General features: G+C 44.2%; 1 protein-coding gene and 3 long non-coding RNA genes across 6 annotated transcripts; 2 read left to right on the forward strand and 2 right to left on the reverse strand.

Annotated features, from left to right (window-relative positions):
- Positions 1 to 16215: 16215 nt before the first annotated feature.
- LOC135402323 (uncharacterized) lies at positions 16216 to 17939 on the reverse strand. The gene is made up of 2 exons (XR_010425086.1): positions 17862 to 17939; positions 16216 to 16885 (listed from the first exon to the last, which is right to left on the reverse strand). It is a non-coding gene; the product is annotated as an uncharacterized LOC135402323 (long non-coding RNA).
- A 4348-nt stretch (positions 17940 to 22287) lies between these two features.
- On the forward strand, positions 22288 to 85312 carry LOC135402106 (uncharacterized). Of its 2 annotated transcripts, XR_010425027.1 has the most exons (4): positions 22288 to 22476; positions 77008 to 77056; positions 78243 to 78427; positions 81938 to 85312. It is a non-coding gene; the product is annotated as an uncharacterized LOC135402106 (long non-coding RNA). The 2 variants fall into 2 exon arrangements; XR_010425026.1 differs by lacking the exon at positions 81938 to 85312 and having other exon boundaries at positions 22310 to 22476; positions 78243 to 80516.
- Positions 25716 to 33452, reverse strand: LOC135402107 (uncharacterized). The gene is made up of 3 exons (XR_010425028.1): positions 33084 to 33452; positions 30358 to 30482; positions 25716 to 29087 (listed from the first exon to the last, which is right to left on the reverse strand). It is a non-coding gene; the product is annotated as an uncharacterized LOC135402107 (long non-coding RNA).
- A 3745-nt stretch (positions 85313 to 89057) lies between the features above and the next one.
- POU3F1 (POU class 3 homeobox 1) lies at positions 89058 to 107316 on the forward strand. Of its 2 annotated transcripts, none has more exons than XM_064635157.1 (3): positions 89058 to 90340; positions 101380 to 101435; positions 107029 to 107316. In XM_064635157.1, the coding sequence occupies exon 1, from the start codon at positions 89071 to 89073 to the stop codon at positions 90184 to 90186; it is 1116 nt and encodes a 371-aa protein (XP_064491227.1). In that variant the 5' UTR covers positions 89058 to 89070; the 3' UTR covers positions 90187 to 90340; positions 101380 to 101435; positions 107029 to 107316. The 2 variants fall into 2 exon arrangements, 1 of the variants encoding a protein (XP_064491227.1); XR_010425056.1 differs by lacking the exon at positions 89058 to 90340 and adding an exon at positions 94191 to 94367.
- Positions 107317 to 112438: the final 5122 nt, after the last annotated feature.

Here is a 112438-nt window from a genome sequence, read left to right on the forward strand (position 1 = left end):
GTGTGATTTCAACAACAAAGCTGAATGATATTAGGAAAACCCCTTAATTGAAAGTAGCCTTATCCTGAAGTATTGTTCATATTTTCTAAGAAATTCTTTCTCTTAAGGTATTTTAGGTATTTAGTCAGGAACCAGACGGCTCCTTAGGAATGTTTTTGTGAGTATTCTGAAACATTGCATAAGTCTGTGACTCTCTTCTTCCATATATGTCATTAATTAACAAATCTGCTATATGGCATAGAGATATTAAATAATTAAAGCAGATGTAGTGCAACACTGGTAGCATGTATGCTGTAAATAAAATACTTTTGAATCATGAAAGCTGTTTCAGGAAGATGCATACGAACATGCACTGCAATGGAACAGCTTATGCAAATGTGTACAGATTCCATAATGTGAGGCCCTGCATGTTTTGTTGCAAAGAGTGTGTGAATTAGGGAAAGTTCCTGCATAACTGCATTTGTTGGTTAGTTGTCTAGTATTTTAATGATCTGAATTCTACTGCTGTAGGCAAAAATACTGTTCTCTATTTAATATCAATCATGCTTACTTTGAAAATGAAAAAATATATCACAGCGAGTAATCTACTCAAAGAATTTAGACTTCTGTCTGCATCATATTTATGAGCAGATAATGATTTACTCAAAGTCATACCTAAGTAATGCTGTTCCTTGAAAATATTTTTCTAATTTTTTTTATCAGCCTTGAGAACAAAACATCAAGTTTGACCTGTAAAGTTTCTCTCTGACTGAAATTCCTATCTAACATAAAATTATTGTTGTATTTTACTAAATAAGCCCCAAATAGTTCCCAGTAAGAATTTCTTGCTCATGGAACTCTTATGTTTATTTCCACAGATGCCTCTGCATGGATGGCAATTTGTTTTTCATTAATAAGTCATCCACACCAAGTTCCATTTCTCTAACATTCATGAAAATGTGTCATTAGTAAAAAGGAATGAGACAGCTTTATCAAATCGCAAAAGGAAAAAAAAGTTCTTGGGGAAACTCTTTGTATAATTCTAGTTATTGAGTCTTCACCATTAAGTGACTGGCTTGGAACTGAGGCTAAACTGGCTCATAAGTGCTATTGCTCCAGAAGTGTCCACAAATCCAGAAGTGATTCTGCATATGGATGAAGCCTCAGCCAACGGTATGGAATAAATGTGCATATTTTATTCATGTTTTGTTGTTATTGAACAGTAGGATTTGCAGAGTTTTCACACCGATTATCTCTAAGAGTTTGTTCAGTTAGAACTCCCAAAGACAAGACTGCCACGGTTTCAAGCAGTGCTGTGCCTCAAGAGCAGGTTAAAGTGTGGAACATAATAGTATCCAAGAACAAAGGCCAATGGGATACAACCTGCTCCAGTTCGTCTTGCTGGGACTGTGTTTGCTGCCTGTGCTCAAGGATCCCAACACCTGCCTGGGCATCCAAGTCAGGACAGATGATAGTTTTCCTAAACATTTCTATCACTGCAAGAAATTCTTCCTTTGCATACATGACTGAATGAGACATTCAGTCACCATCATTTTGCGAAAAAGCAGTCTTAGAGATTGCAGTTGCCAACGAAGTGTTATTCAAGATAGCAATACCAGAATAACTGGTGCAAATTGAGCTCATAAACCCTTCCCAGACCCCGGACTTCTTGCTGTAAGTGCTTGCAGATTCACCTGCACATCTGCTGCGATTGTAGTTCTATTCTAGTGAGAACTTGTTCTTTGCCTGTTACTCAAAGAAGAACCAAAGAAAGCATTTTAAAGGGTATTGACAGCTTTGCTGCTCGTTTTCTTTTTCATGTTCTCATTTTTTACACCTTTTAGGCACTGCATGAAAACCAAGCCAAACAGAACTAGAGAGAAATACACTGTTTCCAAATGAGGCATTTGAAACTCTGAGTTTCCATGCATTCTTTTAGATCATCTGGACCCTTAATAGAATATGGCTCTGAAGTATTAATATGAGTGTTTTTCCTAACGTTCAGGGATAAAAAATGACTATAAATACATTGACTCTGAATAATAATAATAATAATAATAATAATAATAATAATAATAATAATAATAATAATAATTTCCTCAGCATTGAAAGCAGTTTTGATATGTTGGTATGCAAGAAGTGTTTTATTTTATTTCGTTAAGCCTGCTTAAGATATTTCAATTTGGTTCATTTGACATAACAAATTAAGAGTTTAGTCAACCATCTGAACAGGAGCTGAAATGCAATCAGACCATTTTTTTCCCAGAGTGAGCTTTTTCGTTACTTCCTGGAAATTTTACATTTCTTCCTCAAGTCTCTGAAAGTTCATAGAAAATTATTCCCAGTTTGCTCAGCTTCAGTCACATGATGGTTAAATACATGTGCTTAATAACAGTAAATAAATTCTGACATTTTATTTTTATTCCTGAATAAAAATGTTCATCATGTTGGTGAAAATAAGCAATCACATTCTATTTAACAGTGAAAAAGAATTGTACATACCACCCTGCAGGAGCTAAGGAATCTATTTTCATTACAGCAAGTATTGATTTTGCATTAAAAAGTCTCATTATTTGAGATAATGACTGTTGGGTTTCTTAGTTATTCTTCTGGTTCCTAAATCATTAAAACCATAACAGTGAAAGAGCAAACAGTAATGCAAAAGATCCCAAACTGTATTGAAATCTACTACCATTCTGTCTTTAACTGAAATTGCAATCATCTTTAAGGCTGATACAGGCTATCAGAAAATTATCGTATTTATTCTGAGCTCATTTGATCAACACATGTATTTTTGCCTATAGAAGCATCACTAAACCCAAATGTATTGATTTTTGGATTAACATTAGTAGAATTAATATGTGGACTTCTGGGGGCCTCATTCGTCAGCACATTCCTCCAGATTCCCGGCAGTGTCGTTCTGTCCACGCTGGATTAGGGAAGCTCGCCCTGCATGTCTTACAGCTGGAAAATGGAACACAAATCTCTGTAGCACGTACATGTGTAAAAATTAGTATTTCACGTGCTCTCTCCCTCAACTAATTCTGATGACGGACTTGGTGAGGAGGAGGTCTGTTTGCTTTGCTTTTGTAGACAGTGTGCTACTTTGAATAATTCCAAGGTGGTTTTTTTTTAATGGGCCTGAAGGAAAGTCGGTTCCCTTGTGCTCTCCCCTTCCCCCTCCCTGCTTCTCAAGCTGGGGCTGTGTGGGCATTAATGTATTCTCTGTAGTGTCAGGGGCTCACTGAATGCACCTTCCCACCACCAGCACAATGAATTATTGACGGAAGGGATATTCCCTGGTGTATACTTTTCCAAGGTTATACTCTCTGATATTAGATATTTATTCAGCATAAGGTAGGGATAAGAACCTCATTGCCACATTATGTCTGACACAATCAAGTTTTGGGGAATTTCAACAACATTAGAAGATTTGTATAATATATTCTTTTAGAGGCAGAAGCACAGCTTTAAACAAAGCATAATCCCTGCTGCATATCATTTCCACCCTAATGCAAGGAGAGGAAGCAAGACCATAATGCTGTCTGCATCATTTCCCCTTTGTGTTCAGTTGCAAGGACTATTCACCTAATATTCATAATCCATGTATTCATTAAACAGAACAGAATGATGAAAAATTATTTAAAAAAAAAAGAAAATTGTGAAATAGGTGTCCAAATCGAGCCATTGATTTTAGATATAGGATAAAGTATATGGAAATAATTAAATAGTTGATATGCACTACCTTTTCCAGTGCTTGAACACTGCAGTATCAGTGGTTTTGATGCTAACATCATTCATAATTTCTTTGACTCAAATGTTGTTTATATTTCTGCTCTTTGTAACAAAAGAATCTGGTGAACACTTCACTCACTGTCACCCAGGCTCTCCTTGTCAGCCCCTTTGTGAGCTGAAGCCTCCAGGGTTTGTGTCCTGGGCACTGGACCTTTTGTGCTCCTCGTGCTGTACTCTTAGACAATAGGGGGGGAAATAAATCTTCTGTGACAAGTTTACTTAAAGGGATACTATCACATTAAATAAGCATATAAATATACCCACAAGTAATATTATTCCTTTGGAAATTTTGGAAAAAGTGTTCTTTCTTTGTACCAGTAGTTAACACCCTCATCTGTTTGCAGTGAGGTACTTGTGAAAATCACATAATTTTTCACATTTCAGGCTGTTCTTTAAACAGCACTTTCAAAAGCCAGGAAAACAAGTCAGCTATTTTGCCATTTCTTTTTAGTCAACATTCAGTATCTGAATATTGTATCCTGCCCCAGTGGGAGCCTGGGATGCAAATATTGTGAGGGAGTGTTTGGGCTTAAAACAAACAGTTCTATTTCTAGTGAATTGTTTCTGGAAATACGGACAAAAAAAGCATATTTGCTAATGAGGAGTGTTTTTAGAGAACATAAACAAAAGTAAACATTTTTATGGAATTAACCTAGTCTTTTCCAGGAGAAATTCTCTTTAAATATGAGAGCCTCAGATCTCTGTTTCTTCATCACCTTTTTATTTTATGCAACTTTATAAATTCACTTAATGTAATTATCTTTGGTGAATAGTTTGGCAAATTTTAGTGGGATAATAGAACTAGAGTGGTTTTATAGTCATCCTTACATCTTATTAAATCAGGCTGTTTATAAGTAATTCCTGTTATTTGTTTATGAAATTCTCTAGTAAGGGAGAGACCAAGATCTCATTATAAAGATTGACGAAAACAGCAAATAATGTATTGAGAAAATGCAATTATGGAAAAAAATACTGCCTAATTTGTTAAATGACTATTTAAACTCTATTAGTAAATGATATTTTGGTAACATTTCACAGCTACACCCAGACATGCAGTCCCCAGTTGGCACATGAATTTCTTGCATATTTTTCAATCAGCACATGAATGCCAGGGAAATCCTCTGGAGTAGAAAAAGAAGCTGTAACAGTGGATCTGCCAAATCTTTGTACTGCCAAGTAAATCTGTGCGATAGTCGCTGTCCCCATCCCCGTGTGCTGGGTGGGCAGCAGCTCTCAGGAATCTCAGTACTTACATGGGGATTTCTCTATTGCTGTGCCTGTGCTTTCAGCTTTTCTATGAAGCTGTCTCTATATTAATTAATTACATTGAGGGTTTTGTTTGGGGTCAGGGTTCTTTGTTGTTTTGTTTTGTAGCACTGTTTTGTTTGTTGAAAAGCAACCCTCAGCAGTAGGGAAAGGGCTCAGGAGCTAATTGGATGTTAATGAACAGAGGAGGATAATACCTTACTAGGGGAAAAAATGTTCTGTAATTGAAGCCCACTTTCTCTGGTGATTCAGGGGTGTTTATCTGTAGGCTTTGCAGGGTGTATATTCTAGGATATTATAAAGTTGTTTCCTAATATTTAAATTAACACACATTGCCCACTTGCAGTTTGGGTTCCATGGTACTGGGCATTTTACCAAGGTTTATGTGTCTGACTCCCTTCAGCTGAGGAACACACAGCTTAAAAGTATCTAGCAAAACTGTTTGTAACACCAAAAAAATGGTGAGGCTGAGTTCTTCATGTAGTTCTCCAGTAGCTCTTTGGGAAGTTTTATTAGCTTTTTTATCATTATTATCTCTATTGCTCTTTTGTTCAGGTGGCATCAACGCTTTAAACTTTGTTGGGGATTTCTAAAGACAATTCTTGGCTCTCAGGATTTTCTGTGACATATAAACCTTTTTGATATGACATTTTTTAGAAAGGCGTGGAGATGCTGCAAGCCTAAGCATTGAGACCCCCCACCTTACCTCTCCTGTCATACCTACAAGACATTCATCATCTACTTTCTATTTTCTATCCTCAGAGCTCATGCTATGAGACACTGAATAGAGTCGACATGCAACTAAGAGCTGCATTCAGCCACAGATCTTCTTTTTTTTCTTTCTAATTTACTGAATTTTCTACTCTTCTGATGTCTGGGGAAATCCCTGTTTGTCAACTGCGTGTTCATCACTGTGCAGTTTTTCAGCACAAGACCTAATAATTGCTTACAATGCAACCTGTAAATGCTATGAAAAATTCCCACTAAAGATTCTTTATTAAATATGTTTCCCCAACTCACTCTTCAGACAGTGAAAATTCCCTTGTGCTGGAAATGTTATTTATTCAGGATATGCCACTGACCAGACAACTATTTTACTCTTGTTCCCCTTGCACTAACAATAAATTTTATGATTTTAGCAAAGGTCTCCGAGCTCTGAAGGAAGGAAGCAAAAGTACTGTGCTGCTGCCGTAAGTCTCGTCCTCAGAGCAAAATTCCTTGCCAAACAAAAGTCATTCAAACTATAATTGAGTTGCAGTTGGGAGAAGTGCTTGCTTTTTAAACTTGAACATCCATAGTTAGCAGGAATAAATAGTTTAAAAAGGCTTGCAGAACAGCAGTAACACTATTCACATAGTGGTTGACTTTCTCATTTCAGCAAATAATGTTTATGAAGCCTTTCTAAAAGGCACCTGAGCTCTAAATAATAACTTCATGTCTGTGCGTCCCAGTGCAGTGTTCCAGGCCCTTTTGGATTGAATGCAATGAACATTAGTAATGAGGATATTCTGTATGGTTACCATAACACTTTCACCTGAAGACATCTAAACACTTTCCAGGCTCAGGAAACTCTTCACTTCCAAGAAAATACTAAAAAAAGTAAAAAATTGCCCCAAGAACTACTGAAACCATTCTGTACATTGCAGTCATACAAACCCATGTGAAAAAGAAACAGGCTTGAGGCCCCAGGAAACACCTGGCAAAACCAGCCCAAGGAGTTAGTGACTGATGCTGAGTGCAGTTATGTTCCACAGCTGAGAGCAAGTGAGAAATTAATAAATCACTTTTCAAGCTCTCAGTAATCAGCAGCTGATGATATTTTTCTGGGCCTAGGGAGGAGGAGCTCTTTAGTTGAAGAGGAAGCATGGGACAGGAGAAGGAGTGGCTTTCCTGAGTTTGCAGGAGGCCAGAACCATGTCAGGATGTGTCCTGCCAGGGACTGTCTGCTCTCCCTCCACATGCTCAGCTGTGGGATCACCTTCTCTCTGTTCTTGTCTCTTCTTTTTTGTCTGGAACTGTTTCCCTCTCTGCTGCAGTTCAGCTTACAGACTGACCAGAGGAACCCAGGGTTTGGATTGCCAAAAAGCCTTTTTTTTTTTTTGGGGGGGGGGGAGCAGGGGGGGGATGAAGGTGGAGGCAGATGGAGGGGAAACGACATGAAATAATTTGGATTTATTGTGTCTTTTTTTTTTTTTTTTTGCAGTTTGTAACTGATGTCTTGTTTCTGGAGAGCGTCATGTTTGTCCTACGTGTAGTTTGGAGGAATTAGGCTGAGCTCAAATTTACACTTGTTTAACTACAGATGCATCCCCACTGCTATTTGTTTATCTCACATTTATTACCCTCTTCCAAATTCAAGTTAAGCACTCAGGGGCTTTTTCTAGTAACACTAATGGAGGAGAATAGACGCATTATATGTGAATAATGTATTATGATGATACAATTTGGGTCTCTTAGCTCTAACCAAGACCAGTCCTGCTTTACATTATTTATAATTTACACACACCTTCCTGAACATTTTTATGTAAATATTTAATATAGAAAGTGAGTTAACTCTTTCGTTTGAGAGGTTTCCAGTAAAAAACATGAGAGAATGTAAGAGGGCTCACAAACACCTCTACCCAAAGTAGGCAAATGGCCAGTCTTGTTTATTTACAGAATTTAAGAGAGAAACATTACAAATTACAGAGGAAAAAAATATATGCTGGCTTAGCACCAAATCTTTTTTCCCTTTCTCCTTCTCAGCTGCTCTTATTAAATTGAATGAATGTTGACTGCAGACAGTATATGTGCAGATGCTTGGCTGGCAGCATTTGCAGCGGAGTGGCTTTGTTCTTTACTGTTTTCTGACACATTTTGTCTTTTGGTGTTTTGCTCATTTTGTACTAATATATCCATTTGAGAAAGGCAACAGGGGTGCCCTCCAGACAAATCAGCAAACTCCCTTTCTTGCAGCCTCCCAAATGTCTGAATTCGACATTAGACCAACAGAAACAATTAGTAATTTCTTGGTAATCTTGATTGTTTCTGCCTTCTTATCTCTGACCTCAGGAAGATACAGAATGATAATAGTATGCCAGCACCACATGGCATAAACTTTCAGTCTTTTAAGTGACAGATTGTGGACTCTTATTCTCCCCATCTTCAAGAGCTGAACTTATCACATACTGGAAGAAGACCTGAAAGGTTCTCATGTAGAATCACCCCAACAGACAAACTGTCAGACGTTGCCGACTGCCCACTTTACTTTGTCTTGCCCCTGCTTCTGTGAAACATTGTCATATATTTAACGCATAAATCGTTGCTACTTTTGAACTTGGAGCTCAAAGTAGATATCCAATTGGACACACAGTTTTGCAGCAGACCTTCTTTATCACTGGTGATCCAGGTTTTCCCTTGATGCAGTCCCATATGTGCTCCATTCCCCTTACCTCAGCAATAGAAAATTCTGAACTTTGAGCAGATAAGGATATAGCAAGAATATGAGCAATCCCTGGCACTCCTCAGTATCCTTCTCTGGGGAAAAAATTTTAAGGGGCAACGTCGTCTAGTAGATTTAAGGCAAGTCATTTATTTATGTAAATCTGATTACTTTTCTTTGAGCATAATAAGTGCATTTTCAAGTGTGTGCAAAAGGACAAGGGACAAAGGGTATTTTCAAGCTCTAGGTATGTACTGTGTCTTTCCTAGTGCGTCCTGGGTTTTAGTATGAAATGTTGACTCTCCTAAGCTGTTGCTTTTATTGTGTGGAAAAATATCATCCTATAATTTGAATCCATGTACCTACAAATTCCCAGCAGGCTCTGAGCCAAAGAAATAAACAGATAAAATAAACATACAAAACGATGGGTGCATTTTGAAATCTAAGAATTGAGTTATATACCTTTTTGACAGCTTCCTGAATCACAGCCCATATCCAAGATGAGTAAATAGGTATCTAGCCCTTTAACTGGGTTCCATTACATGTAATTAAAGACTCCCAGAATTAAATGGCCTACATGGAAAGTGGCTTTCAGTGGGCTAAATGCCTGAAGCAATCTCCTTGCCTGAGCATAGAAGTGACACTGGCTTGTGGATCAATATCATCTCTGTTATTAATATCAAAAGCACATTACTTTGTTTTTGCCTGGCTGGGCTCCAAGACTTGGGCTCAGCTCGGATCCAGCCATTTGCCTGGACCATAATTTACTTTCGTGAGTTTTTAAGGTATTGTTTTGTCAGGGCCAATCACCATGAGGTTATAAATGATTCTGAGGACTTGCACTCTCTGTTAGTGGCATATGCGGTGAAATTAATTTTTAAAAGTTTCATGTCAATTACTCCTGTCCTTGAGTTATGCAAGGGGACAAAAGAGCAGAGATTTAAAGACATGAGCGATATCAAACGGATGAGGTAACGACAAACAGAAACAGTAGCTTGGGACCAAATAGACATTACACTATCTTTAATTGATGCATTGAATTAAACAATGCTAAAGTTAAATAAATATTGACCACTTAGCAAAAGAACCATTGATTTTTATGATGTACAACATTTGCATCATATGCTGCTCTAGTCTAGAGATTTAGGCTGCAAGACTGTCAGCTCTGACACAGATAGTCTGCAGGACAGCTCGTGCTACTGCTCAGTCCCTTTCTAGAGTTATTGAGGTCAATGTTAGCAATTTCCCCTGGTTTTGGTTTCTAAGGCTTGTTTATTTTTGAAGGATTAAATTCTGCAAGGTCTTTCTTCTTTTTTTACTATCGGCTGCATTAGTGATCAGGTCCCATATTTCACACAGGTGCAGTGAATTCTTTGGGTATGGACTGATGACACAGCTTGGGGCACTGGCCATATGTATTCATCAAACATCTGCCTTGTCCTTTTGTGGAGAATGAAAGACAGGCAGATGCTTGGTTTCTGTTGAGTGACAGAAATGTTTCCTGCATTGCAGGGGACGCTCCACAATGGCACCTGTGTCCCTCATAGAATAAATCACCCTGTGCTGGAAACTGGAAAGCACTGACACTGTTGGGCATTCTCGGAAGGGGTGACCTTTGCAAGCACTCCCTGTAGCTGCTTTGCTGAAGCTGACATGTTCATGCTCACTCTGTTAATATTGATTTAATTACTTAAACGTGCCATATCTTAATGATACGATATCTACCTATCTGGAAACAAACTTGGACAACAAAATAATTTGTTTACAGAGCAAGAATTTACATCTCTATGTTTGTTACAGCTGTAGAGCAAAGCGGTTTTGTGGGGTTTTTTTGCATAGCTAATTTGTAGTTATTTCACATGAAATGTTCCCCTGATTGTGAAACTTATACAAAATGCTAATCACTGGCATTTAGTTTCTCACAGAAAGGGGAAGTATGAGGTCTCTTCCTGGCAATGGAAGGATCTCTCTAAGGCCAAGTCTATATGCGTAGTAATGCCGGCTTTGGTTACTTATAACTTCCTGTGTCTGCAAGGGCTGCCAGAACACCAGTTAATAGGTTATTGTTTCAATTAGTCCATGATTACTGCTGCTAATCTGTAATTCCTAAGTGTTGTGGCTCCTTTTGACTTCACTCCAACTATTAAGAAGCATTTGGATTTTATTACAATTGACAGGAACTTCAGCCTTCTCCATAGATAAAAGACTGCCTGTTGCAAAAGAAATTCAGAAGTAATGAAAAGAACTTTTTGAGGTTTTTTTTTTATTTAATTGTTTGATTGGGTTTTTTTTTTGGTTTGTGGTTTGCTTTTTTTTTCTTTTTTTGGTTTGTTTTTGTCAGGATTTTTTAAATTACATCATAAACACAATGTAAAATTCAATTAAGCTGGAAAATTATAAGGCTCAAAGGGGAGACACTGGATTTTTTTACAGAGATAAATTTAAATTTCTATCTTGGTAAAATGAAAAAATGAACTAACACAAAATAAAGGAATTATTGATGACAGCAGGATAGGCAAATAGTTGAGGCATCTCTGTACTCCATTGCACACCTCTTAGCATGGAGAGCTGTGCATTGCACTAGTGTGACCTTGGAAATCTCAGTGTTTGGTTCTGATGAGGATATGGCAGTGCTGATGCTTGTCAGAACCTCAATTGTTAACAAGCTGCAAACTGTATGAAGAGCAGCTGGAAGGATGTGGATGGTGATCTAGACCTTTTGTGTCCACTCTCATGGCTCAGTTTGCAAATGGAAATAAACCTTCTAAAGCAATAGATAATGAAAAAATATTTTCCAAACAGATATATGTCCATTTTCCATGTTCAGTGTTTACACTGACTCAATTTCAATTGTCGTCGTTTTTCTTAACACAGCATTGGCAGCTTTAATTGCTATTTCATTGAAACTCTCCAGGTCTCTCTCCATGTTTGTTGAAGAGTCAGGGTGAATTTGCCTCACAGTGGGGAAGGAACTGACCTGCATGCAGAGTCCAAAGCTGGGACTGGAAGAGCTTAGCTTTTGATGTGTACATGTCTAAATGTGTGAAGATGTGCTCGTTGCCTGATGTTTTACGGGGTAGCCAGTTCACACCAGGCAGTAGGCACAAGTGAACAGTGAGACTTTTACCTTTCCCCTGATGACATTGCAGAGACTTTGTTAAGATGCAGATGCTGGGGGGCATCTTATTAATGTAGGAGTATCTACAGGGAGGATGTGAAGAAGATGGGGCCAGGCTCCTCTTGTGATGCCTGGTGACAGGACAAGAGAGAGGCATGTTCTGTCTTTAGAGTAAGTGTTGAAGCTCACTGCAGGATTCAAAGCCTTGTTAGGAGGAACATGACCTGCTCCACATTTTAACAGTAGGGCAGAGAACAAAAAGGAGAGTCTGTTTTCCTCCACCCTTCCCAGCATGCAGATGCCCCCAGTTACAAACCTGGCAATTTAAAAACATGTAAAATTCATAAATGAGGCAGCAGCTGTGTACAGCTTCAGCAAAATGCTAAATTGCTGCATCACTGTGGACTCTAAATGACAATAAACCTTCCACCTCTCATAAATTAAGCAGACTTTCAAAAAAATTGTATCTGCAACTGCAACTTTTTATGGATGTTTGGTAACTTTAATCATTTTGCAAAATGTGATTCACAGTCATAAATTCTCTTCCAAGTACGTATTTAGGGAGAGCTAAAGCTCTGCAGTGAGTTGATAGGTAAATTTTAATATGACAATGCCAAAAAGTCTATTAGATTTATCCTGAGGCAGTGGCTGCCCAGTAATTACAAGAGGGCAGACTTAACAAAGGTTTTGAGTACCAGGAAAGTGACTTTAAGGGTGTTTCATAGGTTCAGAAGATGAACTTGGAAATATTCCCCACCTGAATTTAAAAAGTGATCTTTGAACCCACCTACTTTCTAAAACTTAGTTCAGGGAAAGGCAAGCCTGTTGGGGTAGCTGTGACCTTCCCACGTAAACTCTGGAAACAAACATCTTGTAAACATTCAAGAGAAGTAACAGAATTCTCTTTTCTTGTTTTTTCTGTTATAAAAATGACATTCCTGTGTCCATATGGCTGTCTTTTTTTACCATGCAGTGGTGCACTTTTTTCCCCCCTAGCATTGGTCATTCAGGGATCTCAAAACACTTCACAACTTCAACTTTTACAGTTGCTAGTTTAGAGTCCTGTTGTAGGGTGGACTCTTTGAGACATACAGTACTTTGCCCAATAGTGTAGCAAAATCTGGAATGAAATCTGGATCTTCTATCTCTCCTTTGTGCAAACTGTAGGCGAATTATGTTTACATCAAATAGGGAATGTATACACTCTTATTGCACATAATGGGAATCAGAATAAGGATTAGGAAGTGCAAAATCTGATACTTGGTGTGTTGTTCCTTTGTTAAGTTGTTCTTTAGCTGTGGACTAATTTGGAACAAATAATATTGATGAGAATGTATGCACAAGAATGAAAGGTGGGGGAAGATTTGCCTCCACTCCTGAACAGGAGCTGGTGTCCCTAGTCAATGTTCATATGAAGTGATGCCAAGTTGTCAGGATGAACCCAGGTACACCTGAGTGTGGACAACTGTTCTGCCATGAGCTCTTCCTCCCGCTTGCTCTATGTGGGCTTTTCTGTTGGTTTACTAGCGGGCAGGATAATGGGAAAAAAAAGACCTTGTTTCTGGAGGATGCTTTGGAAGCTGTTTGCAGATGTTGCAACAATAATGCTTTTTGTTCTGCACTTGGAGTCTTACTGTGGAAAGAATGTGAGGGAGAAGCAATCCGAAAGCTTCCCTTTCACAGCTGCTGTGAAAAGCTTAGCAGAAATCCTTTGCTTTCAAAATGCCCAGCAGATAAACTTCATTAAATCACATTTTACCTATTCTTGGACACTGGACAGCCATACCTGCATTATAGCAGGTGTTTAACTTCTTATTAAAGCAAATAGGCTGTAGTGTGAAGAGGTGAGTAAAGCCCCTCCTGAAATGCAGTAAGAATTTCTGACCTTTTAGGTTGGCCCCAAGTCCTTATGTGCAGGACTAGGGCATGAATACAGGGCCATTAAATGCCAAGAGCAGTGTTGCTGAACTGCACTGGTCCACTCATGCCAAATCAATTAGAGATGGCATTTGTGATTAATGTCGGTGTTGGAAACCTGATTGCTCTTACTCCTCCTCCTCCTCTGCGATTGTATTATGAAGAAATTATTTTTTTTCAGCACTTGAAATGTTTTTTTTTTGGTGTTCTGTTTTTTTGGGATTTTTTAGAAAATCCAGTATTCAATGGTTTCACAGGGCAGCCCAGGTAACCATGGCTTCTTGTTCTGACTACCAAGCCTGTCTTGTATACTTTCGTAAATAAATTTAACACGAACTGAAAGGCATCAGACTGCTCGTTTAATGAGATAAAGCTTGAGTAGTCAATATTACAGATGAGAAATGCAAATGAACTACCAATGCTATTGGAGCATTGGCTTTTCACATTTATAAAATTTTACTTCTTATATTTCATTTTTTAAAAATTATTAGCTCAGCGTGTTTTTTTCAAAACACTTAAGAATGTTTTCATATTGCATTTTCATAGTAGGGGGTTAATAGCACCACTGAATCCAGTTCATTGCCAGTATTGCTTCCACAGCCAGGGAGAGGGGTCTCTTACTAAAGCTACGTGCAGAGGGAGATGTGCAGATCTTGTTCCAGCATCGCTTCTATATTTAGACTCAGAGGTTTTTGTGTAGTGTTATCACTGTGGGTATGGATCATGTTAATATCAAGCTACATGTGCATATGGGTAGGACAGCATATGCTCAACACTGGCTTTGTGTTCAGCTCCAGGGGCAAAGCTCATCTCTGAACACTTAAAAAGAGAAAGCCACATTCCTGGAGTTACCTGAGGGAGATGATGTTTGCAGTTACATGCAGGATCATTTGGCTCAGGAGCAATTCTAACTTCATGTGACAATTTGAGGAGACATTTCCAATGCTGTGGAAGAAAAATCATTTTCCTGGGTAAAGAAAGAAAGAATAGAAAAAAAATATATAAATGCATATCAGCATGAATCAACTTAAATGAATGCTTCCAATATTTTTTAAAGCTTGCTCCTATGAACCAACCTTTTCTGAAGTTGTAGTTTATCAAGTAAGAATATTGTTGTTATATATTAGCAAACTGTCTGGTGGTCATTCTCATGCTTATTATTCCATGCACTAGGGTAGCATTTTTAGCTTCAAGTTAACCTTAGTGAAATATATCATGGTTCATTAATGTTTCTTCAACTGTCTGATAAAAGGCCTTGGCCCAACAACATTATTACTGTTAATTATTTATAGTATCTTTTTATTAACACTGATTTACAGCATGGTCAAGTAGCAGCTAAAGCTCATTATGCTCCAAGGTTGAATGTGCATCTCAAACAACATTGCAGCTGAAGGGAGGGAATATCCATGTTTTTATCCAGTGTTAATTTCTGTGAGTGAATCTGGAAGAAGGTCACTGAAATGAGGTGCTTGTTGACTGATATATTTTAGAAGGAGGTTCTAATATCTGGGTGTAAGTTAAATGAAAAGTTACTGTTTCTAATAGAAACACTCGAAGTGTAACACCTCAGCACATGGTTGGGGACAATTAAAAAAAAATAAAATCTCTTTCTTACCATTGAAGTCCCAAGTGATGGCTCTTACAAGCCTCTCACCTGACTCTTCCAAAGCCTCAAGTTTTTCATTAAGCTTAACCTAATTTATCCTGTTTTCACTTTATTTTTTTGTGCATGCTGTGAAAAAGCATTTCTTCCTCCTTGATAATCAGATATGTTCTATATCTGCCATTTTTTGTGAGCTCTGTAACACCTTCCTGACCAAGCTGAGTGCTATTCAACAATTTTCCATCTTTTTTTTGCAATCATCCTTTCAGCTTCTTCTTGTTTTTCTGTTGATCCTGTTTGGATTTCTGTGAGGTTGTTGTCAGTTCTGCAGTGAATATTGGCAATATCTGTCTCTCCAGGTATTTCTGTAGACTGCACATTGCTAAGGCAGCACATCACATGCACCCTAATGCAGTATTCCCTGTGAGCTAATAAGAAATCCCTACAAGGCTGGATTTAAATTTCTCTGGTCTGTAACACAAGGTGATGCCTCTGCATATGATGACAAGATTTCATTAGCCATTTTTGTAGCTGTATCATCTTGCAAAACCATATCTAATCTTCAGTTTGCTGTCTCTGCTAGATCTCTTGCAGCACTGCAGCTTCTTTGGATCTGCTCTCCCTCGCTGAGAGTCTGTATTGGGGATTATTTTCCCTGGAGGTATTAGTGTATATTTTTCCATACATGAAGTTAATAAATGGAAGAAGTAGAGATGAAAATAAAAAACATTTCTTGAGAGCAGATAGAAGGAGATGCAAAGAAAAGACTGACAGGGAGATAAACGAAGAAAAATCAAGGAAGAAGAATATGAAAAAATTAAAAAGGAGTTAAATAATCAGAATAAATTAATTAATCAAAGTGTAGATCATGTGGACTAGAATAGCAAAGCAGCAATGCAGAGAGCTAAAAGGAGACAGGCATAAGCATAATGAAGGATAAGTTGAAATTAAATATATATTTTCAAAATAATGCATTGACTTGTTAGCAAGGCTGTCATACTCTGAACAGTATGAATCTTGTGACAAGGGGTTATGAGAAGCATCAAATTTTTTCCCTAACAAAAGCAGTGATTCTTACTGTGATCATGGTTTTGTTTGTAATTCAGACCTCCCTCATTTTAACAGTGACTCATGATTTTTATCACGCATACGCAAATGTGATTTAGAAAGGCTAAGTGTACTGGCAAAAGTTATAGAAGTCATTGCAAAGAAACACACATTTCCAAGTCCCAGGGTCAATCCACTGCCCCTAAGTTTCTGCAATGCTGTGGTTAGAATGAATTTTTGTCAGTTCTCACACTTTTCTCCATATTGTGGATGCTCTTTTGTCAAACGGGTTAATTGTGATTTGTTGACCACTTCTTGCTTCATCTTACCCATCTTGCCTCAGATATTTGATCATACATAGCCCATATCATCCAGTCAAAGTTATTGCCTAAATTAAAGATAGTTGCTAGAAATGTTTGATTTGTTGCTCTTTTCCTGGTGTGACCTTGTGAGCTCTCAGCATTCTGTGGAGACGGGCGGGCGGTCAGAGACTACCATTTGGGAACTACTGGTGAGGGGTAGAGGAACCTGGAGCAAGCCTTCTCTGGATCCTAGAGAAGACTGCCAGGGAGGGGAATGACACCATCAGCAAACGAAGGTGGCTTGGGGCAGTGCAGAGAAGGACTCAGTTCAGGAGGTGAGTTGCTCTCGAAGTGCTGATGTACCAGCTATTGCTGCTCACGGCATTTGCACTGTTGCCAGGGGCTTCATAGGATTTGCATAGTGCATGTGGGGATTCCTAGGGGAGAATGACAGAGATCATTAAATGAAAACAAGTAATAAATAAGCTCCTTACAACCCCCCCAGGTATATAAATCTGACTGTTTGTGAGGCACACAGACAAAGATGGATGGCTCTGTGTGTGCAGGGGAGGAATCCATAAGGCAGACAAGCTTGGTGGGGTTCTCTGCCTGCGGACGGGGCGTTCGCTCGCTGCTGAGGAGGGTCAAGTGACTGTCACTGACTGTGCACGGAGGAGACGGAACCTGTGTCACAGTTGCCAGCCCTTCTGGCTTGAAAAGGTCAGCTCCCCTGACACAGGTGGCAATGTCACAAGTTATGTACACGAGGGCCTCCCAAACCCAGCAGGATCCCACCCTGCCAAGCCGTCCATCCTCATGGGCAGCAGGGAAGGCATCTGGAAACAGGCAGGCTTCTGTCTGCAGGGAAGCTGCACGGTTTTTCTTCATTAGAAGATTTTTAGGGACCCAGTCAGTGTCATTACATTGCATAGGAAGAGCACGGGTAGTGAGAGATTTCATGACTGTAGGTGTTGTGACTGTTACTTATTCCACATGATGGGCTACTGTGGTTCAAATCAGACTAAAGCTTAGGAAATTCTTTAACTGTGACCTTTCCCATGACTCAGATCACAAAGATTTTCTGTCAGTTTGCTCTGGGCTAGATTTGAAATTATGTCTTAGAAGTGAAAGACACAGTGAATGAATCAGGCAGATTAAGCTTAATTCTTGGCTCCAGACTTGTAGTACTCTGTTTTCTACTGGAGATCAAAAATAAATGTAAAAGGCTGATTTGACATATCCCATGAAATGCTTAAGTATTTCTTTAATTATAAACATTATAAAACAGCACCCAGTTCCAGCTCTTACATTACACAGCATGTCATCTTATACCTCACAGGAATTCAAGCCAATGCCAAATCAGCTCTGTATCCAAATGATGTAAGTTCTCTGTTGTCTTTATTGTTTACTTACATAAATATTCAAAACATGGTGGTCAAGAGAAGGAGGATGTTTCTGTTGCTTTCCAAAGAGAAAGGATAAAATTATTCTTCCTGTCTTTTAAAAAACGCTGATAAATTGGGTGGGAAAGAGAGAGAAATCTGCAATGTCAGAGAAAGTTTAAAAGATATTAAGCTTACTCATTGCAAAATCTAATTGTGACCCCAGCATGAATGGAGATTAGCATGGAACTTTTCAGTGTGCAGCATTATGACATGATACCTCTTGGGGATCTATTTCTATCATCTCAAGCTGTCTATTCCAAGTAAATGTGAATGGATCATTCATATAATAGTTTAAAAAGTAGCTTCATGCTGTCTTCTACAGCCTTTAGTAGGTATTAATCTCTTTTTTTTTTATATACTTGAACCTGCAACAAAGATTGCAATGCAATGAGGAAAATAAGTCACATAAACCCTTTAGTGCAGAGATGGAGATCAGTGCTGCTGTTGCATGCACTGGTGCTTAGCACCTGGGGTACCTCAGCTAGAATTGAGAGTGTTCATGGCTCTGACAGTTTGTCAGAACTGTTGTCTCTTGGGACTTCTCAGATGTCATGGCAGGATCAGACTTGATAGTCACTTCTGACGATACTCAAACAGTCACAGCTAAAACTGTCAGTAACTTCTCTAGCTGTGGGTTTAATTTTTTCCCTCATGTTTCTAATTTCAGCCTGCAAAGTGTAGGGGTTTGGGAGTGTAAATGATTTATTACTACGGTCATATTACAGTATCCTGAAAGTTGCTCTCCCTTTTTTTTTGACTCTGCTTTCTCATTTGAAAGTTTGTTTTGGAAATACACATTTGTAGCCATCCCGTGATCAGCTGGGTGGTACCTATGCATGGGGTATCTGAATTGCCAAGCTTAAAACATGTCTGAAACTCATTTAACAATAGGTAAGACTGTTTCCATCCCTGAACACATTCAAGGCCAAGTTGGATGGGTTGGCAGAGATCAGGCTGGGGCTCTGAGCAACATGATCCATTTCAAGAGGACCCTACTCATTGCAGAGGGGGTTGGACTTGACAAACTTTAAAGGTCCCTTCCAACCCCCTCTATTCTATGATTATGGATCAGGACACTCAAACAAAAGGAAATGTTTCAGCACATTAGGAATCTGGAGTGATCTTCTGGAAACCATGGTTGACAGTGGCTGAACGTGAGCCAGCGTGTGCCCAGGTGGCCAAGAAGGCCAATGGCACCTGGCTCGAATCAAAAATTGTGTGGCAGCAGGCCTAGGGCAGTGACTGTCCCTCTGTGCTGGGCTTGGGTGAGGCCACTTGAATACTGTGTCTGGTTCTGGGCCCTTCACAGCACAACAGACATTGAGGGGCTGGAATGTGTCCAGAGAAGGGAACGGAGCTGGGGAAGAGTCTGGAGCCCCAGGAGAGGTTGAGGGAGCTGGGAGGGCTCAGCCTGGAGAAAAGGAGGCTCAAGGCAGACCTTCTTGCTCTCTACAACTGCCTGATAGAAGGGTGGAGCCGGGGGGGTATTGGGCTCTGCTCCCAGGGAACGAGCAACAGGACAAGAGGAAATGGTCTCAAACTGCACCAGAGGAGGTTCAGGTTGGAATCAGGAAGAATTTTGTCACTGAAAGAGTGGTCAGGCATTGGAAGGGGCTGCCCAGGAGGTGGTAGAATCCCCATCCCTGGAGGTGTTCAAGGAACTCAGTGTTCTGGTCTGGGCGACAAGGTGGAGATTGGTCAAAGTTTGGACTTGATGATCTTGGAAGTATTTTCCAACCTTCATGATTCTGTGATTTCTTTCATATTTCTCATTCTTTAGGAAGGCTTGAAGAGTTGAGACCAGTCAAAGAGTTGAAGCAAGCTGTGAATGAAAGTTCATTTGAGCAGAGGATACCCTGCAAATATGAAGCAAGTGTTAAGTACATTTGTCTGCAGTGTTTAATTGCCCCTGCAATTTTTTTGGTCTGTCTTCTCATTTTTCCTAGGTTGGCATTTTTGTGGATGAATACCACTGAGAGTTAAGGACTTGCTGTGACTCTCACTCTTACTTATAGGAGTTTTGCCTGCAGCAGTCACATAGTTGAAAAATATAGATCCATGTGACTGCAAAGAGACCACTGAGAAGCCAAGTAAGTAGGACTCATGGCCATTTTGCAATTCCACCTCATTAGACATGTTTTGGGGCTTATGATTGTGCTGTGAGGATAAATAAGTATAAATATTATATTTGCCTCCAGGTTATCTTTAAAAATGTATTTCTCTGTCTCCCTCCCGCTCTTTCTTTCCTTCCTTCTTTTTTTTTTCCCCTCCAATTTTCAGTGTAGTCTGTCAGCTCCTGGTAGGTGAGTTATCAACTCTGTGGTCTTGCAGTATGGTGGCCCAGCACAAGGTATTACATTGTAAAGGGTTGCCTTGTGGTGCCAATTACCCCGAGTTCTAGAAAACAAAATGTGCAGCAATGTGATTAAGTCTGTGTGCAAATAGAAATTCACATGACCTAAAAACTACTATTAGAAAAAGTATTGCAAAAAACTATTTGGCTTGTCCTTACTGCTATATTTTAAAAATATTTAAAAATGTCAATAGCTGTCTTTTTTATCATTTGAGCAACTCTTGTGAATTATCTTTGAGATATAGAGGAGCAAGACAGCATGGAAAAACTTGGGTAAATACATACCTAAACTGACATTGTATGTTAAAGAAAGATCAACATCCAGGCAACAAAGTGCAAATTCTTTTCATGGAACACACTGATCCAGTTTGCTGCCTGCTGCAGAGCTGTGTATCTCCAGTGGAGTCCATGGAATTGTACCAACTCACACCAAATGGGACCTATCCCTTTGGTCTCTCTTACCTCAGTTCAGAGTCAATGTGTTTGTAAAATTGAATGGACGAGTTTCTGAAGGAGAGGTGTTGCCCTGGAGGTCAGAAGATGACTGGGGAAGCAGTGTTTAGGTGGTTATTGGGTCTATCATGCGTGTGTGCTGTGAATTTCTGTCACACACTTAGTTGTGAGGCATTCGCGTGTTTGGCTTGGTCACTCTTACGCATTTCCTGATTTTGCTGTTATGACTACGGGCACCAGTACTAGAACAGAGCCCCTTTTAACAATTCTTCAGTCTACTTCATTTGTTTTAATCCCTGTATTTCATTTCTCACAGATTTTAAGAGGTCCATTCTAAAATATCACTAGGATGTCATCATTGGCTGCTGTTGCTGCATACGAAGAGACAGATGCAACCAGAGCAGTTCCTTTAAAGTAGAAAGCAGCACTAGGCTTTGTGTAACTTTCATGCTTATTTTGGCTTGTTGGTGGTTCTAGGAGAGGATGCCAGGAAATATTTTTGCCTTTTTACATTCATGTTTAGTGTTCGGGGCTCGTGTATTTCTAGAATGTGGGTGAGAATTACCACGAGGTGGCAGCGTGCAAGCCCGAAGTGTCTGTTGATTCTGCCACTTCGCTTTTACTTTGTTATCAGACTGGAGAACAGTTGGACTGTATCGTTGTAGGTCCTGTCCAACTGGAACTATTCTATATATATTTTCCAGTAAATCTAGATGATAAAAGGTCATGCATGGATCCTGAATTATATCTGGTTTTACAAAGGAAACTTTATACTGCTGTGCACTGATAGTCAGTATATACTCAAGTCAATATATGAAGCAAGTTTGCACACTGGTCAGGACAAGGACCACAATCCTTTACTTAAGGATCAGGAAGAGGTTTTGGAAGCAGTGACTGTACAATTCTGTTTCTTCCTATACCAGCCCTCCACATTCATGAGTGCAAATAGCACAGTGCAAAGAGACTGTGCTGTCTTAAATGGAAATATTTGAGAGATATAGGGCATTCCCCTGTCCGTGTGTGTACACACATAGGGAGCAAACAGCAGGAAGAAACTCTGCTCATATTTGTTTCCAAAACATTTTCACTGGGACCATTAAAAGAGCCCTGGAGAAACATTGTTTGCAGCTCCAGTGGGGGGACAGTTAGTGGGTAACCAGGAACTAAATGATGGCCAGCTTTGCCAATAAAATGTACTTTTTGTTTTCCTTTTTTCCAAAGGTGTTTATTCTTTTCAATAGTTGTACAATGACAGTAGGAAAAAATGCACCAAAAGCATTAGGTCAGTCTACATATAACAGTCATAGTGTGAATTCATAAATACTCCCCAAGGTTGGTCAAAACACAGTATGCTGGGAAGAAATCGTTATTGCTGCAAAACTTGTACAAAGCAATTCTTTATGGCAGGAATTCTGAGTCTGCATGCTCAATAAGGAACTCAAGCTCTAACAGAGAACAGAGCTGGAAAGAATTCTGTAGCTCTTCATGAACAAATACTATCCAGAAGGCTTCACGTCTCTTTTTTCAGTAGCATGCAAAGTCTCTGTACATAATGTCCACAGAAAAGACACTGGATATAACCCCTGGCAAGGAATAAGTTACTTTCAGTAGCAATGCTCTTTAGCTGGAAGCTATGAACACAGGTGGTTCATGCTTGGTGCTGTGGGAGGAGTGTAATCAGATTCTCTTTCTGGTCAAATCAGGCATTGGTCTTCTAATCACAGAAAGCTTCCTCACAATTTCAGCAATGCTTTTGACTTGGTGAAGGACCCTCAAGGTAAGTAAAATTGAGATGCAGCTTGTAGCATTTCTGCAGTGTGCTTTCACTTGTGGTATAGACTGTAACTGTAATGTCCTTTGGTTGTTTGGGTTGAGGTTTTTGTCTGTTTGTTTCTGTTCCAAGGTCTCATTTCAGGTTTTAAAACCTCTAAAAAATAGTGCCTTTTTAGGTCCTCATAGTGAAACATCAAGCTGTTTGGATAATGAAAGTGACAATGTTTTGGGGAACTTTATGGCACTGCACTGCAATACATTTGCATTTATCATTTCATATTATTTCAAATTATTGTCTTTAGGAAGTCAGAGAACCTGCTCTAGGAAGTTATTTGAGTATCTGTGTGTTACCTATAAGTCTTGCAAAAGAGGCCATTTGGCTATTTGTGTGTGGTGGCTCATGAATTCATGCTGCTAAAGTGAGACAGTCTCATTTAAGCATCTGAGTGTTGCCTTATTTGTGAAAAGCTTTTTCATACCAATTACCATATTTAGCAGAAATGAGCAAAATTCTGCTCAGCTTCAAATGTTCTTCTTCAGACCTATACATAATTTTTAATAGCTTCTTTCCCTCAGCACTTTTCTACTGTACCTTTCTCCTCCTTGGCCCCAAACCTCTTACTTGAAGAGGTTGTTTCTGTTTGTATAAGGTAAGCTTTTTTTACCAGATTATTCCCAGCATAATATGCCAAGGGGAATACAGTGCATTTGTTATTTCCTTAAAAAAATAATCAATTACCTGAAACATTCCCTCTAGACCTATAATACTTATTTCAGTGTTCTGTCAATAAATATAACAAGGTTAGTTTTCTATCAGATTAGTTGGAAGAATCATTTGAGGGAACTTCTATTTGGTAAGCTCAGTTGCAAAAAGCAATCAATAAGAAAAAAATCCCTTGTTGTTATCGAAAGAAACATGGAGCTCTGAGGAGTTGTCCCAGAACAAATATTTATGTCTCTGCCTCAGAATTCTCTTGCTGGCACCTGAAGGCCACTTTGCCTTTCTGCTCTCTTGTTTACAAATGCCAAATGAAAGCCTGCAGGGAGTCTGAGCAATGTTGGAAGTACTAGAGGAGCATTCTGAGTATGGCAGTTCTGGTCCTTGTTTATAGGCAATCCCCATTTACTTTTGTTGTGTGTTAACCAAACCATCATCCTCTGCATCTCAGAATCTCATATTCTTGCCAATGGCACTTCTCAGCTTCAAAGTCCTCTCAAAGACAGTTTTATAAAAGTAATGCAAAACTCCTAATGTACTTTCACCAGTTGTTTATAATATTGGAGAAGAGAGCCAGGCTTGCCTATCCTGCTGGAATAATCCTTCCTTGACTTTACCAGCTCCTGCTGAAGATGTCAGAGGCAGCATTCTCAGTCCTGTTGCTGCATGCATAGCTCTGCTGCTACTAGGTTGAGACAATGTGGAGGTTTAACAGCACAGGAGACACTTGAGAGTCCTCTCAGGAGTCCTATGCAGCTGTATTATCCATTTGGCCCAGAAATGGTGAGATTTGATGCCAGGACTAGAGAAAGGAAAAAAAAACCCAAAATAAAACCAAACAAAATATCTTAACACTGAAACGAGAAACAAAACTGTGAGGATTCTACACCCAGTCACATTGTAACACTCTCTAATCCTACATCCCATCATATTATTAAGTGCGTTTTCAGCTCAAAGTGGTTGGGGGGACAAAAAAAGATCCATCTAGCATAGTTCCCCAAATAATGACACAAAATTATTATCAACGATTTCCATTTATTCTGCAATATTTATTGGAAGTTATTGTGACAGGTATAACTACACTGTCTCTGTTTCAACCTGTCTGCATTATGTTTTACAATCCATCTTTTGACAGGAGCCTGTCTTCAGTACAGTTTGTTTTCACAGCACTGAGGAATATGAGGCAGGTACCTGGATTCTTGCAGGTGGAAGTAGTGGCATTAAAGCCACATAAATGTGTGGGGAGGAAAAAACCACCAAAAAAATCCTTAGAAATTATGAAATATTTTGTCAACCAGACTGAGACTGACCTGCTGCATACAATGGTGGTGGCTAAAAGAAAACCATTTCTGCAACAGAAAAATGTTGCCCTGTGAAACAAAAAGAGAGGGGAAAAAAACACAAAACCAAATGTCTACCACTAAGTTTAACACTTTGTTAACTGGTGCCACAGTTCTGAAGTCACTTGACTGGGTACATCTCTGTGTATTTCAGCCCTCTTTTCTGTCATGCCAGCTGCTTACTTTAAGCTGATTTCTTGATTTCAACTGCAAAAATAACAATGCATGCATTTAAAAGTGGGATGCTGCAGTATTAAAGCAGTTGTGCTGGTACTGAAGTGGTCACCAGGCTGCTAATCAGTGTGTAGTAGAGAGCACACTAAATTCAGTTGGTATCTGCTATATGCACTTAAGGAGAATGGATGGGCCTAATTGCCTTGAAGTTTTGCACAAGCAAAACTTATGTTATTTGTAGGTAGGTGCTTACAATTGCTGGTGCAACTGTACAGACTGTGAGGGTGTGTAGTGTGCATGAGAACTGTGCTCTGCGTGTTCACTGGTGATGCCACAGCAAATTAGATTTGAGTTGGAAGAGCCCTTGCCAGATCATCTGAGAGCAATTCTATTCAATTTAATTCTTTCAGACTTTGTTTTTTAATCTTCCAAAGGAGATCTTTATAAGTTTGTAAGGCAAAAACCCCAACAAAAATAGTTTTGTTACAATAGTCAAAATCAAGCACTTGGAAGTGATTTCTTTGGGGTGGTGTTTAGCATCAGGCACAGGGGGAACACAGAGTGCCCTTCCCTTCCTTAGCCAGATCAACACGATGTCCTGACAAGGGCCCACTCTTGTGGGAGCAGTTGGCCAAAATTGCTTTTGTAATGTATTCTGGAGCAAGAGGTGCTCCAGAGGTACAAGAGGTGCAAGAAGCAGCCCAGAGGGGCCAGGGATCAATATAAAGGCTGAATGCAAAATAAATTTCTGTGATTATATATAGTCACTTAAGTGGAGCTGAAAAAAGAAAGGAGAGGAAAGAGCTAGTAAACAAAAAGCTATTAAAGATGGAAACTGTGCTTGATAATATCAGTTTTCCCTTCAGAATATAGTCAGAGCTTTAGGGGCGAATCCTCTTACCGTGGCTGCGTTAACAGTAATGGAGAGACTTGGGGATTTTTCGCTCGAGATTTGTTGCATTATTTTATTGCTTAAAATACCAGACAACTTGAGAACTGCAAAAATTATGAGTAGCTCTTGAGATTTATTTATTTTTTGAGATTGCCACTGGTATTTAGAAAGAAGAGAGAGGATGAGGATGAGGAGGAGGAGACGCACTAATCCAGAATACATCATTTTGGTCATTGCAGAACTCCAATATATACAGGCAAGCTAGTGATAGACAAATTACCTGTTCTGTCCTGATCTGATAATTGAATTGTTTTTTCCAAAACTGGTGATAACTCTTTTTAAAATGTCTTTTTAGCTAATCCAAGAATATGATTCACAGTGGAGGAAAAAAGAGAAACAATTTTCATAATGTCATGATCTTGTGGCCTGCAGAGAACTAAGAGGTCACAGCCCACACAGTCTGACTTGACTACACAGTTCAGGGAGAAAGTGTAGAGAAATAACAGCAGGGGGAAAATATCATGTAATTCTCCATTTTAGGTTAACCTTCATGTTTGACAGTGACCTGCAATGAAATAATGTCATGGTCAGTATTTGATATTGCTCTTCATTAGTCTTCCACAGGCAATTAAAAGTTTGAAAATAAATAATTAAGCCTTTTTTATCAGTGCAGAGTTGTATTTTCTGTGTATGCACAATCAGTTACACATTCAGGAAGGGAGTGAAAATAGAGCTTAAAAACACTACAAACAAACTTTCTTGAAAGCACAGATTGACCTTTCAGATGTTAGTGTTTTGCAGCACATTAGAGATTGCAGTCATGATATTTCTAGGTTGCTTGTGAACCAAGTCAGAGGATTTTCCTTTATGCTTTCAAGTGCAGTGTGAATGATAAGGTGACATCATTTTTTAATATTCTACTGGTCTGTTAATCAAATTGTAAGTTTGGGTTAACTGAATTGTTAAACTTGTAATTCTCTTAGAAGCTGGTATTCCAACAACTGCAGATATATTTAACAGAAATGTATGAACTCTGTATTTGCTGATGCCATTAAAGATAATGGGAAACAAATCTATGCAGATGTCCTGTGCTACAGGGGAAAAGTGATTTCCCACTGTAACAAAAGGTAAAAAGCCTATTCATTGAAGTACAGCTAGAAATTATTTCTAATTGGTATGAAAGAATCCTTAAATCTTTATACTGCTTTTAATATTTTGGGCTTGAATTACAGTTAATAGTTTACATAAAAGAGGCAATAGGAGGAGTACTAAAATTCAGAATCCTTGAACATGAAATGCTCTCTAGATTTCTAGTCATAGCGTCATTTCTAATGGTTTTACTGTCAAAAAATAAAACAACCAAAAAGTTGTTTGTACCAGCACAAGATGACAAAGTTTTTGCTAAATATCCTTTGCATTCCTCAGTAGATGCTCTCCGGTTTTGTATGTTAAGCGTGGGTGTGATTTCAGCATATGACTATGTGGGTAACAATAAAAGAGCTAATAGAAATAACATTTTTATAGATTCAGTACTAAGAGAATTAAAACCCTAAGAGTTCTGAACTTAGAGAATAGGGGAAAGACCAGGCTGTGCTAGTTGAAGAGGTCCTTCCTTCTTGTGAAAGGTGCCAGGTTCACCCTTTCTCTCAGTCCTTCCAAACCTGGCTGGAATTGCTGCAATGAATGTCTAAGTGACAAAAAGAAAAGCAGAGTGTAAAAGATGCTAATCAGCCTTTGTTCTTTTCAGACATCACATGCAGGACCCAAAGTAAAGATTTTGTGTGGAGAGAGATAGATTTTAATTAAGCATCTTAATAGAGAAATCCTTCTTGTTTTTTTCAGAATAAATTAAGGAAGTAACTTTGATGCAATATCATTTTCATCTAATCAGTAACATTCTGAAATTACCATGTTGTTTTCCATTAGAAATACCATCATCCAACAAATCAGATAAAATTATTTAACATAGCTATATTGCAACCTCAGCTAACATTAGCCTGGGCATGTGTATACACAGAGCACCAGACGGGGAGTGAATTGACAAATGTTTATAGGGAGAAAAGGGCAGACAGTATCAACAATTTTATATACTCCTTTGAATAAGATGCCCATATCCTATCTCGATGCACTAATAATCAGATAAAGGCTTATAAGGGTTTTGCCCTCTGCATATAGTGAATACTGATTACTGACACCAATAAAAGGCAAATGTCTTTAGCCTTTACTTACATGTACAAATTATTAATATCCCCCTTAAAAATTTTTACTTTATATTTGTCCTGAATTCAGAGGTTTTTGTTAGATATAAACCAGTATGTTGACAGAGACATTCCCATTAGCTTTTATACCAGTGTTTGCCATTTTTTAAACATACAGAACAAAGTGCATGAAGATAAATCAGCTTGCAAAGCTAGGACAACAGTTACAAGTCTGGAATAGTGATGGGGTTGCTGCTTCATAACTGTGTCTTCGATAAAATGTGTGTGGTGATTAGGACAGTTTTACACTACTATAGTTTCTGTGGGCAAATTTGCAACGCTTGTGTTCCTAACAGCCAGAGATAGGCCACAGTTAGCCTTGCGTGTTCAAGTACTATTAATTGCTATTAATATTTACTACAGTAGTGCCTTGAGGTGAAGTCAAGTAGGTGCCCTGTTTGTCCAAACTGAGAGCTTGATAAAGTGAACCACCTGGTGATAAGTGACTTACTCAAGAGCACAGAGAACGGTTTGTGAGCAGGAAACAAAACTGCTCACCCAGGTAGAATCTATCCAAGCCACAATACACACTTCTCTTTCTAAGGGAAGTTCTCCCAAGAATAAGACATTCCCAACTGAGACATAGGGAGTGTTATCTATTCTGTCACATGAGGATCTGACAATAAAAATTAAGGAAGGCAGCACTAATCACATATCCCATTTTTTCACCTACCATAGAAACTGAACTAAAGGTTTGAGGTGCATGAATAGGCATTACGAGGAACATGCAACTCTTCCTCTCAGAACAGACCTTCAGGATCACTTGTCACGTTGGTTTCTTTAGTTTGGCTAGATTTCTACCAGTTCCAGCAATAGGAAAATCTAAGACTGCCAGTATTTTTTGACATGACTTGAATCCCTGCATAATAGGTTCCATCAAAAAAAAACAGTTGCTTTTATTGCCATCATGGCTGTAATGCAATTTCACATGGTGTCCTTACAAACAGTATAATTTCTCATATACAGCTGTCAGCAATAACCTTTTGTGGCAGCAGAGAGAAAAAAAAAATCCCCAAAATACAAACTTATCTAACATATATTTGTAGACCTTAAATCCTGTCTAACCACATACAGCTGTGTCTTCCTGATCTCTGGTGTAGTGGAGGATTGTGTCTTTTACTTGTAGGTAGAGCAGAAGCAGCTGACAGGGCTTGTGCAAGTAGCATCTTGGAGGATATTCCCAGTGCAGCCTGCTCAGCTGGTGCAGGCAAGGGCTTGGCATCCGCCGCAGTCCTACATGTGCACAAGAACATAGAATATTTTGTATTCTTGTCATTCAGTTTTTCTCCTTTGATTCTGAACACAAATAACAGCTTAACCTAATGAGAAGTCATATCAAAAAAAACCTTAAAAAGATGGTACACGTCAAGACCAGATGAGGGCTGCAGGACCTGTGAGTCTCAAACACCCAGCAGTGTGTGTTTCACTCCCTGCTGCCTCTCCTACTGTCACAGACCAATTTATATTTTGTGCCTCAACAGGAGATGCTCCAGTGTTGGCACAAACTTTTAATGATCCCCAGTCTCACATGCTGCTCTGGAAACAGCTCTGAAGAATACAGAAGGTTTTGCAACATATTAGTCCTATAAATAAAAATGTATTTCTCACCAGGAGTTCATATTCAGATACTCTTCCACATTTTAGCATTGTGGGTTTTTTCCTCATCTGGAGATGCATTATCCCTTGTTCATGTCCTTTTGGCTTTTTCAGATATCTCTTTGTCTTGTGAACTCTGGTAAATTGTAGTATTGTCAGTGACATTCTAGATAATTGATTAGTGTGAAGATTCTTCCTGGTTTCCTTCTACTTGTGAAGTTATAGCAAGTCCTTTCCAATGTTTAATAAATACATTATCTGAGCAAGAAGATGAATATTGCAATGAAAAAGCTCCAGGTATCAAGTTACTGGCTGAGAGCAGGGTAGCCAGGGAGCCATCCCCACAAATCTTACCAAACCTGATAAATCATGAAGCTTAGTACCCAGGCCTCCCTGAACTACAGCAGATCCTTTTTGAGCTGAACTAGAGTGCCTCACACTCTGCTTTGGAGTTCCAAGGCACAATGCATGGAGAAGACAGTATACTATTGGACCAGTAGAGATTCTAAAGAGATCATATATTAGTTGCACATGTATTTGCATCAGTTAAATTATAAAATTATATTAATGAACACATCTCCTTTGGATATAAGTTGATAACTAGCTTGGTTCATGAGGAAGCTACCCCTTGATCAAGAAGCAACCTAGCATCACAAATTCATCCATCCCTTTTTCTGGAACATCTGTGTGCAGCAACCTTGGAATCATTAGAAGAACTTTCTTTTCCACTTGAAAATTGCCACCAGCTACCCCAGAATGGCTCTTGACTCAGACATGTTAATTAGTGTTCCAGTTTGTATGTGAAAAGCTGATATTCTTTACCTCTCTGAAGGAAGAGAGAGTATTGACCACTTTAGTACCAGTCCATTTCCAACCTGCTCTCTATTTCCAGCACTGATGCTCGTACCTTATATGTGAAATGAACCGGCTGTTACTGATTTCACAGAGGAAAGATGCAGACTCAGTGATTGTCAGAAGATTGTGTGTATTCCAATTTGCATAGGCTTCTCCTTTTCAGCCTCCTTCACTTGTCTAAAGAAATTAAAACGTATGAGTTTAGAAGCACCATGATACCAGCATGTAATATTTATTCCTCTTTTCATTGAATCAGAAATATGTGCTCAAACCCCTAGATTTTATTCAAAAATAATGTGCAGCTAAGGGGATTTTATTGCATAAGATATAGTATTAACAAATATGATCAGTGCTTAGATTGTACACAGTTGCTTTTTACCTGAAGTACATGATAAAAAAACTTAGTAAATGGCTAGTACTAGAGTGTGGTGTGTCAGGCAATACACTCCAGGATTTATTAATGCTAATATCTGTTAAGAAAATACATTGTTAGTCCTTCTCTACATATAGATTCAAATCTTTCCATTGATACCTTGCTGTAGAAATAAACCTGAATATACTTCTGTGGCACAGCATGCCTTAAAATTTAAACAAAAATCAACGTGATAAAAAAATTGATCAGTTCAGTGAACACATTTCTTTGCCTTGAACTGAAATGTGCATTCCAGAAGAGCATGGCTTGTGAATTGGAGATCCATGAAAGGAACAGACCTGCTAAAAGAATAACATTTTGATGAAACAAGCTTATTTGCTTAACAGCTTTCCACTGCAATTAACATATGCAGCAAATGTGTCTATTTAATGTGACAGTCTGCTCAAATAACGCTCTTTCAAGAGTGGGATTATATAATCTGGGAATAAGATTAAAATTATTGAATGTCTTGTTTATTGAAAATGCCAGCAGCACTGTCTCCTCCTTTCCCCTGTACTTCATGCTGACTTGTAAATGATGTGCTTGAGCTCTGGTGTCCTTAAATTAATGAACTGTCTGAGAGCACCATTCAGCACAGGACTGCTGTTTGGATCAAAAGAAAGAGAAATTGAAAGAAACCCTGGGGAAGACAATCTGTGCAGCAGCAGATCTGGAAGTATTTGACCTTATCAGGCTTCACGGGATGGCAGTTGCCTTGGTCCTACAAGATTAAAACTAAGAGAATGCTAATGGCAAGGCATGAAAAAATAAGTGACAAGATGTATAGCTGGGGATCAGCTGGTCCCTTGGGCTTGGATAATCAGTGGTCAGCCCATGGTCAGTGGCTCCATTGAGATCACTTTCTCCTGAGAGACATGCTGGGGACCTTCTGACCAGAGGATTGGCTTGGACTGAGAACAGGGACACAGACGGTGTGGCCTATTGTCCACTGCACAAAATGCCACACAGGACATCCTGAGCAGGGCATGGCTGCATGTCCCAGCAGCTGCCTTCAAGGTGGATGCTGTCAGCAAGATTTGAACTGCTATTCTCAGGAATAGTCATGCTGATGAGGGTGTGAACATGCACCAGCCAAGCCCCTGCCATTGCCACTGTCCCATTCTGCACGCCCTTGTCAGAGGCTTGCTCCCTCCAACCTCCTCAACAGTGTTTAAAAAATACACAAATTGGTTTTACCTCATGTTGAGAAGTAGACAAATCAAAGGGGAGGGTGGTGTAGATAATAGGTACACAGAAGTGAGTGGCCCAGCACTCATTGAGGATGGGGAATTGAGGACAGGCACTCATCAAATGATAGCCAGTAGAGCACTGCAAGGAGCAAGGAAGACGATACAAGCCTCTCAGAGTAACGGAGACTTCTAAACCCCAGGAAAAGGCAGCGAGGCTGCTGCTCCCTCACCTGGCAAGTGGGCAATTTTCATTACTAATGATTTAATTCACTTGGCCCCCAGAGTGACCCTGTTTTGAGCTGTTGCCCTGTTGTTTGACCCTAAGATCATTTCTGCATCAATTGAAGAGTATGGAAAGGAGGGGAGAAGGGTGCTGTGTGCTTCTCCATAGGCTGGTTAGAGACACTGGAACCCTGAACTAAAGTCAAAACACGATTTTCATATCAGAAATCATCTGTGAAAACAGACTTTTCCCTGCAGCTGCTTAGAGAGGGAAGCAGGTGAAACACAAAACTGGTGATGGCTCTAGCCCACATGCCCTTGAAAGGGTTCAGAGTCAGAGAGCTCAAGGACACTCTCACTGTTAAGCCAAGAGACAATCTCCAGGTTCAGTTAATTTTAGAACTGTGATAAATTCCCCTTCCCAATACCTCCAAAGGTGGGGAATTTCTGCAGCCCTCTGTGAAGCACCATGACGACAGCCTGCCCACTTGTGAGTTCACTGCATAAACATTTGTATAAATTGTGAGGAACAAGCTAAGGAACCAGATCCTTCCCCTTCTTATCTGGAAAAAAACCCTTCTTTGGTCAGTGCTCTGCTGGCAGAAGCTCGATTTTAAACACCCTCCAAGACTGATCGTGAAACATCCAGAGACCACATTATGTGATATTACATGGTTTTTTTCTGAGAGTCTGGGGGAACTCCTCATATTGTCCCCAACCCTGGAAAACTTCCAAGTGTTCCTGAGAGAGTATAATGAGGCTATAACTCTGAGGCACTGTGCTTTCAAAAGAGGAGGAGGCTGTTTCCTTTCTTGCCAGAGGATTTGGCAGTTGCTGTGTCTCGTTGGGACCATCACCCATTTCAGCTGGAGGATGCAAAGTCTTTCAGTGTGGTCATTGTACTATGGGACATGCAGATGGGTATCTGGGCAACGTGGAAAAAACTTTACTTACAGCTAGAGAATGAAGAGAGCAAACAAATAATTCCTTTTTCAGTCTCATTTTAAAAATGTCTGAATTACCAACTTGTGTTGCGTGTTGCATGTTGCCCATATGCCAGGTCACCTCTAAGGCAGTAATGTTGTCTCTTCTACATGCTAAACTTGCAGACTCTTCAGGCAGCAGCACCCGAATTTCCCTCAGGTGTACTGAACATTTCAGGTGATGATTGACCGCTCTCCCTGATATTTGTATGATTATTAGTTTCTTCTCTGTGTGCTATTCAGCAGACAGCACTGCTCATAAAAAGCAGATAGGAGCAAGTTGGGCTGCTGCCCCTGGTGAGTAGAAGAGAGGATGGGCTGATTGATGACCCTTGGCTGTTTTCTGATGTTGCACTTGTTTTTTATGATGTCATTAGGAGGCTATAGTCACATTAAGGAATCCCTCATGACATCATAAAGGACTTGATATTTCACTAATGTTATTTCAGCAGAGTGGAGCTCTGGCATTTTATAGTCTTTGCTTTCCCCATAGAATTAGGAGTTGTCTAACTACAACCTGGAAGAAATGCAAAAATAGTCAAATGCTGACTTCAAAAGTTATGGTTGAAGAATGCTAATATATTTGGCTCTTTTGGAGCACACAGCACCTTTAGATGGAGTACATGATGTGTTTATATAAAGATGCCATCAGTGAATCATATCCTCATGCAAAGGAAGAATCACACATGCCTTCCAATTCTTTTTGGTGCACAGAAACAAAGAATTATGTTTTCTGAACCCTTTTTGGGACAGTGTGAGAGACAAACGTGCCGTAGGACAGCACCATGGCACCATTTAGTGTAAGAGGACAGAGCTGTGGTGTAATGCTGCGATCAGGAAAACACTACCAATGGACCCTGAAGTTATCATTTCCTGATGTAAGAGCGGAACGTTAAGCACTGTACTGAAAAGAGAGATTTGATGAGCTTGGCATAGGTGGAGAAAGCAGTGTGAGTGCTGTGCCAGCTGTGCCATAAAGGGGATTGTGGGAATCGAGGTTGGTCAGTCCCTTACTGACACCTCCACATGCGAGAGCTCAGCATCCTCATTGCAGCAACACAAACATTCCCCCAGGTGAAACTGCTGTTAGTTAAGGGTAGGGACTGCCTGCCAAGGGAGAAATCCAATTACAGTTTGCTTTACTGCAGTATTAAGGGATCCCTCTACATGTCTTTATGCTGGTCCCTCCTGCCTTCCTTTCCTGATGCACTCAATAGTATAGAAATATTCTGCATGGTTTCTTAACCTTTCCTTTTTTCCCAGAGGAATTACACCTTTGATTTTACATTCATTTTCTTTGTTCTCTGAAAGTTCCCAAAGCAAAGGAACTTATTTTTAATCTACATTTCTATGAATTTTATGCTTTTCTTTCTGGTTGGTCCCAATTTATGTAGTAAACAGCAGTAATATTTATTGCATTGTTTTAAGATTTGCATTGCTTCTTATCTGTGACTTTGGAATGGTGCTGGAAAGCAATCTAAGAAGCCCTGCTGAATGGCAGTGAGAAATGGACCTTTACCTTGCACAGATGCTTTCAAAAATCCTTGCTGTTGACTGCAAAATCTCACTTGAAACTATTTTAAAAGCTGTTGAATTTTTTACCCACAATGACAGGCAGAAAACTCCAGAAACTGAAAGACTGCCATATGGCTATTAATCTGAAATGGACACTGTTTTATTTTGTGTAGAGAACTCTACAAGATAAAAAACTCTCTCTGAGACCCCAGCTGGATTTGCTGGGAGATCCTTTTTGGCCCGAATCCATCTGCATACTAAAAAGTAAGTAAATTAGAATGAAGGAGGTTTTTTTTCTTCCAGAGATGCTACTGCAAATACAAGTGTATGACACCTCAGAATTATTTTACAACCCCCAAAACAGCAAATTGGACTGTTTCATGTGAGACACAGTGCCAGATTTTCTTCAGGCAGCCCTGCCCGTGCCTCTCTCTTCTGCCCTTAGATCTGAAGAGGGGAGGAGAAGCAGGAGAAAAGTATGCATTTCAGCATACCAGTAGCTCAAGGTACCCAAAATCTTGCTGAGGAGACTGTCCTTCCTCAGTCCATGTGGTCCTAAGCCATCTCTCTCTGCCTCTGTGGAAGTGCCCTACTCATCACTCTGTTGCTGAGCCTATGGCCCCTTGATAAGCATAACTCCCAAAGCAGCAGATTTTTATTATTGTCAAGGGTACAGAAGTGTGAGTCCAAGAGCCTCCCATCTCCATTGTTCAGCCTGCCAGCTGATGGAGCAGTAGCTGACTAACAATCCCACATTCCAGAGTCTGTCCCTTGCTCTTCGCTGCACTGACAGAAAACTCAGACATTGCATCAGGAGGGAAAGGGCCCCAGGGATCTGTGGGCGCTTGGCAGTGGGATCTGGTGGTGTTCTCTTTGGTCAGTGACAAGCTCTGCCTTGAGTAGGCTCCGTGTGTCAGAGGCATTGCTGCTCTGTGCCCAGCTGAGCCAGTCCTGGCCGTGGGATTTCCCAGGCAGCTGGCAGTGATCCTGCAGGTAGCTTGGGACTTCAGACAGCAGGGGACACAACCCCCTGAGGAAAAAACAATCTTACTTTTGTGTACCAACAGTGTCATGCACAGTGAGGATGAATACAAAGGAGAGTCCTCAGAGGAAGTTCTGGCATTCGACATTCCCAGGGTCATTGGTGGCTTTGTGATCCTTTTTTAAAATGTATAAATCACTGATTAAATGTCTGTTTGCCAGGCTGCACCAACCTGGACATGCCTGGAGATGTCCCAAGGGAGGAGGTGGGAAAGAGGGAGAGTTGCCTGAAGCCTGGGATAGTTATCTGTTTTCTTTGAACAGAGCAACTGATCTACCTCTGGGGTTTTGCTTTCACACAAGTTCATCCAGTTCACCTACTTATACTGCTCGTTATTATTAGACTCGTTAGCAGGTTCACTCCACAGCTTGTAGGGAAGGTGTGCACATGGGTGGCACCTGAAGACAGAAAGTATCTGATTATATCTAATACGTATTTGGCTCATCTTCCCAGGTGTGCTGTTCTACAGATAATAAACCAGACAACTTCACAGAGGGAGGTACAGGCACACCCTAGCTGTGGGCTCCGGCTGTATTCCAGCATCAGCTCCCAAGTGGGGTACCTGTGCTGGTGAGGAATCAGGATTGTGCCTTTGTATACAAGGGAACACAGACATGAATGCCGTGGCCTGCATAGCTGTCACAGGTGACCAGATTTGTCACGGAGCGGTAGGTCTTCAGAGGCACCTGTGTTCTCAAGCACTGACACTGAGCTGCTCCAGTGTTTATGGGCACCTTCCCTCTGCATCCTCCTTGTCTCTGTCTTGTGTCCACTTATATATAAGCTCATCATGGCACAACTTGCTTTCCACAGGTGTAATGCAGCAAGCTGTGTTTGCAGCATGGGAGGTACCTGCTCAGGGGACAGTGACTGCATAGGTGTGACCTGTGTGTTGGAGCAGAATATCGTGTGACAGAACTCGGGTCTAATGCGTGCACGTGGGGAATGGATCACACACACTGTTCCTGATGAGAAGCTGCTCTGGGTCTTGGCATGTACAAGGAGGAGGAGACCTGTTACGGATCTGAGGCTGAGCTCTCTGCTCTATGTTCTGTGGCATCTGTGGTCTTCCTCTGGCTGTGGGGCTGAACACTGATACTGAGAGGTCAGGTGCAAGATTTCAGCTGGAAGCAGTTGAAGAACAAACAGGAAATAGAGGAAAGAAGGTCTCCCAAAACGATCACACTTCCCCACCTCTCTCAGTGTTATGTACAATACATGGACTTCTTCAGCTGGATGCTACTTACATCTACACTACATCTGAGCATGTAAGGGTGAGCAGTTCATTGGTAGTGAATGCTCCATCCTGCCCTCACATGCAGATAGTGATCTTGATTTTGCTGTTCAGCCATGGGTGCCTTTGAACTCAGACCTAGCAGAGAAGGCTGAATCTCTTCCATCTGATTCATATCCAGAGCTTCTGCTATTTACTCAAGCCTCTCGGGTGGAGACATTGGGCTGGAGAGCTTGTGGGAACAACTCCCTTTTAGTTCTAGCTGCAATTTGAAAGCTGTGGTGTAGGAAGAAAAACAGGGTAACCAGCCTGTCTTCAAAGTGAGCCTTTCTTCTCCCCAGAGCAGTGTAGCTCTGACCCCATTTAACATCAGCTCTCTCACAGGGAATGAGAGGTCGGTACATGCAGTGTTTCAGGCTCAGAGAAAAATTCCTCTGCCTTAGTGGAACAGGTACATGTGTTTAATAAGCACTTTCTTCAGTATAATTACAATAAGGATGGCAAGTAAATTTTTTTTTCTTTTGCATCAGTACTGCAGAATTTTCATAGCAGTTGACATTTTTTGCAATGCCAGCTTTAGCAGGAATACATGCTGCATGCATTGAGTGACCCTTCAGGAAGTTAATGCTTCCACATCTACCTCAGAGTGAGCTGGAGACCTCTGGCCAGAGCAGCACTGCTTTAGCTTGCCAAGATGGGTTCATTAGAATTTTCTTCACAAATTCAGTGCATGAAATAAATTTGGCTTCCAGCCTGATGACTTGTTTCAGTCACCTATGCTTTTAGCCTATGTTCAGGATGAGCAAGAATGTCTTACTTAGTGCTAATCATGTGATCTTGGATTTTTAAAGCTCACCTTTATTCATGGCAAACCAAGACCTAATTAGTTGATAATATTAAATGCAGTGGATATTTATGTGTTATCAGTTTTTAATGTATGTTGCTGATATGTGATTCTATTTGACTTGAACAAAGCACCTTTTACACTCTAGATGAAACAGGCATTACTTTGCTTAAGTATTGGGCAGATGGGAGCCTGATAGTCATTCACCTGTCTCTAGAAAGAGTTGCAGTAGTGAACCGGTTTCTTGGGCAATGTCTCTTTGTGCCTGGTCATCAAGGGCTGCCAGCTGTTGGGATATTGTTCTCACACATCCTTGGATGGGAGTTTAGCAACTATCGTGGGAGCTCTTCAGACTAACTGTATGGTGTAGTTTTGAGGACTATGATTGGAATATCTGTGATCAGGAAAAGAAGAAGGGAATACACATAGATTAATGCACCTCTTGCACAGTCCAAAAAAAATTCTCAGAGTAGATGTAGCACAATGGCTGTTTGGTAAATGTTCACAGGCAATTGACTCAGGGGACCTGTGCCTCAGGGCTGCAGAGGACTCCATACGCTGTGGGTCTGGAGTTCTTCTTGCACAAAACAAGTCCCTTTTCCATGGAATTTTTAATGCACCCGAATGCATAATAGGAATGGGAGCATTCTGTAAAGGGCAGGAGCTCGACCAGATAAACTTTACAATAAAACAGATATTAAAGGTTATTTATAGTGTTATGCTCTCCTTTCTATTTATGAAACCTTGACATATTTATCTTTTATTTGGAAATTATTAGTCCCAAATTGGGCTCAGATGCTGCATCTTCTGTTTGAATTATGAGCAAGAAAAAACAGTGGAGCAACAATACCCCTGGAGTGATAGCTTTACATCTTTAATCTAATTAATTTATGAGCATTTCCAGGGACTCCCTACTACAGCTCCTGAATGCCTGGAAATCCTGCCTTTTAAGAGTTTTTCATTTGATATTTTTTTTCTTCCTGCTAGTGTGGGTCTCACATTTTCAACCCTGTAGTGTTCAGTACATAGAAAAGCTGTATTAATGTCTTAGTGCTTAGTATGTCAACTACAATTGAATTAATTTCTCCTGAATTGTTTGTTGGTTGTACTTATCTTGTTCTAGTGAGATGCTCGATGATGGCAGGGTAAGAGGTCCCTGTTTGTGGCTTCCCCTGTTGTGTGTGAGGCCTCACCTTTGCTTTGTTCTCTGTAACAGCAGTAACCAACATGATGGAATGCTTTCCTTAAACCTTGTATCACAGGGGCTGAGGTCCTTTTGAGCTAGTTTTTGTAGGCTTCCAGGAAGTGGTGGTAGATGTGGCATCATGCAACATCTCAGGGGTATCCAAATCCAGTCTGTTTCAAATCTGAATCATGCTCCTCTTTCTCTCTTTGGCAGGTGCGAAAGAAACGGAAAACTCCTGAATTAGCATTTTCCGTTTGTCAGTGCCGTGCTCCCTGACAGAAGCAGACTTGTATTGGCTCTCCCTCCCGCCCTCTTAATTAATTCTGCTGTGCTGAGCAAGCGGGCTCCAGCAGACTCGCTGCTGCGGACTGATCTCCCTGTCTGCCTTTGATGTGTCTCCTGGGAGGGGGAGGGCACGCTAGAGAAACTCATCAGAGAGACCTGCTATTGCTTATTTTCATGCTGCCTTGGGCAGAGCTCTTCTCTGTCCTCTACTCTTACATTACTTCTCTTTCAACAGCAACTACATTGTCATAATAAAGCAGATGTTTGTAAGTCCTGTGAGGGTGGGGGCCTGGGACCCCCATGCCTCGTCACTGCAGCGGGAGCTGGTGCCCCGATGGCCTGGGTGGGTGTTGGAAGCTGCAGGGCTGGGCTTGGCTCTCGAGGTGCCCAGAGGGTTCACCACACTGAGTCCACAGCTGAGGGCTGGTGCTGGGCAGCTCTGCCCACCCCAGGAGGCTCAGCCCCCACTGAGGATGATTCCTTTCCTGCTTATGGCCACATCACTGCCCTTGGACCGCTCCCCCTCCCACCTCCTGCCCTGGCCCAGCGAGCCTGTGGCCAGCAGTGGCTGGGTAGTGGGCACTTGCCCCCAGGGGGTGTGGGAGCTGACTATGGTTGACAGGACGGTGTTGAACAGAGATGGCCCCTCGGCCAGGGGCCACTCCAGGCAGGGAGGGTACTCAGCTGTGCTGGGATCGGGGAGGGCCATGGCATTCAGGCCCTGTTTTCCATGGTGCTATCAGGGAATCTGCTGAGAGCTGGCGGCTGACATGTGGAACAAGTGAGCTCTGGGAAACATTGATGCCAGTCCCTACGTGTATGGCTGCATGTGTGCAGAGCAGGCAGTGCTGTGCATCACGCTGGAGCTGTGGGGCTCTTGTCTTCACTGCACCAGAAGGAATCACAGCTCTTCACTTTTTGCGCGTTTTCTCTGTCTCATTCTTTTTTTTTTTTTTTTTCAATTTTTGGGTTTTTTTTAAATATTTTTTAATATTGCCAAGTATGTTCATTGTGGATTGTGCCAGGTGCCCATCAAAGCCTCTCCATCTCTCCACTCCTCAGCTGGGCAGGGGAAAGAAAATATAATTAAGAGCTTGTGGGTCGAGATAGAAACAGGGAGAGATTGCTCAGCAATTACAGTCATGGATAAAATAGGTGCAACTTGGGGAATTGAGTTTCATTTCTTACCAATCAAATCAGAGTAGGATAATGAGAAATAAAACCAAATCTTAATACCTCACCATGGTCTCGGTCATGTGTTGGTCAAGTATGTCTCTTCTGAAACGAATGCTTCTGTTCTTGCTGAAAGAATACTGAGGGTTAATGGGATTTCCCTGCCTGTTTAGTTTGCAGGAACCTGCAAAGCTGCTCAGATGGCCGTAGAAAAAGCCTAGAGGTACAATCTTGAGTTGTTTTTTGTTGGTTTTTTTTTTTTTTTCTTTTTTGTAAATTGCCCCAGAAAGCACATTTATAAAAGCTGGTTCCTGGTCTACATTGAGGCAAAAGCTCCCAGGGAAAGATTTAACTACTCAATTACTGTTCCCACTTTCTGCCATCAGACTAGTTCTTTGTGTGAATTATTGATACTTGGGCTGCAAGCACACCATACTTTAGTTCAATACAAGGACCTTCCAGCTTCAGCATAGACATAGTCCAGTTTTCATTTTAAAATGAAGGAAAATTCAGAATATTCTGTGATTGTGTGAAAATATTATTTGCACATCAAATATAGTGGTTAGTAGGGAAGGGAAAGAAAGGGCAACAAATTCTTCCTGCTACAGATTGCTTGAGTCATGAATATTCATCATCTAAATTAAAAGATCTGGAGTTTTCATAGCAACTCCACCCACCAAACTGAAATAACTGTTACAGCCTTTGCCAATAAAATGCCAAATGAAATGGATAAAAGATGAAGCAATGTAGATTGTGCAAAGCAACTGTTTTCAACCCTGAATTTAATGGACAGAAACAAGAGGTTTCCTGCAGCAAAACACAGTTCGAGGTCTTGTGATCAAATATCTTTAGCAAACACTGAATGTGGAGAGTGTGCATGGCTTGGACTTTGATTGCCATTGCCTGCACACATCCATGTCCTCATGAGCACCCTGTGGGCACTCTAGCACAGGCTCTTCCTGGGGCTGCATTGTTTTATATGACTGTAGTAATCTGCTCCTGCTCACTCTGCTTGCTTACTATGTCAATTCTCTTGTATCAAAACAACTAAAAATCCTTCACTGCTTGTTTTAATTATAAGTGTGTTAGCTGCTTCTCTCCATGTAATTACCAAAATGAATGGAGAAAGCAGAGACAAGAGAGTGTAAATGCTCTTCACACAGAAATGCAATTACATCTGCAGGCATCTTTCCAACTACTCCATATGTTATGTAAAGTTTGGTGTGTGTACATATGAATTAATGAGAATATTTATGTTTTCCCTTCTTACTTTTACAATGGATTAATTTCAGACATATTTTATAAAGTATTTGTGATTGTTAGGTAAACAGATTAGTATCTCCTCTAGGTACCATCATATCTGCCTCTAAAACCAAAGAAAAGAGATTACATGATTATTCCAGTGTATGTGCACTATAGGCGAATACCTGATGTTGTGTGCTCACTGTGTTGCTGACCTGAAATCAGTCTAGGTGCAGGGGGCCTTTGAATAGCCTTCTGGAAGGGGTGATATAAGAGAAACACCTACACCTGGTCATCACTTTACTGAGGACTTGCCTTCACCATGGAATTAACTCGTCTGCACCTGAGTTTCTTCTCCCAGTTGGTCTCACTGAAATAAAAACTGCATTTAGCAGCTTTAACTCTTTGTCCTGAGACCAGCTAAGCTGTGCTGTGAGCTGTTATTAACTCTTCCTAGCCCTTTTGGGATGTGTGATAGGACTCAGAACAAAACCCTGGACTACAGTGGTAGGTAAGTGGACCCAGTCTGCATGTGTGTGGTAGAGTGTGCTAGTCAAGCTTTGTCCCCTGTCTCCTGCTAAGGCAGAGGAGCTAAACTGCACCCCTGCATCCCAGTTTTGCATATGGAGAGCACTTCCTATGGACTGGCTTTGTGGAGTGGGTCATTTCTATCCCTGCTGTAGGACCTGCTGCTCCCTGTGCTCTCCCCAGTCCATGCAGAGGGTCAGGGCGAGGTGGTCACTGCCTCCCCTGTGTTCCTGAGGATCAGTCACTGCTCAGCATCTTGGGAGGGAAGGCAGCACAGGGCTGCTGTGAGCAGCTTCTCCATGGTTGTTCCTGCTGGGAAAGTCAGAGGAAATGAATCCTAGAACACTCTCATGCATTCCTCAAAGGCAGCTGCTGCAGCAGTGGCCTGGTGTGAGTACAAGAGTGAATGAATTGTAAAATTAGCTAAGCAAAACAATTTTTTTTGAGATTTGTCACAAAAAAATGAAAAGTTGAGTAAATACTGTTGGGAGAAAAAGTCACAAATACATGTAAAAAAAAAGGTTTTCTTAGATGTGTTTGATGTACATTTACACAATTTTTACAATCCTTTTTGAGCAGGAATTTTTACGTGAAAAAAGTCTTTATTCCATGTTCAATACTTGCAAAAGTGAAGCTAAAATGCCTTTTCAGGAAGCATTTGAACCTGAAAGCCTTTGATGTCTAGTAACTTACAGAGGACTGGGATCAGGATTGGTGACATGTGACTCATGTGAGGCAAATGGCAACTTTACTTGTGGACCAGGGAGTAAATATAGTCCACAGAGGGTGTTGTAACGCCATTAGAAACATAGAACAGCTTGTAGGTAGATGTGTCTATCTTAATCCAACACAGATGAAGAAAAGTGCATGCATCAGATACATTATCGTTAGGAGTCATTTTAAGTTGTTTTTGAAGAAACAACAACAGTCTTTTTACTGGGTTGCTTCAAATATCTTTACACAGGCACTGCTGAAATAAATTCAAGATATAGTTAAACTTTGAGGACCATAAATCACAGATCATTTCTATCACTCAAGATAGAATCCAAAATCTGACATCAGTGAAGTCAGTAGGAAATTTCTTTTTGCCATTCCACTCTTAGAAGAGGTTCTTAAGTAGAAAAGATATTTGATTGTGCACACAGGGAACATTCTAGTGGTATTGTACTTACTAAAATATTCCGGACCTTAGTATACAGTAACATTCTTTTTGAAGAGTGGAACATTTGAGGAATATTCCATTTGAATGGAAATCAAATGAAAACTGACTTCATTTAAAAAATACTCTTTAAGATGCATAATAATATATAAAAAATGGGGAAAATGTATTTAATAAAATACAGGAAGTTGCTCCCATAATGCAAGTAAGATTTTTCAGTCTGATGTGCTGTTTGTGCTGTCTCTGTTTCCCATGCTAGAAATCTTTGTTTCTCATTTTCAACCAAATTTTTGGTTTACGTCATGACTCCTCAGGAGTATCAAGAGGAAGTTTTTTATGCAAGACAGTAGTTTCTGAGATTTATATGACAAGCCTGGGTAAAATTCAAATTACTCTGATTTAATCCATTTGGAGCTGCTGCACTAAATCACTGTAGCTGTTGCTGACATACCAGCCCACAGAAACCTGGAAGCCGATGATATAAGTTTATCTGCGTATCTACAGGTGAAAACTCAGGCAGCCTTGAATTGCAGTAAGAGGTGTTTGCCTCTGTTCTGAATACATTTGGGGAATGAGCAGAGGCTGCTTCTCTGAGCACTCTGTGAGAAGTCTTACTGTGCTTTTCCTCTTGAAATAAATTGTCCTCAAGGTCATGGTATCTTTCAGAATATACAGCAGAAACTTTCCCTTTCTTTTCCCCCACTGACACAAGCCACAACCTTATTTATTCAAGAAATACACATCAGGGAGCCAAAAATATTCATAAGTTACCTATTTCTGCAGTAAGCATCCACTTGACAAGCCTGCACCTGGCCTCAGCCTCCTGACATGGAGGCTGCAGTTGGGGACCTGTGCTCCCTTCTGTTTGAGAAAACCTCTGACTTTCTAGGCCAGGCCTTGGCTTATTGATACAAGGAAATAGAAAATGAGGGAGTCTCGAGGCAGCTGTATAAACCCTTCTGACATGGCTTTGAGAAAATGAGCAGCAGCATCAACCTTTTACTATTCTTATGCCAAATTCGCATCTGCTTTTACTTTATAAATAAACTGAGGTCTCAGCCGTACCCCTTTAAGCTGATTGAATGTGTTACAGAACAACTGCAAGTCAACAGTGTCTAAAATTGCAAGTAAGGGTATGAATTTTGAGAAATAGTTCATAGAAGCTACTTGCTCTGTGGGCAAAGAGACAACTGTGGGTCCTGAGTTGTCAGGCTGGCACCTGATGCACCTTTCAGCATCCATTACAGGGACTGAAAAGTTTATATAAAGAAGCAACAAAGAAAAGCTGTGTTTCATTCAGATCAACTGCCAAGTGATGCTTTGTCCCAGTAGGGTTTAGCTCCCATTCATCTTTGGGTTGTCCTTTGAGCTTACACTGTATGGACTCTGTGAATAGGAAGTGGAAGTTTCTGTGAGATCTCCGTAAGTCAGGAACTTGACTTGCAGCATTTACCTGCCACACAGGATTATGTACAGAAAGCTTTTGGCTGGAAGAAATGCGGTGAAATGTTAAGGTTTGGTTCCATTCTTGAGTATATTCTTTCTGGCAGCTGCACTGAAGTGCAGCTATTGAGCTTCCCACAGTGTGCTCGAATTGCAGCCCTTCTTTCCAGCACAGAGGAGAGGACTGCAGAGACAGACACATTAAACATATTTTTCTTTTTAAATCCATTTTCATAATTTTATTTTTGGATGAACCAATAAATAAAGGACTCTATTATGATAAACAGAGTACTTGCAGCAGCTATAATGCACGCATTAAAGATGGAGCAGGAGGTTTGAAATGTTTCCATATTTCATAATGGAGCTTTAGTCAGTTCTGTCATCACTTTGCTGAGCCAGATAATGTCTGGGAAGGAATACATGAGAGTTTCCCTGTCCTGTTTTGGGATAGAGGAAACAGGGGTGCCAAGTTTGAGCAGGTGGAGGGAAGTCCTTGCTGTTGGAACATTCCTGAGCCTGAGTGCATGTGAGGTGAGAGCAGCCCAGGTGTGGTGCTCTGTGAGGCTCTGGACACAGTTGCAGTGCATATGCAGTGGCCATTACATCATGGGGAGGGCAGCTGGGGAATGAAACTGGTGTTTGGACTGGGAGTGTTTCCAAAACAATACCACGCTCTTTTTCTTTGTCCTCTCAGTTATACCACCTGTGTGCCTGGGAAAGACAAAGCCTGTGGAAAGACTCCAGTAAATTGTAGGTGTGGAGTGAAATGCCTGGAGAGTAGAGAGGATAGGCAGTGCCAACCCTAGCCACTACCTTATTAAATTTAAGATGAAAGGCCTCAACCCCCTTCCAGTCTCTCTTCAGACAGCCCCAGATTAAAATTTTCTGAATCCTGCAAGCTCTTCTGCTTTGCTCAGGAAGGTTAATAACATTTTCAGATATCTGCCTTTTGGTGAAGGGACCCCTGACAAAAGTAGATGGTTGGAAAGAGATGCCAGATCAGGAGTGAATGGATTTCAGGATGGTGTAACTTCTTCCAGTTGTGAAGTGTCTTTCACGATCTCTCTTGCCTGCTCTGCAGAATTGGCAAGTGAAGGGAAAAGCCAACCTCTGATATTTTTTTTGTGTCAGTGGATATCCAGCTCAAATGTGCACAAATTTTTCTTTCTTCCCTGCATTAGGTTTATCAGCTGCTATTCAAAAGCCTCATCTCCTTCTCAAGGGCCTCTACCATGCTGTTCCCCTAAAAATTCCCATATTATCACACTACTGTATGATTCTGTTGTAATTTCCAACTTGGACAAGCTCTGCTGAAGCAGGTCAACAGGCAGAATAGAAAGATCTTTTTCAAGGAAGACAACTTCTTAGTATCTGGGAGAAGTAAGAATGTGAATTTTTTTTTTGTTTCCCTCCCAGCCCCTTTGGAGCCCAAAGGACAGCCCAGGGAAGAGCAGCCTGCAGTGTATTGTGTCCTCCCATTCCCTCTCCCTGCTCTGGTTAGCATCCAGCTAATGTGGGTTTGCAGTTCTGTGTGGTCAAGGCTGAGGCCCTGGCTCAGGGGGTAGTTCCTGGTGAGGGGCAAAGCACATTTGCTAATGAGCAAACTGAGCGGTCGACTTTTCAGAAACACTGAGTAAGCTCATTGTAGGGCTCTGAGGTAATGCTTCATTTCTGCCAGATAAAATAATCTCCTCTCTGGCACAGCTTTGAGGTGATCCACCTCACTGAGAGGGGAGGGCCCAGAGATGGGAGATGTATTTCTGCCTGAGAGTTGCTGTAAGGGGCCTGAGCAGTGCTTGCACACTCAGCAGCGTGGACAAGGGTTCTCTGTCAGAACAGCTCATCCCAGGCTCAGCGCAGATGCTGCCCTCCAAATGTTACCTCTCCTGGACTAACACTTGGAGGGGTAAAGAGCATCTGTGATCTTTTACCTAGGGAATATCAGAAGATCCTCTCCCATGTGTCAGTTGTGTGAGCTGTTAAAAAAGTTTTAGTTTTTTTCTAGAAGACTGAAAATGTCTGAGCTGTTACACAGTGAGATGGAAGACTGGGTCATGGCCATGCTCGCATTTCTGTGTTCAGTTCTCCTACTCTGGCTTTATATGTGCAAAGAAAGCTCTTTCAGAAAATCTCTCTACTGCCCTTGTTGCAAGGAGATTTGATTTTGCAAATAAATTTAATTAAAAATTGAATAAACTAGATAGAAGAAATCTAATGCTTCCCCTACCTGCCGTGCCTCCCACACCTGAGCTCATTCTCGTTTGTGTGTCTAGTTGGGTATTTCTGCTCCCCATGTGCAAAAAGCATTTTCTCTCTTGCTCTGTCTGACAAGGTATTTGCATCCTGTGCTAAACAAGTGAAACAAAGCCCTCTTTGAAGTGCATAAAGCCATTTATTTCAAAGAGGAACCACGGAGTGTGGCATGTTGGCAGTGCACTTGGCTTGAATTTATTTTGAAATGTTGAGATGTCTTTTGTGTGTTTTTATAATGACATCATTAGCACCTCTAAAGACTATTTCGCTATCTTCTGAAGAGAAATTCAGAGATGGAGAGGGGTATCTGAGTGAATGGAAGACAGTCAGGCACACTGCACAGGCCAGTTTTCTTGACCCAGTAGATCAGCAGTAGCACCCAGCCCCTGGGAGGACGGAGCTGCCTACTAGTCTGCTTCACCCACAAGCACCACGTGCTTTACCCACAGGCTATTTCTTATACATACATAAGGGAAACTCCCTTAAAACAGTCACTTCCTTAACCTTCGTTAAGGCCCTATGTAGACTGTCTTTGATGCCTGCAGTTCCCTGCCAGCTGGCAATGCCTGGCTGTTGCTGAGCAGAGAGTTCTCTTCATGTGTAATGCTGCTGCCTTTCCACTTCCTCCTCCTCCCTCCCCATGAGTCCGTCTCCTCCACCTGCTGCATCTTGTTCTAATCTGGTTTGTGAGCACTTTGGGGCAGGGACTGTCTAATTTATAGCGTGTCTACATGCCCCCTAGCACCAGGTAAAAGCTATTAATTCACATTACCCTATACTTTAAGAAAGCTTTATGGGATCAATAGAGCTGTGCTATAAATAACACAGCTACAGTGTAGTAACTTCATACTGTGTATCACCTCAGAATAACCCCAGAACCTATTACAGAAAGAGAGTAATTTCCTCAAAGCTATGGCTGTAACCAAACCTGGGGTTTAGTTCTCCATCGAAGTATTTGTTGGGCCTCAGAACCCTTGTCACAAAGAGAGACCAAATCGGGCACGGTGCTGGCAAAATTGATTTGAACTTAAAGAATTCCAAACATGCTAGAAGTGTGAAGGAAACTTTCTCTTCAAATCACCGTAAGGCTGCATCACAACTTACTTAAAAGCTTTCTAAATTTCTGCTTTGAAGTTCTGACTCACATTTAACATTTCTGTAGCATCTTTCAGATTAAAATTGATTAGCAATGTTTGCTCAAATGTTTCACTTGAGGTTTTTTTGAAAATTCCTACATAGGTGTTGACTGAAGAGAAATGGTTTGGAGTAAGTAGTGTGGTAGCTGCTTATTGACAGAGTAAGCTGCTCTTACTCTGGTGCTTCAGAGGCTGCAGTGAAGCTGCAGTGTGACATTCTTCCTCGGTGTGCAGACAGGAATTCTGCCCCAGACATGTGTGTGCCCTGTGAATGCTACAGGCTACGGCAGGGCCTTTGGCAAGTGGGCACGCTGGTGGTCAGGGCAGAGGGACAGTCCTTGAGCATGGGCTGGAAGCTTCACTGTCACTTGGCCACAAACAACAGCAGCAGCAGCAGTGAATTGGGGAAGGTTCTTATCATTCAGCCACCAAGAGCATTGCCATGACAGGTTGATGGTTTTGGGCTACTTGCCATACTGACTGGAACTACACAGCTGTGGCTCAGTATCATCTCATCTCGGGTTATTTTTTGCAGACTGCCAAGGGCTGTCTTGGTGTGACATTATATCCATGTTATTAAACATATGTAACCCAAGACAGTATCACAAAATGACATTCTCTGAGCAGTAAATTCTAAGACAGACCAGACAAATATGTGAAAAGACAATGCTGTAGAGCTTTTAGCGATGATATTAGACCCCAGACCTTGGGCAATGTGCTCCCAGACACATTTCACACTTAAAACCAGGACAGGACAATGCATGCAATTATACAAATGCATTCTGTAAAGCCAGTAGGTGCTGGTGAACTATCTGTGCAAGAAGCTGCCTTAAAACACTCTAATGAGAAGGCATTTGTCCTTTACTTTGCCTCCCTGGAGAAGTAAGTCCCATAAAGCTTTAGCAATGTCTGTCTGAGCTTTTCAGCTCTGCAGTAGCCCTTCAGGAATTTGTGATTGCTGGACTGATACCTGCTCCCCTGCATCACATTGCACCCGGATGGGGGCCTGAGAAGTCCATGCATCTTTGTGCACAACTGACTTTCTGCCAGGTGATTTTCATGTCAGAAGGTCTCCTCCCATTAGATCTTGCTTAACTGTAACCTCATCACAATGAGGAAGTAAAAGCACATGCTTGGTTTGAAGTTCCTACAAATACAATCTGATTAACTGCCTTGGAGAAACCAGCTAGGAACTATTTTCCTGCTGTGACCTCTTTCTTTCAGGGCTTCACAAGCTCCTGGCACAGCTTTGGCATCCAACCTGAAGAGCTGGGGCTGCTTTTGAGAGTGGTGAAACCAATGGCAGAGCCCTCGAGCTTGCCCTTTCTTCTGATACTTGGCAGCCAAATTAAAAGGGAAAAAATGGCAAGGGAAGTACCTTTATGTCCTGACTTCACAGATCATGAAAATGGTTTTGCTTCTGCATTGTCTCCAGTAGAACTGGGAATATCTTGGCAGTTGACTATTGATTTTGAAGGTGTAGTATAAACAAATGAGTCTTTAAAAATCAAGGGGACATTTATCTTGTGAGCATTGCTGCTACCCCTTCCACGGGCATCATCTGAGACAAGCTGTTCATGTGTGTGAAAAGCTGTCTCTGCTGCCTGGGATGTGTTACATGTCAGCTGCAGCTGATGCCTGGATGGAGCTATGCATACCAGCTGCACGTGTAATTCGTCTTTAATAGTATATTTATGATTCAAACTGGGTCTTTCTGTCTCTTTTTTTTTTCCCAGGCTATTTTTGAATTGCTCAAATGGCAGGGCATTCATTATTTCCACTAGATGACTACACTGTTTTGTTCTCTAGTAGATGTTTGAAAAAGGAGTGTAGTGGTTTACTGTCCACTGAAAGTGGCTAATTAAGAATTGTATTTCTCAAATTAGTATTTGGAGCAGTTTCCCTGCGCTGTCACGTGAAGAAAATTGTTTTAGTAATTTTCCCAAAAGGTGATAAAGCTGTAACATAATGCAGACTTTCCTTATAGTTTCCTATAGGTGAAGGCTGTTGGTAGATAAGCCTTGATTTGTGATCTAATTCATCTGTGCTTCAAGAGCACTGAAGTGCAACTGGCTTGTGAGCTAATTTTTTTTTTTAAGGTGAACACACTCTATCCCAGGTGAAGGATGTACATGCCACTTAGTATTATGAAAATGTGTTGGGAACAAACTTGAGTACAGAAGAAAAGCATGAATAATGACTAGTGTGTTGACAAAATCACTGTTATTTGGTAAAATCACTCAGTAAAGGACTGCTGTGTTTAACAACAGTCTTAACAATGGAATAGACAGATCATAGTTTGACTTGCATCATAAATATGCTGCTAACTGCTTTTCTTCTCACACTTTGTGATAAGAAAATCACTGTGACCTAACCTCTGAAGTGTCCACACACTGTCTTTTAAAACATTAACTGACCCATTATTACACAGAAATTCAAGAAGTTTTTACAGCAAGTTTCCACTTCATTCCACACTTTATTAGTTATCGTGCAAAATCCTTTCTCTCTGATCTGTCCTTTTCAGACACTCTGAGTGACAGCCTTCTCTTGAAAGCAAATAATTTCCTCTGTCAAATGAAGGGAGAGTCCTGTGGGGAACTTTCCAGGATGAGCAGGACTCATCCCCTGCTGTGCCCTTCGTTTTTTGAAAAAAACCCCATGTTTCTTCAAACAAAATCGCAACATTTATGCTCCCAATTCTGCTTCTCCCCTGGCCTGGGCTTTGTAAATATAAGTGCAGATTACAAATGCATGTGCAGTGTCTGATATTTCTAGGAAGAATACTTTATAACTGAAATCTCTCTTCTCCTGGGGATGAAAGCAAAACAAATTTAAGGATTAAATCACACAGAGGTATAATCCCCAAGGGAAACTTACTTTAGTTATTATGATTATATTACGATGTACGCCTCAGTACAGCAAAAGCTGTGTGAATACCATTTCAGTGGGGAATAATTTTTAGTCTTACAGCCTATAGTACATTATAATGCATTTCTGGGAGCTTGATGAATCATAACTGCAATCCTCAGACTTCTTAGCTTTCTTCAGTTATTTTGATATTCCTAGCCTTCTCCTCTAAAAAAGAAAGAAAAAGAGCATAAGATTCATAAAAGAAAAGCTTAAAACAATTTAGTTAGGCAGGTTTTAATCATGCATTAATTACATATCCCTATATATCTTTAATGGTACGCAGTGTTTATACATTTTATGGAAAAGTAACAGGGTGAACCATTTCAGAGAGTCCAGTGCTGCTTTTCTATTGGAGTAAGACCTGATTGATCAAGCCAGGTCAGCTTCTGTGCTTCTGCTGGGCAAGTCACCTGGGCAAGGTGACAGATGTGGGACGTGAGGTCCTTCTGCACACAGGGGCTGCACAATACTGTGCCTTGAGGCAGCAGATCAACCCCCAGAGCCCTCTGTGGACCCAGGATTGGGTACAGGACTGTACTGATAGTTGTTCTTTGCATCCCACTCAGCCGTTAGGAAATGGAAGTTCTGGCATTTCAAACTACTCTTTTTTTTTTTTTTTTTTTTTTTTGGAAGATGCAACTGAAGCTGGTCCTGAGGTTTGAATGAGTATGCAATAAATGAGATTGGCTAAAAGTAAAACAGAAGGATGCGGTCACAATATAGCAAATGCTAAAAGTCGCAGGTACAATGACTGGCGAGCCACTGCTGTCTGGTGGTGTTTAACAGCACTGTACCAAGGAGCAGCTGGATGTACTTCCATAGCAAAAGCAAATTAATTACACCAGAAAACTGCTATTTGGTTGGGTATTACTGTCTACATAGCCAGACCCTTATCTGGCTGCACATACCATCATATTTCACTGTGAGTGTATCCCAAACAACACAGCATTTATAGATACTTGACTAAAGAACAGACTAAATGACTTGACCAAGGTCACATAAAGAGTCTCTCATAGTAAGAACATGAGCCCAGGTCTCCAAAACCCTGGTCTTGTGCCCTTACCATGACATCATCCTTCCTGTGAAGACTGAAAATCCATATTGGTTACATCGTTGCACTGTATACAGCTGCCTCTAGAATACTGTGCCCCTTACAGAGCACTTCATTACCAATAAGATATTGATTGACACATTGGAGAGAGTTCAGAGAAGACTAACAAAAATAATTAGTGAGTGGAGAGATTGACTGGAAAGATTGATTTATGAGGGAAGATTAAGTGAGATAAATATGTATATCTTGGTTTACCTGCAGCATGGTGCATAAGTCTGCAAATATTTAAAGGGTGTAAACAATCAGGAGGAAGAACTACCACTACTGGTCCAGTCTATTTGTAATTTGGTGATGTCACATGCTGTTGTTGCACAGAGCTTTCTCAGAGTATGACTGGGCTGCAAAGCCTGCCTCTGAACATCCTCAGGGGAAATGGCTCTTGTAGGTATGGGATCAGTGTGACAGGACAGCAGGATACTCCTCTGGGCCATGGCAGGCACTGGGGACTGGGCAGAGGTGTCACTCAACAGGGTCATGGACTCTGCCACGCATGAGTTTGGTGTTTCCTGATCTGGAACAGCAGGATCTTAAGTCAGACTCGTAACAAATTTGTGACACACTGTAGAGGAGACAGAAGAATTGTGGTTAATATCACTTGTATCAGTTAATGTTGGTTGCCATGGTAGCTATGGTGCTCGATTATTATGGAATAGCAGAGCAAGCAGCCAGGTAAAGATTGTGGAAGTTCTTATAAACCTGGATTGGATCATCCCACTTTTGATCAACCATAGAATGAGTTGGAAACAAGCTAGTTCAAATAAATCCCAAAATAACATTTGAAATTCAATTTTTTCAAGAAGAAAATGGATTTCATAATAATAACAAACCCTCCCTGACCATGTAACTGTAATAGGTTCAGGTGACATTCCGTGTCTGTCATCAAATAATCATGGTCCTGAACTTACTGGATGTCATTTCTTATCCAGAACAATTTCCACATGTCATTCTGTGAATATAACATGCAGGTCTCGTTGTCATCCTTGTAGCAGGACAGGGCTGGTGTTCCCATGTCCTGGGGCAGCCCATACCCAGTTGTGCCCATTGGTGTTGGTGCACAGATAGATTGGGGTGGGGAGGGGGGAGGATGTGGTGTGAGACGTGATTTTTTCATCAGCATATCATTGTGCAAAGGCAGAGTGTGCAGCTCTGTGACTGTGTGCCTGGGAATTAAACACCTACAACAGGATCACATTGATGTGTACAGCTGTGAGACAGGAAGATGCTAATGCTTAGCTGTATGTACAGAACTTTTCAGGTGAACTTCCCTGCCCTCCTTTTCTTCCTGTGCATGTAAAAGAAAAGCCTCAGCTTGTTCTCCCATTACAACCACTGGCTTGTGCATTCCCCTTTTCTTTTCTTTTCTTTGCAGGCTCGGTTTGTAGTTATACAGTCAGGTCTCCACAGAGTAATTTACTGGCAGAATCTCTCCCAGAATCCAGCTTGAAACCAAGCTGTAAAAACAGCTGAGAGTGTAAATAATTCATGCAGACAATATGACTTTTTTATGTAAATTCGGTGCATTAACCCTCTATTATAATGATGGACGACAGATATGGGCGACGTTGCCTTGGTAAGAGCTAATGGATGGCCGCCATAAATTCACTGCACATTTTATTGTGTTGCTGGAAATTGTGCCTTCAGGCAATGCTGTTTACTTTTATGTAAAACTCAGGGTTCCCTAAATATTACAAATATTTTACATCCGACTCCTCAGCATTTGGGCACAGCACACAAATCAAGCTTTCTTCATCTGAGTTGTAATTAAAGGTTTGGGTTTTTTTCAGGGACAATTATCTAAAACTATAAAGAGAAATATTTTTTCCCCTTTAGATGTTCAGTCATTGATGTATTAACAAAACCTTTGAAGAAAGATATTAAATAACTGCAACATATTACTTTGCATTAGGCTGTATGCTGTATGCATACATAACAAATTTGGAAATAGTTTCTTGTTACTGGTTTTTATTTTTTACCATTTCTTGTGCTTAGTTACACATAAAAGATTCTTTTTTTCCCCACACATATGCTTCTCTCTATAATTCCTATCTGTTTTATCACTGTAATTCTCTGAACAGTGTCCTTGAGGAATTCTGTCTCTCAGTAAACATGGAAACTTCAATTAATTTCAGGGAATTTTAAATAAAGAATTTTTGATTACCTTTTGGTTCCACATGTTACTATTTTGCACAGATCTTTAAGTAAATTGGGATGACCCAGGTGATTTTTCCCACACAAAATGGTTTCAGTGAAACAGAAATACTGAAGTATAATGTTTTCTCTGTAAGTTTTTAAATACATAATTATTATTTTTATTATATATATATACAATTAATTCACCTTAATCAAACCTTCAGTTTAGTCTCATAGTACACTGTGGCTTTGGAAAAAGAAAAAAAACCAAAGCAGCTATATGTAGAAAAGGATCCTATTGCTTCTGGGAGTGTGCCCAGGATCCCATTTGAACAAAGGGAAGCAATGTCAGGAACAACGGTGTGTTCGTCCCAGTTGGCCAGAGGACCCTGGTGACTAGAACAGTATCTGGGGAAGCACCTGTGTGGGAGTTTTTGAAATCTCTATTGGGATTTTTGAGGGAAATTTGCATCGATTAGCTGTGGTAAAGGCATGTTCTCTCAGTCTTCATTCAGTGGAATGTGCTGGGATTTGCAGTTTTGTTTTGATATCTGCATGAAAAAATGCTGCACAAAGTTGAATATGAGTGACTTCAACTGAGCTAGCTCCATAGAAATGCATTACCCCTTCCAAAATCCTGCAGTTCCCTGAGGACTAAATAGAAGGTACCCTGTAAGAGAGGTAAAAAACACTGAATAGGTGAGGAATGCAAGAACTCGGGGGGGGGAAGGAAAGGGCTAACAAAATCAATCATGTGTAGTGTTAAGTAAAGGCTAGCATATAAACATATAAACCTATTTAATAATTAGTTTTATTTTGTAGCCTGGCTATGCACGCTCCTTTCAACTCTATTAGGAATGTCACAAGATAAAAGTACAAAAGCTATAACCAAGGGCATTTATTTATTTTTGATCTTCAATATTGACCGACATTCCTAAATTTGGACTTTCAGATTTTGCACCTTATTCTTCTGATGTGCTTTACTGCCCTGAAGCCACTTTGCAAAATTCATAGCAGCTTTCACATGCTCTGTTGCTTCTTGGGACCAATTCAATCTTGAACAATAGATGTGTGTGCAGTAGAGCCAGGAAATGTTACACAGGAGATCATAGGCTTATTCCCCAGTAACATTTTGATTTGTAAAGTATTCCACTACACAAAACACACACAGGAGACAGCATTAAAAAGCATTAGAGACCATAGCCAGAAAGGTGGCTTAAAATACAGATAGACAGCGAGGCCTGGGATATGGAAGGACACACCAAATAATCAGTGGAAATGTTATAGAAAGCATTTCCAACATTTTTTATTATTGAGACATTTAACAATTCTCTCCTTGGACAGAATTTGGCCTTAAAAAAAAAAATCCAGTAAAATATTTTTTCCCATTGTTTAAAATAAAGGTATTTACTGTAATTCATACATCAAGAGAAGGCCCCAGTTTTCCAGTCTTGTTCCTTATCCAGTTTCCATGCAGAGCAAACACAGACATGGAGTGTTGGGAGGAGTTCTAGGGCAGGTTTGATCTGTTTGAAGGAGGTATTGTCTATACTCCAGGACATATTGTCCAATGTGATCCTGCTCCCTCTTCCTTAGGTAGAGCAGATTATTCCTGGATCTGTGGGTCAGCACCATGCTCTGGTTAATGACATGCAGACCGTAAGGCATCATTCTGTCCAGGTATGCAGTTTAAAGGTCAAATGTTCTGAACTCTTGAATATTAATGTATGGCTGTCACCCTGTCTCCAATGGTTTGCTTCAATGGAATTTGTTGCAAGCATTAAAAGACTTTGGTGGCACTGGGGAAACAGCACTTTCCTCCTTGTGCTGTATTAGCAGCTGTGTAACTGTGGTCTCAGAGGGGATAAAAGGAAAGGGAGATGTATTTTGAAATGGAAGCAGCGCTTGAAAGCAGATGGGCTTTGTTGTAGGATTATAAAGGGAACACTTCTCTTCCTAGTGATGAACACATCCCTGGATCGGTCCAAATAAAATCTGCAATTATAGATTGATACAAATGGGAGTCCATAAAGAGCCTTCCTTAATTTCCTCCAGAATAGTAATGCTCTTACATTCTTTAAAGAATCATAGAATGGTTTGTGTTGGAAGAGACCTTTGAAGATCATCTAGTCAAATTCCACTGCCATGGGCAGGAATATCTTTCACTAGACACTGGATTAGGTTTCCCAGAGAAGTTGTGGATGCCCCATCCCTGGAGGTGTTCAAGGCCAGGTTGCAAGCAACCTGGTCTAGTAGAAGGTGGGAATTGGGGGGTGGAAGTAGATTGTCTTTAAGGTCCTTACCAATCCAAACCATTATGGGATTCTATGAACAGGATATGTTCATATGCCCTACATACACTGTGGAAGAGGTTTCACTTTGGTTAATCTAAGGGTTGTGAAAAGAATGATGCCTAGATTGGCCCACCCATCTCTCATCTCCAAATGCAGCATTGTCAATAGAAAGGTTTTTGTTGGCCCCCTTCTTCTGTTTAATACATTTAAGTACTGCACTCTACATATGAAGAATAGTGATGTTACCAGAAAGCATTCAAAAACATATGTTTAAATGAAATGTGTTGACAACTGCTCAAGTAAAGTTTTTGTTAAGTCTCAAGAGTTTAGCCATGACAAGCAGTATTAATGAATTGAATTAATTAAAAAGCATTTCAAGATGAAACAGGGCCTGTTCTATGTAAAATGCTCTATACATTAGACAAGCATTATGGAAATCACTGCTTTGTACTACACTGTAATGCAGCCATTTATAAAAGCTTCTCAAGATCCATGGATAGCAGTAATTTGGGTTTAGCGTGTCTTTGAAATTCATTGAATACAGCATGTGTTATTTAAAAGCATGAAATCTGGATGGTTCCACTGCTATCAACGTTCATTTGGCTTGGAGAGGAAAAACAGGAGCTCAGCGTTACTGGAATGGGCGAGTGGGCCTGGGAACAGGGCTGGACGATGGAGGGCCAGGGGAGCACTGGCAGGGGCTGCTGCTGACATCTTTAGGGAGCAGGCTGTCTGCCAGTAACTCAGGGTCCTGAGCTAGTCAGAAATGGAAGTTGTTTTACTAAAAGTCATTTATCATTCTGCCGTTCCACTCCTCTCTGCTGTAAACTCTCCTTCATGGACCAGGCTTGTTCTTCAACGTCTCCTCCTGTTTAGATTGTTTTTGTGCCCTCTCCAGGAGTAATACGATCAACTGTGACCAGTGGCATTACAAGATACCTGCATTCCACATCATGAATCACTGTAATGGGTTGAACAGTTGTTTGAGTGTGTGTGATGCTGTTCCTTTGAGCATCTGGCCATGGCCATGAGAAGCCAAGTGTGAGCCAGGGTAGTGCAGGACCAGAGAGATGGGTGGCAGCCTGGAGCAAAGGGAAATTCTGCCTCACTGGGCCAAAATCAATCATAAAATGAGATTCTTGGCAGGAAGCTTCCTGGAATATCAGTGAATCTGACAGGCAGCCTCATTGGTTAGCACAAAGGATAATTCATTTGGCCCTTAGTGTGCTAGGAAAAGAGCTTCCAAAATTGCATCCCAAAGTGCTTTGGGAGATTCATCCCATAAGCAGGTATGAATCTGCTCTGTAGAAAAAATAAGAGAACTTGTTCTACTACTTCACTATAACATGCAATATGTTTCCACTTGTCACAGGTAACATTTGCATTTAGTATCTGCATATAGAGAACTTCTAAGCTTGCTTATACCTGCTAAACAGGCCCAGGTAACATTTGTGCCTGACCAAAAGAAGTCTTTCCCCACTGGCTGGATGCTGTGCTGCCTGGAGAGCAGTATCTGCCAAAATGCAGCCTTGTATTTTCTGTTTCCCTTCAGTCTCTTCTTGCCAACTAGACTCCAGGAAGGACCAAAAAGCCTTTTCTATGCAATCATGCTATTTTTAAGGGCTGAAGCAGCCTGGTTTTCTGTCTAGAGTGCCTGGCACACTCTATCAGGCAGGGTGGCCAGATGAAACCACAAGTATGCAGCACAGGTGGGGTCATGGAAGTAAAGGGCCAGGATACTGAGCAAAAGCTGGTTGCTGCTGACTGATGGTTTATGTTGGAAGTGTCCTGTAGTGGTGGTGGTGTTGAAGACCTGTGTTTGGAAGAGCCATACATTGTAAAACTCTGTCCATGGGACCTATGGCTCAACTGAGCCTGGGCTCCCAGAAGACACAGATGTTTTAACCAGCTTCTTGCATAGACAAATGGTCATCTCATGGGTTGCTTAACCAGATGATCCTAGAAATTAATTGAAGATATAAAGCTCAAGACAAATGATGACTCTTTCCATTAGCAGTAATATTTGTTAATTTTCAAATGATCAGTCTGCACAGAGGTGCATGTTGCTACATTGTTGCTTTTCCACTTAGCAAACAGTTTGTTTTGACTGTGATTCAGCTCAGTTCTGTGCTGTTGGACCATCATGTGTAAGTCAAAATATCCAACTGTTTCCTAATCAAATCTTTACAGCATTTTGCAGTAACTTGCTCTGTGCATAGGTGGGAAGGTAAATAAAATAGGAGAGGAAGACACTTGTGGAAGAAACAGCAGTAAAAAGGGCAGACAGGCATGGTGATAATGGCATAAGAAATATCTCTTGTAATCTTTCATTATAGAGAACAATAAAATTCTCTAACCCAGACAAGATCAGCTGTGATCAGAAAGAAGGGAAAAAAATTGATGTTCAACTCTCTTCTTACTGCCAGAACCTCAAGATGGAATTGCAGAAGCCCTGAGACACTTAGTCAGACATGATGCCCTTTATTGTCATTTTCATTTTTAAGAGTAGCAGAAGGAGTCTTGTTATTGGAAAATTATTTTCTCTGAATCTTGGGAAGGATGGCTGGCTTCAAAACAGTTTCTAAAGCACAAATTGGGGAACAATCTCATAATGCATTTCTTTTTTCAGTTACAGCTGAGAATAGCATCTGTAGTAGTTAAATGAACATGAGTATTAATCAATTCAAATGATGTAACTTACCCAGACTATGTAACAATTACTATTTGAATTATGTTTTGCAAGTAGTGATATAGTTGGACTTCATCCCGAAATCCTGGCTGAAACCTGTATCTAATCCCAAGTGAAGTAATTTTGTATTCTCAGTTCAGCATGCAGTAGAATGGTAATCAGAATTGTGGTAGCATCACTGAACTGCTTATAAGGCACTGGAATTTAATGAGTGTTAAATAAAAACAAAATAAATCCTTGTAGTCTTCTCCAAGGAGAAATTGCTCTATTTAATGAGACAGAAGGTAACACTTCAAAACCCAGGGCACCACCCAACTTTGCATGTTTGAGAGGGGGCAAGTGGGTTCTCTAGACAGTCACAGCCTCTCTCACACACAAGCAGTGTACTCGTGAGAAGAGGGAAGGCCAAGTGCTTGCTGAAATACTGGCAGGAAGGGTCTGCTCAGGGGCTTTGCTGATCTTTAGCTTCATGATGCTACTGTATGTTTCTTCAAAGGAGCAAATAAGCAGCCTTGCCACACAATCTTGAAGGTAAAGCATAGCAGAGTTACCAGTTCTAAATAGTTTATGACTTCACAATAATACAACAAAAGTCTAGTCAACAGCCCTCAAAACAGGATGAAGATATTCATCAAATTTGATGAGGCTCCTATTAATTAGTGTCATTAAGTGGTAGTTACACTTTTGTTACTATTACCATTTTGAGATTTAACTAACAAACCTAATGGGGCTACTTCTGCAAGATGTTAATTAGATATGGCAATTCCACTTACCCATACGGCCTCGGCACACAACCATCACACATCAATATTTAATTTAATTACTGATGTTGTGGTGCAAGTCACATCTGATTTAAGAGATAAATATGCTTAATTAATAATGAGATAAAACACATACAGTATGTCACCTATTGTCATTTGAGCTTTATTAGGTATAGTTAAAAAAGACACACATGAACATTGGAGAGGCCATGACGTAGTGCTCTGTGTCTCTGCATGATCTTTGTCCTTCAAGTTACCTGAACTCACACTGCTTTGTAAATATGACAAAGAAAGCTGCAAGTGTCCAGGGCACCAGTCTCCATAAAGACACACCTGTGTCTTGAGTAATTAATCATTTACTTCATTTTTTTTTTTGCATAATTGAGAAAGCGAACATCCGTCTTGGATTATATGTAGCATCTATAGAAATTCATTTTATCAGGTTTGATCACAGTAGTCATTTGTGTTGATATGTCGTGGTACAGAGGCCAGGTGTGCAAGAATTCATTCTGCAGCAGCATGCTTTGGAAGTCAGCCTTCTTCCCATTGGCACTGGACATCCTCTATTCAGAGCTTCCTACAAGAGGCTGTTGAGAACAGTGTACGTGATTGTTGTTACACAAGGTAGAGTTCTAGAAAGGTGTATGCAGAAAGATTGCTTACCACTTTGTAAAGCCTGGGGGGAGAAAAGGACAGACAGCCAGGCCTTGCAGCTGGTTATGATTGACCATATTAAAGCAGCTTCCAGGTGGGACAGATTCCTACTTCATAAGGGGCTTTATAACCTGGACTGTCAGACTTAGCCCCAAAGACTTACAGTTAAATTTGAAACAAATGAATAAACAGGTACCACACAACCAACCCACTAGATTTGCTAAAATAAAGGAAACTACTCCTGTTAATTTTTTTATGGAAGATCAAAGCCTTAGAGGGTCCTCCTCTGTTTGCAGTGTCCTTTGTAAGCCTGTGTTTCCAGGGGTTCACAAGCTAGCGTTAGAAGTTTGTGTGGGTTGAAACTTGCTACGCAAGATCTTTGGCTGGGGGCCATTTGGTTTGATGTGTTTGACAAAATTTTAAGAGCTCCTAAGTTAACTGTGCCAAACAAATAGTTTCCTAGAGGCTGAGAAGGTTTTTGAAACTTCCTTCAGGGAAAATTCCCAGTTGGCAGAAAACCTATGAAAGCAAAAGCAACTCACAACATTTTAGCCTACTGAAACACATATTGCTCTCAGATCCATCTGGGGTCCTTTTTTCTATGTTGTATATAACTATTCTCATATTAATATTGAGAGAAATAGTACAATGGGAACCTGTTGGGCCATCAGGAATGACTAGTGAAGGAGACCATCTCAGGATGGCCTGAGAACTCCTCTCAGAAATACAAAGAGCCAACCCACTCATCCAGAAGAAAACACATGGAAGAATGAGAGGGGAAGACTAATGCACAGATCATCAGCGTGTTACTGCTAATAGGCAGAGAGAGTTGGAAGTGCCAGTGCTTGCAAGCAGGGGAGACTCTTCTTCAAGGAGTATAAAATAAGACTGCTGTTTTTCTCAGCTCCATAACCCAGTATTGTAGGTGGTCACCATGGCTGGCACTGTGATCTATTGGTATGATGGATGTACTGCAGAGTTTCCAAAGGGTGTGACTGAGATGTGGAATTCAGCCATGCTGAGCTCACACCTTCTGTCAGCTGCCAGAAGTGGGAGAGGCATCCTGGGACCTGTTCCCTTTAATTACACTCCCTGGTCTTGACAAGTAAATGCATCCAGAATCAGAGAATGGGGGATGGAGGAATTTGTGGAACCCATAGTTCCACCAGCCAAGCCTAACGCTGAGAAGTATTGTGTTAGGAACACTTTCCTCATGAGACCAGCAGCCTGGATGAGTAGCCAAGAAATGTATGGGAGATGAGAACTAATCCTCTTTGAGAAGAACCTGTAATTTTCCCCCAGGAGAGAATAGTGCTACAGCTGGAAGGACAGGTAAGAGCAGCACTGCCTCCAGCTCTGTCTGAGCATACTGCAAATCTACAGCTTGCACGGGAATGCTGGGGCCAATGTCACCATAATGTACAGGGCAGTGTGTGCTCACCTGGAGAGAGAGTGGAGGGATAACAGCATAACTCAAGGGGTCGGCTTTCAGAGAACATACAACACAGGTTATCCCAATACCATGGGTATGCCCTGGGCAGAGACAGGCTGTGGTAGTTGTTACCAGGATCAGTAGTTAAAATGGAGGTGTAGCATAAAATTAAGCTCTCTTAATGGAGTTGCACAGATTGAGGCTTTAGCAGTTATATTGATATGTGCTTAGCAGTTATATTGATATGTGAAACACAAGAGTCCTGCTCCACCTTCCTTACAGGGCTGCTTTGGTAAACATTCATTTCTTCCAGTTTTATATTGTCCTAAGGAAGTTTTCTCAGTTCTCCTGTGGCTGTGCAGGCTGTGTGTGCCATGAAGTAGACCCATGAGCTGAGTGAATTAGAAAACTGGCTTTCCCTTCATTGAGCCAAAGGTATGCAGGAAAGTATTAATATTCTTTGTCTCTTCTTTCCTCTTCTTCCTTCCAAATCCATACCTGTCCTCACTGGGGAACAGCTGAACACTGTCTGGCCCAGACTGATGATTCCAGTGAGCACCTTTAATGCCTGTAGCACTCACATGTGTGAAGTCCCTGTCCCTCTTTCTGTAGAACATCCTCCTGTGCAGGGCCCGTGGCTGTCCCTTATGGCACAACAGCAGCAGCAGCTACTTAGCACAGGCAGTTGAAGTACTTCTCACCTGCCCATCCTGCCTGACTCTCCCAGGCTGGCTGTTGCCTGTGGGAGATGAACTCAATCCTCCAGCTCTTCTTGCCATTTGTATGCTTCCTAAAGGTTTGCTTTTGTATTAAAGTGACTGAATCCAGTCTCAGGATTCAGAAAGGCAGCATGTCACTGGTGGTTACTAGTAGCAATTACTGCAAATTAAGATATACACCCAGATGACATCCAGCAAAATAGGCTGAAGCAGATTAAAGATTAAAACAGTCATTTGACAAGGAAATAATAGTCACCCTGTCCTTTCAGTACATAACTGTTTTTGTCTGCTGCTCTTTAGAGTACCACCCGATATTCTCCCTGTTCTGGTCATTTATACTTGGACACGTTTTTGAGAAGCCACAACTTATTTAGTCCCCCTTTCCTGTGAATGAGTAGTTTAAAAATGTTTCCTCGTTTTGTTATTTTGCACTTGTCTATACTAGTTAGGTAATGGAGTTGTGTTGCAGAAGACTCACAGCTGGATATGACAATCTGAACCAGATGTTCACACCCTAGGCCAGACACAGCTGTTTCTCTGTAGCTGGCAAGGGATGTAGAACAAGTAAATGCAGAGACAGCAAGCCTGAAAAAAAATCTAAGGTAATCAGGCTGAATATGCCTGGAGTTTTAGGCCATCTGGAAGATTGCCAGAAGGCTATTTATTTTGATGTCTACACCTGCTGAATGGGAATGCTGTGTGTGAACTGAAAGCTTGAAGTAATACTGTCTCCCTTTTTCAGCACTCCACTCCCTCTAGGCAGTGTTGCTTGCTTCATAAATTGTTCTCTACAACTTAGGTTTGATTTAAAAGAAAACACGAAAATAAAAACAAAGAAAAAGCAAAACAAAAAACCCCCCACCAAATCAAACCAAACCAAAACAACAAACAAAAAACCCCAAACCAGACAAAAACAAACCTAAAACTTATTTCCTGGCTATTGATGAGGGTAGAAGGAAAGCTCTGCAGCACTGGAGAATAGAAAGGGAACACAGTGTTTCAGACTGCCCCTTGGAGAGTTGTAGGCAGTGTAATGTGCTAGATGTGTTGTGAACCACTGGAATGATTTTCTTTGTCCCATTTATAGTGAATTGGGAGAGAAATTCCCACAAGCCTTTTTCCCTACTGTTGTGTGCACACTTGCCTTTCTGTGCTCGATGTAACAGATTGATCCCACAATGCCCCATCTGGCTCAGCCCTGCTGGCTGCAATCCTCTCCTCACCTGCCTTGCTGTCAACATGAAAGCTCCTGGGGCTTCCATTCTACAAAAAGTTTTGGTGTTGATGGTGGCAGCACGTTCCTGCAGTTATGAACATTTGATTACGATAATTTCTCATGGTCAAGGGAGGATTTTTGGACAAACAAACCCAAGAGGATCAGAGATAGAAGGACCACTGTCTTAAAGTTGCTGACAGGGTAGAGATCTTTCAGAAGATGCTGGCTTCCCCAAGCCTCTGTGCTGCTCTAAGGAAATGAGAACATCTCACAGGTGAGAAAGCAGTTACCTTAAGGAGTGATGTCTAGTGCTGCAATAGTAAGGTTCTAAACACACAAAAATCTATCTTCTCTTGTGTTTGGTTTTTACCAATACTTTCCTGGTAATTGTACTGATGCATTCAGTGTAATTTTCTGAGAAACCCTGTACTCTCACGCTCTCCACAGCCATTAGCAGCATAGATTTTGCCACCTCCCCAGTGTGTGCTGAGCAGCAACCCTGCTGTAGCTGACATGCAGCATATCCAGCTGCAGTGGTGATGATTGTGCCCACTGCTGTCAGTGCAGCAAACAAGCATTTCCTTTTTTGCTCATGCATGTGGCAGTTCTTCAAATGTTATTACCGATCTGTACCAGTTTTGGTGGGGATAGAGTTAATTTTCTTCACAGTAGCTCATATGGTGCTGCCTTTTGCACTGAGATGAAAATAGTGCTGATAACACACTGATGTTTTATTGCCAAACATTGCTTACACAGCAGCAAGGCCTTTTCTGCCTCCCTGACTGCTCCTTCCCCATGAGGAGGATGGTGGTGAGGGTGGATAAGAAGCTGAGGGGGGACACAGATGACCCCAGCTGACCAAAGAGATATTCCACAGCATATGACATCATATGGGGAAGAAGGAAGAAGGGGGGACATTCAGGGCAATGGTGCTTGTGTTCTCAGGTCACTGTTGGGTGTGCCAGAGCCCTGCTGTCCTGGGGATCACAAACACCTGCCTCACCCATGGGAAGTCAGGAATGAATTCCTCGGTTTGGTTTGTTTGCACACACAGCTTTTGCTTTACCTCTTAAACTGTCTTTATCTCAACATATGAGTTTCCACACTTTTACTCTTCTGATTGTCTCCCGTCTCGCTGTGGGGAAGTGGGCTGTGTGGTGCTGAGCTGCCTGCCAAGGCTGAGCCACAGCTTGTCCCAAAGTCAATGAGCAATTCAGTGAGCTGGTTGTAAATGCACCATAGTTCTCCCTCAATTTCCCCTTTGCAGACGGATACAGTGGACATCCTAAAATCGTTTTAGAATATTTACTTCTTAACCTGACCCGGATAACTCTTATCACAGAATATTCTGAGTTAGAAGGGCCCCACAATGTGTAATGCTATGATGCTTTGCCAGAGGAAGAAGTTACAGGTTTTCTTTGATTATTTGTTTGGTTTCCATTACCAGAGACATGAACCTACAGAGAGTACTTGAGCTGATACCTTTGAAGGACATGATATTTTAAAACAAATAAAAGATCTACTGTGTGTTATAAGCAATAATCAATAATTAAAAGCCTTGTTAAAACATTGCTGAAGAGTACTTCAGAAGAAAAGTAGTTATACTGCATTTCATGCTTAATTCAATGTCAATTAGCTGATTGTTAACTTCCCTCCAGCTAAATCTTGTTCAGCACAGAGAAGAGAAATCAAAAGCATTCTGGCTTTAACAAGCCTAGTGTTTCAATCATTCATCTCTGCCCGCAGGCTCAAAATCAATGTCAACAGACGTTTCATTGCAATTTTATCAGCCATTTCTGCATGTCACTGTTTTCTTGGCTGCCCTGATTGTCCCTGAAAACCATCTGTGGGAATCAGAATTCATCTTGAGCAGAAAATCAAACCGCCTTTGCTCTTCCCTAACTCCTGGTAGGTTCCCTTTCACCGAGATAACACGAGGGCTGCTGCCCGCCCCCACTTCCCAAACGGCTCAGAGCACTCCTGTGCCCTGGGAGAGCGGCGGGGGTCGGGGTGGCCCTTCAGCACCGCAGACAGCGCCGGGAGCAGCTCTGCCCTGCCCTGCCCTGCCCTGCCACGCCCTGCCCTGCCACGCCCTGCCACGCCCTACCACGCCCTGCCACGCCCTGCCCCGCACGGGGCCGACGCTGCGAAGCAGTTCCCCTCCTCAGCCTTCCTCCTCCTTCTCAACCCTTAAAGCCAGAGTAGCTTTAAGGGTGTCCATGTCCCTTGAAACACGAAGGGATTGAGGGGCTCTCAAAAGATTTTCTACTTACATATGCTTGAATTACCTCTAGACAATTGTGTCAAAAAATAACAGGTCAACACCTGAAATTTATGAGATATCACAGACATTCCCATTTGCTTCACAGTGATGTCACTAATTGTGAGATTCACTTCTGTGGAAAGTGTCAAGAACAAGAGCTGGGATAAAGTCTACATTTGAATGCTAGTGGTGTTTGGGTCTTGTCTAGCTCCTGCAGAACTTGTATTGATAACAGGCTGCTTTCTACCTGAAACCAGGGTGTCTGATTGCTGCACTTACCCTGCAAGCAATGTAGGATGGCATGTTACACTCAGAAATGACACAGGAGTGGCGTTTCAGACTTCTTTGCTGTTTCCAGACCTGGTCCATGGTGCTTCAGGTTCAGCTCACGCTTTTGAAAGAACTGATTCACTTTTGGGGTCTGTGGCTTTCTGCCTACTTGCTTCAGGAACAGGGTGCACAAGTGCAGTGCCTGGTGAGAAAAGTGGACTCACCATCGTTACCCTTAAAAGACAAATTTGTTCTTCAGCTTGGACAAATGACTTTGTTAAATGATGTGATCTAAATGTCCTGACCAAGATTAAGAGAAACTTGGCGTCTGTCCAGGCACCATATTGGTCACTGTTGTTACTAAATGGGAGCCAAGCTAACAAAATTAAGGTTATTTCCCCAGCTCAGAGATATTTGCAAACACTGCCACAATATCCACAGATCATATAGAAGTTCAATAACTTTAATAATGTTCAGGAGGCCCACTCTGTCATGTTGTTGTGGAGGTATCTACAGACATGCAAAATAAAAAACAGGTTTAGACAAGCTCACACTGTTTACCACTTGTGTCTGAAGAGCTGATCTTCTAACGGTTTCAAGCATAGTTGCTTCAATGGCTAACACTGAATTTCTGATCCCATTCTCACAATTTTGCTGCAGGTTTTATGACTCCTTTTGTGATACTTCTGTTTCAACAGAAGTGATTTTTCTCTTCATGAAACAATATTCACTAGATCATTTTACAAACATTCCTTCACTGGAATGGTGTTACACTTGATAGTTTTTCTCATATTTGTTTTCCAGTGCAGCATCTCAGTTCAAATTGTGACTCCATGTTCTTTGTCAGGAGCTGCTTCTGGCCTTAATAGAATTTTGCAGAGCCAAGCACAGTTCCAAGGATGGGAAATGGATGCTGGGACCAACAAGTGCCACCAGAACATCAGCAATACCAATGAAGTTACACAAGTTTGATTGTCAGCATTCCATTTCTCCTTGATTCTGTCTCAGAAACAGCTAAAATCAAGGTTTTTTTCAAGAACTTATGCTAAGAAGAAGTGCAACAGTGCAATAAAAATGAACACCAAACTAGTCTAAAATTTAAAAATGTCTTGCTGTCATCAGTGCAGCCAGCAGTTTGCTCTGAACCTGGTACTGCATGGGCACACATCTGTGGGCACACATCTCTGCCTTCATGCAGAGATATCAAAATGAGTATTTGTTTTTCTAGTATTAAAAAGACAGATCCCTCCCTTGTGGAGAGGGATTCATGTGGCACTGACAAGAGCCATCCTCTCTTTTCAGGTTCTAAGAAGTGGTGCCTTCACAATGCAGGAAGGCAAGCCTTGTCTCCTAGGATCTTTTTGTCCTTTTTAGGCTAAATTAGCTGAGAATAAAGAAAAAAAAAAACACTTTGGGAAAAATTCCGAGGGAAACAGAAAGAGGAGGAAAAAAATATTCATCAGAAAAAACTCAAACTTTTTAAAATAAAATAATATTCTCCTATTTAGTTTTTTCAATTTTTGAGACTTTTAGGCTACAAAAAAGTGTCTTTTCCTATTAAGAAAATTGCCTTCACTTTCTTGCAATGAAGAAAGTTCTGTTTCTAATGATGGGAGAAGTTGAGTGTAGCTGCTGAGTAGCTGGAGTGGGGATCTGGCTATCAATGCGTCACCAGCTAAATGTGATTTGAGATGCAGTTTGCTTTTCTGTATCTCAGATCTCAGGGCTAAACCACAAACTGTACATGACACAACTAAATTAATATTTAAAAATAATTACTTGCAGCCTGAAGGTAAACAGAAAAAGGGTAAATAATTGATAGCACTGGGACTGCCACACTGTAACTCTGCTGAGCATTTATGATGTGCTGTGAAGGTTCAAAGGGATTGCTCGTCTACTGCCTCTGAAGGAGGGTTTTTGCTAATCATTCCAGGACTTGTTTTGTCAGCCAGCAATGTTTGCAGAGTTTGAAGCACCAGAATAGAATGCCAGCTTAATTTAGGTGAATCTGTAGTTTAATTTACTAACTTTCATTGCAAGATTTGCATTGTAAATGATAAGGTGATTTTCATATATATTTTTTTTTAAATCCCATCAACATCTAAAGGGAAATTTCATGTGGTCTGCTGCCAAGAACGTAGAATAACTTGCATTTAAGGAGTTCTTACATAACATGCCACCCTATGACAATACTTGTCTGCAGAGCCTGGTGATGCCTGGATAGTTGGTAGCTCTTCACTTTTCAGTTGCAAATATCCCTCCTTTTACAGCCCAACATGAGAATAACCAGTGTTCAAAGTGACAGATGCCCATAAATAAAGGTCAATGATTTCAAATTGATTAATTTTCCAAAACTTCTTGCACTGATTATTATTACATGTGCTGCCTCCACACAGGACTTCACCGTTTTCTGGTGTTAAAGCAAAGGATGAGCAAATACCCAGGCAACGTGTGGGGAGTCAATCGCTGCAGGTCTGCTGTGTAGTGAAATATGGTGCCATACACCTCTGTGGGGAAGGGATCAAAACTTCAAAAAGAGAACAAAACTGTCTGTCAGCAATGCCAGCTGGGCTGGCTGAGCCAACAACTCCCAAAGTGTTATTTGCAGCAAATATCTTAGTGTTGGGAATGAAATGTGGTTTCTTATCTTTGTGCCCACTCAGAGCTTCAGCAATGGCAACTCCTTTAACACTTTGTACTTCCTCACACTTTACTTTCATGGCTTGAAAATGCAATCTAACCTTTTGTTTAGATTTTGGAAAAAAAAAAAAATCCATACTAAGGTGTCCAAGCATGAGGGTCATTTAAAGGCACACAGTAATTCTTACACTCCACTGAACAGTAGGGAGGCTTTCAGTGAAACCTGGGAGACTTTTTCCAGCTGATAAGCATCTGGAAGTGAACAGTAAGAATTGCTAAATAGAAAACATGTGGAATCTTTGTCACTGAAGATATGTAAAAAGAATATTGTCTGTAGTTCAAGAGTACCTCAGTCCTGTCTCTCTTCCAGCCCTGTTAGTCCAGGTCTAAACAACTGAGGCACAAAGAAGTTTAGCAGAACATGCAGGTCTGTGTATATTGGATCCAAGCTCAATGTTTATAGCAGGAAATTGAGGTTGCCAGTTTTCGTATTTTAAAACTGCTATGGCAGCATTTGGATAGTCCTGCATGTCCCAGCTCCACAGGTCCTCACTTCCCTGAGAATCTCCATTCTCATTGATAAAAATAATACTATTTCTAGTCCTCATGGTTTCAGAAGAAGGCCTAAAATTAGATGACATATCACTGATATGCTTTCATTCCACCACTGCGGGGACAGGGAACTCCTGCTTTTTCATCCTTGGGGTTCCCAATGGAGGGAAAGGCAAAACAAAAAAAAAAAAAAAAAAAAAAAAAAAAAAAAAAAAAAAAAATAAAATCCTACTCTGAACTCCATTCCAACATTCAGGTCACCACCCTTCTCCTTTCTTCTCCACACCCAAGACCACACACTTGCACCTCCAGGCACCACGTCTGCCTGCCAATGCAGGAGGTTACAATCTCATTGCAGTTCTGGTTATCTTTCAAAGAAAAATGTCCTAAAAGAAACCCCAAGAGCTCAGTGGTGCAGCCCCACCCCTGCCATGGAGCATGGCCACACTGGCTGCTCGCAGGCTGTGCAGAGAAGGGCTCTCTTGTCCTTGGGAAAGTGGCCAATGACTTTTATAGGAAGAAGCAGCTGAAGGCAAAGTCATTGCTGTTAAATCTTTTGCTGCTCTAAGGGAATGGGAGGCACTGAGACAGACTGGGACATCTCTGGCCAGTACAAAATCACTGGGGAATTTCAATTTTTTTTTTCTCTGAAGTTATGTTAGCTACAGGAGTGTTTCAGGAGACCCAGGCCTTTGTTGTATTACCAGCTTGAGGAATAGGAAAATGAGTATTCTTTCTGGAACACTGATGTCTTCATTTTGTAGGACCAGTAACATTATTTTAGTTTAAAAATCTCTGGGAACATCTACTTGGCTGAACACTACACTGGTTTATCTTTCATGGGGGATAAACTGGCATTTCTACAAACAGTGGATGGTATTGCTAATGTGAATTTTGTTTGACGGCGAGATTTCTGCCAGGGTAGTAGCTTGGTGTGTTATGAGGTTAGACCTGTGGAAAGGACAGTAGAGAAAATAACTACTGAGTACTGATTGAATCAAAAACTAAAAGCCATCACATAAAAGGGAACTTGCCTTGGAAACATTTGGCCTTTCAGAGATGTGTGCCAGAAGTCCCAGTGAAGCTTCCCAGAGAATGCAGTAATACATGCAAAAAAGAGATTTTGCTAGTGAAATACCCCACTTGTGAACTGTTCATGGGTATAAAAAAAATGGATCTGAGGTCTTGCCACCTGAGTTCCCTTCCTCTCCCTCAGCAGGTTATCAGCACGAAAACAGGAAATGAATTGGACACCATTAATAAAACATGAAGCTTTCGTGTTCAAGTTCTGTGCTCTGTCGTTCAAGTGTAGAAGACACTGTGTGAGAAGGAAACAGAGGAGTCACATCCACAAGTTCATTTACTCTTTTTAACTACACAGCAAACTTTGGCTTAGACTTGGAACTAAACCATTCTTTTCTCCCCCTGAATTTATCTAAAAGCTTTTAAACCCTCATATAGAAATCCTGAGGGACTGTTACTGAACTGTGAGTAGTCTTTCAGAACATAAAACATTTTCCTAATAGATTTCAGCAATAACGACATATTGCCAATACTGTTTTTTAACTCAGAAGTGTCTGTCACTGTGATGTAACATTTTAGACCTTGTTTTCCTGCATTGGTTTTGGAGCTGTTTGTATAGCACAGATTTTTTTCACTGTAATGGATGTCCTTTTTTCACTACTCTCTTATGTTTGTGATTTTAGCAACATCCCAACCCTTGCTTTCTTTTGGGGGTTCATTTGCTAGAGGAGAATTTATGAGTCAACCGTCTCATCAAACTGTTGTTTTTCACCAAAGAACAAATTATCAGCCTCAAAGAATAGAGGCCTGTATGATGTAGACTGAAAGACACCCCCACCCCTCCACTGCCAGCACCGCCACCTTTTCTGTCTGTACTTTAAAATCACCTCATGAAAGCTTATGGTCCCAGCAGCAGTCCAAGGAAAAGGGCTTGCAAACTTGTTAGGAAAAAGTCATGGGAACAAAAGTAGAAGACCCGGTTCAGCCAGACAAAGAGGCCTTCTGCAGATGTAATAAAGGCTTGGTTTGCTCTATGGGGGAGTTTAATTGCAAAATATTTAGCATAGGTGAATCATAAGGAGCCTAACTATAGGAAGAGGTTAACCACAGTTGTAGGAAAGATTCATCTGAGGCTACAATAAACAAGTTTTTGGTGGGAAGGAACAGAAGACTCTCCTCAGCTGTGGACAGACCCACTCCCGAAACTCAAAGGTTGAGTTGTGAGTCCAAAGCAGGAATTCTGCTCCTGACCTTAGATAGTTCTTTTAGGAGGTAACTAAGTACAAGGTCAGGTGGAAAGATAAGATGTTTATTGCTAGTGGGAATTTTTATCAGGCTGCTGTGGCTGGGACCACCAGGTCATCTCCCATGGGAGACAATGCTTCACAGTAGGGCTTACCACAGCTGTAAGTGTAACCTAGAGATTATTAGAACCTCCATATTTTTGAACAAACTACTATTTTCTCACTGTTAAATAAATATGGAAGCACTGCTTCCATAAATCCTGTCAGGAACAAGAGGCTCTGGACTCAGAGATTTTAGGCCAGGTCCAAATTCCTTCATTTATTTCTGTGTAGTCTCCTAAATAACCTGTTTGCCAGATGTGCCTCTTGCTTAATTCCTGAAATGCAGAAGACCTCAAACTAGGGGGAGAAATCTGGACAGTGAGACAATCCACAATCAGCAAACTTACAAATTCAGTGTTATAGTTCAACTAAACATTCAATTAAACATTTTTCTTGGCTGCCATCTACAAGTTTGATGATAGGAAATTGGACTTGACTCATTGCAATACAAAGGGGCAGTTTGGTAAATGCACATTCTCAGCCCAAATCATTAGTCCACAACCAGAGTAGAATTAGATTTTCGTTGAAGTTTTTGTTGCCATTTGGTTTACTTGTGTTTGTTCTCTGGCTCCATCCATAACAATTGCAGCCAAGCTCTAATTCTTAACTGTTTGGAGTTATTCATTCTCAGGAGAGATAGGCCAGACAGTTCATTGAAAAACATTCAAAGTATTAGTGGGATGACTCCTAATTGTGCAGAAGGTTCTTTATTAACATTTCTATTTTGTTACATATTTTGTTACTTGGGGTTTAGGTCATACAATTTGTTTTTCTACATTATTTCATCCATCCTATCAAGGAACTACCTTCTGTTTGAAGTTTGAGGTTGCTGGAAATAGACATTATAAACATCTGTGATCAGTGGAGAATAATACAGCTGAAGGCTGGCTGTTTGGGATCAGCTGAGTGGAAGTCTGAGTGATCATGATCAATTGAGTGGAAGTCTAACTGGATGTGTTCATGGAGGGATGTCTTGTATGATTGAGGGAATGTGAGACAGAGCATGATTTATGGAGAGTAATCAGTACTGGAGCTGGAACAGGAGTCACTTAGCTTAGATTAAAATACAACAGCACCTGGTGCTTGCTGCAAATGCATTTTTTCCTGGAAAAAGACAGTCACCCATCTAGAATGTTTTCTAAATAACACATCTCTGCTCTTTTTTAAATATTAGTATGTTAAATGTCCAAAAAATTCTTGCCAAAAATGATGCCTTGATTACGGGAGCGGAGCCCCCTCATTTTCCCGGTCGAGGCACTGAGTCCCCAGGGCTGTTTGGACACTAACTAGGGAGGGCTGGGATGGACCACTGGGTCCTGGCAGAGCCTCTGAGCCAGGCTCTTTGCTGCAGTCTTTCTTGGCAACTTGCCTGCTAAAACTGCATCTGACTTCCAAGTATTTCCCATGACTCTGTTTTTAACCCTCTCCCATAAGAGTCTCTTATGCCAGTCATTTTTGATAGCTTTTTTTTTTCCTTATATCTAGCCTAAACTTCCCCTTCCCTAGCTCCAGGTCAGTGCTTATGCTGGTGTCGTGTCTCCTGCCCCTCTCTCTCCTCATCCTGCTGCACATTCACGTTAACTGCAAGGTAACTGGGGACGGATCCTGTCCCCCAAGTCTTTGTTTCTCCAAACTGTAGCTTAAATTCTACCCTCCTGCAGCAAAAGCCACTGAGATCTTCAGGTTTGTCCTTTTGGGTCTGCACTTGCTGTTGTACCTAGTTCTCAGCACAAAGTTCTTTGATATTATAATGTTGTAATGGCAGGAGACCCTGGTTAAGCAAAACCGGAACCGGCCTTCCCTCCCTCCCTCAGGGGTTTCAGGTTATTAACAGGGCTTTGCTCAGCTGAGCAACAGGGTTCCATCAGGTCTCTGCCCACATTCCTGTCTTACAGCTTCACAATTCTCATACTATTTTAAAAAGCAGGAACAAGTCAGCTCATATGATCCCAGCAGATCCTCAGCCTGTCATGGCCACTGATCTTTTGAAGTTAGAGGCTCACAAAATCCTGCTGTCCATCTCTGCCCCCCAGGAGGAATGTGTCTGTGAACTAGATCCTCTGTGGGATCACTTTGCTCCCCACTAGTGGCATGGCACTGCCACTGTGAGCCTGGACCCTGCCTACCTGCCCAACCCACCCCCCCCACCCCCCCCGTCTGTCTCTGGGACTTCTTTGCTCAGTTACCTGCTTTAAGCTCATTATGCAGCATTATATCAACTGTTTTATTGCAATAAAAATGAATTCTGTCGTGCAAAGTCAGTGTCTCAAGTGAAGGAGACTTTTGGACTTGCATGGCACAACCTACTTCTAATAAGCCTCTGTTACACAGTAGATGTGAGACCTTATTCCCAGGTGTTTCACACTGTTTACTCCACTGTGTCATGTGGAATTGATACCAGGGTTTGCAATCTCTTGTTTCTCCCTTTCCTGGTCATTCTCACAAGGAGCAAAGTTGCTTTATGTGCTCATTGCAAACCTTCCAAAACTTGTGCTGGAGTGTTCCCTGTGCTGGGAATCCTGCCAGAGCTTCATCCCCATTCTGTGCTCTTCTTCTTGGTATGTGCACTGCTCAAGTCACATCAACAAAAGGCACCAGATCTGTGACACTTCTCAGCCCTGTAGCAGGGACGGGAAGTGGCATTAGAACCAGACAAAGAGTTTGGTGCTTTAGAATCTGGTCTTGGTTTAAGATCTTTTCATTTGAAGGCCTCTGGCACTTTACAAGCCCTCCCCTGAGTTTTTCATCCTCTTTCAAGGTGCTGTAATAAACCTCCTTTTCAGCTGGCTCAGCTCATAGTCTGTGGTGGGTCTCTTGCACTGTGCACAGGTGTGCCCTGAGACCTGGACTGAGCATCACCTGGCTCACCTGGTTCCCCTGGCAGGGGGGCTGCTGGCCTGTGCTGAGTGGATCTGGCAGCAGTGTCTGAAGGACTGAAAGTTTCATGTCCCAGATGCCACCTGCCACGTGCCCTGCTCTGCTGGAGGTGTGCAGCACCAAGCCTTTGTGCCCAATAAGCAAACTGGGTGGTGAGGCTCAGGAGTGCATAGGCTGGGTGCAGTCCAAGACTTCCACATCTGCAGCTGCAGCATAACCAAGAGAGGAAATCCAGGAGGCTGCACCTCTCTGTTCCACTTACAGCCTGGCCTCAGACACCATCCTGGGGCCAGAGCCACGGGGTAACAGTTTGCCAGCACCAGGGAGAGGGCTGGGATCTGCTTTTTCTGTGTGCCTCAGGATTAGTTCACCACAGCCAAGTGTGTCCAGATCCTACTCAGTGGCATCTGAGCCCAGCACCAGTCTGTGCTGAGGATGGTCTCTGCTGGGTGGCTCTTCCTGCCAGGGTACCAGGGGCTCAGCAGGGCCCCCAGTCCCTGGAGAATCTGTGGAGTGGAGCAATGATCAGAGAGCTCCTTAAAAATGTCTCCTTGGAGAGCTTCTACCTGCTGCAACAAAGAAGGTGCCCAACCACAGGAGAAAACTTAATTTCTTGTGTCTTGGTTTACCATATCTAGGACAGTGGCCTGCCAGGTAGTTACTTAGGCATAATTTCTGACATGAACTTGAGATATCTGGAACTGAAGGTCAGACTTCAGCATCTTCCACACAATCCCAGTGGCAGAAAGCATCTGAGGAATCCCACAGACTCACACCCAATTTTCAAGGTTAGCATTTCTCCCAGCATACACAGCCCTGCCCAGGAGGCTAGCAGGGCTACATTATCTGGAGTTTGAATCTGGACATGAGGAGGCAGGTGCTGGGGAAAACAGGCAGGCACATGAGCAGTCAAAGGCAAGAGCAAGCGTTTCAGGTCTGCACACTCAGCACACAGCACCCCATCCAAGCTGGGCTGGGGATGTTGAAGAAGGGAAACAGGGAACACCAAGGATGTGTTGCAAGGCTTCTGCCAGACTGAGCACAAGGCAACACCAGTGCCCATATGGGAGACAGGCATATGAGAGGTGGGGAAGGGAACTTCCAACAGTGAGATTCAAGGATCGAGAGGAAAAATACAGGGAAAAACAAAGCATATTGGGCTGCAATTCCTGAAGCTGTGATGAGAGACCCTCTGCCCCCACAGTGGCAGACAAGGGAGCAGCAGCCCACCCCAGATAGGATGTCCCTGTGGGTGCCTGGCTGCAGCCGATGCCTGGAAAGCTGGACTGGGACTGGCACCCCCTGTGGCCTCTGCTTGTGTGTTCCTCTTCCAGATGGAGACTCAGCAAGGAGAAAGTTGATAGAATTTAAGTGGAAGATCTAAGGGCTTACCTGTGCTGGGAAAGGGCTTGGGCCATGGCCAGGAAATGTGAGGTGCACAGCAGGGGAGGTGATTCCTGTGCTGGGAGATACTGCCAGCACAAATCTCTTAATAGTCTTTCAGTCTCAGCAAGGCCTTAAAATCAATCAGAGGATTAACTAAGCAAAGCTGGTTTTGTGATACATGATCCAGCTTTGTGCAATTGGATCTAACATAGCTCAGGCTCTCCCTGGTGATGGGGCTCACTCCTGTGCCACCCACAGCTGTGAGCCCGTGGAAGAATGGCAGCAGCTGGTGGGGAGCAGGGGAGACCTGGCCAGGGCAGCTGAAGGAGTGGAGTCCCACCACCATGGTACAACCTGCTCAGGAGCAGGGATGCCAGAGCATAGCAGTGCAGCAGGGCTTGTGCCAGTCCGTCCCTTCCCTCCCACCAGTGTCTCCTCTTAACTCAGCATTCTCCCTGCAGAAGCTCTCTGGAGGCACCATGAGCCACCAACCCCTTCTCATGAGCTACCTTCTTTGTATGGCTTCTGTGACACTTTTTTCCCAGGAAAAAAGTACATTGTGCTGTCCCTTTTCTCTTACAGTGTTGACTCCCTGACTCCAGGGCTGACCCTTCTCCTGCAATGTGCACTGGTAAGCCTCATCCACAGAGGACTGGTTTTAAGCTGCCACCAGTGAAGGAAATGACAAACTCCAAAACACAAACTCCAGCTCCTGGCAGATCAATACTTTAATTCATTTGATGAAAACAGCAGCAATCCACCCAGCTGACACCTGGCAGCATCTGTTCCCAGCCAGATGTAGGGCTGTTTGTGTAGCATCTGACAAAGCAGTTTGCTTTCTCTCAAGCTGAAAGTTCCTGCTAGTGACAATGTGTGCATGAGAGTTCGGCCAGGCCCTGACAGGGCCTGCATCCCCCAAACATGCCATGGATGCACAGCACTGGCTGATCTGGATGTTGCCACTGTACTTGCTAAGCACTCATAATGCCAAAGTGATGTGAGGAATCATGAAATATCCCCTCCAGAACACAGCAGTCTTGGTCTTCTGGCAAAATTTTCCTCTGCCCTTTTTTTGCAGACACTTCTGCAGTCTGTGGACAGGTTGGGTCGGTCCCGGTGCAATGTAACATGAAGTGATCCCTGGCTGCCGGGTTCTCCTGCTCCCATAACCAGGCTGACTGCAGAGCCTCACAGCTGCTCACAGCCTGTCAGCCACGGGGAGCTCAGCTATGCAAATCTGCTCCAAGAAAATGAGGTCTATAAATAATGGACACCTTGGGCAGCACGTCGGTGGAGGTAATCCATTGCCTTGTTTGAAATGTATCCGGCTATATTTCATGCTTCCATGTGAAAGTTACAAGGAATGAAAAGTACCCAGGACAAAGCCCAACCTGTACTCACCTTCTGACCTAAAAAAAAAAGTGGAGGCAAAATGTTCCTTACCTGAAACTGGAACTAGTGTGCCAGGAAGCCATCTCTTGGACTCTGTGCTGAGGGGTGCTGCAAGAAACACTTCTGCTGCTTCTGCCTCCTTTGCAGTGCCTGCTCATCTCCCCACTTGGTTGTTCAGAAGAATGTGAGAAAGCTTATTGACACCATTTGCCCAGAAAAGGGGCTAGTTTATATCTTAACAAAACCCAAACTGTTCCTCAGTTTTGCTGCCTTTAAATCTTTCCAAACAGAATTTATTTGCCCCACAGCAGTCTCAGCTCTTGGAAGGCACTTCCTTCCTGACTGCTGCTTTGGGTGGCCCGGTAGTCTTGTGAACATAGGCCACAGAAGTCCAGTTAAATTATTCAATTTTTTTTCTCTTCTAGGTGATGAAGAATTTATGTACCTGGAAAATATTCAGAAATGTGAATCAAGACTGATCTGGGGTATCAAAGAGCATCTATAGGAGGCACAGCTCCATGGACTGTGATTCCTCAGTGTGGGAAGATGTGACTGTGGGACAAAATGTGAGCAGTCTCTGGAATCATGAATAGCATGAAGTCACCCAGAGGTAACTTGTTCACTGGCTCTAGTTATTCAAACAGAAGAAGGTGGCTCTTTGGACAATGTGCCATTTATCTGCAGAAATCTTTGCTGCAGAATGTTGTGCATGCTGAAGGTTTACATTAAAAAGAAAAAAAAAAAAACCTGGACAAAGTTGTAAAAGGGGAAAAATAAGCTAGAGGCTATTGAATAACAAACCTCACTTCTGTCATGGGAGATATCTCTCTGCAAGCTGTCAGGCCCTGGGAAAGTGTTCTGTAGAGGCATCGGTGCGAGCTTTGTGCTGTCCTGACAGTCCTCCCTGTGCCTCTGCTGCTGGACAGGGTATCTTTGCTCTCACCTCCTATGGGCATTTGATGTTATGTTCCTGTGCCTCTCCTCCTCCATGATTTCCATCCCCATCACCTTTTTCTGAAACTCACAGATTTAGTGTTACAATTAAATTCTGCACTGAATATATTTTTGCTTTGAAAAGTGTCCAGACAATTCTTTCTGAAAGTCCCTTCTGGTTACCCATAGAGCATTCTAAGAAGGATGAGCCTTTAGATAGGCTGACAAGTCATATAAATAGTAAATACATGGTTCTGAGAATCGAAGTTTCCCTAGGAAGCCTGAATCTCTATTTTTGTGATGGCTTGGTTATCAAATAGATGATTTACATCTTATTAGGTATTTCCATCTGTTGATAGAAAAATGTTCTATTGCATAATGTTCCTTTTGCTCCTGCTTCAGTTCTCACCATTGCCAGAAACACTTTTGGGCCCCTAGACCAACCTGTTTAAATAATCAGCTCAGAGCCAGTGGCACTTTGGGGTGCTCAGTGTGGTGGGTGAGCTTTGGTGGGTGCCTTGGCAGGAGCCTCTGCCCACGGGCCACTGTCAGCAGCACTGGCTGTGCACCTCAAGAACATCCTCTGTCCTAGAGCTCCCGCCTCTTCTGAGAATTGTTTATCCCAAGCTTGGATGCAAATCCCAGCTGCTTCTTTTTCAGTATACGTAGGTTTGTTCACTTTTGGTCAAGCTTGACCAAAGGACAGAATCTGGGTTTCCTGCAGTTTCCTGAAGTTGCTTTGCAGTGCAGTTGCCTGCAGACACCAGAGGAAAAGGATGGTGTCTGCAAACCCAAGTGCACTCCCACCTTGCTCTCCCCATGTTCCACTTGGCCATTTACATATGGGCTGCTCTGCTTCTGGAGGGCGAACTGGAAAACAGCAGTGCCCAATAGTAATCATTTGTTGATAGAAATTCACATTGCTAAAGAGCTCTGAGAACTTTAATTACTCACAAGTACCCCAGGGTGCACTGCTTCTAGCAGTCACTGGGAATAGATTATCCTTACATCTACAACAAAGAACCTGGAAACTGTATTCACAGGCAAGTAAAACAGAGAATATTTTAATGTATAAAATGAGGGGAGAGTGTTGACATGAGTGAAGAGAGGAGGGAAATATTGGGCTCACTGCCTGATTCTTAATCCTTAAACTGTCTTACTATAGTATTGTGAAAGCAAGGAGGAATAAACCTAATACCACAGCTTCTTGCCATCAAGAAACTACGTATTAATACAGTACTGCTAAGGTAATTAACCAAATCAGGCTTAGTCCAGTGCTGAAAGGGATTTCTTCCCCCAGGGATAAGCAGATGTCTCAATCTAATTATACAAGTTATTTAATCAGAACCAGAGGTCGGGTATCTAATGAAAATAGTACCTAGCGTGGAGGAAAGCAGTTGCAGCTCTTGAAGCAATGCAAGCAGAGGGGATATACAAGCTTCCACACCGGGGCAGTTTTTGATGTTCTGCCTTATTACTATACGTAACTTTAGGATCTCAGGGTAGGAATTTGAAAGAAAAAAATTACTTGTGAAAAGAACACATTCTAGCAAAAGTCTGTTTCACTGCCTAGTATGGAAAGGAAATTTTCCTATAAATGTCATCAGTGCACCACCCACCCACAGTGCTGACACAGGAACAAACAGCTGTTTTGTCTGAGGCAGCTGATGGCTCTGTGTTACCATTCCGTGAGCCTTGCCTCACCCACATAAGAATTGTGACAGGTGCCTAAACCTGCCCATAGTCCGATCTAGCTGACAGTGAGGGGGCAGGCTTGCAGGAAGGTGCTCACTGTGTTCTCACAAACAGGCAGAGCCCCTGAACCAATGATTCTTGGGATATATAGGTGTCTGAAAAGCAAGGGGAGCATCATTCCCACTGGGAAGCCTGTGTTGCTATCACCAGCACCGATGGAAAGCAAGTCTTCTGTGTTGCTGTAAAAAATTTTGTTGATAAGGTTGTAAGAAATATTGACCCAAAAAAAGTGGGACTGGGAAAGAAAGTGTTCAGAACAGTAGTCAGAGTGAAGAGATGACACATCATTGCACCATGATTGGAGAGAAAGACCAGATCCTGAGGGCCTGTTGACTGCAGTGGGAGTTTGATGGCCTACAGTGCAGTTAAACAAAATACAAGAAATACAAGTTGTGGCACAGATCAGAGCTCAGATGAAACAGTCCTGTAACCAGTCTGAGAAGTGCTGGGCCCTCGCCAATGAGATACTTGCAACACACGGCAACAAAGCGAAATTTGACTTTGAACTCTGCTATCCTAACTCCAGAAGACCAGTTGCATTTTCATATGCTGTATAAATAATATCACTTCTTTTATCACCTTGTACATACTCCACACCAAATACGCCGGCAATCTGCCTGTGAATAAAAAACTGCCGCTTGTGCAGAGTACGGGGAACTGTGACCTCGGAATCCATGCAAAGACGTGTCTTTAGTGTTACACCAGGTGATGGCATCTAACTTGTTCTTATAACAAAGCAGGACCCACTCCTGCCTTGTCAACTGTGCAGTCCAGTGGGACACAGACAACCTGCATTCAGTCCTCTGACTTCTTTGAAACACAAGTAGTTTATGTAAAGGAGATTGAGGAACAGTTCTTTTCTGAGATTTGCCCACTTGCCAGCCTTGTGGAGCTGTGACAGTCTCTGCTTGTGAAGATTTCTCTTCTAGAAGAAAAACTGTGTGATACCTGTCATTTCAGATGTGATTATCTCTCTTTGAAAATTCAATTAACGAAAGTCCATTCAGCTTGAAAGGTGAATGGCTCAGGGTCTGTCTTTACAGGGAGCAGCAGAATGAAAGTTTGAGATCAGACAGGGGAGCGAGGTTTTGATAGTAACTACAGAGTATGGCCACTGGGTCCGTTGTTTCTGGGACCATCAGAAATCATTCTCTGCTGACATTCTCTCCCTAAGGCAGGCACTGATGGGGAAGATGGGCTGTGTTTGGAGGCACAGCCCTCCTGGCAGTGGCACTGAGTGTCGCCATGCTCCAGGCTGAAAGCAGACATGGAATTAATGTCTCTTCCCATCCAAGTCTGTGGAGAGCTTTTTACAGGCGTCAGTGGCAACAGGATCAGAGTAGAGTCTTAAGGCTCTTCCCCTGAAGCTTAGAGGAGTTTAATGGAAAAAAAAGCTAGAGTTGTAATTAATTGGCTTCTGCATCTCCTGCAGGAAAGAGTTAATGAAGGCAAAGCTTGTCTGGCCGAGAGGCTGGTACGGCTCCAGTAGAGCTGTGACTCACAGATGGAACATCCTGCCAAAGCACCAAACAGGCTCCTCATCCTCAGCTCCTCCTGTCCCAACAGCAGTAGCATGAATTGGTTCAGCTGGTCCACGTCTGGAAAGGTTTGTCCCTTACAGCATCTGCTCTTCCCACTCAGTTCAATGCTGTTTGTTGGCACAAGAAAATGTTGTCTGACAGGTACGACCTTACCCATCCATCTGCTATGGGATTTCAGTGGTGCAGACCCCTCATAAGTGCTCTTTATGGGACTGAAGGAAGTTCAGGTTAATAGAACTATTTAAATTATTAAGGAAATTGCCAAAGGGAGGGCAGAAACCCAAAGATTGCTGGGAAGCAACACACAAGGAGAAGTTACTGGGTGAGTTGGTCAAAGACGAGCCTCGGAACTGACCAGGTTTGATATTTTCATCATTGAGCTTGGCTCAAAAAGAGATGAAGAAATTAAAATTTTTGGTGGCATCATCATTACAAAGCAGCACATGCTTAGTGAGATGCTGTCCCAGGCATAATCCTCTACACCAGTTGCTCACCACTTCCCTTTCTCTCCAGAGAAAGGGATCAGCAGCATCACCTCTCTGCAGCTGAGTTCCGGGTCCCTGTTCCCAGTGGGAGAAGAGCCAGGCACGTGGGGTACTCAGTGTGCTGGAGCACAGGCAGGGAGAAGCAGAGTAGTCTGAAAGCTGGTGCCTGATTTCTGTTCTCCAGAAGCACATAATCACCTGAGAAGTGAATTTCATTAAAATGGATTTTTTCCTGCCTTCTGAACTCGCCCTGTGCCTCAGTTAACACAAAAGGACTGTTGACATGTCACCAAAAGTGTAAGAATTATGACACAGTGACAGTGCAGGCAGAAGATAGGAAGGACTCTTGGTTTTGATATTGAGCTGAATTATGCCACTTTGAATCCATACTAGCAAAGCATAAATATATGGATTAGCACTAGTATAGCAGATCAAAGCCTGAGGTGGAGAGTTTAAACAAAGTATAATTTGTAGTAACAACAAAATTACAGGAATTCATCCCTTCATCTCCCAACCCTTGCACCTCAGCCTTGCCACAAAGAAAATTTCTCCCTATTCTTCTATATCTGTACATTTCTCAAAACATCCCAGTTTGGGAAGCCAACCTGGGAAGCATGGCTTGTCAATATGGAAAGACCAGCTCTGTAACTGTGCATCATTAGAGTAATCAGTGTGCAGTGGGGTGAATAAAGGAACACACATGTCCTACACCAAATATGATTGGAAAATGTAAAAATGTAAAAATGAACCATTCTTTGTACAATTCCCCTTTCTCAGCAGAAATCTGCTCTCTGCAGATTGCTCTGCTGGCTGCAGTCACTGCTCCCCAGCAGAGACTGGGAGGGACAAGCACAGGAGAGCTCCTGAGTCTGACCAGCTGTGGGTGTGGTGATTCCTGAGATCCCATTACTGCACTCCAGTAAAATAACGGCTGTTTCCTTCTCCACGTTCGAATTGATATTACATTGACAAGATCAAGTGACACCACAGCCACAGAAACCTTTATCTGCCAAATGCATAATATTTCTTGCTGAACCCCAGCCAAACTCACCCCCAGGTCTTATCAGTTCTAAACTGAGTATTTATTCATGTGGTTGTTTTATGAAAAATGTAAAGATCCTCATTAAATGGAAACCTTAACCCAAAAGTTTCATCATTAAGGTGGAACTGAGCTGGGAGCACACAGAATGAAATTCCTGATCTTCTGTGTTATTTTGGGAAGAAATGCTCAATGCCTCGGGCAGCTGCACAGTCCAGGGCTGAGCCCTCCTGTTATCCCTGACCTCACTCGGGGAATGAGTCTGGGTTTAAGGTGAAGAGTTTTTCTGCAGAGAGAGAAGAGAGTTCCCTGGGCTGAGGAGTCCAAAGCTTTTTGGAGGGAGGCGGGCAGGGATTGCCTCAGCCACCCCTGGCAGAGGGAGAAGGGGACACCGGACCCTGCCCGACCCCGGCAATCCAGAGAAATCCCATTTCTGCGCAGCGCCTGCAGCGCCCCCGCAGCTGGACGGCAACACGGAACCTTTGGGATAGCACGAGCTTTGTGCACACGAATCTCCACAGAACTTCAATGCTGCCATTCACTGAGGGTAAACTCCATTTCTGTGCTTTTGTGTTCTCATTTATATTAGAAATGCTAATCAAAAAGTTTGAAGCAAAAGACACATACAGAGAATTCAGAATGTACAGGCAGCAAAGGCATTTCTCTGAGGCTGGAAATGAATTCTTCAGTATTTTCCCTTTCTTACTTTGAATCCAATATATTTTACCCAACCACTAGAATTGTAAAACTGGGGCTTCATGAGACAAGACCTGTAGCATTTTCATGGAATCATAGAATCATAGAATCAAACAGTTTGGAAAAGACCTCTGAGATCATCAAGTCCAACCCTTTTGTTCCTAAACAAGGGGTAGCTGCAAAGACAGGGTAAAATTAAAGAAGGTAAGAAATCAGTATCCAAAATTTGCACTTCAGGATAATCAGCTTTTCAGAGATAGCTTGTTTTCCACAGTGAAGAACAGCTTTTTTTTAATTCAAACCCTTCAGCAACATTAACATGCTTGTTGCAGATCCATACCATGTCGTACTTCGACAGCAAAATGCCGCATCCATCACATGAGAATATCAGCAACTGTCCAGTCATCTTGAGTATGAATAAAATGCACAATCCACCAGTTCTGTGTCAGTTCAGCTGCTTTCTAAAGCTGCTATGCACACCTCAAAACATGAGTACAGACTGCTTGTTTCATTATGGTACTTACTGGACATACAGGATGAACCAATATTGCACTTGTGAAAAAAGGCCAGGAGAGCCGGGAGGGACACGATGCAGAGAGACCCCGCGGCACCACGCACGTGCTCAGAATCATGTGGAGCCACTTGCAGAGATGGGCATGTGCATGTGTTCATGCCTGTGCACATGCACAAACCCTGCTGGAGGTGGAGGAGGGTGAGGGGAGCTGGTGGGTTATCCCTGCTTCCTCCTGCGTGTGTTAATCCTGAAGGCTGTAGTGCGTGTTGGTGGATGTGTGTGTACATTTTACTTCCCTTTGTTTTGTTTGGTACTGTTAATCCCCTGGGGCGTATCTCTGAGCTGAAGAACTTTAGAGCTGATATAGCTTTTTAAAGTGGGGATTATGTAAATGCATATTATGGGGCTTTCATAAATAGGGATTATTTGTCAAATACATTTGAGGGCTTCCTTTGGAGCCATTAAGGTCTGTTGTGTAAACAGGAATTTAGTAACTGCCTAATCTAAATTTCATTGATTCAATAAACGATCAGAACAGCATTTTTTGATTCATTTTGGTCTTGTGAGAGGATATTTCTGCACAATTTTCAAATAATTACAGGACTGTATATGACTAAAGCTAATCATAGTTAGCATACCTTGCACATCTGTATTAACTGTTCTCCATGATTCATTCTCTAGTTCTCTTCTCTAGTTTTATGGTTAAATTCACTGCTGTCCCAGCCACTAACTTGTTAACTGTCACTCACTAAATTAAGAATTCTGCAAGTTTAGATGAGCAGAGCAAAAATAAGATTTTGCCAAAAGGTAAAGCCATCCAAAAAGTTGTAAAAATTTATTATCTCTGCTCTAGTCCTAGATGAAGGACATTTAGACAAAATGCTAAAAATTCTGGAAAGTGCTGCCTCTCCTCAGGGTTGTTTCACACTTACAGGCAGAGTCTACTCTGAGAAGAATTGATTCTTGGCCTCCTTTCAGCTGACAGGTAATGCTGGTGTCTTTCCTTGCTGCAGAAATGGTGCAGACCTCCTGATCCAATGTTTGACCCAGTTGTTTCAACTGGTGTCTGGGACAGGCCTGGACATGAGCAGGAGCCGGTTCACTCAGTGTGGGAGACCCAGATGTGATGCAGTTTCTCCGTGACTGATGTCCTGACATGGCACAGTCCAGAGTCACAGACCATCCGCAAGGAACAGCAACTCCTGTTCCCTGTTCCCTGCTCAGGGAACAGCAGCAGCACAGCACTGCACTGCCAGCAGCCCCCTCACAGTGGCTCAGGCTCCGCTCCCCCCCATGCCAAGCCTCCTCCTTATTCCAGTCCTCCTGCCAGCCTCAGATCCAGCTGCATTAGGCAGGTTTTGATGCTGTCACAGTCACACAGAGAATGAATCATATTGAACATTGCCCATGGGGTTGTTTATTCCTTGAAGAGGGAATGGACTGCATGCCAATATCCCCGGTAAGGCATAATGAAGGAACCAGCTTTTGCTAGGAAACCAGGATGCCCTCCCACAGGGATTTGCTGGATGACACAGCTCTGAAAAAGCTATGTAAAAATAAGAATACATATAATAAAAAAAAGGAAAGACACTTTCAATATACTGTAATCCTGGCAGGGTGTTTCAAGCTGCACAACTCTTCAGTTCCAGACCTCAGTGGAGACAGGGACACCAGGAACACAAATATGCATGTCCAGCTTGTGAAGTTAGTGCTTATATGGGCATCTTAATCCTTCCTGTCCTCTTCACTTAGTGTCAGCCCCCTCCTTTGCTTTTACCTCCTTCACGTTGTTTAATAAAAGAGAGAACTTTGCCACCCGGCTCTCACTTCTGGAGTTGGGAGTTGCTGAGGAAGGTGTTAAATAGGAATGTCTCATCTTCCTCTGCTGTTTGCTGTTCCCAGTCTTTAAATTCTACTTTTATTAAGCAGAACAAGCCCAGAGCACAATCTATACAAAATGCCTTGGTTTACAAAGATCATTTGATCAAGTATAAACCACACTACTGTGTACATGGTCTGTGATGGGGACCTCAGTTATCACACACAATGTGTTTTCTCCATTGGCGACTTCTAAAATACATAAAACAGATGAAAGCTTGAAACACAATCCAGTCTTCAGTCTTTGCAAATTATTCATTCTATTAATGATTTACTGATTTACACATAGCTTATTTTGCATAAAGTTCGAGCTGGACACATTTATTCATTGTGACTCCCTTAAAATGGATATAAATATCAAAAGCAATTGGCTACCAAATATTTGAATATTATAGCACTGCATCATGGAGAGATGACATGAATGACTCTAGGTCGGAAAAAATATACAGAAAATGCTTAGCCAAGTATGATATTTTACAGCATGTCACTGAATCATCTGAAAGGGTTATATTCATTACAAACACATGCAGTGTGTGCAAAGGATTGCTCAGGAAAAAAATAAAGATAACATTATTCTCCTAATGAAATATGCTCCATGATCTATGGAACCCACCTCTCCTGCAAAGTCCACCCTCCTTCTAGGGCTGTATACCTGAAAAGAGACTCTGGGTTCAGTGAAAGGAACCAATTACACATCATTCCACAGCCAAAAATGCACATGTTCAATCCTAAACTTGTCCCCAAGGACAGTGCAAAGTCCAGCGCAAAGTCCAGCCTGCCAGCAGCAAGGTATATGGCTCTCGTGGCTGGTCTTTCTGTGATTCAGCAACACAAGGCCCAGCAGCTCCCCAGGCCCCTGATGGGATGCCAAGCCTTTGCCGTGGACCGGCACTGATCCTGCAGCTGATCCGGTTTGGTCCTTGGCTGCTGAAGGGCAGGAGTGGTTCCTGCTGGGCTGGGTGTTGCCACCCACCCACTGCAAGCCTGGAGGAGGAGACGGAGTTTTCCATCCCTGTGTGATCCCACCCGACCAGCCGCTCCAGGAGCTGGGGGAACCAGGAGAGGGGTCGGTGTGCACCAAATCAGTGATCACGGGGTGGGTGTAGGCAGTGCCTTCGCCCCACAGCACCAGGGGCACCACAGCCCACAGGGCCGTGGCTGCACCACCACGGGGAGGGTAGTGCAGGCAGAGGTAGGCCCTGTGCTGCACACAAGCTAGTGTGGGGTGTTGCAGCATCCTGCTTGGTCCCCCCAAGCCCAGAAGCCAACACTGGCTCTTCTGTCTGCTGTCCCCATGGTCCCAGAGTGTAGGGCTGGAGTGTCCCAAGTCCAAACTAGTCCTTTGGCACACCGAAAGGACAAAGTGCCTCCAATATGGAGAGAAGGGATGTGGCACACCTTCTCACAAAAAACCTTTCAGGAGGCTGCTGTTACTGTCCTTAACACTGCTGAGCCACCCTGCCCAGGCGGCGAGAGCGGAGGGCATCTAACATTGACATGTTAGACTCGTACACATATTGATCTGATGGTTCATTGTTCACCCAAGCCCTTGGCAAAGGTCACCATCTCTGCTCCCATTTTACAAATGGAGCACAGAGAGGAAGATTAATTTTTAGAAGTGATTAATGTTCCTGGTGCCCACCCTGATTCACTTTGGGCTTCAAGACCCAGACGAAGTCTGGAGCTGGCTTAATTAAGGCATCCCTTGCCTCTCTCCCAGCACTGCCAGACACGTCTGTTGCTTGTTGTCATTGTCTTTTCCCATTAATTCCTCCACCCTTTATCCTATGCCAACTCCCAAACCGGCTCAGAGACTTGCCTCTGAGGCAGCATCCAAGACCCACATTCCCGTGATGCCCAAACAGTCTCAAACCCTCATTTCTTGGCCCTTGGTGCTCTATCCTAAGAAGCGTTTGAAGGAGCTCCCACATTCCCAGGGTCTAAGTTTACCAGAAGGCTCAATCAGGGCTTTTAATGTCCCAAGTTGTTCTTGATTACTACTGCATCGAGTGGCTGAGCGCCAGCGGCCGCCCCGCACATCGGCTGCGGAAGGGCCACGTCCCCCCCCCCCCTCCCGCACCACCCGGAGCCCCCCGGGCCGAGGGTCCCGCGATCCCCCCCGGGCGAGGCGCTCGCGCGCGGCCCACGCGGCCGCTCGGCATGAATGAACCGCCCTCAGCCAATCGGCGGCCGCTGCGCCGCGGGGCTGCCCCGCCGAGCGCCCCCGCCGGCCGATGCCGCCGGCCAATGGCGGCGCGGAGCGCGGGGCGGCGCCCAATGGCGACGCGGCGCGGGCCACCCGCGGCGGCAGGCGGGCCAATGGGGCGGCGGGGGCGGGGCCGGCGCGCGGCGGCCCCGCGCCCCGGCGCGCGGCTCTAAAGCGCGGCGGTAAAGCCGGCGGGCGCACTCGCTATGGCCGCCGCCGCGCAGTACCTGCCGCGCTCCGCCGCGCTCATGCACCCCGACAGCGACCGCCTGCACCAGGGCACCACGTACCGCGAGGTGCAGAAGATGATGCACCACGAGTACCTGCAGGGGCTGGCCCCCGCCGCCGGGCACGCCGTCGGGCTGGCGCACCACCAGTGGCTGCCCAGCGCCGGCACGGACTGGGGCAGCGGCGGGGGCGGCGGGGGCGCGCACCTCCCGCCCGCCGAGCACGCCAAGGGCGGCCCGCCAGGGCCCCGCGAAGAGCTGTCCGCCGCCGCCTTCCACCACCGCCCGCATCTGGTGCCGCAGCCGGCGGCGGGCGGCGCGGCGGGCGGGTGGGCGCAGGGCGGCGCGCACCACCTGCCGCCCATGTCCCCGCCGTCGGGGCAGCCGCTGCTCTACGCGCAGCCCTACGCGGGCCTCAACGGGATGCTGGGCCCGCCGGCTCCCGCGCTGCACCACGGGCTGCGCGACCCGCTGGGTGCCGAGGAGGCGGGCGGGCACGAACTGGCGGCATCGCCGCCGCCGCTGGGTCCGCCCGAGCCGTCGGACGAGGACGCGCCCAGCTCCGACGACCTGGAGCAGTTCGCCAAGCAGTTCAAGCAGCGGCGGATCAAGCTGGGCTTCACGCAGGCCGACGTGGGGCTGGCGCTGGGCACCCTGTACGGGAACGTCTTCTCGCAGACCACGATCTGCCGGTTCGAGGCGCTGCAGCTGAGCTTCAAGAACATGTGCAAGCTGAAGCCGCTGCTCAACAAGTGGCTGGAGGAGACGGACTCCAGCACGGGCAGCCCCACCAACCTGGACAAGATCGCGGCGCAGGGTCGGAAGCGCAAGAAGCGGACGTCCATCGAGGTGGGCGTCAAGGGCGCCCTGGAGAACCACTTCCTCAAGTGCCCCAAGCCCTCGGCGCACGAGATCACCTCCCTGGCGGACTCCCTCCAGCTGGAGAAAGAGGTGGTGCGGGTCTGGTTCTGCAACCGGCGGCAGAAGGAGAAGCGGATGACGCCGGCCGGGGTCCCGCACCCCCCGATGGAGGACGTTTACGCACAGGCGGACACGTCGCCGCTACACCACGCGCTGCCCGGCGCCGTGCAGTGACTGCCCGGGCCCCCGCGGCCCCGACGACGGCTCGGCGGGCGGCGGAGGACGCGCTTTAATTTATTCTCAGACTGGCCCGGCCGCCCGGTCCGCGCCCCGCGCTCTATTTATTCTCCCGCCGGAGCCGCCGCGGCCGCCGCAGCAGTAGCCAAAGGTTTGCGATCTCTAATTTATTCCCCTCCTCGCGCGGCCGGGGGGACGCTTCGACACCATTTCCCGGCCCGTCTCTATTTATTTCTAACCGTGCGCGGAGCTCGCACCCTCCCGTTGGTGGGTTCGGTCCGGTCCCATCCCCTTGGGTTTCGGTTTTTGTTTGTATCTCTATTGCAAAACCAATGTAGACTGCGAGGGTACGTTTCTATTTATGTTATAGTAAATATTTTATTACTTACATAAACCATTTACCCAGGAACCGGTCTCGTGTCGTCTTTGCAGGCTGCGCGCCCGGCCGGGAGCGGGGCGGCCGTCGGGGCCGGGGCCGGTGGCGTTGCCTTCCCGGGCCCCGCCGAGCCCCCCGTGCCGCCCGCGGAGCCCCGTTCCCGAGGCCCCCGGTGTCCCCGGTGCCCCGGTTCGCACCAGCGGCGCTCGGCGGGGTTTGCCCGCCCGGTAACGCGCTTTGCGGAGCCGCTGCCCTGCGGGGATGCGCTCGTGCCCTGCACTGTCCGCGCACCTTCCGCGGTCTTTTAGTGATCCGAAGGGAACTCTCCGCAGTTTGAGCAGAAAAGAGCCCGCACGTAACTTTCCTCCTGCGTGTCGCAGAGGTAATACATGCACACCGGTGTTGCTAAGTAGATTCCACTCAAACCACACTCTCCGGTTGTCTGATGTCACCAACTTTCCCTTTCGTGGTTTCATGCCCGACTGTTTTGCCGTTATGCCAAGAAAGGCTGAAAATTTAGTTTTTACGTTCTGAGTTCCTGGAAGAATGATCCTGCATCTCTACTTTAAACCTTCTCTTGCAGCATCAAGAAAAGTCGCATGTGGGGATTGTGTTTGCCTTTGCAGGTTCCTGGATTCCTGCGGCGTTTTGTCTGTTGGGAGAACTTTTGGAATATGGGCCCATACAGAGCTCTTGCACTGATGAAATACTTCATCGAAATCTGGTAGTAAAGGACCTAATTCTTTCTTTTAGTTGGCAGAGGATTTTCCAGTGTTCTCAGGCACCTGGCACTTGATAGTTTCCCCACTTAAATCAGTACAAAATATGTGCTGTGAAAACAGCAGCTTTAAAAGGGATTTTCTAGCAAAAGCAGTGCATCCTGAATAGCAATTCGTGTATACTTTTTTAATAGATATAAAAATTTATAACATCTCAAATGTAACTTACGCTTAAAAATTTATACTTAAAAATTCTTCTCTTCAGTGTGGTTTGATTTTGTTGCATTTTGTGCCTTGGGTGAGGGGTGAATACTACTTGTCTAAGCAATGATGCATTTGCCATTGATAATGTTATAACTTACTGCATTCTCAATGTCTCTTAAAATGTAGGTATTCTACATCAGCTAATATAGGACTATCAAATTCTCATTCAAAATTACAGTAAACTGATTTTTGAGATTTTAAAATAAAGTCACTTTGAGCAGTTATTTCATCAAGTACTCTGTAAAGAAATGTTTCACTTTATGGTACAAACAAGCTAGCAAATGCTGCAGGTTAGGATATTAATAACTTCTCGTGGCATGCAGAGCATAATAAGAAATCTCTTAGAGGATTCAGTGTGTAGTGTGTGTTTTGTTAGCTTTTGTTGCAGACTTAGCTTCCTTTTTTTGTAATGAGACTGGTTTTTATAGAGGAGCACAGAATTTTGGGGCTGTTGTAGAGATCCTGAATTCAAAAAGTTTTGCTGTTTTTACTGAATATTTACTAATTTCCAAATAGCTGAGCAGATGTAGTAGCTTAGATGATACATTCCAGTAAAAAGGTAAAGGAGGATGATGATTCAAGGGTTTGAGACAATGTATCATGATGACATTTAAATTAATTTCCAACTCTGAAAATCTGTCTTTAGCTGTTCTCCTGTGTGTTCCCCACACATGTACTATTGTGTCTAGTGTTTGGTCATGCTGTAACTGCAGCCTTTGCTTAAGAATTTCTGTGTGACAGCCAGGCTTTAAGGGAAGAAGAAACAAAATCATAAATTAACAACAGAGGGTTTTTTTGTTTGCTTGTTTCTTAAAGAAAACAAACTCTTGTTTGCATTGAATGGTGAATTGTGCTGCTTTTCTATACTAGGAGTCATTTCAGTAGCCTCTTCATTCTGAACTAACCTGAATGGCAAACAGGATTTATATCGATACTCAGAAGGGAAGGGTCAGTTTTCACATTGTGTTCTCCTAATGGATGAGATGTGCTGTGAGTGCTGGGGAGGACGAGCACCCTTGGGTTGTTCGGTGTGTCAGATTGTATAAGGCACTGGCAGCCCCACTGCATTAGCTCTTTCGTGCTGTTGAGCAGCAAAAATAAAATACTCTGTATATCTCATTTTTGCAGTGCCGCAGTGCTCAGCTGTTCTAAAAATCAAATGCCCCAAAGGTTTGCCTCTCTTAGAATAACTTGTTAGTTTTCCTGGTCAGGGATTAAATAGCAATTACTGGAGGGAGACTTTTTTTTTCCCCGCTGGTTGTTTCTCACTAAGGTGAAAGCGTGAGCTTATACTACTATTTCAGTACTAAAGCACAGGAAAGGTAGGACCGTGGTGTTGGTACATTAAAGAAAAGCAGATGTACAAATGCTTACTTAACAATGCTCAAACAAAGTGAATAGTAAATATAGAAAATAGGAAGTGTAGATAAGGAACAGGAGTTAAGCACATTGCCATTGTTAGGGTTTAGGGGGTTTAGGTCTGTGCTGATGGGAAATCCTGCACTAATCCAGGAGCACTCTGCTGCTGAGCAGTGCCTGGCCCCAGCAGATGCTCTTCAGAGCAGCTCTTGCTCTTGCATTCAGGTTGTGCTTAGTCCCATGGTGGCACTGAGCTTTACCCATTGCGCTCGGGGCAGGTGCTCCATCAACAGGGGCTGGGGTGACCTGCTTGCCTTGCCCACAGTCCAGAGGAGCTGGTGCTTGGCTGCTGACCCAGAGTGCACATCTCAGGCTGGTGAAGAGAGCTGAGGTGATGAGCAAAAGGTCTCTGGCCAGGTGGGGCGGTTAGTACCAGGCAAACGCATCCCTGGTGTGGGCTCACAGAAGGGCATAAGCCGTGCTGTGCTACCCTTGCCTGGGCAGAGAGCCTGCCCGTGTGCTCCAGGTGTGTGGGAGGGCAGCTGTACTTCCCAAATACTGTCGTCTTATAAATTGGTTATCAACAATTTTAAGACACTGCTGTATAGCAGACAATATTCTGCAGGGTACCACTTTTTCCCTTTTATTTTTAAAAATGTGGATGGTTGCTGCTCAGCTTTCTTATGTGCTTAGGAAAAGATTGTGGTGTTCCAGTATCCAACTTCTTTCCAGATTTCTTCTCTTAGACTATTATTGCTGCCACTTGCAAGGGCGAGGAGTGCTTGCTGTATAACTGCTGAGGTGACTACAGCACAGCAGTTTGCCTGATGAGGCACAGTCACTCGTAATTAGTGATGCCGTGTTCATCTTACACTTTCCACTGAATTTGGTCTCTTCTGCCTGCTTCCCAGCCGGAGCCTGATCCCATCACAGTGCCATGATGTGACTGTCCCCTAATGAGCTAAAGCAGCAGCTGAAATGCTGTGATCTCTTTACGTGAAAATTCGGAGCATTGGTATTAACACCATGGACTCTTGTTCCAAATTCTTCCCACCCCTGCATGCTCTGTCTCCCAGAAGGAGAGATTTCAGCGCTGTCTGGTTAAGCAAATCTTTTAATTCTGTGCTAATGTTGTTTCATATATTTTACTTTTATGCTGATTCTACCATTGGTCCCTTGGAGCTGGATCAGCCGCAAGACAGCTCAGAGCTGCCATTTCACAGGTACTGGAAGCAGGTTTGGATCCTGCCCCAGGGCAGAAGTCCACAACTCTGGAAGTGCTCCTCCTTAGCTGCCTTGTATTTTTCTTACAGTTGAGTTGTTTGAAATGAGCACGTCCTGGCTGGTGACTCGGAGCTGGTGCTTGTGTGTGCTGAGGACGGGCGCGTGGCTCCCATGGGCTCCTGCCCTGTGTCCACTGGGAGCAGACCAGCCCCAGGCAGGGGCAGGAGCAAGCTGAGGTGAGGTGGGAGGTGTTCTGGTTTTAAAATGCTATTAAATATCCATAGATGACAGTGTCTGGTCTCACTAAGATTGATATTGCTGCTCTGGGAGACCTGGCCCAACGTACTTTCCTGAAATGGGAAGCTCCAAAGAACAGATTTTCTTCAGGTGTACACCAGCAAGATGTCAGCTCTGAGCAGCATCATCCCTGTTTTACGTGCATGTGCCTATAGAGGAAACGCACAGAGAAGTAACCTGTTAAAGTCTCTGATGTGAACCCCCACTGTGCATTGCTGAGCTGATTTATGGGTGTTCAGCTTCGCTCCCACTTGTGATTTGTTGTGAGTGTAGGTGTGCATGTGTGCACACACAGCTCTTGCATGGGCACAGCACTAGAGATATGGCCAACTGCACTGCCTTAGTGTTCTCCCATGTTCTTCAAGGAAGCTCTGCCCCTGGAAGTTCCCCTGTTTTCAGTTTGAACTAACAAGACCCAGTGTCCATGCTGTGCATGGGGATTACAAGGTTGCAGAGGCAGCAGTGTTAAAGCCTATGATGCTATACACAAGATCTAATGTGCATGTTAAATCCGACCTCGTGAATATTTCACGTTCCTTGATATCACATTATTTTTGGTGTTGGGCAGATCAAGTGTTATTTCTTGTAAGCCTTGCAAAGGTGTTCTGGTTACATGGGTACCCTGGCTCATACGCTGCTGAGAGTACTTGCTGCAAAGAAGAATGCTGTTCATGCCAAACTTTAAAAACATTTCTTTATTTTCCTCTTTCCCACCTTTCTTCTGGAGCATTCTACCTGATCAAGGCGTCTGTGCAGCACCACCAGCACCCAGGCCCTGTTTCCTCCTGGACACTGGCTTCTCTCCGCAGGGGCAATCTGCTTTTTATCGCTCTGCCAGATTCCCTAGGGCCAAAATGCTCAGCAGTCACTGCAGCCACAGAACAATATTTCCTCCAGAATGTGTCCAAGCTGGCTCTTCTGTCAGCGTGTTTAAGGAAGGGGGATGGCTCACTGAAGCCGCTCGGCTCTCTCTCAGGAGCTGCACTCCAAACAGCTGTGTCCTTCAAAGTAAATGAATGAACAAGTGCACAAAAATCTTGCAAATGTCACATATATGTACAAGAGTTGCCAGGTCCTCCATGGAAATGCCTGCTCTGCACTGGGGGATCAGTAGAAGGTATGAGAGAGCCAATGGACAAATAGGCATCTTTTCATTTCACTGTCATTTGTTGGGTTTGTTTGGGATTTTCAATTCTGTGGAAATTTGTCTAGTGTTTTTCATTACCAGGAGCTCACTGTGTAGTAGTACCTCTCACTCACACTAAAGGCTGTGCAACTTTGAGATTATACTGAATCATAAATTTGTAGCCAGACAAAATGCTGGGAAACTAATTTACACATTTGCAGGACTGGTTCTAAAGAGTCAGGCCATTACATCAGATATTTACATCACATCTTTATGTTTCAGGGTTCTTTTTAAATTGGAGAAGTTTTTTTCAGTCGTGTTTGAAGCTAACCTGGTGACAGACAAAATAAATCAACAGAAGGGTGGGCAGTGAGGGAGGTAAAGTACACGAGGGCAATTATCAGATGTGCTACAATGGAGACATTCCTCTAAAATGCTGTTGGAGCTTCTGGATTTTACTCCCGGGTCCCCTGTTCATTTTCTTGAAGTCTATGAGAAATGTTTTGGATTTTTTCCCCCAGTGTTTTTACTTCTCTTGAAGTGATGTCATAAATCTTTCCTTAAGTTGCAAGGGTTAATTTATATGGATTGCTGAGGGACCTCAGCAAAAAGAGCTGCAGCAGTGTGAGATGCTGCTTGTGCACACAGTGAGGAATGCAGAGGGATTTCTCAATGTCTCTGGTGGAAGGAGCATTCCCTTGTGCTGGGCTCGGTGGTGTGGTGCAGGCAGAGCTGTGCTGCAGGAACTGAGAGCTGCTCCCCTGCTCCCCCCTCTCACTGCTCTGTGTATGGGTATGTTCCTGGTCTGGGAAAAGTGCTCCTGACTCTGCTGCCCAGGGACGTGAAGAGCAGGACAGGCTGCTCGGTGTGTTGAGGATAAGTGCTGTGGAAGGCATCACCCACTGCTGGAGCTCTCTCTGGGAGCCGTGGATCTCGCGAGCGCAGCTGAGCCGTCCCTGCAGCTCCCGGCAGCCTGGCAGCAGCACGGGGTTATTTTTACCGACATGGCCTGTGGTGCAGATCTGGCAGAGCTGTCTGGAGGAGCACTGATGTGCTGAGATGGCTGGATATTGTCCCCTGCCCTCATCCCCACCATGTGGGGGTCAGGGTGCAACTCTGAATTTCTCCTCTTCAGGTCCAAGGTCCATGTCCCTTATACCTTTGTGTCCTCTGCAGAGCTGGGAGTGCCAGGAGCTCATGAACACTCAGGGTTAGGGACAGTTTTCATCACGTCTTTTCCACGTGATATCCCTTGATAAGGGCTCAGGTGTCAGAGCATTTGGGAGCAAAGGGATGAAAACTGCTGCCAAACCTGACCTCACTCTTGCGTCCCTTGCCATCCCCCCACGGTGCTCCCCTTGAGTCCAGGCCCGTGCTGTAGGGTCACAGGATGAGACAAGCAGTTGGGCTCAGGGAGTGACTTTGATCTGACAGCTAAAAGCTGCCTGTCCCAGAACACTGTGCAGTTCTCCACCTTCTGCCTGGGGTGGGGGCTGGCTCTGCTGCCAGGAGGGCTCTCTCCTTCCCCAACCCTGGCTTGAGGAGCAACCTCACAGGCTAGCCCAGCCTTGCAGGTGTTGGGGACAGGAGCAGGTCAGTGTCATTAAGAGGGAGAGGATTGAATCGATACCTGGAGTGTTTGATATTCTGCCTAGTGGAACACTTGTTATGTCTTTAATTAGTATTTCTAAAAGCACTATGGAATGGAAAGCAAAAGGCAGAAATAAATAGCAAGGGGTGATCAATTGGGCATGAAACCCTTGTTATTGATCACCTTTAACCTCTGCTTAAACTAATGACAGAGCTACCATTTAACTGTCCCCAGGCACAAAGTGCATCAATTGTACAAGTGCCACATAAATCATGGTGGGCTGCGGCGCATCGCGAATGGCCCCTGGGGACAGCCTGCCTATGGGGAGGGCAGGGTCTCCCTGGGGCTGGGGGGGAAGCATCACCAGGGCTGGCCTGGGCTGTGCTGCTGGGGCACCCTCTGAAGGTGTGCTCAGGTGAGCTGCTGCTCCCAGAACTGGTGTTTCACACAAAAAGGTTCCTAAGGGCAAAGCTGCATCACAGCTCTGAGGGCAGCGCGGGGCGGTACAAATGACAGTATTTCCCCTCCATGTCTCTTTCCCCATGGAGATAAGAGAGGATTTATGCTATTAAATTGATGCCTGCTCCTGAGCTCTGAGTACCCTGGCTGGGGCAGTGCCACTGACACTGGATGAGTTTGCAGAAGGACAGACAGGACTGAGGTGAAACAACGAACCTGTCTCAGCAAGTGTTTGAAGCAGCAGGGATTGGGGAAGGAGTGACACAGACACAGAAATGATCACCTTTTCCAATATGCCTTCAACTGGCTTCCTGACTCATCAGCTGTGCTGGAATTACCCATTCTGGTTGTTATAGGGGTAAAAAACCCATAAAAATCAAGATGTACAATGGGCAACAGAGTGAAGTCAGCACAGCCTTTTGAGATAACAGCAATAATATTCATTAACATTCAATCTACAAATTATCCCTTGAAACCCCAGTCTGGAGATTTGCCAGTTTTCGACACACGACGATGTTGTCTGGTGTGTTTCCAGCACGGCAGCATTTCCAAGGCTGTGCTGGACATATGGCATCACAGAGCCATCAGTTGTACGTCCTACCGTGCGCAGGGCAAGGGCTGTGCCTGCCTTTTCAGGGGAATGTTTATTTATCTTTAGGATGCTTCTCCTGCAAATGCATTGGGAGGTAATCTTTTTCTTGATGTTCCCTACTCCTCATTTTGGTGAAAGCAGAGGGCTTTTGGGGAAGCTTTCAAAAAGCTGTTTGTTTCCAGAGCTGTTAAGGAAATATTCTCACTGAGCCCTGGGGAGGGAAGTATGGGGAAAACCTCAGCATTTTGGAGGAGTCCCATTGAGCAGTGTGTCTGTCTGTTTACCCCTCTTGGAGTGCTCTCAGGATCACTGCTGTGTCTGCGGGAACAAGGGAAAGGTCCCGTCTCGTCTGCTGGTGACTGGGCTGAGTGATGCTGAGCACATACTCGGCCTGCACCCGGTATGGCTGTGCACATCCCTGGAGGATTTTCTCAGGAGATCCTGGATTAATACACACTTTGCTTTTGTGCTGCCATTTGGAGGGTTTCTACCGAAACCTTAAAAATCATTTGGGTGTTCTCATCCATCAGCTATTGGAAACATTATTGATAATACAATCATTCCTCCTCTGGTCACTCTGTTTCACTTTTTTTTCTGCTGCCCATCCTGTAATTTGTCACTGCTGCTCCCCTGAAATGTTTAGAGATGATTGGAATCTCTCCAGGTGCAGCACGGGAGCATTGCAAAGGCAGCCCAGAGAGGGGAGTCCTCTGCATCCCTCACCACCCACACCTGCAGCTGCGGCATATGGCCACAGCTGAGGGACAGTCTGACACAGCCCTGGGGAGACTGGGCAGGCTCGATGTCTCCTTAAGTCCTGGTCAAGACTGGGGCTCTGGTCTGTTCCAGGGGGCCCCCACTCTGGAGCATCACTATTTTGGGTCTCTGAAGCACCTTGTCCCCTCAGCTCTGGGTACTTCATGGAGGCCTGGACAATAGGTGGTTCCCCAGGCATGTCTGCTGACCCTGGCGACTGGGCTGCTGTGGGAGAAGCATGAGCCAGCAGAACTCCAGCTGTCATTGCCCCCATGGTCTCCAGGGATGAGGACTCCATCTCTGCCCTGGGCAGCCTGTGCCAAGGCTCGTATTGATACAGGCAGTGCTGCTGCTCCTTCATCAATGGAATAAGCCATTAGCTTTAGGGTGGTAGTTTGCTTCCACTCTCTAGGGGGTCCTAAGACCTGGGAATCTCAGAGCAGAGGGACGGTGAGTGCTGTCCCTCAGAACCCTCACGGGGCCCTGCTCTTGCCACGGAAGATTCGCCGGGATGCTGATGGTGGCCGCAGGAGACATCAGCGGCTGCTGGTCTGGCAGAGGGAGCATCTCAGTGTACAATAAAATCTTCTTTCATGTCAGTCCAGAGGGGCAGAGCTCCCCACTGACAGCAGCTGCACTGAGAGCTTGGCATGGATTTGCATAGATGAAATGATTTCTCCTGCCATTCATTCAGTCTTTCTGTCTGCCAGCTTCCCTGCTCCTCTCTGGAATCTGGGGTCCACACAGGGAGCATTCAGCCGACCACAGCTCTTTACTGAGCGTTGCTTTGCACAGATGTCCCCAAGCAATTCCATGAATTGTTGCTCTATAGACACTAAGCTGTTTGGGAAAACATTTCAGATAACTGTCCTACGCATTGGGGCGACTGAATTAATGGCATTTGAATGGTCAAAAAGATAGTGTGAATTGGAAACAATGCTGTCCCTGTCACAGGCGGCAGGAGAATTCCAGCTGGTATTTTCATTGTTAATGAGCAAGCACAGGGTGCTGTGTGGCCTCAATACCTTGGAAGGGGCTGGAGAAATGCACAAACAAGCCTGTCACTTCCCCTTCTGGACTTTCCAAATGCCAGGGAAGGAATGCTTTTCAAACTGTGTTTCAGAGCTCCACAAGTGAGACACTGTACCTCGGCTGTGGGGAGGGAAGGAAAGGGACAGTGGTGATAGTTGCCCAGGTGTGTGTTGCCAGAGAACCATGATGTTCACCGAGTTCAGGAGCTCCCCCACTCTTGGGCGCCAAGGTAACACCTCTGCCTGAGAATGCCCCCAAAGGTGGGAGCAAGCGGCTGGGGAGTCCCATGCAGTGGCAGGCACTGCTTGAAGAGGTGCTTGGCAGTCAGGAGAGCTTTGCTGCATTTGGGCTTGGCAGAGCACAGCCATCCCAACCATACATCATCCAGAGGAATGGGCACTTGGGTAACACATTAGAATAATACATCATTAGAGCACCGTTGCTATGGTGATATATTAGGGCAATACATCATTAGATACCTTCCATTGATGATGTATTACTCCAAACATGGCTCCTGCCAACACCAGCACAAGGGCCACAGGGGAAGTCTTGTCTTTTTGCAGAAATTCTACCCTTTCTCTAAGGAAAAAAATCCCAGCATAATGGCTTCATCGAGAGGACATTGGGCAGGGGCTGGCCCCTCTCTCCTGAGGCCCTTTACTGTGACTTGCTCCATGCTGAGCCTCGTGCTGTTTTCTGGGGACCTGTACCTGCATTTTAGTGCATGTGGGCAAAAGGACCTGCCAGTGCCTGCCAGGCAGAGGGACAGGATTGTCCCAGCCCTGCTGAGCTACAGGGGCTGAGGCATTCATGGGTGTCTCCTGCATAGAGGGCAAGACCCTCCGGCGAGGGGGCTGCTCTGGATCTGTGCTGTGCATGCCCATCACACTGTGCTCTCACACAGGGGCTGAACCACACGCCAGGGAAACTCGTCCTTTCCTGGTACCCAGGCAGCCAAACATGCTGGTGTCATGTGCTGGTGCCCAGGCTCATGGCAGAGGAGACAGATGGACCCAAAATGGAGCTCAGGGCAAGGGTGACTGCTGCTGCTCACCTTCCCATGAGCCGCATTGTGTGCTGCCAGCTGGGCTCAATTCCCTTGGAACACTTTTCTCATGCTCTTCCCCTCAGCCCTGAGGGACCCTAGCCCCAGCCTGGAATAACACCAAAAAATTGAGCCCAGGAGAGGTTCCAGCCAGCTGGGTACTCAGCACCCCTGAGGTCTTTGCAGGGCTGCACTCTTTTCAGCTCAGCTAAATAAATTGGTTCAGAGAGCAGTTTGGGAAAGCAGGTTGCTTTCACTGCAAAGTACGCAGTGTGCATCAGATATAATTTGATTTTAATTAGTGGACAAGAAAGTAGCATAGTTAATAAAGTATGCACTGCCTTTTGCAGGGATGCCAGTGCTGAATGCCTGGAAAATGCGACTAAATCAGAAAGACCAGCACAAGGTGAGCTAAGGCTGACTGTGCCTGGATGGTGGCATTGTAAACAGAGTACCCCAACTCCTGTGATGTCCCATGGTCAGCACCACAGCAGAAAAGCAGTTTGTGGGCTCATGCTGTTATTTGGTGTGGAGATGCCCCAGCAGCCTCAGTCAGTGTTGTGTGCCATCTGCATCCAGGGGCTTTTCAGCTGGCTGCTGAGGAAGCACTGGCTCCCCTGCCTGCTCTGAGCTCGAGCACTGGGAAAGGTGCAGGTGCCCATTGCTTCCCTCCCTGTCCTTTTCTTGTGCCTTAAGGGCTCTCAGTGCCTGCACCCTTTCCTTCATAGGGGACAGCTGTGACAGGCTTGCTCCTGGATCTTCCCATCTCCAGCACTGCTTAGGGGATGCAGGTTCACAAGCAGCCTTGGATGCAGCTGCTCATACACAGAAGCTTGTGTTTGGGTAGCAGGTCTTCTGGCTCCGTTCCCAGCAGTGTGGGCTCGTGGTTAGACCACTTAAGAGCCAGGCTGCCCCCACATCACCCTGCAGATACACACTTCCTTCCCCTGAAATCTCTGTGGGAGCAGAGTCTGCCCACTGAGGGCAGAGGGGCAAGAATAAGAGGTTGGTTGTGCAGACAAAGTATGATAAATAACATCCCCTGGAACTGCCCTGCTGCTGGTTCCCAGTCATCATAACAATCTGTGAGACAGTTAAGGAAAGCAAGCCTGTGTCTGCCCTTGATGCCAATGCTTTTAAAGTTCAACGTGCTGCCCCGCTCCTAGGCACCATCTGCAGTGCTCTAAGCCAGGGCCGCTTTTAGCTTCTCAATCAGTTGGATTCAATTAAGTAATAACGTGAGCCTATGGGCAGAGCAGTGATTGCTTATCCCTTAATCAGCAAATTCTCCCCAGGTAGGGCAGAAGGGTTTGTGTCCCCTGGATGGAAGTTGGGGTGCAAGCCCCTGGTGAACCCTCTGCCACTGGGGCTCCCAAGAGCTGAGGTGGGGCTGTCCAGCACTGCTGGCTCTGGCAGGAGCAGCCACCCTGGGAGGCCGAGGGACTGTTATTTAAAGCACTGTTTTCACTCTGTCCTCAGTGCCATGTTCCCACCCTGACACATCTGGGAGCAAGTGTTTCAGGGAGGCTGTGGGCATCTTAGAGAAGCAGAGCTGTCTCTGCCACTCTCCCCCTGCTCCATGGCCACAGGATGCACGGGGCACCTCGGCTCTCTGAGGCCAGACCTGGCTGTGAGGGATTTCAGACATCAATAAACATCACTGTCAAAAAGGACAGGAAAAGGTTATTTATCAGAAAACAGACCAAAAAGTAGGATTGCAGCAGGGGTGACATGTGCTGCGGCCATGCTGCCAGGGCAGCATGTGGTGGCTCAGAGGGGTCAGAGCCAGCCTGCATCCCCACACCACTGATCACCATGGCTCATCTTGGCAGCCCCACGCTGTGCCTGGGGCCAGGCTGGTGCCACCAGCCATGGCAGCAGCCCGATGTTTCTCTCGCTTTCCCCGGTGCAATTAGGACTCTGTAGGAGTGACAGTCTCCTCGGAGCAAGCCAGTCTTGGAGGGAGCTGAGGTTGCAGAGCGAGCGCAGCTGCCCTGTAGTGTTCCCCCGATCGCTGGGCTCCCAGGCTCAGGGAGCTGCTGTCTCTGTGCAGAGACCAGGAGCTCTTGTCTGCTGGGACTGCAGGAAACTCTGCATGTGTGTGAGCGTGCATGTGTGTGACATGGGGGGGATTTGAGAACAGTGTTTTACAAAACAAGAACAGCTGAAGTTATTAATTTTCAAGATAACACCAGCAAGAACACTGAGTAGCTGTTGAATTGTTCAGCATTCTCTGGTGACTGTAGTAAAGATGTTCATGTGCCGTGTTCACCTGTGGCCTCGTGCTCTGCTGCCATGGGTGATGCACAGGCAGTCTTGGGGCTGTGTGTGGGACTGGCTGCAGCCTCGCTGCTCTCAGCTGGGCTGAGCCCGGCAGGCGGGGGGGCAGGATGCCCTGGTGCCACAGACCTGGGCTCGGGAGCGGCACAGGGGACAGGCACAGGACATCTGGTGGTACTCCTGATGCCGGGGTTGTTCCTGGAGGAGCACATAACCCACTAAGGCCTCAGGGATGCCCTCAGCACATCCCTGGCACAGCTGGGAGGTTTTGCATCCTTCAAACCTGTCCTGACGCTACAGTTCAAGGTACAGCCCCAGTGCTCTACCCTCCCTCTCCCATCGCCTACCTCTGATTAGAGCCCTCAGAACAAACCTGCTAATGCCTTTCCCAAGCTCTCGCCCCCACACTTTTGCCATATAAATCACTATAATTAAAGCGTTTGGAAAATGCTTTGGGAGCCCAGACAAGCATCCCCACATGCTACACACCCAGCTCGGCAAGCCCGACTTCCTGCTGCACCCACCCTGCTGCCCCGGGCACTGCATCCCTTCCCTCCCAAAACACCCAGCAGGACAGGAGAGAGGACCGTTCCCAGGCTGTGCTCGCCCCGGGCTGCCTTCGGCTCAGCACTTGGCTGAGGCAGAGCACCGAGCAGAGAAGGGCCAGAGAGATGGGACAGGGCCCCTGCTGGGCCCTGGCACCACGAGGCCATTGGGGGCATTTCACCGGCTGACAAAGCCTGTTGCCATGGGAAGGTCTGTGGTTTGCTGCCACTTTTCCTTCCCCAGCAGAGAGGGTTCGGCAGCCCTGCTCTCTGCGCAGAGCTCAGCCCCACTCCCAGATCCTGCTCAGCATGTATTTTTCACCTTTTAATGAAAGCAGCTGAACTGTCTGAAGTTGCCTCTCAACTCTTCTCCGGGGGTTGGATTGCCAAGAAATGATTGATGCATTTAATAGAGGCAGTGGGTGCAGAGGAATTTGGCAGGAGCCCAGGCTCATGATACACTGCCGTTCCTGCTCAGGTTTTCTGAGCTCCTGCTCTCTCAGAACACGCTGTCCTACGCGAGAGTACTGCACTCTGGCTGGGCAGCTGTGAGCTCAGGAGTCCTGGGAACAGGGCAGGGTCTGAGCTGTGGGGATGGGGGAGGAAAAGCTGGGGGCAGGGACTGGCTGTGCAGGGGCTGTGGCACATAGCCCTGAGCACAAGCCAGGGAAGCTGAGCCTCTCTCAGTGCCTTTTTGGGCTTTCTACTGTTTTGAGCTGTAAGGGGTTTGTCCCCCACTAGGGGTGAATATGTACAGCAGATACTTGCCTAGTTTTGCATATACACACTCATGTGTGAATCTGCATATGAGGGGTTTTTTCTTACATTTCCTGGAGAGAAACCCCCTTGCCATGCATGGACTAGTTTGGGACAGCCCACACAGATCGCATTCAGCACACATACCTACGCATGCATGCTCCTAAACACACTTGCATGCACATGTATGTGCTCACACACACCTGCAGGTGCTCACCCTGCTCCGTGTCCCACACCTGAGTGCTGGCACGGACCCTGTGACACCCACATGCAATGCAGGTGTCAGTTGGCATGAACCCATCACTTGGCAGCAAGTAACAGTTGCTACAGCCTTTCCTTTGCACAAGAACACTGTGTCAGCCAACTCCAAGGTTTAGGCCAGCACAAACTGAAGGTTTTCCTCTCTGCAGCCTTCTGGGAGGTATCAGAGCGTGACCCTTGGCCATTTCCTAAGCTCAGGAGCAGGGTTAGGAACAAAGGAACAAAGCTGCCTGTCAGTGCCTGACCACGGGGTCTGACCTCAGTTTAGCTTTGTCCCATTGAAAGACACCATGAAGGCAGTGCTAATATTACTAATATCTCTCCCTTGGGTATTTTCAGAGGGACACCCATTCCAGATATCCCTAGAGTGATTTCCAGGAGCATGCTAGATAATGGGTTTCTTGTGCATTCAGTGTGTACATTGCTCATCCCCTGGAGCTTCCCTTCTCCTGCAGATATAAAGGGCAATTTGTAGAGCTTACAAAGGCTTATGAAAATATCATTGTGAAAGGGTGACATAAGCACCTGAACAGAAAAGAATAGAAAATATTTGCCTTATTAAGCAGAGTCTTGTTTCCTCTTCCATGTGTCTTCTTCCCATAGGAGGATAACAGTCATTTATTATCATGTGTGGAAAGAAAAGCCTCACTCCTCAGAGATGTGCTGGTTTTTGCGAAGCCGGCTCTGCTCTGAGGCAGGCTGGGAGCGAGCATGCCTGGTGCTCAGAGGCCTGGCACATTCCTTCAAATAACACCAAAAGAGCAGCATTATCTGACAGCAGCACAGCCTGAGCCCCATTTGTGTGGCCACAGCCAGTGTGGGCTGGAACACAGTGCGGGCTATTAGCATGTAATGAACACAACAATTACTCTGTAAGGGGGAGAAAGGGTTAGGGCCAGGCAGAGTTTTAAGAATAAAGGCTTGTTTGGGAGAATTATTCACTAGGTCCCTGCTGTAGGTGGACGGCAGCAGATTAGAAGGAAACATTATCTCTCAGGGCAAGTTCAGAAGGACAAATGAAGCCAAACTGGCACGGGATGAGAGTCTCAATACATTATTCTCTTTGCTCTACAAATCTGTGAGAACAAAGTGCCCAGTGTAAATGCTTACCAGGGCCTTTTCTACCCCTGTAGGACCACAAAAGTTCAACATGAGATGGAGGGCCACGTGTTGGCTATTAGTCCACTACAAAGAGCGTTTGAGTTTAGAATTTAGAGTCTCATAAAAACATTATTGTCTGCATCCTGGACATTTGTTTGTTAGGGCAATACGGACTGAAAAAATGTGCCCATCTGCACAGCTGTGTGCCTCATCACCCTTACCATGGCTGGCCCACCTCAGCAGCTACCTCAGGCCAGCCAACCCCCAGCCTGGCCTCACCCTGAGGACAGTCCCTGAGCCTCAGCATCAGCACCAGTCCTGTCATGTCTGAAGGTGAAGAAGGATTGTTGCCCTAAAGAACATTTGGCCTGATATGTTTTGTTGTGGCAGGAGGTTGCACCTTGCCCAGGGGCCTCTCACCCAACACAGAGTGAGGCACAGGTGCCCTGAAACCTCCATTGACATTTCTGGCTCTGCTTTATTCACATGTGTCTGTAGTTTATATGTTCTCCAGGTTTGAGGCAAGGAAGAAGTTTATGTCCAAGTGAAAATGCCAATGACCACAGAGGTCTTGACTTCCTCTGCCCCAGGGGTCACAGTTTGTCTCTCGGGAATACCCAGAAATCTTTCCCCGCAGCACTTCTCTGCCATCAGGAGGCCCTGGGCGGGGGGGAGCCTCCTTGCTGAGGCTGCTGTGGCTCAGCCTCCCCAGGACTGACATGCCAAAACCCAGCTAGAGCTGCTGAACTTGGCCTTGGCTCTCTGAGTGAAGTGCAGTGGATGGCAGCATGCAGGCGATCAGAACACAGGATCTGACAGTCCCTCCTGGACTTACAGCCTGGAATAAACAAAATCAAGGACAAGCATTCATGAGTACATCTATGACACTTCTGGGTTGTAAGCTGCTTGCTGCCTTCCTGGTTTAGAACAATTTTGACAAAAAGCATCCATATGATTTTGATATAGTTAAGCCCATGGCCAGGCTTTATAAGACACTTGGCAATCTGTGGGGCAGTTTTTAGAAGCATTTTGTTTTGCATTTGGATTGTCTTCCAGCTAACAAGATGATCAGCTTCGGGGTGAGTCAGTACTGGGAGGAAGGTTTTAAGGACTTTTGCAGCAGGAGACAAGGGACTCGGCTGGGCCACCCCAGGTCTGCAGCTGCCCCAGGATACTGCCAGGAGCTGCAGGCACAGACACAGTTCAGAGCAATCTGCATCCCCCTCAGATCTGTTTGTCCTCCCAGCCCTCCAAGACAGCCGGCCACTGCTTCCTCCAACTGCACAAGGGGCATGTGCTTTTAAAAGTCTAAAATAAAGGTGGAATATATTATCTATTCACAAAGTCATTGTAAATATTAAAGAGCCCATGAGGGGAAATGTCTCTGATGATGTCTTTTCAGGAGTGTGGGAGAAAAATCCATGCAAAGGCACTACTGAGGGATACGGTCAAAAGGCAAGCCATGCTTTGAACTTGTTCAAAGCCACAGGGTCAGCAGTCTTCCTGGGACTGCAGTGGGAAGCAGCTGCCCACCTCTCCTCAGAGTCAGCTAAAAGGTCATTTTAGCAAATCCACAATTTAAATAAAAGAAAGTAAATCCCAGAGAGAGCTATTTGAAAATGAAAGGCATCAAAGGTGAGATAGAGGTGCATGTCTGAGTGGCAGAGGGCCTGGAGAGCTCCAGCTTAGAGAGAGAGTATCTGTGCAGTGCAGGGAGAGGACACGTACCCCAGGTTCTTCTGAGCGGGGCACCACCAAGCACCTGCCCCAGCAGGGATGAAAAGGGAGCCCCATTCCCCTGTCCATGGGGCACAGAGCAGCCTGGGCCCTGGGAGCCCCTCCTGCCCTGCTCCACCAGTGCACCCAGGCTGGGGAACTGCGTCCCTGCTGCCACGGCAGGTATCACGACCAAGCAGAAAGAAGCATCTCTGGAGAGACCAAGACGTGGGAGAGAGTCATGGCTTTAGGGGACTCAACTCCTCTGCTCCCAAGCTGTCCCAGGAAAGGATAGCAGATCATTAAAAACTCTGAGGAGATACTTGGATTGGAAAGGCAAGCAAAGCAAAGCAGCCCATGGTGTTATGTAATGCAGCTCTGTTGAAACAGTGCAGGAAAGTTGCCTTGTGCCAATAAATCAGGCAGCAGCCATGGAGGAGCAGATGTGAATCACACCTTGCTTCATATGCCCTGCAGTGTTTTCACTTATTGTTCCAGTTTTAAAGATTAATGGCACTCAGAGATGAGTATTATCTACGCTTCCATTTCATACTCGTTATCAGAAGAGCTTTTTTCAGCATAATTAACATGGATCAAATTTTCCAAGTGACGTGGCAGACTTGCTGCTGTTCCTTGGCTGCTGAGGATGCCTGGGACATCCCACAGCCCCAGCTACCCACAGCACCCTGTAGCCTTTAAATATGGAGGGAGAAGGGGCACTACTGAGATGGCAGCTGCTGCAGCACAGAAATGGGGATTCCCTGACCTGGACTGCCAGGAACCCTCCTGTTCTGCCACAGCACCCCTGCAGAGCGCAGGGCTGTGAGGGGCTGACGGCCTCTCTGTTCCTAAACAGGAGAGGAGGAGGTTCTGACTGCGGTGGGTAGGCTGTGGGCAGGTGCTGCTGCTCACCAGCCCAGGCAGCAGCAGCCCCGAAGCCCCAGTGCTGGGGCACAGACAGATCTCTGCTCTGGGCTGCTTCATGTTATCTGGGCACTGGTGCCTGGTGCTCAGCAGGAGATCAGGGCATGGAGTATTTGATGCCTGGAGGAGTAATGGAGGTGGGTTCTCTGTACCAGGAGCCCAGCCTGGCTGTGAGGCGGGAGGGCTGGGCAAGGGTGGAGGTGGAATGGGAGAGCTGGAGGAGGTGGTGGCTGGGGAAGGGAAACCTGCTGGCATCTTCCAGGGCTTATCCAGGACTGCCAGGGTATGTGTGTGGCTCGTGCACACTGTGTGTGCTGTGCCCCTTGCCCTCTCTGTGTGAGAGGTCCAATGGCCTGAGCTGGGGAGGGCTGTGTCTGCCTGCAGGGGGGCACTGGTGGGGAGTAGGTGGGCTGCGGGTTCTTGTGTGAGGCTGCCACTGGTCTGGAGAAGCCCAGGGAGCACAGTGCTGAGCTCCCTGCTACATCCAATCAATCCATGATCGTTTCCATCATGAAGATAAACTGGCCATTGTTGCCAAAAATAAATGTTAGTGTTCCAAATCCACACTTCAATAGCACCAGCTCATTAGAGATGCATATCATTTGGCTCCAGTCCCACACCTTCCAGCTCGTTATAAATATGCAGTTGCTGCTGGCTCTACCCCAATCATCTCTGCAATCAGAGCTTTTAATTAGGTTAATTAAATTGTATCAAACCTCGCAGGGACGCAGTTCACTGATGCTGATGAGGCAGCCAAAACAGACCTTAACTCTAGCTCTAATGAAGGCCCTGCTGCAGCTAATGACAATGCATAATAAATTAGTGCTTCCCTAGAAAGGTGCATCAGGGCTTGTGCTTTGGTAAATGATGATCTATATGCACTATCTCACTATTGCAGTCTCTAGGTCTGCCAAGCCAGAGACATCCTGGGAATATGTTTCTCTAAGTAATGGGCTCCTGCCTGCTCGAAGCACTGCTGCTCACCTGGGTTCTCTCAAGGCACTAACGGCTTCAGGTATAGAACTGTGAGACAACAAAACAAATATTTGTTTCTTTCACCTTGCCCAGCATTGAGTCCACTCTTGATGCCTGGCATCTGCCAACAGAGGCAGCAGCAGATATTTATTTATTTGAAACCTTCTGTAACGGAATTTGGGCAGGAACATTCTGTTTGAAGGGAACTGAATGGCTGTGTCCAAGCATCTGGCAGCAGGGATGGGGACAGTACCCTCTGCCCAGGCTTCAGAGGTTTACAGCTCCCACGCTGCTCCTCACTGGGTGGGGAAAAGTCCAGGTGGCCAAGGAGCCCATGGAACAGAGAGGTTTAGGGCAGCCAAGCTGAGCAGCAATTAGTCATTCCTGATTTACATCCTGCTCTTTCAACTCCCTGCTGTGAAGCTGCTAAGGCTTGAGTGGAGGAACTCCACCACCCTTTTCTCCTTGGTGCCCTTGGGCAAGACACCTCAGCTGAACCTGACTGTAGGGTCCTAGTGACAGCAGGGCCCAGGCAGCCAGTCCTGCAGCTGGACACCACCACCCCCCTGGTGACCCCAGAACAGCAGCATCCGGAGGGCGAGTGGGAGCCGCTGGGCCCGTGGTGAGTGGAAGATAACACACAATGCAGCACCTGTGAGTGGTGGGATGGGTGGGATCAGAGCCTCCTCTGCTGAAAGAACAGGGCATGGGGGCCTCCAGAGCCTCCGGGAGTCCTTCTGGCTGCCACAGCCCATGGCCATTGCTGCAGACCCTGCAGTGGCTGTCCGGGGGGCTTCTGAGCCTCCCTAGGCACGTCAGCTTCTGTTGCTGTGCCCCAGGGATCCCACTGTGCTCTCTAGCCTGGTTCAGGCTCAGAACATGAGGCCTACAGGAAACCACCTGAGAAGCCTAAGGGCTGGTGATGGTTCTCCTGCTAGTAAAATATATCGTTGCAGCTGCCTAGAGATAATCCTGCAAGCGTTTTAATATAGTCTGCTATTAACTTTTATAGACAGTCATTATCAATTGAGTTCTTCAGTTTGAACAAGGAATTACATGACATTATTATACAGCACAATATCATTCTGAGTCACCTGAAACCTGAGCTGTGAATCTGTGGGGTATTTTGATATCTGTATGATATCTGTATCTTTCAAGCTGCAAGGAATCTCCTTGCTAGAGAACCTGTTGGTTCAGCCTTTGATGCTATAATCAACACAAACAAAAAATAGCTGTAGGCAGTTTCTCGGGCCATCCCCATGAGGGCCCAGCTAGAGGATGGCAGATCCCATCGATGTCTCGCTTCAAATCCTGCACTGTGGCCAAGTGGGCTGGGTGTTTGGTTCAGTTATAAGGTATTGGCTCTTTCCAGACCCTTGCAGAAACATTTCAGTGGTTTAGGATGAGGAAACCAAGCTAAAGGCTTTGGGAGTCAAACCAAGAGCAAGGTCTTTGAGAAGGTGTATTTTTTTCCTGGATGCCATTGGGAGCTCTGCAAGGCAACAGGTGTGAATCAGCCCTGTCTGCTAAGGCAGAAGTTCAGAGATCAGCACCCACCAAATCTTTCACCATTGCAGGCAGGAGTAGGTAAAACATGTTTGTGCATGAGAGCAGGCACCTCCTTTCAGTCTGTTGTGGCCACAAGGTGATAAACTGCTCCACAGCCCATGGGATTTGTACCCAGGCCTTGGCAGTCAGGGTCCAGCAAGAAGCCTGCTCAGTGTGACACCACAGACATAACAGTGCTCTGTTTTCCCTGTGTTAAGACATTCATGGCTTCCCAGGGAAAAGTAACTTGGAGCAGGCACCATTTTTGCTCCCAAGGGCCCATACAGTGAACACAAGGCTGCGTGTCCTGTTGGGAGCTCAGTGGACACCACTACCCCCAGGATGAGCAGTGTGGCCCTTGACCAGTGACTGCTCAAAGCCTCACAGCTGCCCACTGCATCCCACAGAACCTCACTCCTTGTGGGGAGAGACGCCTCTCTTCCAGGGACTGGGCAACTTGCACCCATCCCAGCACTCGCTCTGAGTGGGGCAGAGGCTCATAAAGCACTTTTCGCATCAGGCAAACCCTGGGCCTGGCCAGGCTGTTGCTTTTCGATCCCTGCCACAGTGATTCCTTCAGAGTCTCCCAGAGGAATTGCTGTTTTTCTCTCCCATCCTTTCCAGTAACGCTCTGGATGCAGGTAAAATTACTCAAGGATAATGATCAAGTATCCGTTTAAACTCAGTCTCAGAGACATTTCCCTTCACAGACAGCAGCCGGTGCGGCGGGGACCCTGAGGTGCGCTTTAGAAGGGCTAAAAGGTGCCGAAGCCCGGCGGAGGGTCGGGGCTCGGCGGGCCCGGCCCCGCTCCCCTCACACCGAGCCCGCGGGTCCCGCCGCGGGGCGTTAGCGCCCCCTGCTGGCCGAGCCCGGCCAGCGCCTCCCGCCGTTCCCGGCGCTTTTCGCTTTCCCGGGAAAAGCTCCGCGGCGTTCGGCCCTTGGTGTGTTCCCGAGAGGAAGGAAGACCGTTCTCCCCTGCGGGTGTTTGTTTTCCCTTCCCGATCAGCCGGCGGTTTACAGCCGTTACAGAACCAGCACGCTCTAGGTTCTGCAGAGTCCCAGGATGCTTCCCTGGGAAAATTCACCCCACGGTTGTTGCCAACTTGGAAATCCTTGCAATAGGAGGACTGTCTGAAGCTGCATTCAAGCACGTAAAAACATCACATTTCATCGCTGAGAAGCTGGGAAAGCTCCGATGTGGGAAGGACCTAAGAAGTGCATCTTTTTCTTCTTACCCCCTTCCAGACCACGTGCTTCTTGCTGGCAATGACAGCGGAGAGGCAAAAAAAGGAATGCTCACGC

Source organism: Pseudopipra pipra, chromosome 24 (genome assembly GCF_036250125.1).
Source record: "Pseudopipra pipra isolate bDixPip1 chromosome 24, bDixPip1.hap1, whole genome shotgun sequence".
In the NCBI taxonomy this organism is placed as follows: Eukaryota; Metazoa; Chordata; class Aves; order Passeriformes; family Pipridae; genus Pseudopipra; species Pseudopipra pipra.

Coding starts and splice junctions, on each gene's coding strand:
- POU3F1 (XM_064635157.1), top strand. CDS start 89,071: ATGGCCGCCGCCGCGCAGTACCTGCCGCGCTCCGCCGCGCTCATGCAC.